This window comes from Mercenaria mercenaria, chromosome 16 (genome assembly GCF_021730395.1).
Source record: "Mercenaria mercenaria strain notata chromosome 16, MADL_Memer_1, whole genome shotgun sequence".
Classification (NCBI taxonomy): Eukaryota; Metazoa; Mollusca; class Bivalvia; order Venerida; family Veneridae; genus Mercenaria; species Mercenaria mercenaria.
In genome coordinates this window covers 42,322,996-42,446,495 of record NC_069376.1, presented here as the reverse complement: position 1 = coordinate 42,446,495, position 123,500 = coordinate 42,322,996, and the positions used below count along the sequence as shown (strand labels likewise).

At 36.5% G+C, this 123,500-nt stretch overlaps 3 protein-coding genes across 4 annotated transcripts; 2 read left to right on the top strand and 1 right to left on the bottom strand.

Moving 5' to 3' along the window:
* Positions 1-7,184: 7,184 nt before the first annotated feature.
* LOC123539943 (adenosine deaminase-like) lies at positions 7,185-39,555 on the bottom strand. Its single transcript, XM_053526850.1, has 9 exons — positions 39,416-39,555; positions 36,783-36,844; positions 36,081-36,203; positions 34,424-34,680; positions 33,528-33,664; positions 33,029-33,100; positions 11,710-11,879; positions 9,840-9,966; positions 7,185-8,198 (listed from the first exon to the last, which is right to left on the bottom strand). The coding sequence occupies exons 1-9, from the start codon at positions 39,467-39,469 to the stop codon at positions 8,097-8,099; spliced, it is 1,104 nt and encodes a 367-aa protein (XP_053382825.1). The 5' UTR covers positions 39,470-39,555; the 3' UTR covers positions 7,185-8,096.
* A 2,702-nt stretch (positions 39,556-42,257) lies between these two features.
* LOC123540176 (toll-like receptor 6) lies at positions 42,258-55,347 on the top strand. Of its 2 annotated transcripts, none has more exons than XM_045324982.2 (2): positions 42,258-42,418; positions 49,546-55,347. In XM_045324982.2, the coding sequence occupies exon 2, from the start codon at positions 49,548-49,550 to the stop codon at positions 53,202-53,204; it is 3,657 nt and encodes a 1,218-aa protein (XP_045180917.2). In that variant the 5' UTR covers positions 42,258-42,418; positions 49,546-49,547; the 3' UTR covers positions 53,205-55,347. The 2 variants fall into 2 exon arrangements, with proteins under 2 accessions (XP_045180917.2, XP_053382824.1); XM_053526849.1 differs by lacking the exon at positions 42,258-42,418 and adding an exon at positions 42,453-45,074.
* Positions 55,348-58,014: 2,667 nt separating this feature from the next.
* LOC123541288 (cullin-associated NEDD8-dissociated protein 1-like) lies at positions 58,015-101,009 on the top strand. Its single transcript, XM_045326703.2, has 32 exons — positions 58,015-58,192; positions 62,201-62,302; positions 63,038-63,105; positions 63,785-63,897; positions 64,054-64,154; positions 66,202-66,268; positions 66,629-66,727; positions 67,204-67,330; positions 67,717-67,879; positions 69,823-69,926; positions 70,206-70,360; positions 70,878-70,986; positions 71,877-72,062; positions 72,599-72,710; positions 73,181-73,274; positions 79,626-79,743; positions 80,521-80,652; positions 81,825-81,858; positions 83,634-83,733; positions 83,947-84,032; positions 84,947-85,210; positions 86,235-86,330; positions 89,457-89,524; positions 89,936-90,030; positions 90,971-91,074; positions 94,769-94,836; positions 95,843-96,032; positions 96,858-97,046; positions 97,711-97,782; positions 98,868-99,039; positions 99,728-99,874; positions 100,775-101,009. The coding sequence occupies exons 1-32, from the start codon at positions 58,151-58,153 to the stop codon at positions 100,903-100,905; spliced, it is 3,708 nt and encodes a 1,235-aa protein (XP_045182638.2). The 5' UTR covers positions 58,015-58,150; the 3' UTR covers positions 100,906-101,009.
* The last annotated feature ends 22,491 nt before the right edge of the window (positions 101,010-123,500 follow it).

Below are 123,500 nucleotides of genomic sequence, written 5' to 3'. Positions count from 1 at the left end.
ATCTGTGCCTTCAACTTCAGATATATTCTTTTTATTGCATACCGTAGTCTTCACATAACTGAAGAAATAACATAAAATGAATGCCTTTTAAACACAATTTTATCATAGTAGGATTCCTTCATAAATTACAACACGTGGATCATCTAACGACGAGTGATTCCAGCACCGGCATCACGGAAAAATCATGTCTGGAATGCAAGAATAATAAAAGATTACTTTGCTCATAGAAAATTTCTTTAATATCAAAGTAATTTTTATTTCAACAACTTACAAGCAAAGCATTGCCGAATAGAATAAATTTTAGCAAAGGCATTCTTTCGTTTAACATTTTCCAGCCTTTTCTGTTTAAAATTATTCCACTTATACCGTATAGTTCCTTGACTTCTCGGCAATGAATAGTTGAGTACGGACCGCTCTTGTTTCACTCTTGTGACAATGACATTTGTTTATGGCTTCAAGTTAACTGTATGTATCATGCTTCCAGGTGGTATCTATTTTACATAGCTACTAACATTAAATCTTCTCAAACGGAATCGCCGATCGACTTTTATTCCGTTTTTTTTTTTTTTTGCATTTTTAAATAGAAGCAAGTAACAGCCCAGTAGGGCAAAACGTATAATTTACTTGGGTAATGAAACCAAATAGATGAAAAGAAAAAAAACTAATTTACCCCAAAAACAACTGAGTCCAAGTTCGGGTTCGAACCGGAGTCGCTAAACTTGAAGTCCAATGCGTTAACAGAGATTCTATAAATATATTTCGTGCGAACAAATGCCAAGTATATATACCTATAATTGATGCAATCAGTATCCAATTGTCGAATTTTCAATATATAAAGAATACAAAGTGTTACTTTTCTAAGCACCCAAAGTGGTCTAAAGGTTAACACACTCATTTACTATAATTCAAACAGTCAAAAAATAGGATTTAAGTGTTACAAAAAAAATGTACTATAATTTCTGTTTGTATTATTTTTCAACCTTAAATTTCCATGTTTATATACATGTATGATCAACTTCCAAACAAACAGTCTTTGTATAAATTTACGTCTCTACCTTTCGTTTTTAAAAACTTTTGGAACAGTTCGAATCTTGTTAGAGAGGTGGTAATACTATCTGATTACGAAACCATATGTCCTGAGTTCGAGTCCCAGCTTCTTCTTCTAAAAAAATACTAAGACTGTGTGACAGGGACAAGAGTTCTTTACACCTGGCACACCAAATAACCTGGAGCGCTTCTGGAATTGGAGCGTCTTCTATATTTTGCACTGTCCTACAACTAAAGATTAGGACTACCTACAGTCTTCTGGAGGAGTCGTACACATGGGTTACAAGTGGCGACTTAAATTGATGAAACCTTGCACGAGTCTTAATCATGATATGAACTTGCGCACCTCTTATTCTTCGGTTGGCGCCGCCTCCTATTCTTAGAGTTATGGACCTGAAAGAGACAAAAATGAACATTTTCACCTTGCGGCAGGCCCAGTACAAATATATTCCATTTAAATTGAGGAAATATTGTATGAGTCTCTATCAGGATATAAACTTGCGCACCTTATAATTTTTTTTTTTTTGTTTGACTCCACCCCCTATTTCCAGAGTTATAGCCCCTGAAATAGTTTTTAAAAAAATCACATATTTACCTTGCGACGCGCCTAGCTTAAAAGTACTTCATTTAAATTTGTGAAACTTTGCATGAGTCTATATCATGATAAGACTTTGCGGTACCTCCACTTTTTCAGCCTGGCTCCATCCCCTATTTCCAGAATTATGGCCCTTGAAATAGTCACAAATGCACATTTTCAGCATGTGACGCGCCTCATTCCAAAAGTATGTGATATAAACTGATGAAAACTTGCATGTCTTTATCACAATATAAATTTGCGCATCTGTTTTGATGGGTGAGACATGTTTCTTACACGATATGCGTACTCAAGGTTTAATAAATATGTATTGCACATGTACGTCAGGCTACTTTGCCAATATTTCATACAGTAAATATTAGGTCTGTGTGATTGTATCTAATTAGACCTACCTGCATATTAAATACTTTATGTATAACCCTAAGGATGTATGACACAACCATGCATACTGTCTTATGTTGTTGTTTTTTTTTTTTTTATAAGTACATGTAAATTGAATACTCTTTGTATAACCTTAAGGATTTATGACACAACCGTGCATAGTGTTCAATGCTCTTCTATAAAGGTGTCTGTACATTGTATACTTTGTGTTAACCTTAAGGATTTAAAACACAACCGTGCGTAGTGTACAATGCTCTTTTATATAAGTATCTGTATATTGAACATTTTGTGTATAACCTTAAGGACTTGTGACAAACTGTGCGTAGTGTTCAATGCTCTTTTATATAAGTAACTGTATATCCAACATTTCGTGCATATCCTTAAGGATTTGTGACACAATCGTGCATAGTGTTCTGTACTCTTTTTAGAAGTATCTTGTTCAATGCTTTTCCATATAAGTATCTGTATATTGTATAGTTTGTGTATAACCTTAAGGATTTGTGACACAACCGTGCATAGTGTTCAATGCTCTTTTATATAAGTATCTGTATATTGAACATTTCGTGTATAACCATAATGATTTGTAACACAGCTGTGCATAGTGTTCAATGCTCTTTTATATAAGTATAAAACTTTATCACTTGACTTAAACTCGCTCGCGCACTTTACATATATGAAGCTATTCACATATCCACCTTTTTTTTCCAAAGAACAATTACTATTGAGTATCAGCAGTGCTATTTGAACAAAAATGTCTCATTCTTTTGCGTAATTACAATTTACGTCAAGTACATGTATTTCTACATTTGTAAATATGTTACCTTATAAACATTTTTTCATCATCACATGCGTTACGTTAACCGATGATTATTTTCTTAGTAACTACAATATGCGATTTTAATTATCATCGCCATTCTCATTGACCGAAATTGTCCAATTAGTCATTGCTAAATATAACCTAATCTATTTCCTTTTTACATTACATTCTCTTTAAACACGTTTACTTTGCAGTCCTTCACTTAATCTGTGTAATTGTATCTTTCAAGTCAACTTAATCATTATTACAAATAATGATCTCTTTTCTTCTCCTAATACTCACCATTAGATTAGGTCCTTTCTATTTCCTTCCAAATGCTTCTTTGGCGACAGAGTATTTTCTAATACCTTTTCGATCTTTCTCTTTTATGTTAATGTACTGTGTTTTGGTTATGTTCCTCCTGTTGGCTTTTGAATTCTTCCTGTTTTACCTCTTGCAAATAACATGACCACCAATACTTATAGAAAACCAGCCATCATGAGGAATTTTTGCTTGCAGGGACGATTTAGATTTTTAGTCCTCATAAGCTTCATGTTTAGTCTTCACTTCTCTTTATTGTCAATATTCACGGCCTTACATTATATAACACAACAGTCTAGTCAAATGCCAGTCACCGCAGGACTGAAAAAGAATTATCCAAAAAGCACTAAACATCTAGATAACTCAAGGTTTTCTCTTGCTGCTATTGCCGGTGTCTTTTTGATGAGTTTCCTGGTATATAGTTATCTTATCTTAAAAATTTTGCTATCTGGTGACGTCCACCCGAACCCTGGCCCGACGGTTTCATCACAAGATACTTCCTCTTCTTCATTATCATCTTCGTCTGTAAACAGCTTAGACTTGTCTAAACATATTTCATTTGTTCACTATAATATACAAAGTATATCAAATAAACTAGAGTTGTTATTTGCCGAACTCCGTGATTTTGACATAATTGTCTTATCAGAGACATGGTTAAACCAATCAATCCATACAGAAGAGCTTCTTTTTGCGTCTTTTCATCCTCCTGAACGGAAAGACCGTACGCACGATCCACACGGAGGTGTTTTATTGTATATTAGGGATACACTCCATTACAAAAGAAGGACAGATCTAGAAATTCCTGGTACCGAGTGTATTTGGGTTGAATTAGTTCTTGAAACTAAAAACATTTTGTTTGGTTTATTCTACAGACCACCAAATACAGATGCACTTCAACACTCAAAAATTGTTGATTCTTTACACTTGGCGGTTGACACTGGCTTTCGTGATATAATAGTCGTAGGTGATTTTAATCTTAACTGTGCAAACCAACAATCAGCCCGCAAGATCCACTCAATCTGCCAACAATTCTCGTTCATACAGCACATTGATGAACCTACACATTATACTGAAAATTCGTCCTCGTTAATTGATTTAATATTTACATCTAATGCAAGTCTCCTATACTGTTCTGGTGTTGGTGAGCCCTTCTTATCCCAAGAAATACGTTATCATTGCCCTACTTACGGACTTTTAAATTTAAAGAAGCATTCTAACCCAGCTTTTAAAAGACATATTTGGCTATTTGATAAAGGAAACTATGATCTTCTGCGCCAGAAAGCAACGATGATAAATTGGAGTTCTTTTAAAGATGAAAATATTAGTACTTATTGTTCAAATATAACTCATCAAATTTTGGAAATTGCAAAATCGTGCATCCCAAACAGGGAAGTTCTTATACGGCAGAATGATCCATCATGGATTACAACTCATATAAAAAAACTTATAAGAAAAAGAAAACGAATTTATCGAAAAGCTAAGAACACTGGGTCTGAAGAACACTGGTCTAGATTTCGGCATCTTAGGAATAGTATTACTACACTTACCAAAGAAGCAAAGAAAACTCACATTTCCAAACTTGCCAAAAACCTTACAGATCACTCAAAGTCTTCTAAATCGTGGTGGTGTTGTATGAAATCCTTTATTAAACCAACAATCAATAGTACCATTTCCAACCTTGTATATGATGACGAAGTTGTTTATGATGACAAACAAAAGGCAAACCTGTTAAACAATTTCTTCAAAGAACAATCCCTGCTAGACGAAACGGCTGCCCTAACCTTGCCTGACAGTCCAAACACTCAGCATCCTTCCCTAAATTTACTTCAAATTTCACCAGAAGAAGTTCAGTCTGTACTTAAAACCCTACCACTCGGCAAAGCATCCGGTCCCGACGGGGTAAACAACCGAATTCTGCGTGAACTTTCTTTCGAACTTGCTTCACCATTATGTGATCTTTTTAACCACTCACTTACTTGTTGCACTTTTCCAGAAGGATGGAAGGAAGCAAACGTCACACCCCTATTCAAATCTGGAGATCCATCTCTTGTTACTAATTACAGACCAATTTCTCTTCTAAGTACAGTCGGTAAGGTCTTTGAGAGAATCGTATTTAAACATGTTTTCAACTATCTTCAAGATAACGATCTTCTTACACCTTTACAATCTGGTTTTGTGCCAAGAGATTCCACAGTCAATCAACTTGTTTATCTTTACAACGCATTCACTCATGCAATTGACTCCGGCAAAGAGATTAGGGCTGTCTTCTGTGATATCAGTAAAGCATTCGATCGTGTCTGGCATACTGGTCTACTCTATAAGCTTAAATTATTTGGAATTTCTGGTCGTCTGAACTCTTGGTTCTCATCTTACCTTTCAAATCGTAGGCAGCGTGTGGTAATATGTGGTGCTAAATCTGACTGGAATTCTATCGATGCTGGTGTACCTCAGGGGTCCATTCTGGGCCCTTTACTTTTCCTGATGTACATTAATGACATCGTTAATGACATCGGAGCTAATATACGTCTATTTGCTGATGACACAAGTCTTTATGTAATTGTTGAAAATGAGCAAGAAGCGGCAAATACACTCAATGTTGATCTGTCGAAAATCTCTGAGTGGGCTGCAAGATGGTTAGTTAAATTTAACCCAAAGAAAACTGAATGTCTTCTCTTTTCAAGAAAAATACACCAGTTCCCCCATCCACCAATCATAATGCAGAACCAAATCGTTCAAGAAGTTCAAAATCACAAACACTTAGGTGTACTATTTTCTAATGATCTTCGATGGAACCAACATATTGAATACATTAAATCCAAAGCTTACAATAGACTAAATATAATGCGGAAATTCATCTTAGACCGGAAATCATTAGAAACAATGTATATTAGTTATATAAGACCAATACTTGAATATGCAGATGTCCTTTTTGATAACTGTACAACTGAAGAGTCCGATGAGCTAGAAAAAATTCAATATGAAGCCGCCCGCATCGTGACCGGTACTACTAAATTAGTTTCTATCCAGATATTAATGAAAGAAGTGGGCTGGGACACACTGAAAGATAGAAGAAGTAAACATAAACTAATTTTTTTTTTATAAAATGAAACAAGGTCTTACGCCTGAATACTTGTCATATTTAGTTCCGCCTCTCGTAGAAGATAGGTCTAATTACAGCCTCCGCAACGCAGACGACATACAAGTTCCACGTGCACGCACAACACTTTATCAAAACTCATTTCTTCCTTCAGCTGTACGTCTTTTCAATGAATTGCCACGACCTACTCGGGAAGCTGAATCACTATCTAGTTTTAAACACCACCTCAACTCGAATATTGTATATGTTCCTAAATATTATTATTATGGGAGTCGAGAAATTCAGGTTTTACATACTAGGTTACGTACCAACTGTAGTTCTCTTTCGCAAGATCTTTATTCAAAGAACATTATTGACTCTCCAAACTGTACTTGTGGCTACGCTGAAAGCGCTAATCATTACTTCCTTCACTGTGAAAGGTACAGTGACCTACGAATGAGTCTCCTGGAGACAGTTTCTAGTTATTGCCAGGTATCTTTAAATGTTCTCCTTTGTGGTGACCAGTCTCTCTCGTACGAAGACAATACTACTATCTTCTCTGCAGTACACAGATATATAGAGAAATCGAAACGCTTCCTTAGATAATTCACCATTGTACAAAACTAACAACCCTGTCGCCTATCTTCATCTTCATGTCCATTTACTCTCTGAATTCTTTTTACTTATCTAGAATCTATATTATATTTTGATTTTGATTAATATACTTTTGTTTTGTTTTTGCTAGTTTGATATGTTTCTGTTCCGATAACTTAGATCAACTCAAATACAATATAAGAGAGCATTTCCTTTTTATAAGTTCGATAACGCCAAGATTCTGTGTAAATTGATTATATATATGGAGAGGACTTCAATAAGCCTACTGGCTTCCAGTCCAATCCAGAATTTATGTATGTAAATAATCATTTGAAATGTACATATTGGGAAATAAAATATGTTTAAACCAAGTGGCGACTTTAAGAAACAAAAATTGTATATAAGGATTTCATGCTTTTTTATATATCTGCTACAATTATATGCAAGTTCAGTGTACAAATGGACATATCACTGACCAAAGTTTCACACGATTATAAAATATATGAATGGCATCTGATGAAAATAGCGTAATTTCTTATCTTTTTTACCCTAAATTTTAAAGGTATAATAGAATCAAATTTTATACATTGTATTTAAAATATATGAACAATTTAATTTAATTTAATTTATTATTACATCATATAGTTCATAATGAAAAAGTAGGTATATTAACAGTACTATGCATTAGATTTATAATAGTACACACTTCATGAATGTATCTCTATAACATAATTAATGTATAAAAGCGCAGACTCATTTACCAAACGCGCAAAACAGTTACCCTGCGCATATAAGAAATATATAAGGTTGCCCGATTTACAAATCGTTGCGCAGATAACAAATTGGTTATTTGCGCTGCGCGATTTACCAAATGCGCAGATTGGCTATATGCGCGTAACATATATATTATGTCAAGTTAAACTCGTTTGATCAGGATTTTCTACATTTGAAGTGAATACTTGTATCTAAAGAAAAAATATTTTAGTGACATATGACCATGGATATGTTTAACACTATGATTTTATAGAAATTAGCCATCTTAAAACTGTCAGCACAGACACTGTAAAATCACCTGATTACAGACACGCAATACAAGATAACGTAGTTGTAATAATTGTCAACTACCCTTTTCAAGGGGCAAGTAAAAATTGATGTTCAATCATTCGTTCCAATAAGTTCGCGATATAATTTCTGCTTATTATGTTTAGAAGTAGTTAGTTTGTTCTTTTCAGAATTCGTATACTATTTATATCAGAGCTTTACTATACATGTATAATATCTCTCTATTATATGTCTGTGTATATGTTGCCGTAAGTGTCTGCAAGGTCTTTCAACATTTCTTTCTTTTCTTCCTCGGTCGCAAAGCAGGATTTAGCTGCATTAAAGATCTGCAAGAATAGATATCGCTTTTCTTACATATAAATCAACACTATTATTTTTTGTCTAGGATTGAACAGTAGCAAGGTCTTTACCAACCATTAAAACAGAGAAGTTTCCGCTTGATCTAAATTATATCGGTGTGATACAAATAGACCGTAACGTTCTGAACAAACGAAGCAAAACTTTCAATTATTTTTATTAATTAAGTGAAATATCATCAGAAACCAAATAGATCCTTTAATGGTTTTACACAAGTGCCTAAAACTGAAATAACAGGTTGGCTGTAAATGTTAAAATCAATGTTGTGGCAAAAATTACACCTTATGCCCTAATCGTATTTTCAGTCATCTTTAACAGTCTTAATGAAGACATTACAAACAGGGTTGTGGAAAAAGTTACACGTTATCCAAAGACATATTTCACACTCTTACTGTAGATGTTTTAATCCATGATACTGCAAAAAAGTGCATCTTTACCCTGATTATATCAAACCAAAGCCATATTTCACACTGGTACTGTAGATGATTCAACCAATGTTGTATAAAAACATACTCCTTTTGTTCTTACTGATCAAACCAAAAGTCATTTTACAGTCTTACTGCAGATGATGCAATCATTGTTGTAGCAAAGGTTACATCTGCTACCGTATCACCAAAGCCATCTTTTACAATCAGGATTGTTGCAGTATTTACTGCTTTTGTCCCTACCGTAAAGCTATCTTTTTCAGTTTTACTGTAGATGGTGCAATCATGCACCTGTCAATATTTTGCCCGCCCAGGGGGGCGGCGGGCCGACCCGGGGGAATTTGACATTTCAAAAATTTTGTTGTCTAAATCCCCACCCTAGGGACAACCTTTTTTGTCTAAATCCTACCCTAGAGCCTGGTTGGTACATCAAATGTTTGTCAAATTCCCGCCTGTCGGGAATGGTCTTCTGTCTAAAGTCCCGTGTATGCCCGCCGCTCCCCCGGGCGGGCAAAATATTGACAAGTGCATCAATATTACATTGCAGAATTTTTACAAACGTACTAGAGATGTCATAACAAAGGTTGTGGTGAGAGTTACACCTATTGTCCTTACCGTATCAAGTTTTACAGTCGCACTGTTTATATTACAACCAATGTTGTGACAACAGTTACAAAGAACTGCCTCGGTAGCCTAGTGGTAGCGCGTCCGCTTCGAGTGCGGGAGGTCGTGGGTTCGATCCCCGGCCGCGTCATACCAAAGACGTAAAAAATGGTACTAGCAGCTTCCTCGCTTGGCGCTCAGCATTAAGAGGGTAGTGCTAGGACTGGTCAGCCCGGTGTCAGTATAATGTGACTGGGTGGGGTATCATGTCAGTGTCTACGGCGTGATATTCCAGTGAGGCAGCACTATAAAGTTGGGCAATGTGCTCACTGCTACAAGTAGACACTATCGTTTACTTTATATGACTGAAAAATTGTTGAAAAAGACGTTAAACCCGAACATACACACACACAGTTACAAAGAAGCATGTTTGTATAACTAAGTTCAGAATATTGTAACACAGTCTGAATCGTCTCAGTTACACTTCGCTGATACATTTAAGACAAAACGGGTTACCTTTACTGACTGTTTACATCTGGCGATTCCGCTACACTAAAAAATTCTGTCAGATAAAACTCTTACTGATCGTATAATGTGTTCGTCCGTCAGTCCCATTTCTTTTGCAGCATTATAGTCATCAAGTAGACAACTGTCAAACACAAACGGGTCGTCAGAATTTAGTGAATAATTTGCCTTATCCTCTGCAAACCTACAAACAATAAGGTAAGTTCATGAATGTACAAAGAATTTATAAAACATACAGTCAATGATCACATAATAGTACCAAATAAGGAAATATACAGAAAGGATTTTTAGTGGGGTAATTTTGCGTCACTTTGTTTTTGAGAATTTGAACCGTTTTTCCTAGCTATTTCTTACACAGGTGCCCGTCCAGTCTTGGTGCCCATATGGGTCCCCCACCACCTCCTCAAAAAAGTTTAAAAACCACTGTTTTAATCCTAAAACGAAAAAAAAAATGGGGAAAAAAATCCTATATTATACTCTTACATGGAAAAGGTGTTTGTGTTGCCGTAACGCTATGGAGGTTTACTAGGACACGCTGTGGAACAACCAAACTGTCCAGTTCAGTAACAGTAGAGACTACACTGCTGCCGTTTACACATCATGCATTTATAAAATAGTAAACAATCTTGTTCTGCCTAGTAAACAGCCTTAAATAACTTACATTTAAATTCAAACAATCCAAATTGTCTAGACACTTGCAAAATAACAGTGACGATCGGTCATTTTGTTTCAAAACGGAAGTAGAAAACCTATTCCGTTCTTAGAATTTAAATGTAAGTTATTTAAGGTTGTATACTAGGTAGTATAGGATTGTTTACTGTTTTCTAAATGTCCGATGTGTAAATGGCAGCAGGGTAGCTTGCATTGGTACTGAACTGGACATTTTGGTTGTTCCACAGCGTGTCATAGTAAACCTCCATAGCGTTACGGCAACACAAGCACCTTTTCCATGTGAGAGTACTATCTATAGAGGAAAAAAATCTTTTTTTCCGTTTTAGGCTTAAAACAGTGTTTTTATTTATTTTTTTGAGGGGGCACACCCATATGGGCACCAAGACTGGACGGGCACCTGTGATTTCTTATACCGGTATTTGAGAAAATGATGCTAATTAGCGAAAACAAATCGATTACGAATATAAACATACCTACAGTATTTAAAAACAATGAATGCATACAGAAATTGTCGAATGTACAGCAATGAGTTATGGAGTAGAAAATCAAAGCCTTGAAATGTCTGATGCTTGCGGGTCTTTGGTAGATTTATTTCTGTTTAAATGCCAGTCTATGAATATGCAGGAATGAGAAACAAATACAAATTTAATGTGCCTCATATCTAAGATGAAATCTGCCTGATCCAGCTTGTGATGTAACCATGGACTGGAATATCTTATCATTGATAGATCTTATATAATCTAAATGGTCAGTGCGAGTGAATACAGGTTGAATATGAACTGCTTATTCATTGATAATTCATCCGCATTGTTCATGAATAGGACTATTTTGTGTAGAACATGAACATCCTTTGGATGTGATTCGGAATAAGATAAAGATGCTATGATTGTCAGAAATACACTTTAACTTTGATAGCGGGATAAACCCGCAACCAAAAAAAGCAAGATTCATACCACGTTTGATTCTCTCTTGTCAGAGGTCAATTTTGTAGTGAACATCGCAATTTTGTGATTTTATATATTAAATGTCAAATAATGACCGTCCAGGTTTACTGGTGATGGAAGATTCTAGCTGCTAAAAGTTCACACACTGGCGAAAAACTGGGTAGTACCATCGACTTTCCGCAATCCAGCTGGTTTAAGTATAACTGGAGATTATAATGTACAGCTCTTTGGTGTCTTAAATTGATACTTTATTAATGTAATAAATGCAGCAATGCAATATGATCCATGATCGTTGCTAAATTGCAACAGACCTGACTACTGGATGTTGATGAATATCTTCCGGTACCGCCCCAGTACATATACTCGATATTGGACAAGTTTCCAAGTGCACGTGTTTCTCGCGTACCTCCTTGTATATTATCTCATCTTCAAGCACGCGATACCCGTGCCCTATTCTTTCCGCATGTAAGTCATCCAACGCCTGAAAATGAAAGAAATATTCCAGTCAGCATAGGAGAAATGGTTACGTCGTCCGTAACACTGTGACAAAAAAATGGGCAAGGTTCGTTTATGATGGTTCACCTGCAACAGATATTTTTCATTTGCATACTATTATTACTGAATAGCGGATAGTATCGGCGGCTGTTTTATTTCCGTTAATATTCGCTAATAATGTCGCTTGCAATTTCAAAATATTCGTGAATAATAATCTGCATCATGTCCTTAAACACAAATACTCGCGATTCGCGAATTTTTAACTTCGGGAATGATGCTGGTAAGTATGAAACCTAAACGAAATTGACCCAATATTTAGTACTTTCAGACCGTTTAGGAGGCTTTCCATTAAATTTGTATGCGATATATATTGCCTTTTGTACCAAGTGATATTGTACTTGTGGACTTCTTGTCTCCTTAATTATGTACAGTAACTAAGGCCATACCAAATTGATTAATAGTTCTTCAGAAAATTTTCAAAAAAAATAGGAGCGGGCGAGCGAAATTTTTATTTTATTTTTTTTTTCTCAATTTTGATTTTTTCAGAGGCGGGTAGATTTTACATGGAGCGAGCGGGCTTTTTTTATTTTTTTTTCCCAGCTTGAACCCTTGAGGAGGCGGTTATGATTATATATAAAGTTAACATTTCTTTAGAAATAACACAGAAATCAAACATTTACAGTGTGGGTAACACAGTATATAGCTTTTCTATATGTTTTAAGGCCATACCAAATTGATTAATAGTTCTTCAGAAAATTTTCAAAAAAATAGGAGCGGGCGAGCGAAATTTTTATTTTATTTTTTTTTTCTCAATTTTGATTTTTTCAGAGGCGGGTAGATTTTACATGGAGCGAGCGGGCTTTTTTTATTTTTTTTCCCAGCTTGAACCCTTGAGGAGGCGGTTATGATTATATATAAAGTTAACATTTCTTTAGAAATAACACAGAAATCAAACATTTACAGTGTGGGTAACACAGTATATAGCTTTTCTATATGTTTTAAAGACTACATGAATGATTTTGCAAATAAATTCTTGCCAAAACTCACTGAATCACTTTATTTTTTTTATTTTGTAATTTTAATTACTAAGGAATGAGTGTCTTATTTTTAATTTTGATTTTTCTACATTAATCTGAAGACGTGCCTATTTAATGGCACAGGATGAGGAATATTTAAGACAAAACAGGCACATGATTGTGTGGAATAACATTTCTTCTGAAACACAGTTAGATGGCTTTGACAAATGAAGAAATTTGTGCCCCTAGTGGAACTCCAACCCATAGAGGTGAGGGGAAGTAATAAACCACTTGACCAGTGAGACCAAACGGAGTTGGGCATACAGATGCTTCGACATTGCTCGAATCCCTTTGGAATAATTTCTTAACAGATCATGATCAGGCTAGCTTAAGCTTTTGTGGTAGAGATTCATTTCAGGCAAAAATAATAACAGACGGACAAAGAATGATCCCAATATGGCCACCCTTAAAAGTGTTGTTTGTTGTGCTTTGACTGAACTATAAATTTAGAGTTGGGGAAGTCTGTTTTTTTTCTTTCGTTCAAGCAATTTACAGCCAATTTTAAATATATCCTGGCATCATGTGTACAAACAGGCAAAACTGGGGTTACAAAAGGACATATTTTGTTAGAAATTATTTTCATATCAACACTACTTATTTGAAAAGCTAAACAATTTTTAAAATTGACTAAATGTGTTTTGATAGAATATCTGACTGAAAACAAGCTGGCAAACATTAAGCGAGCGAACGTTAACAGCGAACATTAATTTCTCCAGCAAACATTAAAAATTTCAGCGAACGTTAATTACTCCCCCTTGAAAATAACTGCCAGACAGTAAGTTATCCAACACAAAAAGTGACGAGCATTTTACGTGTTTTAGTAATGTATTCTAATATGCACGTCTACCGTGTTGTAATTATAAAAACACTATCAACAATTAAATATGATTTTATGCGAAATAGTTGTTTAAATCAATTATATAAAAGTATAATAATTGACAGCACTAAACTGCGGCCCTGCAGCAGTTTATACGGTCCGCAAAGAAGCTTCTAGCAAAACAATCCTATCATTTTACAAATACACAAACAATTTAGACTGAGTAAGAAAGCATATTTGTTAAAAATAGTATGTAAAGATGTCCATTCTGCTCCAGTTGTTACCATTTTTCTCGTTTTAGCTATTAAAAGAATTCGGCAATTACTACGATGAACGGTTGTTGATATCATGTGATCCACGGTTCCATAGATCTATTAGAAATAGAAGACAACAGTGACATAAACAAAAGCTTTCTACTACATGTTTCTTCTGCAATTTTCAGGTTCGGAGTGAATAAATAAAATCTATTTAAACTACGAACCCCTCAGAAGAGGTTTCTTTTGTTTGTTCATATTTAAATTTATTTTAGTCGCTATCGGTAATCCATACGGGCGGAATTCCCGATTCCCGATCGCATGTATACTATATGTTTCTTTCTTTTTTTTTTTTTTTTTTTTGGTTTTTGTGGGAGTGGGGTACGATACACTAAATAGATTCTGTGCTACGACGAGTCAAATGAGAACTGTATTAGGAATATGTAGATGCTGGAACAACTGATACGTATTAGACCTTCCTGGTAGATGTAGGGCCTAAATGTAGATAAAAACCTATAGCCTCTCCTATTAGTCAGTGGTCGCCTTCCAGGACTGAGGTTCTATACTTTAGCATTTGCGGCGATAGCCTCAACTGTAAGAGCGGACGCAGTGGTCCAGTAACACAAAGTTTGACTTCGAAACCTGGGGTCGTGAGTACGAGCCCTGCTTCTTCAACTGAAAATTACCAGAGTCCTGTGCCACAGTGATTTACACCTGGTACACTAAAGAACCAGGGAAGCTTCTTGAATCGGGGCGTCTTCTGTATCTTGCACTATAGTATCGGGAATCGGGAAAGAACGGAACGATAAAGAAAAAAGCAGCTACTTCCAGAAGCTCCAGAAATAAATAAAAAAAAAGTCGTACTTTCGAGAACACTGAAAGAAGAAGAAGAAAAAGAAGAAGAAGAAAAGAAAAACTTTTTTTCAGATTTCTCACTGACGCTGATGATATCTATACTGTAAACGCAAAGCGAAAGCTTTTACATACTGACATGGCCGGTTGATAATATTTGAGAAATTATCAGTATACGCCTTTTTACAGTCGTCAATAACGAAAGGTCGTATGTGTTGTCTGTTTGCTGTATAATAATTATTGTTGCATTCAAAATTATATAATATGCAATCTTAAAATGTTCCATATGCCAAATATGGCATTTTTCTTCAGTTGATATTTCAAAAACTGACCAAAAATGGGGCGTAAGTAACAGGTAAGACTAAATGTTATTAACAAAATGCCATGATAAATAGGGTCACGCAATTATAATTTTATGTTCAGGCTGAGATTCCAAAAATGAAGGCCGTATCTTGGGACCGTTAGTACATGCATGAAAATGTGTAATTAGTAACTAACAAATATTTGTGATAATATTATGCCCCCTTTCACCAATCATAGCTAAAAATCAGACAGACAGACAGACAGATAATTTTATTCACGTAAACTATACAGTTTTATGTGATACATGTATACATATAAATATTTGTCAACAAGAAGTCATGTAATGCGGGCAGTTTTAACAATAAGTAATTAGACGGAGGGTGGATAAAAGACATAATGTATATAAGACACATGTTCTAAAATGTTTCTGAGTGATCATTAATACATTGAGAATGTATGATGTCAAGTATTACAATAAACTTGATCTTAAGGGTGATGCATAGTAAATAAACTTTGCTGAGTTGAGCATTATTCTATTCTTATCACATTTAAGGAGGTCAACGTATTTTTTAACACTTGGTCTAAGGTAATAATAAGGTTTGATATAAATATGCCTAATTACGTATTACTACAAAATTAATTAATTTGAAAAAAATAATAAAAAGTGTCCACTCCGCCAAAACGAACGAACGAACGAACGAACAAAACAAAACAAAACAAAACAAACAAACAAACAAACACACAAACAAACAAACAAGAAATTAAAAGCTATATGTGTGTGTGTCAAATGTATGTTTTAAAAACAAAGAGAAAATACATGATTGCAAGTGAATGGCTGTATTACATGTCATCACATTTAATTCATCGTAGCAGTATTGAATTCGTACTTCATAGCAAAGTGAACTACTATATCTTGCAGTACATGCGTGATAATGTTACTATTGGGACTTTTTTATTCCATTGATGTTAAAGCTTAGAATCAGGGAAGATCGCCGGAACGTTATTGAAAAGGGTGTTTAAAAACAATCTTGATACTTCAAAATGATTCAGTCGGAGAAATTATTATACCACGAACCCATTTGACTTGTCGTTGCTCAATATCAGAAACCTTAAAGCTACTCGTCCAGTTTGTATGAAATGTTTTAACAGGTTCCTTTCCACAAACTTTGACATAGAACGGATCTGGACGTATGACAGAGAAAAATGATAAAATGGGTGAAAATAACTGTAAGACATTGGAAAAAAGCGAGAAGAATGTTGACTTTCTGCGTTATTTCAAAAGCGTTACAACGGTTTGCTCCCTTCTACACATTATTTTTGGAAGTTTACTAGAATATCTTGCAAAATTGTTATGTCAACAAGTTTGTATCACTGGGAATTTAATAACACCACATTTAAAAAATGTTCCCTTAAAATGTATGAAAGTCTCTTTAAAGCCATGGTCTGTTTCGAAATGGTAGGCTGTATCTTAGGACTGTAGTAGGAGTACATGGCGAAAATGATAATATAAGAAAATGTTTATCATTCGTACCATTGTCCCCTTTGATCCGTCATTGCTTAAAATAAGTGAATTGTGTCCGACTTATCTAGGAAAACACGAAAATTTCAAGTGGAAAGCTATATCGTGGGTTTGGAGCCCATAAGAGAGACTTTGAAATGGTTCAGTAGGAGGCATTTTTTTTTACCACGAACCACTCTTACCTGTCGTAATGCAGTGGTATATCTAGCAGAACGTCAAACATTACGCTAGACGACGCCATGTTCTAAGCGTTGCCGGTAAACAGCTTAATTTCGCATCAATTTTTTTTCCTTATATGTAAACAGTAATATATCTTCTTGTAATTAATGAAAAGAGTGGATATATTTTCTGATGTGTATTATTTTCCACCAAAGCCAGAATGAACGCCTTGAAGCAGAATGTAAATACTTACTTATGAATACAGATAAAATATAGCTAAGATTTTGTCAGCATTTGAGCGTATTCGTATCTAACACTCAGATAAAAACTTCCACTGTTTTTATCAGTATGTGTATCTTTTTTTTTCAAATTTGAATAACGTGAATATTGTAGCTGGATATAGCCGCTAAATTGCTGTCATTTTCAGCTTTAGCATGAAACAAAACCGGGTGAAATGAATGAACTGAAGACTGAAATATGTAAGATCGATGCCGATTCCAAACTAACTTTGACGCAAAAATTTAGAAATTTAGAACCCTGGTCCATTGAAACGTGACCTCTCAGGGTCACTATTAAAAAATAATAAAAAAGCAGAAAAAAGGGAAAAGGGAAAAGGAAAAAAAACAGAAACAAGGAAAGAAAAAGGAAAAAAGGTAGGTATTTAATTTGAATAAACAGAAGGGTAGTGGGGAAGTGATAACAATGAAATTTCGCGTTTTTATCGTAACTATACTTGATTCGTCTTTGTTTCATACATAAAATAATACAATCATATCTTTTTAACACAGAACAAAAAAAAAAATATGTTTGAGCTTGCGTTCGCCTGTCAATCGAGCGATCATAGGTTCGGTGCCCGGTGCAGTCACCATCCTATGGTGGCTGATTTCTGCCACATCACCTTTTCAACCCGCAACCCTGCAGAGCGAAAACACGAGAATTAATAAATTAAAATGGCGGGTACGCGGGGCGAAAAGTCGCTATTTAGCGGGGACGTCGAGCCAAAACACGATAATTAGCGGGGTCGCAGGGCGAAAAGTCGACATTTAGATAGTGCTAGTTATCGTGGTTTCGGTCTGCACCCTCGCCAATTTAAATACTAAATCTTGACTTTCACCCCACACCCCCGACAATTAGCGAGTTTTCGCCCCGCGCCCCGCCACTGTAATGCTTAAATTTCGCCTCTTCTCCCCGCGATCTCGTGTTACACGGCTTTTATGTAAAACATATGTGCAGAATTATAGAAAAAATACTTTCTTTTAAATAATTTTCTGAAGATGTGTCGCTTTGTGATCAGTTTGTGCAGAAGCAACAATTAAGTGTACACATCATGTTCCTTAGGGATACATGTAGTTACTTTTTAACTCATGTGAGCACAAAGTACACATGGTGAGTTATTGAGATCGGTCAATGTCCGTCGTCCGTCATCAGTCCGACCGTTAATCTGTCCAGAATTTCATAAAACAACACCTAAACTGCCGATTTGATTTTGACCAAACTTCACAGGAATGATCCTTGGGTGGGTCTTTTTCAAAGTTGTTCAAATGGTTCCAGTCCATTGCACAACTAGGTCACAGGAGCTAAAATAGATTTTTAACTGAACATTTTAAAAATCTTCTTGTTTGAAACCACAAGGCCTAGGCCTTTGATATTTGATGTGAAACATTGCTGAGTTCAATGTATGCCCCGGCAGTGGAGTCCCAAGTTATACATAGACTTTATAGGTAAAACTTTATAAAGTCTTCTTGCCTGAAACTGCAATGCCTTGGGGTTTTTTTATATTTAGTATGTTGCATTGCCTGGTGGTCCTCTTCCAAGCTTGTACAAATTATGCCCCTGGGGTGAAAAGTGGCCTCGCCCGGGTCATCCCAAATTTTCCATAGATTTTTTCTTATAGAAAAAAAACTTTTAAAATATTCTTGTCTGAAAGTTCAAGGCCTAGGCCTTTGATATGTGGTATGTAGCATTGCCTAGTGGTCCCAAGACAAGTTGTTCCAATTATGCCCCTAGGGTGAAAAGAGGCTCCACCTAGAGGCACTTATTTACATAGAACAAAAAGCTCTTATAGATCGGCAGTGCTTGGGCCTAGGACTCATAAACTAATAGGGAGGTTTGACCTGAAGAGTAGATGACCTTTAAGTCAAAGGTCAAGACCACTGTGCGCTTTAGTACCAGAAAACCTTATAACTATACAATGCTTACGACTATGACCCTCAAACTTAGTAGGAATGCTGGCCCCGAGGGCAAAGGGCATAATAAAGGTCACCATGACCTTTAGTAACAAAAAGATTGATAACTCTGCATCGCTTGGTCCTATGACCATAAAACTTCGTAGATGACCATAAGGCCAAAGCCCACAGTCAAACACATGTGCTCAACATTCTTCAAAATAATTTTAGAACATACCCCAGGCTGACCTTTATCATGACCTTTTATGTTTTGGTTACTTGAATAACATGATTCAGGTGAACGATATAGGACCACCATGACCGTCTTGTTTGTCCTCGCGCTGCGAAAAGTTGAAACTATTAGATAAGTAAAACGGTTGGGTCGCTAATTAGCGAGGTCGCGGGACGAACATGCTAAATTTAAGCATTACAATGGCGGGGTACTGGGCGAAAACTCGCTAATTGCATGGGTTTCGGGCCGAAATTGAGATTTAGTAACTAAAATAGCGAGGGCGCGGGACGAAAACCCGATAATTACCGCTCTTCAAGTGTCAAGTTTTCGCACCGCGAACCCGACAATTATCGCGTTTTCGCTCCGCGCCCCCGCTAAATAACGAGCTTCGCCACGCGCCCCCGCCATTTTAACTTGTTAATTCTCGCGTTTTAGCCCGGCGGGGTATTGGGGGCTAAAACGTAAAATGGCAGAAATCAGTCACCATACTATCCGTGATTAATATTTTTCATTGGGACAGTTGCAAGGTGCTATGGAAAACAGTTTAGTTCTTGTAAAATAAAATGTTGACGAAAAAGGGCGTAAAATCCCAAAACATTTGTTATTGCTGGCTAATTCTGACTTTCTTAGGCCCTTTGCTATTTCTCATCTTTATTAATGATATTGTACATGAAATACGATCCTGTATCAATCTAAAACACTAGCCTTTATGTAATAGTAGAACAACCTGATTCAGCCGCAACTCTTCTCCAGTCTGATATCCAGACAATCACACGTTAAAAATGTACGGACATGAAATAAATTTATAACTTATTGCACTTATGTATTTGAAAACCATTGTTTTGGTGTTAGGTCATTTCTCACCAACCTGCCAGTTATGTCACGGAAAGAGTTGAAATGGAATTAAACCAAATACGAAAAATTATTAAATAACGCAACAATCTGAAAATTAATCCTACAAACAGGCAATTGAAGGAATCTAATAATCTTATTTTATCTAAAAACATTTCAGGAACATTTTTAGAAACCTAAAATATCTATTTATTTGATTTAACCATATTTTATTGCTCATATATACATGCAAGTAGATAGATAGAATTACAAAAATACAAAAGCAAATGGGTTGGGCAACAAGTTCTAACAACATTACATTAAGCCCTTCCCAGCAGTGAAAAATTACAGAAAAATACTAGAATGGCGACACAGAAATTGTTTACATGTATATGCAGTAATAATTAAATGTTATTTGTCATTTAATATTAGTTTGAAAGGTACATGTTTGAGAATGTAAACTGAAAAATGTACAATTTATAAAGTAAAATTACTGGTATACTGAAGCAAAGGTACTGAGATCCCTACCGGTCACTATCCACGGCCTCGTGCCCAAGTTACTGAATTCCACCTGGTATTAATAGTGAGCTACAGGGTTTGTTGTTTTTTGTACTATGAAAACTTAATTTGTGTTGTATTAAGATAAGTTCAATCATTCTGTATTAAAACGTTTTGTCAGTTTGATAAATTTTTGAACAGCTTCAAAAATAACTAAGTTGTCCTCGTATCGTAGGTTTTCGCGGCCAGATAGTAGAAGGTTAATATTCAATGGATGATATGGTCTTGTTTCGCGGAATAGAGTAATTCTCTGTTCCTTAAAAAGCTTACAGTGGAAAAAATAATGTTCAGCGTTTTCAATATTCGAACCACACTGACAGTAAGAATCTTCTCTTAGGTGATTTCTGAACAAGTCATCATTTAAATTACTGCATTTGTTTCTTAGACGAGCATGCAATACTGATAAGTTCCTTTGACCATAGAGAAAATGTTTTGGTACCTCTGTCGCTTTATATTTTTGTTTTAATTTTGATTTGAAAATATTTAAAGAAGGACAAGTTCTTATTTCCGACTCGAGATTATTCCATAATTCAGTAGAAGACGGTAAAAAAGATGTATTAAACAACTGGGTACGCCTTGCTAATGTTGTATAATTGGTATTATTTCTCAAAGGATAATGGGTTGTCTCAGATATCATTGGTGGAAATATATTTGCTAAGTATTCAGGTAAAAGGCCGTTTCTAGCTTTATAAACAACGACGAGCTTTTGTATTTTGCGTCTATCCGAAAGAGAAACCCAACCAATTTCCTTTATTAGACGTTCTATAGAAACAGATCTAGTTAAACCAGTGACGATTCTGGCAGCCTCGTACTGTAGTTGCTCAATTGATTGTTTTTCATACGCGGTACATCCGTCCCAAACAATGGACGCATATTCTAATATAGGACGCATGTAAGATATATAAATCTGACATAAAGTAGACCGTTTTAATTTAAATTTTAATGCTCGCATTGAACTAAGGACTCTTGACGCTGATATGGTTATATTATTAATGTGGTCATGCCATTTTAGATCATATGAAAGTGTTAGGCCTAAATGTTTATGATGTTGGACGAAATCAAGTGTAATATTGTTAAACATGATCGAGGGTTTATTCTCTTGATTAGAGGAGAAAAACATTACTTCTGTCTTGTTAGGGTTAAAATTAACTAGCCATTGTTTCGACCATTTATTGATTTTTTCTAGATCGGTATTGAGAACGGTTTCTATATATTTTATATCGTTCGATGAAATCGCTAATGAACTGTCATCGGCAAATAGCCTTGTTACACTTAAAAGGTTTTCAGCAATATCGTTAACGTATACGAGAAATAACAGAGGACCAAGGGCGGAGCCTTGGGGAACACCCGCTGATATACTTAGAACATTAGAACTTTCATTTCCAACAAAAACTGACTGCTTACGGTTTGAGAGATAATCTTTAATCCATCGAAGAAGTTCGTTATTTATGCCATATTGTTTTAATTTAAATATTAATCCTGAATGCCAAACTCTGTCAAATGCTTTAGATATATCGCAAAATACCTATGGAGGAGAGAACGAGCAGCAAGATGTTTAATAAGACGTGTAACATGCATTCAGATCTATAGGTGTGACAATAAAAGTTGGAAAGAAGCCGGAAAATCGCTTACAAAATTAGAATACGCTTAAACTGAAATTTATATTGTTGATAACTTTTGTTGTGATTAACATTTTTTTTCTCTTAAAATACAAACAGTTCTTTCTGAAATTTTGATGCACAAAATCTTCGCATGAAAGTTGGTGGGGAGGGATGGGATTTAAGACAATACAGCGAAAACTTAAGAGACCCCCGTATTAAATGAAAAATAATAACTTTTTTCAATTGAATTGACGCCCCGAAACTAAATTAATCGCCATAAAAACGGCAACGTCACAACTATTTTAGGGCTAGGCTAAAATGTGATTTTCGAAGCAATTTGCGTAAAAAATGTGCATTTGACCATTCTGTTACTAGATACTTAGTTTGTCGCACAAGAGCTTTGTAGCTCGTGTTATATGTTGGATTATATGCGACATTAAATAAAGCTTACCCTTACCTTTACCTGATAATTATACAATCCCAATATTTTTGTCCTAAATACCATTAGATGTAACTGTGTTTTATGTTGTTTTATTATCAAAATTACTCTAAATACAAATTTGATATCTTATTTACATTTAGGTGTTAAGGTTAATAATAGCCTATTATCAAGTCGCAAAAGTGCTCATAACAACGTTATATTTTTTTCATTTACAATAAGTGTAATGTATTCAACACTGAAAATTTGTGAACTTGACAATTATTTACTAGTAAAATTGTAAAGTGTTGGGGAGGGGGAGGGCGATGAGGGTGGGGTAAGGCAAATGTCCCGTTTTAGAAATAAGCACTGTGATGTGTGTGTGTGGGGGGGGGGGGGGGGGAGTGAAAATGTCCTATCTTCCAGTTCAACTGGGGCAGGGCAAATATCCAGCAGTCCAGTTTCTCAATGAAGTGAGGATGGGGTGGGGTGGGGGTGGGGGCAAATGTCCTTGTGGGGGTGGTGGCAAGTGTCCTGATCCCGTTCTGTGGTAGTAGCTCCCAACTTCTCTACATGAAACATGATTTCTGGGTGACCAAGTGTAGTACTTAGCATAGCATACTGTATATATAGAAATACATTTGAAATCACCATAGTGCTGGTGATGATAATGCTTGGATACTTGGACATGTATTCATACAAATGTTAAATGTTGTGGAAACATGCGACCTTTTTCACCTTTCCAATTCGGTTTCGGCATAAGTTAAAGCTTTATAAAGGAAGGAAACGACTATAAAACTTGCTTATAAAGGCTACGATCTGCTCTGAATTCGTTTAACCATAAAAGTGTAAACATGTGTGGAGGGATCACCTGTCAAGAAAGACCACTTTTTTATTTCCCAAGTGTGGTCTTTATACTAGACAGATTTGACTGTTTATGTGAACACTTTTAGCTGTAATGCATTCTTTACTTTTTTGGTTCGGTTCTTTTCCATTTCGGACTATGGTAAAAGATCTTCATGCAGCCACAGCGGGCAACTGATTGCCTCTAAAACCCTCTCTCAGTCGAGTTATTATCCAGTGACAGTTAACCCAAACCTTTCAACAGAACTGACAAATAAATACTTTTTAAGGTCAGTTGCGTATATTGCAGGTAGGTATATATCCTCTTCAACACATCATTAGCAGGGTGATGAACAAATCAAATACAATGCATGTAGGCAAATAGCTTGCATTATTTCAAAACAAGACGCAAAGAGAAAATGCATCAATATATTGATACAAAAAGAAACTTGAAATAATTAAAGAAACGAATGGACAGGGATTCCTCGAAAAGAACTGGACCGATATAAAGTAACATTGCTGGAAGTCATTAGCCTTTCACTTGTCACCTTCATTCAATACTAGCCGCTCTCCGGAGTTGAGGGGACAAGTAGGACAAGCATTTCGACCCTCGTAGGAGTGGACCTTTAGTCAACAGTAAAACTTTATAAACAAACTTAAGGCATGTAATCAATAGACAATATTGACTTTGTACCATAGATCTACCCGAAGATGGAACTTTAAATAGTGAATGTCAAGTATAATGATTTTCATTATTTTGCATTGTTCTTATTTATTTATTTTGTATGTTTGTTGTTGTTGTTGTTGTTGTTGTTTTTAGTTAAACGTAACACCGGTGCAATTAAAGGTCATATGGCGACTTTCAAGATTTTTGGTGGTAGAAGAAGACCAAAGGTGCCTCTCCCTGCATTATTTCATCACGAACTGGAACCTAGGTAGAACCAACGACCTTTGGAAGCCAGCTGAATGGGTACCTCACATGAAGAATTTAAAACCCTCGAGCGAAGCTCGAACTCACATCGACAAGAGGCAAGTGATTAGAAGTCTGCGACTTGAATCAATCGGCCACGGAGGCTCCTTCATTATATTGCAAACCTGATCGTAAAAATGTATACATACCAAAATATCATCCATTTTGCCATTACAATTTCCTCGTTAACTCAAAGTATCCAGTATCAGTGACCTTTGATATTTCCTAATAGAAGCTGAAGCTTTTACGAGACATATTAACATGACTAGGTCAAGGTGGGTAAATGAGGGCTGTCACATACGAGTAATGAACATTTACCAGATATCAAAATTACGCAAGCACAGCTAGTGAGTTCGAAAACTTACGATATGTGTTTCTTGTTCGTACCAAATATATCAAGTTTCAGACTTTTGAGCTACGGCGCAACAGATATCAGAAAAGAGAAACATGTATACACGAGTTCATTACAAACCGTAAGCAAACGAAATAACCGTTTTACGTCCCTGTTGTGAGTTCCAGACCCAAGATACAGCTATAAGCCTGGGCTCCTCTTGTCCGTCTTTGAACACCCTTTCGATACATACCCGGTTTTAGGGGGGCACACTTCCTGGGTTCTGAGCTACGGCGCACCAAAGGGGGCCCATTTTGTCTCCGACACTGTCCCTTTCACGACCCTGCTGTCAGTTCCAGACCCAAGATACAGCTATAAGCCTGGGCTCCTCTTGTCCGTCTTTGAACACCCTTTCGATACATACCCGGTTTTAGGGGGGCACACTTCCTGGGTTCTGAGCTACGGCGCACCAAAGGGGGCCCATTTTGTCTCCGACACTGTCCCTTTCACGACCCTGCTGTCAGTTCCAGACCCAAGATACAGCTATAAGCCTGGGCTCCTCTTGTCCGTCTTTGAACACCCTTTCGATACATACCCGGTTTTAGGGGGGCACACTTCCTGGGTTCTGAGCTACGGCGCACCAAAGGGGGCCCATTTTGTCTCCGACACTGTCCCTTTCACGACCCTTCTGTCAGTTCCAGACCCAAGATACAGCTATAAGCCTGGGCTCCTCTTGTCCGTCTTTGAACACCCTTTCGATACATACCCGGTTTTAGGGGGGCACACTTCCTGGGTTCTGAGCTACGGCGCACCAAAGGGGGCCCATTTTGTCTCCGACACTGTCCCTTTCACGACCCTGCTGTCAGTTCCAGACCCAAGATACAGCTATAAGCCTGGGCTCCTCTTGTCCGTCTTTGAACACCCTTTCGATACATACCCGGTTTTAGGGGGGCACACTTCCTGGGTTCTGAGCTACGGCGCACCAAAGGGGGCCCATTTTGTCTCCGACACTGTCCCTTTCACGACCCTGCTGTCAGTTCCAGACCCAAGATACAGCTATAAGCCTGGGCTCTCTTTGTCCGTCTTTGAACACCCTTTCGATACATACCCGGTTTTAGGGGGGCACACTTCCTGGGTTCTGAGCTACGGCGCACCAAAGGGGGCCCATTTTGTCTCCGACACTGTCCCTTTCACGACCCTGCTGTCAGTTCCAGACCCAAGATACAGCTATAAGCCTGGGCTCCTCTTGTCCGTCTTTGAACACCCTTTCGATACATACCCGGTTTTAGGGGGGCACACTTCCTGGGTTCTGAGCTACGGCGCACCAAAGGGGGCCCATTTTGTCTCCGACACTGTCCCTTTCACGACCCTGCTGTCAGTTCCAGACCCAAGATACAGCTATAAGCCTGGGCTCCTCTTGTCCGTCTTTGAACACCCTTTCGATACATACCCGGTTTTAGGGGGGCACACTTCCTGGGTTCTGAGCTACGGCGCACCAAAGGGGGCCCATTTTGTCTCCGACACTGTCCCTTTCACGACCCTGCTGTCAGTTCCAGACCCAAGATACAGCTATAAGCCTGGGCTCCTCTTGTCCGTCTTTGAACACCCTTTCGATACATACCCGGTTTTAGGGGGGCACACTTCCTGGGTTCTGAGCTACGGCGCACCAAAGGGGGCCCATTTTGTCTCCGACACTGTCCCTTTCACGACCCTGCTGTCAGTTCCAGACCCAAGATACAGCTATAAGCCTGGGCTCCTCTTGTCCGTCTTTGAACACCCTTTCGATACATACCCGGTTTTAGGGGGGGCACACTTCCTGGGTTCTGAGCTACGGCGCACCAAAGGGGGCCCATTTTGTCTCCGACACTGTCCCTTTCACGACCCTGCTGTCAGTTCCAGACCCAAGATACAGCTATAAGCCTGGGCTCCTCTTGTCCGTCTTTGAACACCCTTTCGATACATACCCGGTTTTAGGGGGGGCACACTTCCTGGGTTCTGAGCTACGGCGCACCAAAGGGGGCCCATTTTGTCTCCGACACTGTCCCTTTCACGACCCTGCTGTCAGTTCCAGACCCAAGATACAGCTATAAGCCTGGGCTCCTCTTGTCCGTCTTTGAACACCCTTTCGATACATACCCGGTTTTAGGGGGGGCACACTTCCTGGGTTCTGAGCTACGGCGCACCAAAGGGGGCCCATTTTGTCTCCGACACTGTCCCTTTCACGACCCTGCTGTCAGTTCCAGACCCAAGATACAGCTATAAGCCTGGGCTCCTCTTGTCCGTCTTTGAACACCCTTTCGATACATACCCGGTTTTAGGGGGGGCACACTTCCTGGGTTCTGAGCTACGGCGCACCAAAGGGGGCCCATTTTGTCTCCGACACTGTCCCTTTCACGACCCTGCTGTCAGTTCCAGACCCAAGATACAGCTATAAGCCTGGGCTCCTCTTGTCCGTCTTTGAACACCCTTTCGATACATACCCGGTTTTAGGGGGGGCACACTTCCTGGGTTCTGAGCTACGGCGCACCAAAGGGGGCCCATTTTGTCTCCGACACTGTCCCTTTCACGACCCTGCTGTCAGTTCCAGACCCAAGATACAGCTATAAGCCTGGGCTCCTCTTGTCCGTCTTTGAACACCCTTTCGATACATACCCGGTTTTAGGGGGGGCACACTTCCTGGGTTCTGAGCTACGGCGCACCAAAGGGGGCCCATTTTGTCTCCGACACTGTCCCTTTCACGACCTGCTGTCAGTTCCAGACCCAAGATACAGCTATAAGCCTGGGCTCCTCTTGTCCGTCTTTGAACACCCTTTCGATACATACCCGGTTTTAGGGGGGCACACTTCCTGGGTTCTGAGCTACGGCGCACCAAAGGGGGCCCATTTTGTCTCCGACACTGTCCCTTTCACGACCCTGCTGTCAGTTCCAGACCCAAGATACAGCTATAAGCCTGGGCTCCTCTTGTCCGTCTTTGAACACCCTTTCGATACATACCCGGTTTTAGGGGGGCACACTTCCTGGGTTCTGAGCTACGGCGCACCAAAGGGGGCCCATTTTGTCTCCGACACTGTCCCTTTCACGACCCTGCTGTCAGTTCCAGACCCAAGATACAGCTATAAGCCTGGGCTCCTCTTGTCCGTCTTTGAACACCCTTTCGATACATACCCGGTTTTAGGGGGGGCACACTTCCTGGGTTCTGAGCTACGGCGCACCAAAGGGGGCCCATTTTGTCTCCGACACTGTCCCTTTCACGACCCTGCTGTCAGTTCCAGACCCAAGATACAGCTATAAGCCTGGGTCCTCTTGTCCGTCTTTGAACACCCTTTCGATACATACCCGGTTTTAGGGGGGGCACACTTCCTGGGTTCTGAGCTACGGCGCACCAAAGGGGGCCCATTTTGTCTCCGACACTGTCCCTTTCACGACCCTGCTGTCAGTTCCAGACCAAGATACAGCTATAAGCCTGGGCTCCTCTTGTCCGTCTTTGAACACCCTTTCGATACATACCCGGTTTTAGGGGGGGCACACTTCCTGGGTTCTGAGCTACGGCGCACCAAAGGGGGCCCATTTTGTCTCCGACACTGTCCCTTTCACGACCCTGCTGTCAGTTCCAGACCCAAGATACAGCTATAAGCCTGGGCTCCTCTTGTCCGTCTTTGAACACCCTTTCGATACATACCCGGTTTTAGGGGGGGCACACTTCCTGGGTTCTGAGCTACGGCGCACCAAAGGGGGCCCATTTTGTCTCCGACACTGTCCCTTTCACGACCCTGCTGTCAGTTCCAGACCCAAGATACAGCTATAAGCCTGGGCTCCTCTTGTCCGTCTTTGAACACCCTTTCGATACATACCCGGTTTTAGGGGGGGCACACTTCCTGGGTTCTGAGCTACGGCGCACCAAAGGGGGCCCATTTTGTCTCCGACACTGTCCCTTTCACGACCCTGCTGTCAGTTCCAGACCCAAGATACAGCTATAAGCCTGGGCTCCTCTTGTCCGTCTTTGAACACCCTTTCGATACATACCCGGTTTTAGGGGGGGCACACTTCCTGGGTTCTGAGCTACGGCGCACCAAAGGGGGCCCATTTTGTCTCCGACACTGTCCCTTTCACGACCCTGCTGTCAGTTCCAGACCCAAGATACAGCTATAAGCCTGGGCTCCTCTTGTCCGTCTTTGAACACCCTTTCGATACATACCCGGTTTTAGGGGGGGCACACTTCCTGGGTTCTGAGCTACGGCGCACCAAAGGGGGCCCATTTTGTCTCCGACACTGTCCCTTTCACGACCCTGCTGTCAGTTCCAGACCCAAGATACAGCTATAAGCCTGGGCTCCTCTTGTCCGTCTTTGAACACCCTTTCGATACATACCGGTTTTAGGGGGGCACACTTCCTGGGTTCTGAGCTACGGCGCACCAAAGGGGGCCCATTTTGTCTCCGACACTGTCCCTTTCACGACCCTGCTGTCAGTTCCAGACCCAAGATACAGCTATAAGCCTGGGCTCCTCTTGTCCGTCTTTGAACACCCTTTCGATACATACCCGGTTTTAGGGGGGGCACACTTCCTGGGTTCTGAGCTACGGCGCACCAAAGGGGGCCCATTTTGTCTCCGACACTGTCCCTTTCACGACCCTGCTGTCAGTTCCAGACCCAAGATACAGCTATAAGCCTGGGCTCCTCTTGTCCGTCTTTGAACACCCTTTCGATACATACCCGGTTCTAGGGGGGCACACTTCCTGGGTTCTGAGCTACGGCGCACCAAAGGGGGCCCATTTTGTCTCCGACACTGTCCCTTTCACGACCCTGCTGTCAGTTCCAGACCCAAGATACAGCTATAAGCCTGGGCTCCTCTTGTCCGTCTTTGAACACCCTTTCGATACATACCCGGTTTTAGGGGGGCACACTTCCTGGGTTCTGAGCTACGGCGCACCAAAGGGGGCCCATTTTGTCTCCGACACTGTCCCTTTCACGACCCTGCTGTCAGTTCCAGACCCAAGATACAGCTATAAGCCTGGGCTCCTCTTGTCCGTCTTTGAACACCCTTTCGATACATACCGGTTTTAGGGGGCAGACTTCCTGGGTTCTGAGCTACGGCGCACCAAAGGGGGCCCATTTTGTCTCCGACACTGTCCCTTTCACGACCCTGCTGTCAGTTCCAGACCCAAGATACAGCTATAAGCCTGGGCTCCTCTTGTCCGTCTTTGAACACCTTTCGATACATACCCGGTTTTAGGGGGGCACACTTCCTGGGTTCTGAGCTACGGCGCACCAAAGGGGGCCCATTTTGTCTCCGACACTGTCCCTTTCACGACCCTGCTAACAGTTCCTTCCTTATTTGATATCAACATTCTAAGACAGTTAATTGGAGCTTTTCATAAATATGATGATACTTTTATCTTCTGATATAACGTTTAATAAATCACCCTACTACCTTTTAATTTTCAGATAATTTGTCTGGTTGGTATATGCATGCATAATATGTCTTGAACTGTCGCTGTGGTTTTTTTTCTTCTTTCACAAATCTTTTCCATGACAATATGATAAAGTATAATGCGTCTGAAATCATTCGTCCTCCACTTCTGATATTTTATGTTGGGAAGTTGGCTTTTACATGTGGGGAACAGGTTAGTGTTGGTATAGAATATATGAACACTGTTTATGTTAACTGCTTTCCGTTACAAGACTGAAATACCGTTGAAATACAGCGTTAATCCCAAAACAAGCAAACAAACAAATCTTTTATAAATGAAAGTTGTATCTAAATTGATAGATAAATGATCGTTTCCGTTTCGACATACATCGAACACCTCCGTACTGGTTTTAGACCCTATCGTTCTATAAGGAGCTAGACAATTCAGGCATTTTCGTTTATTTTATACATTTATTCTTTCGCGGGAATCCTTAGTTCATAAAACATCATAAATAACCTAATAAATATAAATGCCTTTAAAATACATGTACGCCTTTTATTTAGAATTAGTACCCGGGCCACAATACGAAACCATGCAACTCGCCGCAATTCAACAGTGTGCGGACCGTAAATAGATTAGTTGGTCGCAGTTTAGTTACGTTCGCAAGCTACTGTTCGCCAGTTTTATTTCCGATTTCTATTCAAGGGACAATACACAGTTTAATGCTCGCTACTTTTAATGCTCGCTGTTAGTGCGCGCTAGCTTGTGTTTATCGAATATCTGACTGCTGTACTAAAGAAGTTACGTTCAAAAAGATTTGGGCCGAGACAATGTGATAGGTCGGTCAGGATCTGTGAACAAATATTTTTTTAAGATAGTAGTTGGCCTCAGCTTTGGGCTCTAGATCTAACATGCTGAATTAAACAGCTGATAACAAATGGTTTGAAAACTTGATATCTGAACAATATTTCCAAATATTTTAACTGCATCCCCGTGCACGTCTTACAAGTCGGGCTTCGTTCTTTTCACTGTATTGAACAAAAGTAGAATGTGCCTATTTCATTACCTACCGGCACATCGAAGGTCACTCCAGATTTAAAACAAATGATGAACAACACCGTAACTCCTGACTTTTTGAGTTTGGATCATCAGCTACATGACGCATGAAATCCGATCAATATCACTTTGACGCATTAAAACAGCGATAAAACCTGTTTTGCCGTTATTATTCCAGACCGCATAATCGAAAAAAAAAATTTTTTTTCGGAGATTTTTATGTACGTGCGGGCGGGTAATTTTTATTTTTTTTTCTCGGGAATGAAATTATTGATGCGGTAGTTCCGACGAACGACATATCAATTTGGTATGGCCTAATCATAAATATATTTTGAAACTTTGTTACATCAACCATCTGCACACAATATCATCATCATATCTTTCTCTGCCCATATATTGACGACACAGTGTTCTCGAAAACAAGTGGGTATGTTTTTTGTAGGTTGTGACCTTGACTTCATTCTATGAAGGTTGTCGACTTTAGGCAATAGCGTTTATTAGCTTATGAGCGGGAAACGTTTGCAATCATGGTCACTGTGACTTTGACCTTTGACTTATTGACCCCGAAAACTTTAGGGATCATCTACCAACCATTTGCAATTACCCTATGAAATTTGACGACAAAAGGACAAACTTTTCTTTATCTACTAAGCAGAAAATGTTTCCAGCCTCAAGGTTAGTATCCCCTTAGACTTTGGTCTACTGATCCTTAAAATGATACAGGTCATCTACCGGCAATCATCATACAGAGTTTCATGACTGCAGGCCATGGTGTACTTCGGTTATTATCGTTTCAGTCTCAACACCGAGCATTCTTTAAGTACTGACCGGAACCGACCGATAGACCGATAGACACAGACAGACTGACGGACCGACAGGCAAAACAATATGACCTCCCCCTCACTCTCCTTTAAAAGATAGGAGTATAAAATGAAATGGCGGTCAGATTCGCGTTTCATATGGCATACCATTCGACCATGATTTTACTTTTTCTTTAGTGCATGGAATATTATTATATCTTACTATTTTAATATTTGTTGAAATAAAAATATTTTTATACAATATGGATCAACAATTCATCTATTTTCAATATTTTCTCGAAACGTTTAGCAACGATCAAATCTGTCATATGTTACATTAAGTGTCGTGCCAGCGGAAACAATTTTTGAGTCCTGTGCAAAAAAAACCTTTAACTACATCCCTTAAACCTCGTATATACTGTAGCTGGTTCATAATGCGTGCTATATAACCGGTTTATATTCAACACATGTTGTTCGCTTGGCTATTTCAAAACTTGATACCCCCGATAAAAAACCATGAAAATCATTTCTAACTGATATATAATAAAACATTCAATGGCTTTCCGGTCACGGACGAAATATCGGACAGATTATTGTGTACAAATGTAAATGCATGTAAAATATGGATGAAAATAAAATGTCCGACCGCTTAGCTCAACAGGGATAGCGCAGATATACGGATCATAGGGTCGTGAGTTCGATACCGGGCGCGGCATATATTCTCCGTGAAGATTTGGTAAAAGATATTATGTCTGAAATCAGTTGTCCTCCACCTCCGATTCATACATGCGGGGAAGTTGGCAGATACTTGCGGAAAACAGGGTATTAGTACAAAAAACTGGAACACTTGTTAGGTTAACTGCCCGCCTTTACGTAACTGAAATACCGATGAAAAACGGCTTAAAACCTGAACAAACAAAACAAAACAAAAATATTTTCATACCTCCTTGACCTTCGCAGCAGACCCCGCCTCCCCAGCATGGGCGGTTATATGCAGTCCAAGGTGTTTGGCGCGCTGTAAAAAGGTCATAACTATGGTTATAAATATTGCTAGCACTCGTGAACACTTATGCATAATCTCAGAAACTCATGCAAAGGCAATATATTCTAATGAATACAATCTTCTCGGATGGCAAACCAAATTTCTCAGTATACAAAACGTATTGACAGTAAATCAATCAAAGAACGACTGAAGTTACATGTGTTCGAAAATGTATGACTTTAAGTGAAGCCTTCTTTAAATAAATGTTAAGTCTTCAGTAGATATACTAGTATCGTCGAGCCAACTCGTCAATGTTAAGAGGTTATAAGTAAACTGCGAATGCTGTAGACATCCTTTCTTATCTAGTAGACTTGTGGTACTAAAAGATTTCAAAGAAAACGCTCTTAGTTTGTCTTTCTTTTCAATATAGTGTCTATAAAGAAGTCAGTAAATCACTTACAGTAAAAGCTTTCTTATGATCTGCATGAATATATTCAACACCGACACTATCATCGTTACTTCCGCCAGCAATATCTATGGCAACGACGCCATCTTTCCTGAACTCCTGCGCTAAGTCTACAACATCCTCAGACCAGTCTTTAAAAGAAAAATAAATGTTTGAAAAACATATTTTTATTCATGACGCCATGAAAACAACACAGGAACGCGGCAGATATTCTGTCAGTGTTTTAATCAACCCTAAAACAACTATAATAATGAAATTAAAGCACTGGGAGTAGGGGAGTGGGTGTTAAACAAGACCACCGCTTTCCGTTCAAAGGCTACTGGTTTTCCCTGAAACAACTGATTTCCGCATCTACCGTTTTGTATTGAATACCAAAAAACCCCAAATCTTTCCATATTTACGTATTAAAAAATGGGATAACAGGAGAGCGCTGACAGAAAGCTGTTAATGTAGGACATTAGAGATATGGTATTATCTTCCCACATCTATTTGTTTCCTTTTTATTTTATTTTCTTGTTCCATCGCGTCAGCCTGATTACTTCCAAAAGCGATTTTCATAGAAACAATACTTTCATTCCTGGATTTTTTAACCGGGCCTAGAACTTCTCCCTACCAACTTTACTGAAAAGTACCAACATAGACTGAAAAATAGAAAAAAACGTGTAACACTGCTTTACAAAGTTAAACAAAAATTTTCTGGTTAAAGTCTGGTCTGAGCTTTTAGTCTGAACTGATTTACAACTAGCTACTGGCCTCATAACAAATATAATTCGAATTGTATTATTTCCTTTAAACTTTCATACAGAAATTAGCAAATTGTATTCGAATGAATTTTTTAACTGAATATCGGCGAATAAATTTCTATCGGTTAAGTTTATCTTATAACTTACCTGGTCTGTGTCGCATACAACACAATATTGTCTTCACTCTTATTTTAAATTCCTTTGATCCTTTGTGTATCGCGGCATTAACAATTTGAACTACTTCCCGGGGCGTAAGATCACCGTGCTGCAACGCGTACTCCGGTTTCGGTTCGCTGCTAGCCAACAGATGTGGCGAATACCTTGCTTCAACATATTTGATATTATTTCGTGCACAGTCCTCACAAAATTCATACACCAGTCTCGAAATTGCTTCTCGGTCCCCACTGCAATAAGTATAACATATTTTTCATCGTTTTTCATCCGTTAATATATAAGGTGGTATAAGGAATCATCAACGGATAAATACTATGATATTATACTTAAACAAATTATGCACAACGCTGAAAGGTTACGTCATTTACGTCACTGACGTGTCTCAGAAAATTATCAAACACTGGTGTGATACTGTTTTCCAATAGGACAATCCGACAGTACTGTCAAACTGTTGAACGCTGCAGAGGTACAGACGATGCAACGATAACAGCACAATAACACGACGCCACAGCACGACAACATGATGTGACATTGCGTCATCAGTATCGCGTTATCGTTTCGTATTGTCGTGCTGTCGCATCGTAATGTCGTGTGCAATGCTATCATCATGTTACCGCATTTCGGTAAGGCATGCGCAATAAATCTACTGTTATGGTATTTTCCCCGTGTATGTCTAACGAGAACGCGATAACAAGACCTTAATATATTACTGTCGGCATCGACACCACGATGTTTCTGCCCCGTTTTAATGTGTACTGTCGACCGTGGCAAACACGATAACACGATGAGCTAGCAGGACAATACAATTCGGTACCACTTTACACGATTCGACAACAATGTAGTATGTTGCAAGAATGCGATTTTGCATCGTGTCGTCGTGCTGACGCATTGTATTGTTGTCACTGAAAACATGCAGTAACTAATATTTCATAATGTCACACTCGAATATCATGCCATCATTGTCGTTTAAGCCATTTTCATTATTTTGTTACTGTTTATATTGTTGTTGTTGTCAGATGCCCTTAAAGGGCCTTGACTTTTAACAATAAAGTGAAACTTAAAATATCTTTACCTCTGTAGGGGCCGTAATTAAATCATTTTTAACATTTCGCGATGTTATTAAACACATGGCAATCTGAATGTATGCTTAATTTCAAAAACGTGCATTCAGTAATTTTTAAACACATTATCAGTTTATCATAAAAGCAAAAGGTGTGTAAATTTTCAGTTGGGTACAGACTATTTTAATTACTTTTCGTTTTTATTGGGTCACATCTATGCAATTATAGATCATATTGTATCTTTCCAGTTTTCAAGGAGGAGGAAGACCCTAAATTTCCCTTCGGGAATTTTAGCACGGGCGGGCAATTAAGTAGAACGACCGAGCTGAATAGCTTGTTCATGTGAAGAATTCTAAGCCTCAAGCGGGATTTCGACGCATCGGTAAGGGGTAAGTGATTTTAGTCGGCGGCCTTGCCCGGACGTTTTTCGTCATTTTGCGGGGTGATTTTATCCAGAAAATTTAATATTTTAGTCGGTATAAATATTTTCATGATATATTTTGCACGTTATACGAAAACGCTCAAAAATATTGTTGAAGATTAATGAGAACGAAGAAACGTATACCTACGCTATTATGGGCATGAATACGACAAAAGAAGCGAGGACTTTGTACAACGAATGCGCATGGTACACACAAATGCTCTTGCGGAATTCATCCAGGGTTGTTTCATTAACCTCTATTTTTCTGCGTCTGAAAGATACAAAATCCAAACCAGTATTAGTATGTCATAGAGATTATACCGAGTATATGATTCTGTTGGTTAGCAATATGTCAACATTCGATTTTACATTGTGCCATAGTCCAACGCAACGTTTGCTAACGGACGTTACACCTGTTTACATTTTTAAAGCAAAAGACGCACAGGATGAAAGAGCAGTTCTTGCAAAAACAAAATGCGAACTAATGGCTTTAAGATCACTATACTGGACAATTTATCTAAAAAATCTCCTCGCAGTAGAGATATCCGCCACTGCATCTTCGTGATATGGTATTAGATTTTAGTTATTTAAATTGTTTTGAGTATTTTCAGTGACAGAATGCAAATGTGGGTAATTTAATTCAAAAAATATAAATAATTCGAAATTTAGATTTCTTTGCAACGGTCACGTGATTTTTCATGGTCACATTGTATTTGTCACTAGTTCTTGTGACCGCTGTTGCGAGTTTGATAGATCACATGCAAAAGCAAGAATCCCTCCCTTATAGTAACAATCTCTTAGTATACATTTTTGCAAAAACAGTGTATATTTCAGTCTAAATCATACATACCTGGCTATTTCAAGGACAGTAGAAAGCCGGAACGCTCCATCTAAATGTACGTGCAGTTCAACCTTAAAACAATTAATATATAGTTGAACTATATTATAAATGAAGAACGCGTGAATGCATGCATGACTGTTTATTATCAGTAATTTCAATGATACTGGCCACTTAATTAGCCGAGTTACCATGTTACTGGGGACTTTTTTGTGCAAATGATATGACCCGCTATAAACTGAGGGCAACGGTGAGAGGTAGACCTTGGATCAATAACCCAACTCGCAATAAATCTAGTTCCAACTACATGACAGCTTGTCTCTGTCAGGGTTTCAAGCATGTATCTGTTACAATACGCTCAACGTATCGCTTTGGCCGCTCAAACGGGCCGCGGGCAAGAATCATCACCATGCTGGACCGCACCTCCTGGTATACCGTAGTATTTCAGTTACTCTAGGGAGGCAGAGACCTGTTTCCAGCTTTTTAAAGATATGATAAGAAAACTTCTACATAAATAAAAAAGATGTATAATAGGCATAGGTACTACAGATCAATTTACCGTGACTTTACCTTTATTGACCCTAACTGTGATGTATTACAACACCTGTTCACAAATGTTACATTTTTTGACATGCAAAAATGTAGTATCTTCACTGTAAAATTTACTTCATTTTATTATTGCATTGTTAAAGTTATTCTCAAATAAATAATATTAAGCAAAACCACATGACGCAGTGATTCAAAGGTCAACCACACATCTATACGAATATCGGAATATATCTTTCTTTTTCGCGAAAACAAATATTGTATTTTGTCTAAAAACCGTTTTCATTTTCCATAATTATGGTAGTGCCGGGGAAGTTTAGTAATAGTAATAGATAATCTATATCTCATAAATATCTACTCGAGGCAAGAGTTGCCATTGTTTTGAGAAAAAAAACTTTATCATGCACCACTTAATTCCCCCGTCCTGAAGTACAACAGAAGAAACGCATCGTGCATGTTTGCAACTTAATATTTGGTCACGTTTGTTCCTATATTTAAACAAATTTCGCTTAAACAATAATAACAATACACTTAATTTAAAGGATACAAATCGTTGTTATAAATGTCTAGAAATGACAGCAATTTGCTAAGCAGTCAGGCCCGTAGGAATCATTTTCAGATGGAGGGTGGGGGCGGGGGGGGGGGGGGGGCAAATATTTAGAAAATCAACCAACCTAGAACAGACCCAGATCAAATAATACAATACAGTATAAAACCCCTTACCTTTTTCTCGGGCTTGGGGCCGACAAAGAAACGCTTTTCTCAGGTAGGTTTATTTTTTTTGGTTTTGTTTTTTTTTTTGTTGTATACGTAACCCACAATTCAAACACTTGTACAGCAAAGCAGTGCACGTAGAATCTGCTCACCTATCACAAAACTAACGTTAACTTTACTCCCTATGTACATGTATACACACTGCTGAAATATAATAAAGATTAAATTCCAGCGAGTTACGTGTTATGACAGAAGGGTTAACTTAAGTAAGCTAAGGCTTTGCTCACATTTATAAATAGTTTAAGAAGGGCTAAGCACTACTGTGCTAAGCTGCATACTTAGCACGGTGCATGTTTAGCCCATCTAAAACAAGTATAAAACTGCATGTCTGGTGACAGGTCACAGCTAAAATTGACTCGTTGACAGAAAATTACTAAGATAATTACCATAATCGGTCAAATTATTGAGGGAGGGGGCCCGCCCCCCCCCCCCCCCCCCATCCTCCACGTTCCTACGGCCCTGGCAATAACAATGTGCAATTAGCAAATGACAAATAGCGATTGGCAAATGGCATTTAGCAAATGAGCAACTGTCAAATTAGCATTTGCCAAATTAGCATTTGCCAAATAGCATATAGCAAATGAGCAATTTTGGCAAATAGTACTTAGCAAATCAGCAATAGGAAGGCCGTGCGCCATGCTAATTGCCAAATGCCAAATATTATGCTAAATGCCAAGTCAGACTGGTAGAATATTATATGTAATAAATTACTTAAAGTCACATTTATTAGGTTAAGAGATAAAAATCATTAAGTCATAAAATTAAATAATTTGACGATAAGCAATTAGAATTAGCTATTTAACATTTACATTTAGCATTTGGTATTAAGCAGTGATTATATGACATAAAGCATTATCACTGAGTAATTGGCATTTAACATTTGTAATTGGTATTTAACATTAACTAATTAGCATTTAGCATGAATATTTGGAATTTGGCATTTGGCAATTAGCATGGTGCACCGGGCCTTCCATACCAAACCCGCAATCAGGCTGAAAACAATTCATTTATTTTATTTATTTATTTTTTGACGTCACAAGTATTACGGCATAGCGGCGCGCTGGAAAAGAAACCAACAGAAAACAGGCTAATATTTGGTGGAAGACGTAAATAATGTACAAAATAATCCTCGTTGACGTGTTAGAATCGAAATAATATATCTCATAAAGTGATTTACCCTTGCATAAAATCATTGAAGATCCCCTGATTCCCCACGCATAAAAATAATACAAAATGTCGGTCAACAAATTGTGTCAAGCATGTCGCCCACATAGGGCTGTATCAGTCCATGTTATAAAAACTAAAAAAAGAAGAAAAATGTCTACCTTGTACGGAAAATTATCCTTCGTTGGATTCACTCGTTGTCGTTTAGCTCCCATATTTAACCGTAAATAACATTGTCACCCGGTCAATTAGGTTATCTCCTGGATGATGATCATTTTGTATTCGTCTGTTTAAATTTCATTTCATTATTAAAGGTTGTGAATCTTATTTAAAGCAACAATGTATGATATTTTTTACTTTTCGTATTTTTATGTTAGCGATTTTAAGGAGCATAGAGACCCATTACATAAGTTCCCTATTTCATTTGTATGGTTTACTGATTTTTATAAAATTTTGTAATTAACATCTTTGACGCGAAATTATTTAAAAGCAGAGCATTTTATTTCAATATAATTTCTAGTTTTATGTTATGCATTTTGCAGATGAAGGGATACTACTATTTTAAACATATGAATGAAAATGCATTCTAGCTTCTGAATTCATTTATTTCTTTAAAAAAGGAACAATTTGCATTTCTAATGAATTTTGGCTAAATATGTAATTATCAATGCAAACCATTGAAAAATGTAATGTAACACTTGTTATATGTATAACATTACCTAGGCAATGAATGTTTATTAAACTTATACTTAAGCTAACATAACTTTACCTTTGTTGGACAAATCTAACAGTGCATCCATTTATTAACCACCAAAACCTGATAAACCACCTTTAAATTCATTATACTATCTGATCTCTCTTAACTGATATCTTTAACTGGTAGCTTTAAACATTTCCTGTATTGAAAAACTACACCTGTCTGCAGTCGCAATTTACCTTGATCTTTGTATATAGTACAAACTTATTTGCACTTAAGTTTGTACTTCTGTCAAGTATTAACTTATTTCATTACATTTAACCAAGAAATTAATCTCGCAGAAGTTGTTTATATTTGGGTATGATATACATGATTAAAGTGTGAGGCCACCGAAAGTGACTTTTGACTGGCAATTAACATGTGTCTGTATTTTCTATTATATATTCACACGCTGAATAGTATGACAATCATATAATGTTTCATGGGGGTAAATCTAAGTAAACCCCCTCCCCCTCCCCCTCCCCCCCCCCCCCCAAAAAAAACAACACACACACACACCATCCCCCAACCCCTCCGGAAAAAACAGGTGGTGGCCATACCAATACAGCATAGAACAAAACCCGTTATGAATACGGAAGCTGACTTTGCTCCGCATAATACGTAATAATACATTGACTTCCTCAGTAAGTTTTGAACTTTATTAAATGCATGCATGACAATGATTATGATAACATATCTACATGTGACTCTTGATAGCGTATTTATTTGCAACAGGTAGGTAAGAACATAACCTTAATTGATAAGTTACACTGACCTGGTATTAGCTAAATGTTTGCTCTATATATTTTTCATAATTTACATGCGTATTATTTTTTTATTTTTTTTTTTTTGAATATCCGTGTATGTTGTTTTATTATCATTACGCAACAATACACTTATGTCTTAGTTCATTAACCGAACACCCCCTATAATTATTTTGCTAACTGAACGCCCCATAAGCTGATGTGTATTTGTACATTATCTTTACTTCAGAATTTTACTAAGGTATGCTTTTGTGTGGATACGCTGCCACTGGGACATCCGTGCCCAAGTGGTATGGTCACTTGCCCCTCACCGATGTGGGTTCGAGCTTCACTCAGGGCGTTGAATTCTACACATGAGGAAGCCATCCAGCTGGCTTGCGGAAGGTCAGTTGTCCGCCTATGATGATATAATGCACGGAGTGGCACCTGGAGTATTCCTCCATCAAAGCTGGAAAGTCGTCATGTCACCTATAATTGTGTCGGTGCGACGTTAAACCCGACAAAACAAACAAAGAAATTTCATGTTTTATAATGTAATATTTCTTCATCAAATTATTCATTTACTCCGTCGTTCAGTCATATATTAATTAATGCATTCATTAATTAATTCAAAGTCACCCACTCGTTTGTTTTTCGAACGATATACAACATAATGAATTGCTTCTTTGTTTAACTTGGTAAAAAAATCGCACCATTTTAGAATAAATATTTTTCCTTACTAAAGGAAATCTTCAAGGTAAACATTATCTTTTATACCCCCAAACTATTGCTCTATTAAACTTGCTTCTAATTTCAGTTTATCATATTTTTGAGAAACAATACAACTTTTAGACTCTTCATCATACTGACGGTATGGGTGCCTTGTTTTGTCATAAGAGATAACTCCTAAAGCTTTTTAATTTTTAAATAATTATGCCCCCTTTCTTGTGAAAAATGAAGGACAATTCTTTTCTATTAAAATGTATTGATAACAAGACTAATTCGAAGCACACGTTTGAACTTAGCCTTACTCGTTTGGCTTATTTGGACGGTTTATTTTATGAGTTGCCATCCCTCTAAAACGTCCAAGTTACAAATAAACACATTCCAAAATTAAAAGCCCATTGGACATAGAAGAGTATCTGTTTTATACCATAGTTTTAGTTAGTTTGTTTGTTTTGGGTTTTTTTTCGGGAGGGGGAGGGGGCGTGGGGTAGAGGGCAGAAAATATAATAAAGATGTATCCATAAATCATATATTATCATGATTCCTCTTTTAAATAGGCAGCCTTCGGCTAGTGCTACATAAACAGGTATATTTTCAATATATATTATATTTGTCGGGCTAAAGTACACCCTTGAAAAAACACTGACAATGAAAATTTATTTCAAATGTGATGTAATAAAACACTTTTTGAATGACTTGCCGAAGTACCACGGGCAAATAGTATTGTCTACTGACAAGCAAGTCATAACCCCTAACTGATACGCCTTTGCTCATTTACTATTTGACAGGTTCAACGGACCGTGCTGCTACTGTTTTGCTTGGCCCTGCAGTCATTTTGTCGAAATTTTGGATATGTTCGGATAAAATGGATCGACAGTATTGAAAGTGTTTAAAGTCAGAAAGATGATGTTTAATCGTGCCAAAGTGGATTATTAGTGTTTGAAAATATCATTAATCAAGTAAGTATGCATCAGATACATGCTGAAATGTTGTTTATGTGTTTATTGCACAGTATACAGGTGCATACGTGTTTATTTACACTGTGTGGCATAACTACACTTACCTCCAAAGTCTAGACACTCTTGTTTTTGTACAATTATACAGCATATCATAAATAGAAAATTCGTTTTATTTCCATGTTATATATGAGGTAGCAAACATTGATAGAAAGTAAAGGTATGCAACAATACAAAAGAAAATTGTATCTATGTTTTAATATTAAGAGAGATTTACTATAAAGTTAAGACTATCGTATTAAAGCAAGATGCATATGATATTTCTTAATTAAAGAAGAGTCTGATGATATGTTTATACTGAAGATGGCGTCTGTGCAGATCTTTTGTTTTTTAAATTCTAATATGCTTGTCTCTACGCTTACGCTAGAATGACGTCACGTTAACGTGCGGTGACTACGACCAAGAAAGAGCGCGACTTTATTATATATAATGTTTTAGATCAAGAGCATATTAGAATCAAAATAATTTATAGCAAAAGAGTGTTTTAACACTTTTTATACACTCGAGCGGTAATACGTCGTACAAGTAATTTCACTCGGGCTGCGCCGTCGTGGAATTATTACGCCCGACGGTATAACCGCCCACCGTGCATAAATAGTGTTAAAACAATCTTTTGCTATAAATTATTTCTTAATTAATTTTCGATAGGCCTGTATTATAACATACTTACGTTTACTGACTTCCCAAAGTCAACACTATACCTAATTACGTTTATTTTTAAGAGTCTTCCATATACAAACATATGGACCATGACATATTTTGGTGTTTTTCTTTTTTAGTTTTATTTAAAATTTACGTCGCTGACGTTTCTTTTTGAAGATGCCTCAGGCAGTACCGTTTGAAAATTCCTATAGCATTATTCATTATATTTTTCTATTATATTAAATTAATATTTATATTCATATATACATTCCAATATGTATCACCATCGGATAAGACTAATTGTACATTTTAAAAATACATCAATTACTATACGGAGTACGAGTGTGTCCTTTTTTTTTAAAAAAAAACAAACAAACAAATTATAGCAAATTAAGAGCAGATTTTCTGCGTGAAAGCCAACATGATGCCCTACTCCTAAGGAATGGCAACCATAAAATGCAAGCTATTCCAGCAATATATTGTAGTTACTCGCCCTTGTAAGCAAACTTTTGGGCGGTACAGTAAAATAGTTTCGTTAAGAATGTAAACATTTAAAGATAAGAAGTTAAAACTCAATTGAAAATATCTGCTACATTGTATACACGTCCGTGTCTGCTTCTAATGACCTACTTACACAAGCAGACTTTGGACTACATATACTTATTAAAGGCTGACAATATACATGTATGTGCATTGTACTTTCGCTACGTGCTAAACACATATTTTTTAAATAATGTACAAATGAATGAGGGTCGTTTACAATATTTTCGTTACAGAACTTAAGATATCTTGTTACGATTAAATCTTTTCCTGTATCTTGATACATTTATATGCACAAAATGCTTAAACCTATATTTATAACAAACGTTTTTCACTCACAAAATACATTCAGTCCATTTAGTACACTTATACTACATGTACTACATGATTTGCATTTCTTAAAAAAAACTAATGGCATTTTAAAATATATTTCGCCGTGGCCACACCTTTAAATGTAACATTTACATTAAAATTCATGAATGAAGTGAAAACTGCAGGTTTCAAGGTTTATTTGTCAAATTTCTATAAGCTAAATGGCCACGAGTGTATTACACATGTGCACTCATACATGGACGTAGCCAGACCCGAAGAAAACGCCGAGGCAAATCTTTTATAGTTGGTCAAGGGCATTTCTTTAGTTTTGAATTTTTTAAAGAAAAAAGTAGCGAGGTGGTCTCTGTTAGCAGGTTGTCTGTGGCACAGGTATGGCTGTAATTGCATCATGTTAACGAAACAAAACATGAGAAACGAAGCTGAAGGCAGTATTTGTGCGCGCCTAACTACTCGCTAAAGTGTGATATTCAATCAAACAAATCCAATCCTTTTATTTAAGCGAATGTGCACGATTCAACAAATATCGGGTGCCAAAATTCAGGAAAACTTACTATTTTGCTGTATTTTTGCTTGACATGTTTTTTTTTCTGAGGACAGAATACGTAATTTTCGACTGTTGTGTTGTCAGTGCTCTCATCACTTTTTGAACACCCCTCTCCTTCAAGATTCTTTAATAGATAACGTTTAATTTGTCACATTGTCGGCTGGTAAATAAATGAATGCATTAAAACAACGCAACATTGCTTAAGAAAATGATCATGTCCTGTCGGACATATATCATCATCATAAAATGTATGTACAATTTTCTGTTGCGCCTGCGGCGTATGTGTGACCGCTGTCTGTCTAAAGTTTTAATATATGTAAAAAATATATTATTTTGTAGTCGGTTTAGAGTTTAAGAAAGGACAATAACCCTTTTTTCTTAATTTGACTTTTAATGATAATGAACTCATTGTTTGTTTTTCTTTCTTTATTGCTCACATGTACTACGCCATAACTTCGCATCGTCCCATGCGTGGTTCTGGAACAAACTTGAGAATGCGAAGAATTGGAACCACTGACACGCACTGGCAAAACGTAAAAGGTGATAGACTAATGCTCCTAGACTATGATATATTATTCATTTTAATTTTTTGATATTGTGAATATAGCCAGTCTACAGGTATATTCTATGTCCAATATCATATATTACATAATATTACAATCAGTTCTCTGAGAAAATCTCTAAAATAGACTGGTATTTGTCACCATTTCGCAAAAAGAAAATATTACAAAAGTTGAAATTCTGTGACAAAGTCTTTATTATCAGTCTAGTGGCTAGTCTAAGGGTCTGAGTACTTGCTTGTGCTGCATCTCTGTGATTCCAGTCGGTATAACAGTCTCGATTCCGTACCTCGTATTTTATTTCGATGAAAATGATATTTTGGAATCAAAATTTCTAGTCCTGTTTAGCGTCATGTGACCTGTACAATGTTGGTGGGCTGTAAAACACACGTCAGCAAGACCAGCTTCATCTCTCTTGAACCTGGACTATACTTATTAGACCTTTCTGCTTGAATTTAATTTGTTGATAAAATGTAAACTAAAGTCTATACAGATACATAATGACAATGGGGGCCTCCGTGGCCGAGTGGTTAAGGTCGCTGACTTCAAATCACTTGGTTCGAGCCTCACTCGGGGCGTTGAATTCTTCATGTGAGGAAGCCATCCAGCTGGCTTACGGAAGGTCGATGGTTTTACCCAGGTGCCCGCTGGTGATGAAATAATGCACGGAGGGGCACCTGGGGTCTTCCTCCACCATCACAGCTGGAAAGTCGCCATATGACCTAAAATATGTCGGTGCGACGTTAAACCCAACCAAAAAAAAAAAAGAAAAAAAGAAAAAAAACATAATGACAGTGTTTCAAAATCTCCATTCTTAAGTTTTTCGTGTTCTCCACATATATAGATGACAACTTATATACAATGTGTTGAAAAAAAAAGGCGGAGAGGGAATAAGTGCAAGTAAACATAATGATCCTCCTGCCAGAAAATCAACATAGTGCGTTTGCGACCAGCATGGATCCAGACCAGCCTGCGCATCCGCACAGTCTGGTCAGGATACATACTGTTCGCTTCCAAACCCTATTGCAATTATAGAAACTGTTAGTGAACAGCATGGATCCTGATCAGACTGCGCATCCGCGCAGGATGGTCTGGATCTATGCTGGTCGCAAACGCAGTTATGTTGGTTTTCTCATGGTGCGGCTCACATAACGATCCTCCTGCTAGAAAATCATTGTCTATAACAGTTTTCCAAACCATCTAGCAACAAACTTTAATTTGTCAGCCGACAGGAGAAATAAAATTTTGATGTTAAGGAAAATGGGTTAAAATCTCTGTTTAAATACTTGAACTTTATTTCATTTTTGTGCACACTGGCCATAGCTTTATCAGATCAAGTGGTTCCAACGTTGTTTGAATGGTGAATTTTACGCCAATCAGATGGAGAAATATGGCCGATACTACAAATTTCCGGTATTGTAAGTATGATTTGAAGGAATTTCTACCCATTAAATAACGAATCAAATGAAAACGATGGGTGCACCTGGAGCGCAAATGTGTCTATGTTTTAGCACATGTGTCCATTTAGCTGAGATTTGTGCCGCTTATTCAAACACTTCTGTACAGTCCGGCGGGGGAAGGAGATTTTTGACAGTTTTTGACAATATCATCTCAAATATAGTGTTTAGCGGCAGCAAGTAACTGTTTAAACACTTTTTATGTAAAGGGTTACCTCTTAAAACAAAGCGTGTGTATTTTCATAGAATTATTCAGAGTTGTTTCTGAAAAATCGGCCGAAAACCTGATGCAACGCCGTTTCGAGTGGGTCGCTATGCAACGCAATCAAGTGGATACCGTTCTGTGTCTTACTTGCGAAGTATTATCCGTCTTAAAAACAGTCATTAAAGGCTAAAAATGAATAAATTTAGAGAGTTTTATATCATTATAATGATCCCGCCTTTCTAATATATTGTACTTTTACATTTTTATGCTCGCTTAACATTTAACATATTTTTGCGGACACTGTCAAAAAACATCTACACAAAAACATAAAGCAAGGATGAACATCGAACAAGATCATTTAGTAAATAATAGTTACAGTTTGTAAAAACAAGAACCAGTTCAAGGATATCTATCTCATCCACGAATGGTACTGAACAGCATGCCAAAAGCGGGTTGACTCTTTAAATCAGTATAGTAACAGTTGGTTACTTTTTAGTCCCTTAAAACCAATACAATGCGATTTCATTACTGATTTGCTGTGCATTTAAGCCGTTCATACAAAGTAAATAAAGTTTAGTCCATGATAAAAGTATTGATCAGTTGTTTGTACACATTTTCATTCATATTCCTGGTGTAGCCTTCATTTATTTTCAGAGAGATAAATCACAGAGAACGTTAAAATTGGCCAGGGAAAAAGACAAAATTTTATTTGTCCTCCATAAAACAGAAACGACGTAATAAACCTCTATGGTCGCCTTTCAAAAATGAAAATACAAATGAAATACAGACACCAGTGAAAGAAAATAAACGGACTAGCAATAATACTAAGAGAGACGTGTCACAGTTATACTATTTAACTGTCTGTAAATAAAGTTTGCCAAGGGGTACTTATTCGATTTGATAAGAGTTAGAAATATTGTAAAATAATGTATCTTTTGCTTCAGAAAGTTGTCTCAGGACAGCCTTGTCGCTTGCAATGTCTATATCTAAAAAATCTGTCTCTTCCTTTGTTAATTCTTCAAACATTTCATCAGATAAAACTCTTTCTTCTAATTCCTTATTGTGAACAGGGTTTTTTTTCTTGATATTTTGGTGCTTGAAGTTGGAATTAGCAGAATTTTCGGGGATTTTTGTGTGTGTTTTTTATTCACTTTGAGCACATAGAGAAAACGCTTTTAATCGTGTGCTTGGTGACACGTCTCTCTTAGAATTGCTGGTCCGTTTTTTTTTTTATTGGTGTCTGTATTTCATTTGTATTTTCATTTTTGAACGGCGACCATAGAGTTTTATTACGTCGTTTCTGTTATATGGAGGACAAAAAGAAAATCTTGTCTTTTCCCTGACCAATTTTAACGGTCTCTGTGATTTATCTCTCTGAAAATAAATGAACGTTTCACCAGGAATATGAATGAAAATATATACAAACAACTGATCAATACTTTTATCATGGACCAAATTTTATTTATTTTGTATGAACAGCTTAAATGCGTAACAGTAATGAAATCGCAATGTATTGGTTTTAAAGGACTAAAATTTACCAACTGTAACTATACTGATTTTAAAGAGTCAATCCGCCTTTAGTATGCTGTTCAGTACCATTCGCGGAGGAGATAAATATCAGTGAAATGGTTCTTGTTTTAACGAACTAATACTATTATTTACTTTATGATATTGTTCGGTGTTCATCCTTGCTTTATGTTTTTTGTGTTGATGTTTCTTGACAATGTCCACAAAAATATGTTAAATGTTAAGCGAGCATAAAAATGTAAAAGTACAATGTATTAGAAATGGCGGGATCATTATAATGATATAAAACTCTCTAAATTTATTCATTGTTAGGCCTTAATGACTGTTTTTAAGACGGATAAGACTTCGCAAGTAAGACACAGAACGGTATCCACTTGATTGCGTTGCATAGCGACCCACTCGAAACGGCGTTGCATTAGGTTTTCGGCCGATTTTTCAGAAACAACTCTGAATAAATCTACGAAAATACACACGCTTTGTTTTAAGATGTAGCCCTTTACATAAAAAGTGTTTTAACAGTTACTTGTTCCCGATAAACACAACATTTGAGGCGATATTGTCAAAAACTGTAAAAAAATCTCCTTCCCCCGCCGGACTGTACAGAAGTGTTTGAATAAATGGCACAAATCTCAGCTAAATGGACACATGTGCTAAAACATAGACACATTTGCGCTCCAGGTGCACCCATCGTTTTCATTTGATCCGTTATTTAACGGGTAGAAATTCCTTTAAATCATACTTATGATACCGGAAATTTGTAGTATCGGCCATATTTCTCCACCTGATTGGCGTAAAATTCACCGTTCAAACAACGTTGGAACCACTTGATCTGATAAAGCTATGGCCAGTGTGTTGTGTGTACCAGTCTAATTACCACATCGATATGACTGGGGTTTTTTTAAACCACTGCAATTTATTTCCGGCGTTGAACCAACACGTACAGGTTGTATTTTATTCAGTGTTTCCTGGTGGAAGTGAATTCAGATAATAATTTCACTTCTTTTTATCGTCGGTGGCCAGATATCTAATACATGACAATGAATGTTAGGAACGTAATATAGTAACAAGAATTTAAGTCGTACATCATTATGTGATAAGCACTATACTAAGAACCATCGATGTTCAGTTAAACTTTAGTTTTTTTTCATGAACCGCACTATTCACTATTGTATTAGTTGCAGGTAATATTCCGCATTCTTTAAATGCACATGGATATAGCTCTATACAGACATTTTTACGCTAACATTTCTTTGTCTTTGCAGGAATGATTGCCTCCGGACACACGAACATACAGAAGATGCTTCGGGTCTTGTTGGTCGCATTTTTAGCACCCATTGTCATGGCAACAAGCGATGCTAGCCGAAAAAAGACGTTCAATGTCATCAGGCTGGACTCGACAGTTACTACGCATCAGTATCCATGGCAACAAGCATCGGAATGTATCTATGACCAACGTTTAAATGTCCTAACTTGCATGGGGAACTATCCGTACGAAAATGTGACGACAGTGTGGAAACAAACACCGGAAAATATCTTATACGTTAGTGTTAACTGCCTTACACGTGGACAGCGTCGCGGTAACACGTGCATGTGTAAAAAATCAGCGTCTAGTTCCCAGAAGCCCTCGGAACCGGAACTCTATTCTCTATGCCAGTTGACAAATCTTGATGAAGGGATTCTTAGGCGTCTAGTGAATTTAGAAGTGCTGGATTTATCATTTAATCTAATCGAAACTGTATCAAAACGTTCATTTACCGCTTTAAAGAAACTAAAATACTTATCACTCAGTAAAAATAACATCAAGGAAATACCGTCAGGATTTCTTTGTCAAGTCATTAATCTAGAATATTTAGGGTTGAGTGAGCTGGCTCTGAAGTCTTACCCTGACAAAATCTTTAGATGTAAGAATAACTTTACTAGTCTGAAGGTTATGGACATTAGAGGTGGAAAGTTTACTGAAATACCAGACGACGCACTAGATCAACTTCCGTCTCTGCAGTCCTTGGATTTAAGTTTTACTCCAATAACGCAGATTAAGAAAAAGGCATTTTCTGGTGGTAAACTGCTGGAATTTTTAGATTTCTCAAACTGTAATATTTCCAGTATATTTCCATATTTCTGTGATTTCTTACCGCATATATCGCGCTTGTATCTCCATGACAACAACTTTACGACTTTTGATTTTACGACATTAGAAAAGTGTTTGTCTTTGACTCACGTTGACCTTTCTTCAAATACCATAAGAACGCTAAATGGAAACATATCTCACTTGAGCGCCGTCACCGCTATCAATCTGGGGTTTAATGATATAATTTCTTTGAACAAAACTTTTAAAGGGCTTGAAAATCTAACAGCTTTGATCTTATCTCACAATAACATGGAAAAACTGCAAAATGACAGTCTTGCAGGACTAAAAAATTTAGTGATTTTAGATCTTTCGGGAAATAACATCAGTGACAGTACAAACTTCGAAACCGTCTTTAATGACCTTGAAAGTCTGCGTTTACTTGACCTTAGTTTTAACAATATTGAAATTATTCCAGATAAAGGCCTTAAACGTTTACAAAAGTTAAAACATTTATTATTCAACCACAATTCTATTGTTGAGTTACGGAAATCGTCGTTTCATGGATTGGATTCTCTGAATTTGCTCAGTTTGGATAATAATCGTTTGCAGGAATTGCCAGACGACATTTTTCTTCCGTTCGTCCCTCGTGGTGACAAGAACGGAACAGCTTTTAGTCATTTAACGCTGTCATACAACAATTTTTCTGATATCTCAAATGTTAAGAAATGGCCATTGACAGAGTATTTAGACATATCGAACAACGACTTGGCTTCTGTGCCATCAGCTATAGACTATTCAAACATGAAGACGTTAAATGTATCACATAACAAACTTGTGTCTTTTTTTGGAAAGCAGGAAAATCTGGCAGCCGACTTTGAAAACATGAAAGAAGTTGATATTTCATTCAATGCTATCGCTGATATTGACACTGCAAGACTGCAAACAATGACAAACGTGGAATACATAAATGCTGAAAGTAATAAATTGAACTTTGATCTAACCGATAACACTTTCAAAGGCATGAAAAATCTTATTCGTCTAAATTTAGCAAACAACAATATTCAGACAATAGATAACCCATTTACGGTCGGGTCATTTCAAAACCTTACCTTACTTAATATATCAAGCAACCCGATCCATAAATTAGGAACTCTGTCTCAGGGTTACTATGGATCAAGGTTAGAGACTGTTGAGATGACACTGTGTAGCCTTACTACAATCGGCACAAATACATTTCGAGGGTTGCTCAGTCTAAAATATGTTGATCTTCGGAAAAATTTGATTAAAACTTTCCCGCCATTTTTGGCGAACGTTTCAACAAAATATAATTTGATCAACAATCCTGTCGTCTGCGCGTGTAACATGTCTTGGTTAAAAGAAAGGTATGTAAATTTTACTAAAGAGGATAAAAAGATTTTAGTGTCTAATTACAAGGTTCCTAAATGTCAAGTGTATACAGAAGAAACCGTTTACTATCCTCATTATTTATCACGTCGACAATTTATGTGCCCGGAAGTTAAAGATTGTGACTCAGAGTGCGCATGCTTCAAAACAGAACAAAATGGCAGCATTACAACCATTGAATGCCAAAACGGTTTACAAACAGTTCCAAAACTTTCTTCCGCAGCGTTGTCAATTTTTCTGGATGGAAACAGTTTTAATGAAACCTCATCACTTTCGGAATTTCTGCTTTTTACAAATATGTCTGCCAAAGAACTATATTTGAATAAAAGCTATATATCCTATTTAGAGACTAAATACTTTTCTGCATTTGATCGTCTTGAAATTTTGAATCTTGCCTTCAATTTACTGACGCTTTTGCCTAGTGGTGTATTTAAATCTCAGACAATGTTGAAACACCTGTACTTGAATGACAACTCGTTACAAACAATTCAAGTTAATGTCTTTGACCATTTGTACAGTCTCCAGGAACTGGACATCAGTGGAAACAAGTTAGTATTTCTATCATCAACAACTGCTACAGAGTTATCTGACTTGGATTATATGAAATATTTTTTTCTTGCCCGTAATAAATGGGCTTGTGATTGCTCGAACTTAGGGTTTAAAGACCTTGTTGACGAAGTGCTGCCCAAAATTCGTGATAGGAAACTGCTTGTTTGCGGAAAAGATAACAGCAAAGAGATACGTTACCTTCCCAGATCTGAGTTCCTGTGTTCAGGGGAAGACAACACAAATAGTTCCAAGAAAACATTAATTGTAGTCATTATTGTCGTTACCTGTGTATTGCTGCTTTTGCTGGCATTGTTTATTTACTTTAGACGAGAACTTCTATCCATGTTGTATTATACAACCGGATGCCACATCCCAGGTAAAACCCGGTATGCTGGTGTTCATTTTGACGCTTACCTGACTTTCGACCCTAGCGACCAACACTGCGCTTCTTACGTTCATAATACATTGATGCCAAAGTTAAAAAACAACTCGTACAACATTCAAACGTCTTCTGATGTTATTGAGGACTTAGAGGTCACTAGAAAGGTCATCGAGGATAGTCGCTGCTCGATCTTTATCGTAGATAAAAACTTTGCAACAAACTCATTTCTTGTGAACGCTTTTCTGCTTGCGACTGCGAGACAAAGAGTCGAGAAACGACACAAAGTTATTTTGGTGATACATGGTGATATTGACCTATTAACTTTAGAACCAGAACTTGTATCACGCATGCGCAAAGGCGATTATATTACAGCTAGGTCGAGGCTTTGGTGGCAGAGGCTTGTTTATGAGCTTCCGGAACCAAGCTGCGGTTTCCGACATGGTTTAGACAGCGAAGAGGAGGATGTAGTTGTCTTCAGCTCACTTGCAGAGGACCAGAGCAAGTATGTACAATTCTAAGTGCTGGAGGCGCATATATCTCCTGTGATTGACTGGAGACATTTTCAAGAATCACGCTTAAGGTGTCTATATCATTGTCAGTCATTGTGTTTCTATTCTCGTGTTAAATATTAGGCTAAATATGCATTGCTATATTGTTGCACGGATATCGCACAATTGGATGAAGACAGGCACATTTGAACATGGTTAATTCCATCACATTGAAAAGTAAAAATGGTGATTGTGTTTTGTGTAAACAGGCGGAAGAGGAGCTTTTTCAAGGCAGTCCTTGACCTATGGGTTTAAATACAGCTTTAATGCAATTGTTCTAGTCCTTAGATGAATCATATGTATTTTAGAAATGATCTTTCAGTTTTATTAAAGATCTATTAACTGTTTTAACCTATCTGCACACTTTTAGAACTGCTTAGCGGTGCAAATGCACGGACTTAAATAGTTATATCGTTATTAATGAAATGCTATTATCTGTTGTTTTTTGTTTGTTTTTTTTTCTCTCTTTTTTGTACCCCCCCCCCCCCCCCCGACAACAAAGTTGTAAGGGGGGTGGGGTATACTGGTTTCAGGTTGTCTGTCTGTCCGTCTGTCTGTCCGTCCGTAGACGCAATCTTGTGCGCACCATCTCTCCTCATCCCCTTGATACAATTTAATGAAACTTCACACAAGTGATCAGTACCAACAGTAGTTGTGCATGGGGCATGTTAGGTTCTTTCAGAAATTTTTTTTGCAGAGTTATGGGACTTTGTTTTTTGTTACTATACTATATACATGTACATAGACACAATCTTGTGCGCACCACCTCTCCTCATCCCCTTGACACAATTTAATGAGACTTCACACAAGTGATCAGTAACAACAGTAGTTGTGCAAGGTGCATGTTAGGTTCTTTCAGCGACAAAAATTGCAGAGTTATGGGACTTTGTTTCTTGTTAACATACTATGTACATACAGTCTGCATATGCAATCTTGTGCGTGCCTAATCTACCGAACCCTTGCACACAATTTAATGAAACTTCACACAAGTGATCAGTACCAACCCTAGTTGTGCATGGTGCATGTTACGTTCTTTTAGATAAATATTCTGCATAGTTATGGGACTTTGTTTTTTGTTACTTTACTGTATACATACAGTCTATATACATACAGTCCACATAATTATGCAATCTTGTGTGCGTCAAATTGCAATGTACTGTGTCAGTGCATGCGGGGGGTACATTCATCACCTTTAGTGATAGCTCTAGTTTTTATTTGTTTTAACCTAAGATCTGTACACTAGAGTATTACACTCGTTTTATGAGAATCATAATGACGTATATTTTTTAAAGTTAGATAATCTAGAGCTTGTTAACTAGCCATATCGTAATGTTATTATATATTTTGTACAAAACTTTTCCTATGTAACTCATGACAACTGTGTGTTATGTTATGCTTCCGGCTGTGATTTGATAATCATTTGAAATGTTTTTATTGACATGCATTTACCTGATTTATGTATTTAGTTTCTGAATCATGTCGTGTGTATTATACCCAAGACATCTTAAATGGCTTAAATTAAATTGCTTACGTATAAAGGAGCAAATCTCTAGCCTAGATATATCAGTGCTATTAAAGATGCAGTTTCTATGGAATGTCACAATAAGCTGTTTCTGGAATACGAATATAAGTGGAGGTAATTTACCGATCACATTGCTTATGTATAAAGGAGCAAAATTCCAGCCCAGTTACAGCGAGGCAATTATAATGAGCTCTTTCTGGTGTACAAGTTATTATCCATGCCCGATGGAGTTTGATCAGTTTGACTACGAGGAAAATTTAACTAAACATTTAATCCGGCTGCATCTTGGTAGATTAATTGAAACAGTCCCTACAGTGGCGCCAACCATGAAAACAAATGTGAGTTGTTTATGTCATATACTTGTAAGATATTTGTGTTCCCCATGTAATTTTTGCATCATTTAAAAGTATTACGAAAATCTCGTTGTAGACAATATGCTTTTTGCTGTCTACTTGTTTTTACATGTACATTCCTATTTTTTGCCAATTGAAATGAATTGTGCCTCGAATACCGCACATTACAATGTTCATAATAATGAAATACTTTGCTTTTTTTCCTGAAGGTCCATCAGATAATAAACGTGCAAAGAAACCAGTGTTTTTGTCTATGTGGCCAGTTTAATTTATGGCAAGTGTACATCTGCAGCAATATCTTGATTCGCATTTTAGAATTAACGCTCTTGAATGCATCTATTCCAGTGATCCTTTGGAAGCATAGAACCCAACCAAGCAAAACATTAGCTGACTAGGGGTTGGACTGAGGTTGTTCGTTCGAAAGAACGAAATGTGCAACATTCCTCTCGCTCACTAGCGCCTGCTTGTGTTATTATATAGATATTTTGAACCTACCCCGAGATCTCTCGGCAACACCGCGTCCAAGTACGGGGAGACATTTTACAGACGCGCCGACACAAGGCTCTCACAGACAGCTGAGTTCATCTATTTGAAATAAATCATAAAGAAGACCCTTTGAAAGCGTAATACCTAAGTTGACTCGGTTTCCGAATCTGGGCATTAGAGGCAATGAAATGTGAATCATTTCTCGCTTCCACTAGCGCTAATACAAATGCTTTAACCCTTACCATGCTGAATTTCTAAAATGGACTGGTCCGTCATTCAATTTGGACATTACCATTTATTATTCTAAGGGGTGTTCACTGAAAATTTACTGACTGAATAGCGAACAGTGCAGACAATAATCATTCTGCACAGGCTGATCTTGGTCTGCACTGGTCGCAAAGGCGGAATCACTTCCCGTCAGCAGGCTAAAGGTTAAGGCAACACCGAGCCCAAGTACAGCAGGAGACGACGCCACAAGGCTCTTGAAGACTGTCCATATGATAATTACTGAAGTCTGTAAGGAGACCATTCGTGCCAAGCGAAAAAAAAAATTGAAAGGAATACACGGCCAGCTGACTAAGCACCGGAGAATCTCATTCACAATCTACAACGTACTTAGTCAGGCTACAAACCAATCTCTTTATTTTTAAATTGAATTTTATCGTGATTTTGCTAGGAAGTAGAGGGATATAATTCATAACTTCATATTAATTTGAAAATTGATATGTTTTTATATAGGTTTGAAAATTTACGTTGTTGTATAGAGATCTACATTTGAACATTTATATTTTGTAAGCATAAATTTGAAAATTGCTGTTAAACCTTATCATGCTGGACACGACTGATTTTGCGAACAGTGCAGATCATGATCAGCTGCACATCCGTGAATCGAAATAGCCACACAGTCTGTAGACCCTCACATAGTTTTCAAAAATAAATTTCACGTCACTGTTTTGTATGCGAAGTGGAGCAATCTACAATGTCTGGTCGCAGAATCAGCTGTATTAAGGCAGTGTACCTGGTAGTGCACCTATTGATAAATTTTCCACCTCGCAACGCCTTGAACAGCATAACCAATAGTCAAGAGTTCAAAAACAGCCGAAGCCACTGTTCTCTTCAAGGACTGAACTACAACTTTGAGGAGAAGTTGTCAGCTTTTAGCGTAAAACAAATTAGAAAATATTTGTCTTTTTATACTCTGTGCCAGGTTTGAGAACGGATTCATCTACGTTCAAAACTAGATTATTAGATCAAATGATAGAAAAAGTCTTATTTGCACCCTAAAGGCCATATTTTCTACCCGATTTCCATGAAATGTTGTCAGAGGTTTTGTCTTGGTGAAATCTTTGTCAGATCTATCGGTAACTTGGTAAGAAATGTTATCTTTATGAAATCTATGTCAGGTGTAAAACTGTGTTTCAAGATCAGAAAACATTATTTACATTCTATAAATCGCATGTTCAGTTGATCTTCGTGAACCATGGTCAATGTTTGTCTTCATTAGATCGAGGCCATGTCTGTAAAATCTAGGCTTTTAACAGTTGATATAAAGGTAACGTTTTTGAACGGATCTGCATGAATGTTTCAGTTTCAGTTTCTGATACATGTTCTTGCCGTTTAGTTATTGTCCCTCCAGGCTCTCACAGTGTATTAATGCCCAAAGTTTTGACAGAAATATGTATACTAAATAACATTGAAAAATACTGGTAAGCTGTCAAAACTACATGTAAGTCAGTAACTGAAATTTATTCAACTGGTGATGGAAATTGTCTGCTACAAGATCTAAAGAAAGAAGCTGCGTCCTTTGTGAAGAGGACATTTTTTTTTTTACTTTGGGAAGTGGCATTCTAGTATTCGTATTTTATGAGATTTTTTTGTGAAAATACCAATGAATTATATCATTTAAATTAAAAAGTTAAATGCTAGTTTTTTTTAAGAAAAATCTATGTAATCGAACTTATGATTAAAATAAAAAATCAGCTTTAATGTGGAAATTCTTATTCATATTTATGTGCATATAAGTGAATTTTGCTTGGAATCTAATCTTTGTCTACAGTTTCAGGGTTCCTAAGGAAAAACGCCCGATTCACAAGTGCCTTTATATACGAAATGAAACAATGAAAACCTGGACTGCAACACTTTCTCTGTTACTGTTATTGCCACCATATAGCCAATGCGAAAATATCCGTGCATACAAGGGATTTTTAAATCCTTGAATGATCATGTGGTGTAAGTATGATTTTCTAAAGCACTTTAATTAATCATATAATTTATGACAGTAAAAAAACAAAACGTTTTGGTAGACGTAAATAAATTACAAGGGAAGTAAGTCCAACGATTACGTATTAATTTAGAGGTCTTTTATCCAAATACATTGCAGTTATCACAATGAACTCATATTCTTGAACACTCACAAGCGCATGCGCAGAAAGTAGATGGAAGCGCAAGTGCCGAAGTTGCAAATTTCCAAAGAAAACCGGCTTAGTATTTCGTTAGATTTGCAGGACAGCATTCATTTAAATTCATTTTAGTCAAATCCAGGTACAACAGACAAAATGGCGAGCGTCTCTTACCATATCGCCAATCTTCTGGAGAAGGTAAAATGAATCATTTTAAATTCAACCACTTTACCCCACCCATAATGATAATAATTTAGGATTTGTTTTGTCACGATATTGATGGTTTGTGCCTGATGTTTTAATTTGAAAAAAAATTATGGGAAACTGCTTAATGCATAAGAAAGAAAAGCTGTTCTAGTATTTTTCATGTCATGTGTAAAAAAACAACTAGGCAGTGGCTAGGGTTACGGTACCGTAATCCTAGCCTCCGATTCTAGGATTACGGAAGTTCCGTATTTCTAGACAACCCTGTGAGAATTTTAATAGGCCAGGATTACGGAAGTATTTAAAAGGAGTCAAATACATATATTAGGACATGCATAAATGATGTTTTAAACTTAATAGCGACTTATTATGCCTGTCGTATTATTTCGTGTTATCGATCCGCCATTTTGGGTTAGTAAAAGAAGAAAGAGAAAAGAAAAAAAATAGAGAAGAACAATTAAAAATGAAAGAAAAAAAATGCAAAATCACGACTATGAAATAATAACGTGTTCGAAAACAAAAACAAAATTACAGCAATATTTAAAAAAAAAACAATAACAAAAAAAAAACAACGATTATTTATTATGGAAATTATAAAGAAAAAGAAATGGGCCATGAACTGAGCACCTCCTCGTGATGTAACCCGGATATAGTTGGACAATTATGTAAACATTGAAACATTACTATTTTCATTAAGAAGATTTTAACTTTTATCATTCATAATTATTCATCAACAGTGCATAAATAATTGTCCATCTATATTTTACTAACCCAAAATGGCGGATCGATAACACGAAATAATATGGCAGACATGAAAAATCGCTATTTTAAGTGAAACAAGTAAGTTAACAACATCATTTATGCATGTCCTAACATATATATTTGATTCCTCTCAAATACTTCCGTAATCCTAGCCTATTCTCGTAGGGTTGTCTAGAAATACGGAACTTCCGTAATCCTAGAATCAGAGGCTAGGATTACGGTACCGTAACCCTAGCCACTGCCAAACAACTAAGTGTCTAGGGTATGGATCCGTACCTCTAGAAACTGGCCAGCTTAGCTCAGTTTATAGGGAGAGCACAGATCTACCGATTGCAGGTCTCAAGTTCCATCCCTAAACGGACAGTATATTCTGTATGACAATCTGTTAAAAGACATTGTGTCTGAAATCCTTCGTTGTTTGTTGTTTACTGAAACCAGTGTCAGGGTAGATATCTCCCCGCACTTGTCACATCATATTTTCGAAGATTTAAGTCTCTTTTTATAAAAATATGAATTAAAATTTAAATTCAAACCAATTTAAGTTTCTACATGAGTATTAATGTTTAATTTATCAAAGCAAGTAAGTCTGACCAGTATATAAGGACTTTTTTTTTTATTTTTTAATGTTTTCAGTTTCCTAACAGTAGAATGCAGATACCGGTAAGGCTTAGAGGGATGACAGCTATAAAATATCAGATCATAAAATAAGTCATCCCGCTAAGCCAAATGAGTAAGGCTAGTCTTGGGGTACAGACACCTTTTCTGCAGTGAATTTTATTGAAAATGAAATAAAAAAACTGAAACTGATTAATTTGATTAAACACCTATTTCTATACAATGACATATTCAGTGGTCTTGTACATTTAACAAACCTTAAAATATTAACAATGAAAACAAACTAAAAACTAACACCTGCCAGGGCTCACGCTGTCAGTCACCATTGTCGCCATTTGCGATTATTTTATTTAAATGGCGAATATTTTTTCATATTGGCGACAGGAACTGGCGATTATTTTATTTAATAGCTACATAAATAATTATGCCAAGTGAGACAGTAACCCGTGATGAGCTAGTGTAGAAAATCGATAGTGCGCACTGTTTATTACTTCATGTATTCCAAACACGTGTCAACTATGCGGATAATATTGCCTAAGGCGGTAGGATGCAGACGACAATTAAACCGATTATAACCGGAAGTTAATCTTACTTATCTAGCTATCCATTAGATTGAACTGCTGGGCTACTGTTTGGGAACATTTTAAAATGCTAACTCAAATTTTCTTCAACTCCATATTCGGCAGACGACAATTAAACCAATTTGTACCGGCGGTTTCCTGATGAAAACCTAAATTGCCATCTATAGTTACTGCTTATTTAATTATCTTTAAAAACATATATTATAAACTGACCTAACTGTCGACGATTTCAAAATATCTTCAGTCAGAATCTAGATTATATCTGTATGTTTTTTAATCTGAAATGAAAAAAATCTTATATTTTTCATATAATTTTCAGAATTTGAAAAGAATGCGAATTTTTTGAAATACTACATGCCAGATATTTTTAAAATAGGTGTTTTTTTTACCAAGACAATTCTGGCAAAATAAATATTCTCTTTTTTTTGCGCATTAAACCCAGAAATTATCAGGAAACCCAGTCTTGTTTCTATTTTTAGAAACATGGCCGATACAGACAAGCTAAAAAAATCAACAAATAAATTTGTTTGCATACTGTCATTAGCATAAGTAAAAGCATTCTAAAACACTTAAAAAGAGCTTATTTATTGAATAAAGCATTAAAAACTTGTTGACAAAAAGCTATAATTCAGTAGTGTGCATAGATGCCAAATATCACGCATTTTCGCAACCTGTTTGTTTTGTACCTTTCGAGCAATTTAAGTGCAGTTATGGTCAAAAGAATCATGAAAACACTTTTGATTTGTATAGAGAAAAGTATAAACATGAATAATACTCAAAGACTTGGTAGACTTTCCATTGTGTGTGCAACTGTGCCCATATTGTGTGTGCATGAATGGGGCTAATTGAGCCATTGCCCAGTCCATAATGTCAGTCAGTATGAACCATTTCAGCTGCCGTACACAAACTAAATAGTTATTACGTGTCCTGTAAATGCCTTCAAAATCCATCAGAATATAGCATTTTAAACATTTATAGTGGGATCCCACCACCATTATTAGGAGGTAATTTCCCTGAATCTCCGATTCCCACACTCCCTGTTGGAGCCTACTACTTTTTAAAGCAAAAATAGGAAAATATATATGTTAAAATTAATTATTTTTATTTTTATAAAAATTGCACGCGAAGATTATTTTTTTATAGGTTAAAAAGTTGGCTATTATTTTTTGGAGGCCAGTGTCACTGTTAGCCCTGACCTGCTGTTATGAACAGTTACCTAAACATTTAAAACAATGTCCAGAAGTCTCTAAAATACTGTGTCTTGAGATTTATTTTTGAATATATCAAGTGATTAACTTTTCCGAAATTCTGACGGCAGTTAATTCCAATATAATTGATTAGGACAAGGATCAGGATGTAAAAATATTTTTAAGTGACAGAGGTTTGTAATTAAATTCCCAAACTTACTAGCATATTGTGAGTGATCTACATTTTTGACGATGTATTATTTGTAGTAGGTAAGTTGACAAGAAATTCAGGCAGTCATGTCTGTAAAAAACTAAGTAAATAGACAAGTATAAACAGAACCCTTTATTTATTTATTTTTGCACCAACGTTTCATTAGTGTGCAGGTTTTTTCTAACTGTCTCATGAGGCCGAATAGCAACCCTTTTCCAAATGTCAAATATGCTTCATTTTTCCCAGTTTGAAGCAAAAAGAAAAAATCCCAACTGAAATAAAAATTATGGGGGCCTCTCTGGCCGAATGGTTAGAGTCGCTGACTTCAAATCACTTGCCCCTCATCAGTGTGGGTTCAAGCCTCAACCAGGCATTGAATTCTTTGTGTGAGGAAACCAACCAGCTGGCTTACGGTAGGTAGGTGGTTCTACTCAGGTGCCCAGTCGTGATGAAATAATGCATGGAGGGGCACTTGGGGTCTTCTCCACCATCAAAGTTAGAAAGCCGCCATATGACCTATAATTGTGTCAGTGCGGCGTTAAACCCAACAAAATAAATAAATAAATAAACATTCAGCTATTTGATCGCTTGAAGAAGAAAAAAATTTATGGTTGTATATTAAATACATTTAGTTTCCCATTTTCAGATGACATCAAATGACAAGGACTTTCGCTTTATGGCCACAAATGATCTGATGACAGAGTTACAGAAGGATTCTATCAAACTTGATGATGACAGTGAAAGAAAGGTAACTTTGATGCTCAAGTTAGAATTTTCTGTAGCTCTACTGAATAGTGAGAGCTGTTCTGCTCACCAAGGTGTGGGCATCACACCTTGGTTAGTAAGATTTTTGAAATTGTATGCAAGGTCATTTCCCAGTAACCATTGCATGCATTGGATTGAGACCTCACACAGGGCTTCCCAGTCATCAAATCTACCGAAATAACTAAGTTAGAAGTTAGCCTCACTGTTAGGTTAAGGTTTTGCAGGGAAATATCTCTCAGGCTGTATCTCAGTTATAGATATACATGCTAGGTTGGAACTTTACACAATGCTTCCTAGTGTTCAAACCTGATGTAACTAAGTTAGTTAACTGTTGGTTGGATTCCATATATATTATGCACCTATTTCGACTTTAAAAAATAGGTTAGTTTTATGTCTATGTTTATTTCACGTAGTGTATCCTGGTAACAGCTGTATTTATCTCATTGTAACTTCACATAATCAATGATAATGCCTCTCAGTCATATTTTTTACTGAAATTAGTAAGTTAGATAACTGTTGATTGAATTTTATGTAAATTATGACCCTTCTCCACTGAGAGTTCTTCTCTATAAATCATGTTGTCAATTAATTTGGTTCTTCTTTAATACACAAAGTTTTGAAAAAAAATTTTGCATTAAATGTGTGTATCGTGGTTGTGGTGTACTCTTCTTGAGTTTGAATTAAAGGTAATTTAAATTCTTTACAAAATGTATTTCAGGTTGTCAAAATGCTGCTCAAACTTCTAGAGGACAAAAATGGCGAGGTTCAAAATCTTGCAGTTAAATGGTATGTTTTGATACATATTACCTGATGCTTGTGCTGAACTTTCAGGCTAAACTGAGAGTTCAACTTTAAAGGGCATAGACATGTATCAAGTGCATACTAGTGACTACATTTAAGAGCCAGCAGAGCTAAAAAGCTTAACTTTTAAACTAGTCAGGTTAGAATAGGCTGTTGTGCTCTGTGCTTGATGCTGAGTGTAATGTAACCTGCTTAACCTTTACCCTGCTAAATTTCTAAAATGGACTGGGTCATCATTCAATTTGGGCAGTACCACTTATTATTCAAATGGGTTTTTACTGAAAATTTACTGACTGGATAGCAAACATCAGATCCGCGCAGGCTGATACTGACCTAGGTCTGCACTGGTCGCAAAGGCAGAATCATTTTCCACCAGAGGCTAAATTTAATAAGATAAATGGAATGTACCAGAGTATGTTCTTTATTTGGAGGACTTGCTCAGAATTAGACGGGCTCTCCATGTCAGAATCCCAGGAGTGCATCAGTATCCTTGGAAACATGTAGTGTTGAACCATGTAGTATCAAAATTCATATTACTATTCAGTTTTTCTGTCCATAACCTTTAGAAAATTGACATGAAAGGTACTAGTATATGAATATAGTAATACTTACTTGTTTGTTGTATGTGGTTATAGTAAGATGCTTACTTGTTTGTTTGTTTCAGCCTTGGTCCCTTGGTGAATAAAGTGAAGGAATTCCAAGTGGAAACCATTGTAGAGACATTATGCAGCAATATGTTGTCTGACAAAGAACAGCTGAGAGATATTTCAAGCATTGGTAAGATGGAAGTGAAATCAAGTAGATAATACACCTCCAAACTACTTGCCTCTACTACTAACTGTTTAAAGACCTCATTTCAAAATTTCTTCACCTCCGATTAATATAAAAGCTATTCATGAACTGTTTCCATTATTTTCAGTGCTTTATTTTCAGGTTTAAAGACAGTTATAAGTGAGTTACCTCCATCATCAACGGCCCTTGCTGCCAGTATCTGTAAGAAAATTACAGGACGTCTCACCAGTGCAATTTCAAAGGTATTCATGCACAATAATATTGTTTTTCTTGCTTGAGCGACAGGTTGTTAAGCTATTAATTGCGACACTCTTTAGCCATTTCACTGCACTAAAATATGACTTCTTGTTACCTAGCAAAATGCTAATGTATCAAATTCAGTTTAATAAGGGAAACTGATAAACAGTCATGCAAGAGGCTTTCAGTAAAAGTAATTCTCATAATTGGTCTCAATGTACGAGATCAAGATCCAAGTACTCTTTGTGTGGAACCCCATCAAGGTCATATTTGTTAGGAAAGGAAAACATTCAGCTGACCTTGAAAAGGTAGTTGATTATCCCTAGTTCCTTGTGTTTGTGTTCGGGTTTAATGTCTTTCTCAACAATTTTTATATGCCCGTTTGAAAAACGGGACGTATTATGGGAACGCCTATGGCGGGCGGATGGGCGGGCGGGCGGCGTCCACAGACCTTGTCCGGAGCATATCTTCTACATGCATGGAGGGATTTTGATGAAACTTGGCACAGTTGTTCACCATCATGAGACGGAGTGTCATGCGCAAGAACCAGGTCCCTAGGTCTAAGGTCAAGGTCACACTTAGAGGTCAAAGGTCAAATTCAAGAATGACTTTGTCCGGAGCATATCTTCTTCATGCATGGAGGGATTTTGATGAAAGTTGGCACAATTGTTCATCATTATGAGACGGAGTGTCATGCGCAAAAACCAGGTCCCTAGGTCTAAGGTCAAGGTCACACTTAGAGGTCAAAGGATACATAAATGAAAAATTCAAGAATGACTTTGTCCGGAGCATATCTTCTTCATGCATGGAATGATTTTGATGTAGCTTGGCACAGTTGTTCACCATAATGAGAGGGAGTGTCATGCGCAAGAACCAGGTCCCTAGGTCTAAGGTCAAGGTCACACTTAGAGGTCAAAGGATACAAGAATGAAAACTTTGTCCGGAGCATATCTTCTTCATGCATGAAAGGACTTTGATATAGCTAGGCTAAATTGTTCACCATCATGAGACGGAGTGTCATGCGCAAGAACCAGGTCCCTAGGGGTAAGGTCAAGGTCACACTTAGAGGTCAAGGATACAAGAATGAAAACTTTGTCCGGAGCATTTCTTCTTCATGCATTGAGGGATTTTGATATAACTTGGCACAAATGTTCACCACCACAAGACGGAGTGTCCTGCGCAAGAACCAGGTCCCTCGGTCTAAGGTCAAGGTCACACTTAAAGGTCAAAGGTCAGATACAAGAATGACTTTGTCCGGAGCATTTCTTCTTCATGCATGGAGGGATTTTGATGTAACTTGGCACAATTGTACACCATCATGAGACGGAGTGTCATGCACTGGTCCCTTCTTTTGAATTACTTCCCTTTGTTGTTACTATAAATAGCTTATATTGTAACTTTTTCATTACAAGTCGTAGGGAAAAATCGAGACCACTTTTCTGTAGTACAACATGCATGTTACATCCAATTCTGAGGTGTATTTTGAGCTATCTCTACCTGGTAAGGATTTTTGTGTGGACTTTTAATTTTTTTTTTTTTTTTTTTTTTTTTTTTTTCTCATTAAAGATTAACTTCCCTTAGTTGTTACTATAAATAACTTACATTGTAACTTTTTTATAATTGTCCGTAGGGAAAAACCAAGACCACTTTTCTGTGGTACAACATTGATGTTACTTTCAAATTTTGGGTGTATTTTAAGGTATCTCTACCTGGTAAGGATTTTTTTTCTGGACTTAGAAAAATAAAAGAATTACAATAATTTCTAAAAAAAAAAAAACATTCTAAACAATTAGAAAATTAAAATTCCATTTACAAATACAGGTGCTAGTGTAAACAAATTTGCTGTGACGGGCGTATATTGTGACATTCTGGCACCCTTGTTCAGTCATATGAACGACAGTGTCTACTTGTGTCAGAGATAACACCTTTGGGCACTCATCTTTTATCTGTTCAATGAATCAGTAAAATTCAGATATGGCTAGCTATTGCTGGTACTATAGTATTTTCAAAATGGCTTGCGTTATGAAAAGTGTTTTGCCTTGTACTTTTCAGCAGGAGGATATGTCCGTACAATTAGAAGCTCTTGACATTCTGGGAGATTTGCTGAGTAGATTTGGAGGTAGTACAACGCTAATTTACTGTTCCAGGCTCCGCATACATTACCATATTCAGATACATTGATCTTTTCTTCTTAAAGTAATTATATTGCAAAACAAAAAAGCACAGATTGTTACTGTATGTAATAAATGTCTTTGAAATCTGAATACTTACCCAGTTTGTTGTAAATCTGTAAAACTTGTGATCATGATTCCATAGCTTTTTGTTAAACCCATTCTCCTTCAAATTAATTCAGCCTGATTCCCCATATTTATTTCATAGCATTTTGTGCTACACAGAAGAAAATTGATTATTGAATTTTGTCATGCATGTAGGATTCCTAATTTAAATAAAAAGTTTATCAATGTTCTTGTTTTTGCAGGACTGTTGATAAGTTTTCATCCAACCATATTACAATCATTGACACCACAGCTGTCAAGTCAGAGATTGGCTGTAAGAAAGAGGGCCATCATTGCAATAGGTGAGGCATTTTGTCACAGTAAGATATTTGTATCTTGAAAGAATGTGAATCTTAACCTACCATATTGCTCCATATAAATGCTCCCGCAAGTACATGTATATGATAGTTCTACAGTTGATTCTTCAGTGATAGCATTAGTTATTTCTGAATTTCCTGTGAAGTCCAGACCAAAAATATTTAATTATGATACTCTGTTACTTTCTGTTCTTAACAATTGTGTATACTAGCTTATTTTTGCTTAATTGTGAAAAAAGTTTGAAGCTGATTTTAGCAACTTTGGTTCCCTTTCCTCTCAAAATGCAGTACTAGTGTCCTAAGAGGAGGTAAATGGTTGTGTACCCAGCGGGTTCAAAGTCAAAATTTCCAAGTGAACAGCCAATACCTGAACCACTAAACCACTGCTCCCTTAAATATTTTCTCTTTTTGAACAGCATGTTCTCAGTTTAGTTAATGACATATTTATTTTGTATTTTCAGGCTACCTTGTAATGAGCTGTAACAACACATTGTTTGTGGAGCTAATAGATTACCTGTTGTCAGAATTGGCAAAGAACAGTAGTACATCCACTACTAGAACATATATCCAGTGTGTTGGAGCCATTAGGTAAAAATTGTTCAAGTCAAGATGGACCTTTAAATTTTTTACTGGGCTATACTTACTTTAAGGATATTTTATTTTGAATAATATTTAGGGTTAGGGAGGGATTAATAAAAAAAATTGCAATCATATTTTTTATGCATTATGTTTTTCTTTTTCCAGTTTAGGAGCAACTCTTTCATTACTTCGGTCAATAAGATAGCATGAATGTCTGTACATCCTGTGTAACTGATTCAAAATAAAAGTTTGACTGATAGTAGATATTAGCATAGTCCTCATATACAGTATTTTCATATGAAGAAGTGGTCTTATGTTGATACTAAAAGTTATGAAAAAGAATTTTTGTAAGCAAAAAAAAACAACTTAACAAATGTCGAATGCTTGCCTTTCAGCCGACAAGCGGGACACAGATTTGGAGAGCACTTAGAAAAGATCATGCCACACATTATCAAATTCTGTCGCTTAGAAGACGATGAACTCAGAGAGTACTGTCTACAGGCTTTTGAATCATTTGTCAGAAGATGTCCGAAAGAAATCTCACCTTTTGTTTCTGATGTATGTTTCTGTTTACTTTCAAATTTAGGATGTGGGGTCTTGGTAGCCAGGTGGTTAAGATTGCTGACTTCAATTTCATTGCCCCTTACTTTTTTGTGTTTGAACACCTCTTTTGATATGATACAGAATTATTTCATGTGAAAGGGGCCCTTGTGGCAAAATGGTTAAGGTCTCCGATTTTGAAGCCCTTGCCCTTTATTTTTAAGGGTTTGAACACAACTTTGGACATAGACTTCCTTCATGCAAGGTAGCTATTCAGCTGACTTGCATAAGGTGAGTTGTTCTGCCTGCCCTTGACTGAAGTAGTGTTCAGAGAGGAACATGGAAGGATGCTAATTGGCCTTTAGTGTTGTTAATCTGACTTCAAATCCAGCAAGATCTAATGACATTTTATAGAAAATTTACTTTTAGTTTTCTTTGGGGGTAGATCTCTAATGACAGCTGAGAAGTACAACTGTCAGGATTGAAAGTTTGATTAAGGCATCGCCCACAGTGGCGGCCATTTGACTCAAAATTTTACATGCAAATTTTCATAAAATAAAAGATGACTAAGTGGTAACAGTAAAGTCAGTTATTTTGTCATAATTATGTTTTAAATATCTATGTGGACATACGCAAGTAAAAGGATGTGCATTTCACTACCTGTATTATGCCTTTATTTGATATTTTTCTCTTGCCAAAATGACAAAATTTTGCAATTTTATGTGCAGTCAAACTCAATATATATTCAATACATTTAAAAGATAATTACAGCCAATTGTAAAGCAGACTGAAGAATAAAGTCTAAAGAAATTATTTTGAAATTTTACCTGATTACTGAATTATACACAAAAATCCCAACACCATCAATTTATCCAATTTGTGTTATCTGTTCACACATAATTTACATGTATATAAACAGGTGATATTATAGGATTATGTATAGGTTTACCTGGCTACCTGTGGTCAATAATGCATGTACAAACAACATTTTAAATTAAATTTACATGGGGTTGTCTTTTTGTGTCTTATGCAATAACCAGGAACAATTTTGACAAAAATCCATAAGAGTTTGCAGTATACATATTGTACTTTGAAATGAACTAAATTTTGTCTTTGTAATATTTTTAATATTGGAGTTTGATTGCATGTAAGATTTCAATATTTTGGGGTAAACTTTCGGTCTAAACGAGACTCAAACATTTTACAAGCGGCATATGTACTGTAAATCATCATATGCTTCTTATGTTGATGATAATTTGACCGGCTGTTATGGCTTTAGTGCTATTTTCAAGAGAAAAATACTTGGCCTGAAAATATGAACTGATACTGATTTGTGACTGTGGCGATGCCTTAACTGGCACTGCTAATATCATCTGTGATATCTGTCACCTGTTACATTATATCAAAACTCCTTTGTCTGTAGGATCTGTTTTCTCTGCGAAATGTTTTCAAATTCTCAATCATAGAAGTCTTATTATATTTTGATGACCATTTAGTCAATGACAGTAAATTGAGTAATTGAAGATCAGTTTGTTGCAGGAGTACAGTAAGAAAATGCTCTGAACCAGCCAATTAGTTGGCTTTGATTTCTGTAATCTTAAATTGACACGTTTTGTTGTGTTATTATGTTTACTGTTTCAAAGATATATTCTACCAATAATTCAAGATTTTCTTATGTAAATGGGCCTCCATGACCAAGCATCCAGGGTCTTTGTTTTGGAATCACTTGCCCAACATCGATGTTGGTTCAAGACCTTGCTTAGGGTGAAGAATTATCTTTGTGGAAGGAAGCCATTCAGCTTGTTTACAAGTCAATGTTTCTCTGTTTTATTGCTGGCCCATATCTGAAATAATTCTTTAAGGTACCTGGTATCTTTTGCCACCATTAGAGAGTTGTATGACCTAAATTGTTTATGTTTGACTCTAACATCATCACAAACAAAACTTTTCTTGTGTTACAGATAATACAGATATGTTTGAAGTATATTTGCCATGACCCGAATTATAATTATGATGATGATGATGACAATGATATGGAGATGGAAGCTGATGAGGAGGAGGAAGAGTAAGTTACACTATGCCCATATCCTGCTGTTTTTTTTTTTCAGTGTTTGCGTTACTTGTTTATCTTATTCTTAAAATTTTAAGTACCATTGGAAGGGATATGTCGTCTTTTGTTAATGTTATACTAATGAAAGAAAAAAAAATATTTCATATAGGTATGAGATAGTAGAATATTAAATGATACCAAGGCCATCCTGAAAAATTATTGATTGGAATGGGGGTGTTGTACTGAGTTTTATTTATTCATTAATTTTAAAGTAACTGTGTGAAATTTTTGTAGGGGATCCGATGAAGAGTACAGTGACGATGATGATATGTCCTGGAAAGTTAGACGTGCTGCTGCCAAATGTCTGTCTGCCGTCATAGCAACCAGACACGAGATGCTCTCAGATTTCTATAAAGTTGTCTCCCCTGCACTGATACAAAGATTTAAAGGTGACTTTATTCTCAGTTTTTGTCTGTATGTCAAAGCTATTGATGTTACCTTTGTAGATTTATTTGAAAGATTGAACAATGTTAGGTCATAGTGTAAGATATCAAACAATTATACCAAAACCATGCACAGATATGACTTGCGTTCACAATGACAGTGCATTACATGTACCTGCATCGTTACAATTTCAAACAGTCTGTCCTTTGTTATAAAGGTTTCAGGCCACAAGAATCCTATTAAAGTATGGCCAAATTTCAGCAATTCAGCTTCAATTTGGCAGTTTCTCTCAAAAAGTGGCTAGGATCTTCTGAGGTCCAGTGGAGGCCCTGGGTTTGATAAATAGTTAAGAAAAAAAATATAAAAAGGTGTCTCCATGTTGAATGTTAGGAGAATGGGGGTGGAGACAATATAATGTTTTCTTTGTTTTATTATAGCAAAACCAGTGAAAATTGGATGAAAGTAGTTAATTTAAATATGCTTCAGATATGTAAATATTCTTTATATACTTTCTGATTGCAGAGAGAGAAGAGAATGTAAAGGCAGATATATTCCAGGCATATATCACATTGTTACGACAGACACGACCCACAGTCTCCCCTGATCCAGATGCCATGGAGCAAGAAGAAGGGTAAGACTTATTCAGCAATATGCACCTTTATTTATTTTGTAGGCCCATATTCATCAGTGTTTTAGTCAGGAACTTAGATTTTGAAATATTGAAATTTAGTTTTAACCTATCTTTGTAAATCTTATATTGATTTTAATGAAACTTGTCATGAATATGGTATGTACTACATCAAAACAAAAAAACTATGCAGTTTCAGCAATATAGATTGATAGATTTGAAGTCTGTAAGTCTAAATTTCAGCCTTAAAGTGTTGATTAATATGGGCCCTGTAACCAATTAAGGTATTGTTTGATTTGAAACGCGACATTTGACTGTTACTACCTTCATTCATTACTATTTTGACATCATACTATTATGTACTCCAGTCTCTACCATTTCTTCATCTAACTTGCTGTAAGGAGAAATGGCTGCACCTCAAATTTTGAACTTGGTTTTCTAATATGAATCATGCTTACTGACTGTAACTTCCACATTTCAGTTTTCCTATATATATGAGATTTACAAGGTATAAATGATTTTCATGGGCCTGCATGGTCTGATGGTTAAGGTGACTGACTTAGAATCACTTGTCCCTCACCAGTGTGAGTTCGAGCCTTTCTCAGGTCATTGAATTCTTTATGTGAGGAAGCCATCCGGCTGGCTTATGGAAGGTCCATAGTTCTATCCAGGTTCCCACCCTTGATGAAATGTGATGGAGCGGCACATGGGGTCACCCGCCACCATTAAAAGCTGGAAAGTTGCCATATGACCTATGATTGTGTTGGTGTGACATTAACAACAACAACAACCCCCCCCCCCCCCCCCCCACACACACACACAAAATCTAAGAAAAAAAATCAGTGTCATGATCTTGAGATTATAAGTTATATTTATTTCATTTCCTTTTCCAGTCCAGTTTCAATGCTTCAAACACAGATTCCAGATATTGTGAAAGCCATTCATAAACAACTGAAGGAGAAAAGTGTGAAGACAAGACAAGGCTGCTTTAGCTTACTTACTGAACTTGTATTAGTACTGCCTGGTGCCCTCACAGACCATCTACCTATGCTGGTACCTGGCATACAGTATGCCCTTGGGTAAGTTGTTTGTACTGGCGTGTGTCCCTGTGAATTTTTTACCTGCACTGTTTCTTTACATAAAGTATGCCCACAGGTAACTAGTTGATACTGAATATTGTCCTTGCAAATCATTTGATCTGTAGAATGGACTAATTAGTTTATGGATATCTGTCTGGGGGCCTCCGTGGCCAAGTGGTTAGGGTCGCTGACTTCAAATCACTTGCCTCTCATCGATGTGGATTTGAGCCTCACTCGGGGCGTTAAATTTTTTATGTGAGGAAGCCATCCAGCTGGCTTACGGAAGGGCAGTGGTTCTACCCAGGTGCACGCCCGTGATGAAATAATGCACGGAGGGGCACCTGGGGTCTTCCTCCACCATTAAAGCTGGAAAGTCGCCATATGACCTATCATGTGTTGGTGTCGTTAAATCAAAAAAAATAAAAATATCTGTCTGGCAAGGACATTTGATGTTAATACTGTCTTAGAGGTCATAGGTTAGAATTTGTATTGGATCCCCACAGCAAGTGATTTATAAGAAGTATTTGTGATTTCAGTGACAAGAATTCTACATCCAACATGAAGATTGATACACTGGCTTTCCTCAACTGCTTACTGAGTAATCATAGTCCTGTAGTGTTTCATCCACATATTGCAGTTATAGTTCCAGTAAGTATAGATTGATTTTTTTCCTGTTAAGAAGTCAGTAAGTTGGCATGCGGAAGGTTGGTAGTTCTACCCTTGTGCCCATCTGTGCATAAAAAGAGCTGAGGGGTACCTGTGGCACACAGGTGCTGGACAAATTTTTTCCTGTATTATATAAAATGTCATTTTATTACATGCCTTTGAGAAAAAAATTTGTTCATATGTTGTTGCCTATTACAGTTATTGGATATCAGATGATATCTGAAAAATCTAAAACCAGAGACCCTATCCAGAACAATTGTCCAAGCATGACTGAGAATGCATTTTCTTTTAAGAAGTATAACAATTGAACTAATTGTTTTATTGGATCAGATTTAATTGGCTTACTGTTTTTCACTGAAATGTTCCTGATTAAACTTTTTCAGGTTTTGAAGAACATAGTAACTTTTAAACACTGTTTAACCGCATGTCATGCACTTGATGTTATCTTTCAGCCTATTGTACATGCAGTTGCAGACCCATTTTACAAAATCACATCAGAAGCTCTTCTGGTTACACAACAGCTGGTGAAGGTTATCAGACCATTAGGTATTGTTTAACTTTTTTAGCTCACCTGTCACATAGTGACAAGGTGAGCTTTTGTGATCACGCAGCGTCCATCGTCCGTCCGTCCGTGCGTAAACTTTTGCTTGTGACCACTCTAGAGGTCACATTTTTAGCTCACCTGAGCAATGCTCAGGTGAGTTTTTCTGATCACTTGATGTCCGGCGTCTGTCGTTTTGCGTCTGTCGTCCGTCGTCTGTCAACATTTAGCTTGTGTATGCGATAGAGGCTGTATTTTTCAATTAATCTTCATGAATATTGGTCAGAATGATAACCTTGATGAAATCTAGGCCGAGTATGAAAATGGATCATCTCGGGTCAAAAACTAGGTCACTAGGTCAAATCAAAGAAAAACCTTGTGTATGCGATAGAGGCTGTATTTTTAGCTCACCTGTCACAAAGTGACAAGGTGAGCTTTTGTGATCGCGCGGTGTCCGTCGTCCGTCCGTCAGTCAGTCCGTGCGTCCGTAAACTTTTGCTTGTGACCACTCTAGAGGTCACATTTTTCATGCGATCTTTATGAAAATTGGTCAGAATGTTCATCTTGATGATATCTTTGTCAAGTTCAAAACTGGGTCACGTGCCTTCAAAAACTAGGTCAGTAGGTCTAAAAATAGAAAAACCTTTTGACCTCTCTAGAGGCCATATATTTCATGAAATCTTCATAAAAATTGGTCAGAATGTTCACCTTGATGATATCTAGGTCAAGTTCAAAACAGGGTCACGTGTCATCAAAAACTAGGTCAGTAGGTCTAAAAATAGAAAAACCTTGTGACCTCTCTAGAGGCCAAATATTTCACAAGATCTTCATGAAAATTGGTCAGAACGTTCACCTTGATGATATCTAGGTCAAGTTCGAAACTGGGTCACGTGCCATCAAAAACTAGGTCAGTAAGTCAAATAATAGAAAAACCTTGTGACCTCTCTAAAGGCCATATTTTTCATGGGATCTGTATGAGAGTTGGTCTGAATGTTCATCTTGATGATATCTAGGTCAAGTTCGAAACTGGGTCACGTGCGGTCAAAAACTAGGTCAGTAGGTCTAAAAATAGAAAAACCTTGTGACCTCTCTAGAGGCCATATATTTCATGAGATCTTCATGAAAATTGGTCAGAATGTTCATCTTGATGATATCTAGGTCAAGTTTGAAAGTGGGTCACGTGCCTTCAAAAACTAGGTCAGTAGGTCAAATAATAGAAAAACCTTGTGACCTCTCTAGAGGCAATATTTTTCATGGGATCTGTATGAAAGTTGGTCTGAATGTTCATCTTGATGATATCTAGGTCAAGTTCGAAAGTGGGTCACATGCCATCAAAAACTAGGTCAGTAGGTCAAATAATAGAAAAACCTTGTGACCTCTCTAGAAGCCATATTTTTCAATGGATCTTCATGAAAATTGATCTGAATATTCACCTTGATGATATCTAGGTCAGTTTCGAAACTGGGTCACGTGCGGTCAAAAACTAGGCCAGTAGGTATAAAAATAGAAAAACCTTGTTACCTCTCTAGAGGCAATATTTTTCACGAGATCTTCATGAAAATTAGTGAGAATGTTCTTCTTGATGATAAATAGGTAAAGTTCAAAACAGGGTCACGTACCTTCGAAAACTAAGTCAATAGGTCAAATAATAGACAAACCTTGTGACCTCTCTAGAGACCATATTTTTCAATGGATCTTCATGAAAATTGGTCAGAATTTTTATCTTGATAATATCTAGGTCAAGTTCAAAACTGGGTCACATGAGCTCAAAAACTAGGTCAGTATGTCAAATAATAGAAAAAAACGACGTCATACTCAAAACTGGGTCATGTGGGAAGAGGTGAGCGATTCAGGACCATCATGGTCCTCTTGTTCATTTAATCTTCATGAATATTGGTCAGAATGATAACTTTGATGAAATCTAGACCGAGTTCGAAAATGGGTCATCTCGGGTCAAAAACTAGGTCACTAGGTCAAATCAAAGAAAAACCTTGTGTATGCGATAGAGGTGGTATTTTTCAATTAATCTTCATGAATATTGGTCAGAATGATAACCTTGATGAAATCTAAGCCGAGTTCGAAAATGGGTCATCTGGGGTCAAAAACTAGGTCACTAGGTCAAATCAAAGAAAAACCTTGTGTATGCGATAGAGGCTGTATTTTTCAATTCTTCTTCATGAATATTGGTCAGAATGATAACCTTGATAAAATCTAGGCCGAGTTCAAAAATGGGTCATCTCTGGTCAAAAACTAGGTCACTAGGTCAAATCAAAGAAAAACCTTGTGTATGCGATAGAGGCTGTATTTTTCAATTGATCTTCATAAATTTTGGTCAGAATGATTGCCTTGATGAAATCTAGGCCGAGACCGAAAATGGGTCATCTAGGGTCAAAAACTAGGTCACTAGGTCAAATCAAAGAAAAACCTTGTGTATGCGATAGAGGCGGTATTTTTCAATTGATAATTATGAATTTTGGTCAGAATGATTACCTTGATGAAATCTAAGCCGAGTTCGAAAATGGTTCATCTGGGGTCAAAAACTAGGTCACTAGGTCATATCACGTAAAAACCTTGTGTATGCGATAGAGGCTGTATTTTTCAATTGATCTTCATGAATTTTGGTCAGAATGATTGCCTTGATGAAATTTAGACAAAGTTCGAAAATGGGTCATCTGGGGTCAAAAACTAGGTCACTAGGTCAAATCAAAGAAAAACCTTGTGTATGCAATAGAGGCTGTATTTTTCAACTGATCTTCATGAAATTTAGCCAGAATGATTACCTTGATAAAATCTAGGCTGATTTCGAAAATGGGTCATCTGAGGTCAAAAACTAGGTCACTTGGTCAAATCAAAGAAAAAACTTCTGTATGTGATAGAGGCTGTATTTTTCAGTTGATCTTCATGAATTTTGGTCAGAATGATTGCCTTGATAAAATCTAGGTCGAGTTTGAACATGGGTCATCTAGGGTCAAAAACTAGGTCATATCTAAGAAAATGCTTGTTTTATCGCAAGAGACCAATTTTTTGGTCCAATCTTAATGAAAATTGGTCAGAATATTTGTTTCCATGAAATCACTAGGTCAAACATGTTTTACACTGTTATGGAGTGTTTCTTAGGTGAGCGACCGAGGGCCATCTTGGCCCTCTTGTTTGTGGGATCTTTATGAAAATTGGTCAGAATGTTCATCTTGATGATATCTAGGTCAAGTTCGAAACTGGGTCACGTGCCATCAAAAACTAGGTCAGTAGGTCTAAAAATAGAAAAACCTTGTGACCTCTCTAGAGGCCATATATTTCAAAAGATCTTCATGAAAATTGGTCAGAATGTTCACCTTGATGATATCTAGGTCAAGTTCGAAACTGGGTCACATGCCATCAAAAACTAGGTCAGTAGGTCTAAAAATAGAAAAACCTTTTGACCTCTCTAGAGGCCATATATTTCACAAGATCTTCATGAATTAGTCAGAACGTTCACCTTGATGATATCTAGGTCAAGTTCGAAACTGGGTCACATGCCTTCAAAAACTAGGTCAGTAGGTCAAATAATAGAAAAACCTTGTGACCTCTCTAAAGGCCATATTTTTCATGGGAACTGTATAAAAATTGGTCTGAATGTTCAGCTTGATGATATCTAGGTCAAGTTTGAAACTGGGTCACGTGCGGTCAAAAACTAGGTCAGTAGTTCTAAAATAGAAAAACCTTGTGACCTCTCTAGAGGCCATATATTTTATGAGATCTTCATGAAAAAATTTGGGCAGGGAAATTTTTACCTTGATGATATCTAGGTCAAGTTCGAAAGTGGGTCACGTGCCTTCAAAAACTAGGTCAGTAGGTCAAATAATAGAAAAACCTTGTGACCTTTCTAGAGGCCATATTTTTCATGGGATCTGTAAAAAAGTTGGTCTGAATGTTCATCTTGATGATATCTAGGTCAAGTTTGAAAGTGGGTCACGTGCCATCAAAAACTAGGTCAGTAGGTCAAATAATAGAAAAACTTTGTGACCTCTCTAAAGGCCATATTTTTCATGGGATCTGTATGAAAGTTGGTCTGAATGTTTATCTTGATGATATCTGGGTCAAGTGCGAAACAGGGTCATGTGCGATCAAAAACTAGGTCAGTAGGTCTAAAAATAGAAAAACCTTGTGACCTCTCTAGAGACCATACTTGTGAATGGATCTCCATAAAAATTGGTCAGAATGTTCATCTTGATGATATCTAGGTCAGTTTTGAAAGTGGGTCATGTGCCCTCAAAAAGTAGATCAGTAGGTCAAATAATGAAAAAACGTTGTGACCTCTCTAGAGGCCATATTTTTCATGGGATCTGTATGAAAGTTGGTCTGAATGTTTATCTTGATGATATATAGGTCAAATTTGAAACTGGGTCATCTGCGATCAAAAACTAGGTCAGTAGGTCTTGAAATAGAAAAACCTTGTGACCTCTCTAGAGGCCATACCCTTGAATGGATCTTCATGAAAATTGGTCAGAATGTTCACCTTGATGATATCTAGGTCAAGTTTGAAACTGGGTCACGTGCCGTAAAAAACTAGGTCAGTAGGTCAAATAATAAAAAAACCTTGTGACCTCTCTAGAGGCCATACTTTTCATGGGATCTGTATGAAAGTTGGTCTGAATGTTCACCTTGATGATATCTAGATCAAGTTTGAAAGTGGGTCATGTGTGGTCAAAAACTAGGTCAGTAGGTGTAAAAATATTAAAATCTTTTGACCTCTCTAGAGGCCATATTTTTCAATGGATCTTCATGAAAATTGATCTGAATGTTCACCTTGATGATATCTAGGTCAATTTCGAAACTGGGTCACGTGCGGTCAAAAACTAGGTCAGTAGGTATAAAAATAGAAAAACATTGTGACCTCTCTAGAGGCCATATTTTTCATGAGATCTTCTTGAAAATTAGTGAGAATGTTCACCTTGATGATATCTAGGTAAAGTTCAAAACAGGGTCACGTACCTTCGAAAACTAGGTCAATAGGTCAAATAATAGAAAAACCTTGTGACCTCTAGAGACCATATTTTTCCATGGATCTTCATGAAAATTGGTCAGAATTTTTATCTTGATAATATCGAGGTCAAGTTCAAAACTAGGTCACATGAGCTCAAGAACTAGGTCACTATGTCAAATAATAGAAAAAACAACGTCATACTCAAAACTGGGTCATGTGGGAAGAGGTGAGCGATTCAGGACCATCATGGTCCTCTTGTTTTGATTTGAGTGTAAGAAATCATTTGAGGGGCTTTCGTGGCCATGTTGTTGAGGTCTCTTACTTGAAATCACTTGCTCCCCAGTAATGTGGGTTTGAAACGTAGCTTATGATGTAGAGTTTTACATGTGGATTTTGTGATTCCATCAGTCCATGAAATTTAATAACAACAAACAAAAATACTCCCCTTTTGTTGTATATTACATCATTGAATAAAATTGCCGTTTGTTTTTAGCTCGACTATTCGAAGAATAGTCTAGCTATTCTACTCACCCTGGCGTCGGCGTCACACCTTGGTTAAGTTTTTGCATGCAAGTACATACAGCTATCATTTAAAGGCATATAGCTTTGAAACTTATTTATTCTTTTTCTAGGTCAATTACCATCCTCACTGGGTCAAGTTCCATAACTCTGACATGTATTTTGAGCAAATTATGCCCCCTTTTGGACTTAGAAAATTCTGGTTAAAGTTTTACATGCAAGTTACTATCTCCAAAACTAATGCAGATATTAAATTGAAACTTCACATGTGTCTTCGGGGTTATAAAACTAGATGATAGAATCACTCTGACATGTATTTTTGGCAAATTATGCCCCCTTTTGGACTTAGAAAATCCTGGTTAAGTTTTGTGTGCAAGTACATACAGCTATTACCAAAAGACATATAGCTTTGAAACTTATTTATTCTTTTTCTAGGTCAGTTACCAACCTCACTGGGTCAAGTTCCATAACTCTTAACATGTATTTTGAGCAAATTATTCCCCCTTTTGTACTTAGAAAATTCTGGTTAAAGTTTTACATGCAAGTTACTATCTCCAAAACTAATGCAGATATGGAATTGAAACTTAACATGTTTCTTCGGGGTTATTAAACTAGTTGATAGCATCAAGTCCCATAACTCTGATATGCATTTTGGTCAAATTATGTCCCATTTCGAACTTTTTTGATATTTAACATTTTGGGTAATAATTTCCTGCTTCTGTGACAATATTTCGAATAGTCGAGCTTGGCTGTCTTACGGACAGCTCTTGTTATATCTTAAACAGTTGAAATATCATATCCATCTGAAATAACCATTTTTGCTGAAACCTCAAAATTTAATGTCTATGAAATTGAAAAATTCTTTGTATTGCAGATATACAGACATCATTTGACTTTAAACCATATGTTCGTGAGGTGTATGGATGTACATTAACAAGACTGAAAGCTGCAGACATAGACCAGGAGGTGAAGGAACGTGCCATCTCTTGCATGTAAGACTCTGGCTAATTAATGTAGTATAGGTTAGAGTCACATTGCAAATTCATGTTGTTGATATGTGTTGAACGAAAATCGGTATACTGCATACAAGTTATTATACGCCCATCTCTGAAAGAGCAGAGCGTATTATGTGAACACCTATGGCGAGCGGCGTCCAAAGCATGTCAGCTCTCTTAAGTCGAACAGTTTTCATCCGATCTTCACCAAACTTGCTGACAATGTTTGTGGGCATAATATCTCGGCCAGGTTCAATAACCAGCAAAATCGCCTTAGGCACTGTTGGATTTTTGCCCTTGAATTACTCGAAAAACAGCGAATTTAGCCTTGTCAAGTCAAACAGTTTTCATCGGATCTTCACCAAACTTGCTGACAATGTTTGTGGGCATAATATCTCAGTCAGTTTCGATAACTAGCCAATTTGCATGAGACATTCTTGGATTATGGCCCTTGAATTACTTGTAAAACTAAGAATTTAGCCTTGTCCTCTCTCTAAGTCGAACAGTTTTCATCCGATCTTCACCAAACTTGCTGACAATGTTTTTGGGCATAATATCTCGACCAAGGTCGATAACCAGCAAAATCGCCCCAGGCACTCTTGGATTATGCCTCTTGAGTTAGGCCAAGTTTGATGACGGGCGTATTTTGTGATAGTCTGGCACTTTTGCTTTTTTGTTTTTGATTAAGTGAAACCATGTTAATTTTGTTTAATGCTGGTATTTGGAGCAGGCACTAAAGTTAGTTAGAATTATATTTTCTCTGTTTATTTACAGGGGACAGATTATACGGAATCTTGGAGATGTTTTGTCGTCAGAACTTAAGGAATGCCTACCTATATTCCTAGAAAGGTTAAAGAATGAAATAACGAGGTTGACAGCAGTCAAAGCTTTAACCATGATTGCTGGGTAAGATCATTTAGAATTTAGAATGAATACCCCATAGACAAGTCTCTCCAGCTCAATTTGACAAAGGCTGGCAAAGTTCCCCTGTTGGTAAAAACTTGTAAGATTACAAAATTTTGACATAAATAGAAAACATTTTAGGTGACTATTACTATTTTAAAATTAAATTATGATACTAACAGGATACTTATTGGGGAAAAGTGTTTTTATGCCCCTGGCATCTACTGATGCGGGAGGCATATAGTGATCATAATGTCCGTCCATCCTTACGAGGTTAACCAAATGGGACCGTTTCGTCTAGCATCAATACTCCTTACTAGAATGACTTGATACTAATGCAGATGTAACCTGTGACCATTCCTCATCTTCAGACATCACCTGACCTCAGTTTGACCTTGACCTCGTTTTGGACTTAGGTTGCTTTGTAGCGACAAGGATGCCACCAGGGGCATCAAGCGTTTATTGAACGCAGCTCCTTGTTTTTTCTGTGTTTGTCACATTGAGAGAAGGGGTTTTTGTCTGTATTCTAAGGGCCTCCTCTGGGTTTTTCATGCCTTGTTGCCAACCTTTTCGCACATTTAAAAAAGCAGGAGCCACTTTTGAGCCAAAGTTCTGAGCCTCTTTTATTTCTCTCAGTTGGCTGTTATAGTGTGCATAGGGAAATTAATTACTGTAAATAATTACATTAGAAGTAATAACCAGGTGTATTAAATAATTGTAAAAATAAAAACAAAGGAAAAGTTCAGTTTTAATGTAGAATATAACTTAAACTATCATGAGATTACTAAAATCCATACTTTCTTTTATTTACATTGTAGCATGTTATACTTTTCCAAAGTTTTTAAACATTTTAAAGAAATTAGCCAGGATACAAATTGAGACCATATTATCACCCTGCAATTTTAGTGTGATTGCATGTTATTATTAGTCAGTTTGACATTCTCCTTTCAACTCAGTGTGCACATTTCTTTCCATAAAAAACCAGAGAATGCCGAAATCTCATACGAAAAATACGTAATTTGCTATTAATTGTCATAACAGGGTCTATAACTTTCAGATACAAGTGCAGTAGATTGTATTTTGTTCTAGTTGTTAATATTTTGGTTCTATATGACATTGAGGGGTTGTTTTGAGTTGAAGAACACATAAATTAAGGTTTTAATATTTGCTTTCAGATCTCCTTTGAAGATAGATCTCCGACCTATTTTGGTGAGTAACTTTTATATTGCAATTTCATTCTATTTATCAGTTGGCTTTTAAAGAAGAAAGCTAGTATTTCTGTGGTCCGTGCATTTTCTTCAGATTAGAAAACATTTTAACAGTCACGTTATTGTACTATTGTATATAGAGCAATGAGAATATTAGAGACTATCTCTTAAAGATATATTACACCCATATATTATCATATTTGAAAATATGAAAACTTCTTAGTAGCTATGTTGACATGTAGCTATGTTAACATAAGATGTTACTTAGTATACTTCTAATACATATAGAGCTAAACATGGTATAAATGTTTACTACCACTGAAAAAAAAACTGGAAGATATTTTTGTACCCCCCGACAACAAAGTTGTAAGGGGGGGTATACTGGTTTCAGGTTGTCTGTCCGTCTGTCCGTCTGGTCGTCTGTCCGTAGACGCAATCTTGTGCGCACCATCTCTCCTTATCCCCTTGACAGAATTTAATGAAACTTCACACAAGTGATCAGTACCAACAGTAGTTGTGCATGGGGCATGTTAGGTTCTTTAAGAAAAAAAATTTGCAGAGTTATGGGACTTTGTTTTTTTGTTACTATACTATATACATAGACACAATCTTGTGCGCACCATCTCTCCTCATCCCCTTGACACAATTTAATGAAACTTCACACAAGTGATCAGTACCAACAGTAGTTGTGCATGGGGCATGTGAGGTTCTTTTAGAAAAAAGATTTGCAGAGTTATGGGACTTTGTTTTTTTGTTACTATACTATATACATAGACACAATCTTGTGCGCACCATCTCTCCTCATCCCCTTGACACAATTTAATGAAACTTCACACAAGTGATCAGTTACAACAGTAGTTGTGCATGGGGCATGTTAGGTTCTTTCAGAAAAAAAATTTGCAGAGTTATGGGACTTTGTTTTTTTGTTACTATACTATATACATAGACACAATCTTGTGCGCACCATCTCTCCTCATCCCCTTGACACAATTTAATGAAACTTCACACAACTGATCAGTAATAACAGTAGTTGTGCATGGGGCATGTTAGGTTCTTTCAGCGACAAAAATTGCAGAGTTATGGGACTTTGTTTCTTGTTAACATACTATGTACATACAGCCTGCATATGCAATCTTGTGCGTGCCTAATCTACCAAACCCTTGCACACAATTTAATGAAACTTCACACAAGTGATCAGTACCAACCCTAGTTGTGCACGGTGCATGTTACATTCTTTTAGATAAATATTCTGCATAGTTATGGGACTTTGTTTTTTGTTACTCTACTGTATACATACAGTCCACATAATTATGCAGTCTTGTGTGTGTCAAATTCAATGTACTGTGTCAGTGCATGCGGGGGGTACATTCATCACCTTAAGTGATAGCTCTAGTTTTAACAATGACTTGCATCATTTTGAATGTGCCTCTATAAATGCATTTAGTTCATATATGAATTAAGTCAAGTACAATTCATTTGATAGGGATTTTCTACATTTAAAGCTAGGATCTTTAACCTTTAGCCTGCTAGCAACAAATGATTCAGTCTTTTCAACCAGTGACTGTGCAAACACTGCACATCTGTGCTGGCTGATCATGGTCTGCACTTTTCACTATTCAGTCAGTAAATTTTCAGTGAACACCCCTTTGAAATATAAGTGGTACTGCCCAAATTGAATGATAGACTAGTCCATTTTAGAAATTTAACAGGCTAAAGGTAAAGTAGACAGTTAAATTGAAAGATGCAAATGGAACATCTTTAATGTTTACATTTCAGACTGATGGAATACCAATACTAGCATCTTTCTTAAGGAAAAATCAGAGAGCACTGAAACTGAGTACATTAGCTTGTCTCGATGTCCTGGTCAGAAATTATGGTAATATTATTTAAGAGTACATTTTGTTGCTATAAATTATGCTTTTGAGAAACTTTTATGTTAATGACAAATTTAGTAAAATGGACATTCTTGTACACAGTAACTTTGAGGCAAATTTTGGGTTTTGTATTTGCTTTTATCTTTACACTAATAACCAGTGACCTGTACATGATAATGTGTTAAGCGAGTAAACTAACCAAACACTATATACAGGTTCTGCATTGACTGCCAGTATGATCAGTGAGATGATGAAGGAAATGCCGCCCCTCATCAACGAAAATGATCTACACGTGTCACAGGTACGAAGTGTCCTTTAGTTCTGTAATGTAAATCAGAAATCCAGATTGTTTCTTATTATGAATCGTGAACTGTCACTTAAGCAAATGAGTAATATTAATGATATGTGCATTACCCATACCAGAAATAATGTTTGAAGGGACATTTGGGGTCTTCCTTCACCATTATTAGGGACCTATATTTGTATCAGAAGGTGGGTGGTTCTACTCGGGTGCCTGCCTGTAATGAAATAATGCCCAGAGAGGTACATGGGGTCTTCCTCCACTATGAAAAGCTGAAAAGTTGCCACATGACCTATAACTGTCAATGTGATGTTAAACCCTACAAAAATAAAACATTATACCAAACAAAAAATATTCTGCATCTAGGTATGATAGGTCAGGCATATGCATGATTTTATTGATTAACACGTAACATTATACAGCTTTGAATAGTCTTTTAATATTTCACCAGTAGATTGTCACCAGAAATACAGCATGATTTCTAAATAATGACATGGAGGTATATATATCTTGATAAAGAGGACTATACTTTAAGAAATAAATCAGTGCTTTCAAGGAAAAAAAGAGAAATAGATACACAATTCCTATAGCTTGATGAAATTTTGAAATCATCATGACTGAGCCATGCCATGGGAAAACCAACATAGTGGCTTTGCGACCAGCATGGCTCCAGACCAGCCTGTGCATCCGCGCAGTCTGGTCAGGATCCATGCTGTTCGCTAACAGTTTCTCTAATTGCAGTAGGCTTTAAAAGCGAACAGCATGGAGCCTGACCAGTCTGGCCAGGCTGGTCTGGATCCATGCTGGTCGCAAACCCACTATGTTGGTTTTCTCGTGGCGCGGCTCATGTAAATAAATCAGTGCTTTGTTTTGCTTGTAGCCATGAGATTACAAAGTTTCTTGTCTTTTTCCAGCTGACACTGAACCTGTTATCATCCATATCTAAGATACACAAGCAGTCAATGGCGACTGTCCCCAACGAGATACTTCCACAGATTCTTGTGCTCATTCAGTCCCCGCTGCTGCAGGGCGGGGCATTAGGGGCCATGTTAGAATTTTTCCAGGCTATAGTCGGATTACCGAAGCTAGGCTTCAAGGATCTGTTACAGATGTTGATCAAACCAGTATACAGCCCTGCCACTCACGCACACAACCAGGCCTTTTCAATACACAAACAGGTAATATAAACAGATGATATGAATAAATGAATAATTTATTTAATATTTTGACCATGCTTGGGAGAAAGGTTTGGTATTCTGTTTACATAATGATTTCAGTGACTGTGGCAGCAGATTCCTGGTATATGATGAAATCACTTGTAATTTCACAACAAAGCTTTTTTGCAGTGTTAAGATTGACAATAAAAAAGTCTCAAAGTAGGCAGTGTTGTTTGAAGCATTCACATTTCACCATTGAGATGATGAGACGAAATTATGATGATCAATTCTGAAATCATTAAAATTATTATGTGGGGGTCAAGTTTAGGAAAAGTCATTTGTCCCTTTTTGAATGTAGAAATTTTAGAGGGCAGCAGATGAGCCATTTTTTCATTCATTTCTAACACAAAATTTTCTAAAACTCAGTATGTCTTTTTTTCAGAATCTTTTAATAGTAAGCATAAGAGCATGCATCATTTCCATTTCAGAAATATACAAATGACAAAAAATGTCAAAATAGTGACTTTGCCTGATTCTTACACATGGGAAAATACATTTTTATTGGTAAAATTTTCATTATTAAGGATATTTTAGGTTCAGAAAGATCCTACTACCATTTCGAGAGACCTTTAAAATAGTGTGTAGTTTATATCAAGATCTTCCATAAGAATGTTTAAATTTGGGGAAGGTGATTTCACAGATTAGCTGGATCAAATAGTAGATATCTGGCATCTTGTCAGTTCTTACAGTATATGTAAAGCTTTGAAAGTTTGTTTTATTATTAAGCTCATTGTGCACATATTATATCAAACTTCAAGCCAGATAATGTTTCAAAATATCTTCTTCTTTTTTTCCCAGTGAATGGTTCAGGGTAGAGTATTTCAGTTGTCGGTCCATTCATTTACTCAATGTTAGGCACCATTTGGTTAGACTTCTATAATGTCTAACCCATGACATATACATGATTTTGATGGGTGTATAATCTCTTAGAATTTTGCACCAATTTCTAGTTTTCAAACTTTTCAAGTGTTTGTGTCAATTTCAGGCTTTCCACTCTATTGCAAAATGTGTTGCTGCCCTGACTGTGATGTCACCTAATGAAGCCACAAATGTTGTAAACCAGTTTGTCAATGATGTTAAGGTAAGATCAGATATTTGTCTTTAACCTTTAGCCTGCTGGCGGCATGTTATCCTGGCTTTGCGACCAGTGCAGACCAAGATCAGCCTGCATGGATCATGGTCTGCACTGTTCACTATTCAGTCAGTAAATGTCAACACCACTGGAATAAAATCCCAAGGCACAACTTTCATCATCTATTTTGTTTTTGATGTAAAAAATCCAGGAAGTTATGCCCTTTAGCCTGCTACTGGTAAGTGATTCTGCCTTTGCGACCAGTGCAGGCTTGGTCTGCACTGTTTGCTTTTCAGTAAATATCCCTTTGAATAATAAATGGTATTGCCCAAATTGAATGATGGACCAGTTAATTATAGAAATTTAGCAGCGCAGCAGCTTTTGCCAAAACCATGAAATGTTTATTTTATCATTCGAAATATAGAACTAAACAAACGTTAAAATTAGAAATAACCATTTATTTACTAAAATTGCAGGGTGCCCTGCAAAGAAAGTTACAGAACATTGATCAACTATCTCATTTAAGACGTAACAATAATAAGTTTGCGATAATACACGAGATCATATCAGAATTTTAAGTAAAGTTTAAGTATATTCTGACTTATTATCACTAAAGAAATGGCATGTTGTGGCCACTCAGAAAAGGTAAGTTTTTCAGTCGACCGGAAGGAGACCGGACGCACCTGCCTAATATGAAATACCCGTATAAGCAAAATTTATCAAGGCAAGATATAGCACACACCGCCGTCTATGTAAAGGCTACAACGGACGCAAGGCAAAATTTACATTGGTTTACGCTAAGCAAATCCATGCAAGGAGACTGTTCAATAACCTTTAGATACCAGTCGGGAAAGTTATCAAAGCGAGGCTACGACGGACGCAAGGCAAGATAGACACAAGCAAGGCTATGTAGGTATTACCTCAGTACTAGGACAATACCTATGCAATTACACCCGACTTATTTGAAAGTTGGAATCTATATACAGACACTCCGTAAACCGCAACAGACGACACTTGCCACTGACCCGAACAATTTCTATTGCCCGAATTCCAGTTTCCGTTCTGCTCGGGTGCCCGAACTTTTACCGAAACCGGACTTCGAGTTTTTAATTAATAAAATCTTGAAAGTGTATGTAAATATTTACCATTAAGAAATTTACGTCTTATAAAGTACGTCCGATCACCTCCCGAGTCGACAGAATTTTCGGCCCTAGTAATAAAGTGAGTGACTTTTTTTTTTTTTTTTGTTTCGAATAGAATCAGCTATACCAAAATCAGTTTAGACACAAAGAAAAAGTATGACACAAAGTAAATAGTAACAAGTATGATACACGTTTAACAAAGTAATAATCCTTGACGTCCCTGTATATATAACATCAACGCTGTCCATTCCAAGAATAACAAAATCCTCCTTTAAATATACATAAAACCCTTGAAAAATTATAAAGTCACTACAATGTTTCAGTTCTCCCGAATAATCGTTATGCAGCACGAAATGTCCCATACACATAAACACTGTCTTGGCGACGCCATATATTGATGCCAATTGCAGTGATCCAGTTGTTGCTGGGATTGTAAGGTTGCGTAACTTGGAATGTGAACTCAGTTATGGAAAGGCTGTCCCTGAAATATAAAGCTAAGCCAAAACATTATTTTGTTCAAAAAGAAGAAAAATAACATGTACCTTAAACAGAAATTAATGAATTTAGGTTTTCGTTTCGTTAAATGCACTACAGTTAAGTTTGGGAGTGGCGGGTGGGAACAAAAATAATTGTCAACGTGTAATTTCTAGTAGATTCTAGCTAACGTACTCGTCGAATGTAGTTTTTCAACTGAAAAGGTTGCACGTGAATCGGATTTACTTGATTGCCCGCCTGGTTCCTTTTCATGTTTGTATAAAGTAACATTGAATAAACCGGGAAACAAATCTAAATTTTGCGACCAGCCGTGCGTGAATAAGCTGACCGCTTGACCGAATATCTCAGTATATTTCTCCAAAAATAAACGGAATTATTTTTATGCAAAATAATTTTTATTAATGCTAAAGAAAGTTTTAGGATTTTCAGTGTTCTGTAATTTGCAGTATAATTTACTGAATATAAAATTAGTTTAAAAGAAAATTATCTTGCAGTAGTCATTTGAAATTATTATACCTCACATAAATGTCCAATGCAAATTTCCCAATAGTTTAACTTGAATAATATATCATATTCCCCAGTGATTTTATATCACATGCGCAAAAGCGTTATTTTCAATTTCTGCGCGGGTGATATGATCCGTAATTTCATATCACATGCGCAACAGCGTTATTTTGTTTTTCTGCGCATGTGATATTATTTTTTCATATCACCCATTGAGAGATTGATTTCAGACGAGGCGCTTATATAATTATACGTTGGGATTAAATTATTCTTTTCTGGTGCTCTTGCATGTGTGAACACGGCTGATTTTTCTTTTTTATGCTACGTGCAAATCATCAAATATTGAATCGAAACTACCAAAATAAGTTTGGAAATGATCTAACTAAGAAAATGAGTGCTCACACTTATATGTTTCATTTAGAAAAAAGAAATTATCGCCGTTTTTTCGAATGCTACTGATTGACGCAATGTTGAAATATTAGAATAAATATAGGGGTCAGCGATATGTAAACGTCTCGACTAAATCTATCAAAAAGGTCTTATTACACAGCAAAGTTGCCACAAATTATGAGTGCTAACAGGTAAAGACTCTTTAATTCTGCCTTCATTATTTGGTCAGTAATTACTTTTTAATGTTAAATTATTATGTTGATTTTCCAGTAAATGCTTTGACCCTTATAAGCTTTCGGTATAATAAAATAAATATTGCATTCCTGAGAGGGTGATATGGAAAATGTTCACCCCTTGAAATATGAATATAGACCTCGGCTGGCGCCTCGGTCAATATTCATATATCTCGCGGTGAACATTTTTCATATCACCCTCTCAGGAATGCAATATTTATATAATAACCTAGACTTAAAGTGTATAGTTTGCGAAAGAAATAACTGATATGCCTATCAATAAACAAGTTTTTCGTATATACATTACATTATGTAAAATTATTCAAAAACCTTTCTGTGTTTCATTTAATACAATTTCTTTTTTTTTCCAGAACACCAAATCAACAGACTCAATAAGACTGTTTGCACTGTTGGCACTGGGAGAAATTGGAAAACACTTGTATGTTTTTATACATATTTATACGTACATATAAATTATACCCCCAAACTATATATTAAAACTCATGTGTTAATCCAAATTAAGCCATTTCTGATTTGATGTGTGTGGGTGATGAAAGTAAAAAGCATGGGTAACTGTATTTTAACGTTCAGCCAATATGTGATTCAGACCAAAATGATGGTGTAACACCAATTTGACCCTGGAAGCTTTTGTGTTGCTCTGCTTCTGGGTGAATACATGAAGTTGACATAGGCTTCACTGAAAAAAAAAAATTAGGGTATGGGGGTCACATAGATTTACCCTTTACAATAAGATGTTTGTTTGAATTTGTTTGGTGCATAATTATCTAAAGTATTTGATAAAGTCATGATATTAGAAGTCATTGAAAAATATAATGTGTTTTGTTTGCAGAGATTTAAGTGGCCAGGGTGAGATACAAACTGTGATACTAGATGCTTTCTCATCACAAAATGAAGAGGTTAAAGCAGCTGCCTCATATGCTTTAGGTAAGTTTTTATTTAAACAGCTGTCTCATATGCTTTAGGTAAGTTCGTATTTAAGCAGCTGCCTCATATGCTCTTGGTAAGTTCGTATTTAAGCAGCTGCCACATATGCTCTTGGTAAGTTCGTATTTAAGCAGCTTATTTAAGCAGCTGCCTCATATGCTCTAGGTAAGTTCTTATTTAAGCAGCTGCCTCATATGCTCTAGGTAAGTTCTTATTTAAGCAGCTGCCTCATATGCTCTAGGTAAGTTCTTATTTAAGCAGCTGCCTCATATGCTCTAGGTAAGTTCTTATTTAAGCAGCTGCCTCATATGCTCTAGGTAAGTTCTTATTTAAGCAGCTGCCTCATATGCTCTAGGTAAGTTCTTATTTAAGCAGCTGCCTCATATGCTTTAGTTAAGTTCTTACTTTTAAGCAGCTGCCTCATATGCTCTAGGTAAGTTCTTATTTAAGCAGCTGCCTCATATGCTCTAGGTAAGTTCTTATTTAAGCAGCTGCCTCATATGCTCTAGGTAAGTTCTTATTTAAGCAGCTGCCTCATATGCTTTAGTTAAGTTCTAACTTTAAAGCAGCTGTCTCATTTGCTTTAGGTAAAAAAATCAAGATAAAGCACATACATTGTAAGCTTTAGGTCAGTTACAGTTAAAGTAACTGCCTCGTATGCTTTATATTAGGTAAATTTAGGATAAAGCAGCTGCCTCATAAGCTTAAGGTAAGTTCCAATTAAAGCAGTTTCTCATTTGATTTTGGTTAGCATAGAATTTCAGTATCAGATCTGTTTTAGTAGCAAAATGTTTATGTGTATTTGGCGACAGTACTTTTAAAGTGTACTGCTTCTGGTAGAATGTTTGGAGGTGTCGGCAAACATAAATTTAGTATAAATTTAAGGCAGAAATCTAATTGCAGAAAAATAAACATTTGTTCTGTGATTTGTGTATTTCAGGTAATGTGAGTGTGGGTAATTTGAACAAATTTCTTCCGTTTGTGTTACAAGAGATTGAAAGTCAGCCAAAAAGACAATATTTACTGTTACATTCACTGAAAGAGGTTTGTATCTGTTAATGTTTACAGTTCAAATGAATTTCCATTGGTGACGCCACTTGTGACCCCAAAAGACTGAGCATTCCAAATGTCCCCATGCTTGATTTGCAATGTTTTTTTACATATGTCAGGTCATCATGACAAAAAAGCATATTCCTTCCTTGAAGTATGCTGTTGTAAAAGCTGGTGTTAAGCTATGATTTTGCCATTCCAGAATTCTGCTAATTGAATTGTATGTAGCATTATATCTAATCAGTTTTTGTGAGGAAAAAGGAGAAAACAAAAAATGTATACTTTGTGGTTATGTATTTTATACACAAATGGTACCTACATTACCACAATTTATTCTGTTAGTGGGTCAGTCTTTTAGGATGTCAGTACTTGTGTTTATGAATAATTATCTTTAATGCTGTATTGAGGATTGAGATCGGTTAGGATTCCATACTTATGTTTGTTAATTGCTTCTCAGCTTTTTGGGGAAACAGCCTCTCAGAAAATCAAAATTTTATCAACATTTGATGACAGATAATTCATAAATTGACAGGACTTCTAAAATATGCGGGAAGACTAGCAAAACAGTTTGTTGCCTCAGCTTAAAACTTTAATGTCTGCTTTATTTGGAGGTAGTTACAATAGTTTCATGCTGTGAGAGGCAACAATTTATGTACTGTGAAATCATTATTTGTGAGGGATTAATTTTTGTGGATTTCGTGGTTCAGCCCAACAACGAAATGAAGTCCCAATGAACAAATTGTGCCCAAGATAATGTAAATTTTACTCAGTTTTGAAAAAAAAAAAAAAAGACAACAAAGCCGTCTAATTGTAGGCCTATTGACCTGCAGCTTTCATGTAGTTTATGGAGACTCCATCAACGATAAATAATAGGTATGCGTAGGAACAAAGCCAACTATTTCATTTAGACATTTACCCATGGTTTATTGTACCCCCCTACAATAAAGTTGTAAGGGGGATATACTGGTTTCAGGTTGTCTGTCTGTCTGTCTGTCCGTCTGTCTGTCCGTAGACGCAATCTTGTGCGCACTATCTTTCCTTATCCCCTTGACAGAATTTAATGAAACTTCACACAAATGATCAGTACCATCAGTAGTTGTGCATGGGGCATGTTAGGTTCTTTTAGAAAAAAAATTTGCAGAGTTATGGGACTTTGTTTTTTTTGTTACTGTACTATATACATAGACACAATCTTGTGCGCACCATCTCTCCTCATCCCCTTGACACAATTTAATGAAACTTCACACAAGTGATCAGTACCAACAGTAGTTGTGCATGGGGCATGTTAGGTTCTTTTAGAAAAAAAATTTGCAGAGTTATGGGACTTTGTTTTTTTTGTTACTATACTATATACATAGACATAATCTTGTGCGCACCATCTCTCCTCATCATCTTGACACAATTTAATGAAACTTCACACAAGTGATCAATACCAACAGTAGTTGTGCATGGGGCATGTTAGGTTCTTTTAGAAAAAAAATTTGCAGAGTTATGGGACTTTGTTTTTTTTTGTTACTATACTAGATACATAGACATAATCTTGTGCGCACCATCTCTCATCCCCTTGACACAATTTAATGAAACTTCACACAAGTGATCAGTAACAACAGTAGCTGTGCATGGGGCATGTTAGTTTATTTTAGAAAAAAAATTTGCAGAGTTATGGGACTTTGTTTTTTTGTTACTATACTATATACATAGACACAATCTTGTGTGCACCATCTCTCCTCATCCCCTTGACACAATTTAATGAAACTTCACAAAGTGATCAGTACCAACAGTAGTTGTGCATGGGGCTTGTTAGGTTCTTTTAGAAAAAAAATTTGCAGAGTTATGGGACTTTGTTTTTTTTGTTACTATACTATATACATAGACACAATCTTGTGCGCGCCATCTCTCTTCATCTCCTTGACACAATTTAATGAAACTTTACGCAAGTGATCAGTACCATCAGTAGTTGTGCATGGGGCATGTTCCGTTCTTTCAGAAAAAAATTTGCAGAGTTATGGGACTTTGTTTTTTTTGTTACTATACTATATACATAGACACAATCTTGTGCGCACCATCTCGCCTCATCCCTTTGACACAATTTAATGAAACTTCACACAAGTGATCAGTAACAACAATAGTTGTGCACGGGGCATGTTAGGTTCTTTCAGCGACAAAAATTGCAGAGTTATGGGACTTTGTTTCTTGTTAACATACTATGTACATACAGTCTGCATATGCAATCTTGTGTGTGCCTAATCTACCAAACCCTTGCACACAATTTAATGAAACTTCACACAAGTGATCAGTACCAACCCTAGTTGTGCATGGTGCATGTTACATTCTTTTAGATAAATATTCTGCATAGTTATGGGACTTTGTTTTTTGTTACTATACTGTATTCATACAGTCTATATATATATACAGTCCACATAATTATGCAATCTTGTGTGCGTCAAATTGCAATGTACTGTGTCAGTGCATGCGGGGGGGTGGGGGGGGGGGTACATTTCGTCAAAGTAAAAAGTATACACTAAAAACAGTAGTTTGACGTAGCGTCATGTGACAGACCACACTATGCTGCAGCTGTTATTTGCATTTATTCGGCCCCGCTCTGAAATGACATGTAGTAAACTACTACTACTTTGAGACTATCAAATATTATAAATTAATTGCTAGATTGGCGTCCGATGCATTATTACCAAATTCACATTACAAGTTTCTTGGCATGAAATGTGCATATTTAATCTATTAGTAATATAATCAGATCTATGAAGACATAAATTGGTGAAATCGGATAGGGGAAATTGATATTTTGTAAGATGTTTTAAAAGATAAACATCTAGAGAATGGCTTATTAAAACATTTTCATATATAATTTTATTTGATGAAAAACAAACAAACAGGCTATGGATGATAACGTCTCAACACATTGAAGATGACACACGCACATTGATATTAATAACTTCAAAATAAAACTCGATTATAAGTGCCAGTTGTGCAAGACTATACACCAGGTGCTACTGTTCTGACACTTTTTAATTGACGCCGACTTTTCTTATTAATTTTTCAGTTTCCATTAGTTTTGCAAATTAGTTGTTTAAGATAACGCGGTTGTTAACTGGCAAATGATCACTCGCTAATCTCCCGCAGTGTAGGTTGCAGATTCGGTAACCATGGTAGCGCTGTTTGACACTTGAAGGTTTCACATGTAAGAACAAAATAATATACTAGATATAGTCCTGTGGAAATTATTTTTAAAAAATCAAAAATTTGAAATCCACGAATTTACGTCCCCACGAAACAGCCGTTTTGGCCAAAATCATGAAATTCCATGCCAACGAAATTAAATGATTTCACAGTATTTTTATGTAGACTATTTAGATCTGTGATAAATGATTTAAAAAGAGATTTCTTTGGACTTGTATGCTAATCATTGAGAGCCATTCACACATTTACATGAATATTTCTCTCTCTTTATATTGAAGGTATAAAATAAAAAAAAAATGCCATGGCTTTTATCACAATGACTTTTTTGGAGCATGGATTCTTGGATTTCATTTTCAGAGGTTTTATTTGTTTCTCAGAATTTTATGTTGTAGATTTGTACCAGCAGAAAGACAGTCTTCAACAGTTCTTTAAGATTTTAAGATAGTTGATCCCAACTATATTTATTTACAAAGAGATATCATATTTTCAGATTATTAGTTGTGAATCCGCCTCACCTGCAGGAGTAAGCAACCTTAAACCTTATGTACAGACAATATGGTATGTATAAAAAAAGTCTTAAAACTTACATACAGTCTTTACAGTGTGTATAACTGCCCTTAAATCTTTGAAAGACAATACATTATGTGTAAGTAACCTTAATGGACTAATAACTATAATAACCAATAGTAAGTAAGGACTGGATTGCATGTATTTATAATAAGTCTGTTTGTTTTGGGTTTAACACTTTTTTTCAACAGTATTTCAGTTATGTAACAGCAGGCAGTTAACCTAACAAATGTTCCTGGATTCTGTACCAGTAAAAAAAAGTCTTAAAACTTACATACAGTCTTTACAGTGTGTATAACTGCCCTTAAATCTTTTGAAAGACAATACATTATGTGTAAGTAACCTTAATGGACTAATAACTATAATAACCATATAGTAAAGTAAGGACTGGATTGCATGTATTTATAATAAGTCTGTTTGTTTTGGGTTTAACACTTTTTTTCAACAGTATTTCAGTTATGTAACGGCAGGCAGTTAACCTAACAAATGTTCCTGGATTCTGTACCAGTATTAAGTAACTGCCAACTTCCCCACATAAATCAGAGGTGGAGGATTTATCAAATCGTCACAAAAAACATACGCCTTGCCTGTGGATAGACCTCGTGACCTTGCCATCCTTAGATCTGGGATCTTTTCCTATTTAGCTAAGCGGGCGGGCTTTATTTACATTAATTTCTATGCACAATCTGTTACGTATTACCAGCCATTAACCTTATATTTTTAACCTAGAAGTCTGTATTTTAAAACTTAAGTACATAGTTTATCATATAAACTTGTCAATTTTTAATGTAATGTACAGACTGTCACATATGATAAGGCAATGAACCTGGATTTTGTAGTTTCATACATATGTGTTTGAAACCAGCTAAAATGATGCATACCATTATGAAAATCATCAACTTACGATAGATTATGGACAAATGAATGCTATAAAGCATTATACAGTTTGATTAGCTGATATTACTGGGCAGAATTAATTGACTTGACAATTTTGCAGGAACATGTTATTTACACACTGTGAATGTCCGGAGGAGGGTACAAGGAATGTGGTTTCAGAATGTCTCGGTAAACTGACGTTGATGGATCCCCAGACATTACTTGCTAGTCTGAAGAAATATCTCACCTCTCAGTCAGCTTTAACTAGAAGTACTGTGGTTACAGCAATCAAATTTACCATATCAGATCAGGTAAGGGTTCAGTTTTAGAAGTTTTGTTGTCTTGGCTCTGCATATCTAAAAGAAAATCTGCAAAAGGTCCTTTGGAAGTATAGAATGCAAACACACAAAATAAGAGCTAACATTGTTTGATAAAGTCTTGTCTTGAGAAGATGTGACATGTACATCTGTCACAAACCCTAGTATGATCTCTGTTATCAAAGAAAATTGAGAAAAATACAGTGAAAAGCAAGTAAGGAGTGTGTATGTGGGAGGCAACATTAGCGTGGTAACCAACTTGTAGATGAACACTTACTGAACATGTTTCTCAGTTTATGGCAGAATGTCTGTAGATAGCATTATAGCTCTGTCATTGAAGCATCAGAACAGTACTTTAAGTTGTGGAACAATAGTCTGGTTCACTTCTTTCTCACCCTGTGATAGATTTAATATACACACTTGTGGATACTTCTCTGTACTTAAAAAGGAACATTTATTTTATTTAATGATATAACCTAAGGGCACTAATTTCCTCTATACAGTATAATGAAATCATTTACTTTTGTGGGCATAAAACTTCATAATTTTGGCTTAAATGGCTTTTTTATATATGGAGAGTGTGATATGAATTTATGGATTTTGACTTCTGAAGATTTTATGAATGGGAATTTTAATTTGTTGTTGGGATTTAATTCTGTAGATCGATGCATCAACGAATTCCATAAAAATAAGTGCCCGAGAAGTATTAATGATTTTATATTGTACTGAATGAAAGTGCAATAAGTTGTGATACCAAATGATATCAAAATATTGTGTTTATTTGAACCAGTGGTATTGATATCCTTTTTTATATTTCAGCCACAAGGCATAGACCAGTTATTGCGAACCTGTATCGGCGAGTTCCTTCAAACTTTACAGGATCCAGACTTGAATGTTAGACGTGTAGCTTTGGTAACGTTTAACTCGGCAGCTCACAATAAACCGGCATTGATCAGAGATCTTTTAGAAAGTGTTCTACCCCATTTATATAATGAAACTAAAGTTAGAGTAAGTATAGCTGTCAATAGGTAAATTTATTACAGTAAAAACCACTTGCAGTACTTTTGATGGCTGAAAAACTTTAGGTTGGCTTGCTCAAGCAATGCGAGTTGTCCCCAGTTGTTTAACGTATATTTTTTATTTGCTCAAAATCTTGGACATAGAGCATTTTGCTCATTACCTGAAATACTTTTTGTAAGGGGCAGGCTAAATGTAGAATATAGTGAGTACTTTTGTTCTTTCTTAGTTTTATATCATTGGTCAGAATTTCAGTTTGATGATTTCTACATAACTTACCTCTCTTTGATTTAATGGTACACACATGTCGCAATTTTATAAAAGCAAATGCATTGATTCAGTGGTAACATGACTACAAAACCAGGAATTTTAAGCCGAAGCTGCCTGCTCCTGCATATAAAAATTACAAATATCAGGATGAATCTTCCAGCATTGGAGTGTCTTCTGTACCTTGCGCTGCCCTGCCACTGTTATTACTGTCTGTCTTCTTGAGAAGTTGCCCATATGGCTGACCAGTGGCGACTTTAAATAAGTTTACAAACAAACATCTGTAGTTTTACAACTGATAGGTGGAGATATATTGATGACAGTTTTAGTTTGTACTCTTTCTTTAATTACACTCTGTTCTTATAAATATTTTTATTGTATTTTTCAGAAAGAGCTTATTCGTGAGGTAGAAATGGGTCCGTTCAAACATACACTAGATGACGGCCTTGATATAAGAAAGGTAAATATGTATAGTGATTTAAGACATGTTTAATACTTGAACCTGATTTGATTCAGTAAGGCTTATAGTTCAGTGTAGCTCATTTTCATTTTATTTCCGAATTCAGTCTAATGCTATCTCCTAAGGAACATCACTTATGAAAAGTAACTGTAGTTACGCTTAGTAGCCTTGCTTGCTTAGACCTGAAATTATATGATAAAGAAAATGAAGGGTTTTCTTTCACCAGTACTAGTGTTTCATCAGTAGTAGTGTTTCACCAGTAGTAGTGTTTCACCAATTAGAGCCTCTGTTGCTGAGTAATTAAGGTGACTGACTGCATCACATACCTCCTACAGCTGTAGGTTAGAGCCATTCTCAGGTTGTCATATGTTTCATATGAAGAAACTTTTAAGCAGATCTATAGGTCTGGCTCTAACCTGACAAAGTCTTAAACAGTGCCTAGAAGAACATGTAGGGTTTTCTCAACCACATTCTAGCTACATTTTGTTATTGAAACTTAAAGCTCAAACATAAAAAAATTCTTTCGATTAATAGTACTAAAAATAGGTGATAATGGAGTTTCATGATAGGAGGGTTAAGGTAACTAACTTTGAATCACTTGGCCCTTGCTGCTACAGGTTCAAAACGTCACTCTGGTTAGATTTCTTTCATGTGAGGAAGTCATTCAGCTGCTTTACAGAAGGTTGGTAGTTCTACCTTAACCCTTAGCCTGCTGGCGGCGATTGGTTTTGCCTTTGCGACCAGTGCAGACCAAGATCAGCCTGCACATCCGTGCAGTCTGATCATGGTCTGCACTGTTCGCTATTTAGTCAGTAAATTTTCAGTAAACACCCATTTGAATACTAAATGGTACTGCCCAAACTGAATGATGGAACAGTCCATTATAGAAATTTAGCAGGCTAAGGGTTAAGTTAGTGCCCACACATGGCACCTTTAGTCTTTCTTCACCATGAAAAGCTGGAAAGTTGCAACATGATAATTGTGTCTGTAACATGTTCAACACAACCAAAAATGCCACAAGACAGTGTCTGTTTCATTTGTAATATTCTTTCAAAAATATATTTAACGTATATATACTATTGCAGGCTGCATTTGAGTGTATGTATACATTACTGGACTCCTGTCTGGACAGAATAGACATTTTTGAATTCCTGAATCACGTAGAAGATGGCCTAAAAGACCACTACGATATCAAAATGTTGACTTATTTAATGTTGGTACGGCTGTCACATCTGTGTCCAAGTGCAGTATTACAAAGTAAGTACAATATTTTGACCTTACCCGTGAAGGGGCCTACATGACCCAAGTTGTTAAGGTTGCTGAACCTTAATCACCTTCCCCTTGCCTCTGTAGGTTTGAGCTCTGCTAAGGAGGTCATGTGAGGAAGTTGTCCAGCTGTTTGAGGTAGGAGGGTGGTTCTGCTCATGTGCTCACCCTTTCCTGAAATAATGTAAAGACATGGCAGCTAGGCCTTATTCCTTGAATTTGAGCTGGAATGTCACCATAATTATGACCTAAATTGTGTGTATATGACAAACTTATTTAATATATAGGTTCCTACAATAAGAAACTAGGATTTACACATAGGAATTATCATTTGCCAGAACTTGCAAAAACATTGTTCAATGTATTTTTGCTTTGTCAGTTGAGTTTTCATCTCAGTCTTGTAAAGAAAGAGGTTGGAAGAAAAATGATGAACAAAATACAATTTTAATTTTTTTGAAGAAATATGAACACTGCTGCTGCTTGTATAACATGAAGAAATGTTTTCTGTCCAGGTCACTGCTGAACAAAAACAACAACAAAAAACACAAAGAAAGGAGAAAAGCTGCAGATTTAAACCATACTAGTATATAGAACCATTGTGCTATACAGTTGGTGCAGGTTACATTACAGAGATTATATGGTCCTGTATTATACATTATAATGCTTTTCTGTACTACAGGACTAGACAGGTTGGTGGAGCCTTTGAGAGCAACATGTACAACAAAGGTGAAAGCAAATTCTGTGAAACAAGAGTTTGAGAAACAAGATGAATTGAAACGATCGGCCATGAGAGCTGTTGCAGCATTATTGTCCGTTCCTGATGCAGGTAAAAATCATTTTGTGAAGTTATTCAAACAAAAATGCCAACTATATCACAGTTCTATATCTGAAATACATATGCCTAAAGATCACAGGTTTTGAATATAAGAAGAGGGCCTATTACAATGAGTGGCGAAGGTAGCACTAAGCAGACTTAAAAATCAATTGCCTCAGGATTGATCTGGGATAAAGTCCTACTCAGATCGCTGTCCAGCTGACTTATGGAAGATGGGTGGTTCTACCCAGGTGCCAGAAGTAATGTCCTTATAGAGGCATCACAGATCTATCTTCACCTTTATAAAGTTGGAAAATTGCCATATGACCTGTACTGTTTATTAGGAAACATTTTAATTGAAAGTATCAGTTCTGCTAAAGTTTTGCAGAAAATAAAAAAGATATAAAATACAGATAACTGATTTAAACAAAACTTTGAATGCTTGCACAAGCATGTCACAAGTTGCCGAGTTTTGTCAAAATATCTGACTTAAGATGTTGAGATGAGAAGATCATACAGTTGAGGTAAAATTTGTATCTCCATGTCTCTAGATAGATGAAGTTTTATATGGAAACAACAGTCACTGTGTAAGGATGAAAAGAATATCTTCATTTATGCATAATTTTGATTAAAAAAAAGCATTTGAGAAATGAAATTAAAGAAAGTTGAAAATTGGTACAATGTTATAAATATTTGTGCAACTCATGTCAAATGTTTATTCCATAAATCAATTAAAAAGCATCTTATATATTTATATGTTCAGGAACATTAAAAACAATTGCTTTTCGATTTGAAAGGTCATACTGCATTAGTTTTGTTTACTCATTTAAGATAAGTGGACCAAATCCCCAAGAACATCTTGAAAAATACAAGTTTTACCAATTTTGAGGTGGGTTTTTTTTTCATTTTCAGATAAAAGCCCACAGATGAATGAATTTCTTACACAGATTAAATCCAACTCAGATCTTACACAAATGTTTGAGAATATTCAGAAGGACGCCATGGCAACATCATCCGACACCATTGTCATGGATACGAGCTGAGGTCTTGTTATCATATAGACAGTTTTTCACAATATTGTTGATTTTTGTTTAGGGACAGACTTAGTAACTAGGTCGTGTACACAGCCATACAGCATACCAAATGCCTCATGAAAACCAAATATGTTCACCAGCAGGATCCAGACAGCCTCCTCGCGCGTTGGTCAGCCCTGCTGTTCTTTAAGCCTATGAATGGAAACTTACGACAGATGGATCATGTGGTCGCACCACTTTGTTTAGTGGCAGCTAAAGTACACCTGACTTTCTTGTAATAAAAATCGTGTATATAGTAAATTCTAAAAATATATGTTAATGACATTGAAATTATGCTTTATCTTAGATCAAGCAGATGTATGATTCAGTGTTCCCTGAAACAGTTGTGTTTTCATACAGGAATAATGCTCAAAGCATATGTAACTTAGAGGGGAAACTCTGTTCTACTTTTAAATTAGTCTTTCACTCTTTGTAATTCTGTGTATGCAAATTCTAGGTACAATTTCGTGAACTGTTAAATCACTACTTTCTTATACTGGACAGGAACTTGGAACTGTGTTACTTTGAGTTCAGAGTTAATATATGGTTCACTAAATTCTCAACAGTTTCATCTAAATGGTGTAAGAACTAAATACGAGTTATTTATCATTTGCAGAATTGTGTAAAGAATATTTCTTTAAAAGTTTGAAAATGCCCATTATGAAATATGTGGACAAAACATATTCGGCAGTGTGTGGTGTGTGAACACCCTACAGTGTTTTTGTAGTTGTTCTGTCCTGTGCAAGCAGTGTTTCAGTGCTGTTAAAGAAGCCACCTAGTTTGTTAGCATTTGTCACTAAAAAATCTTGAAGTCTACTTTGGAAATATTACTATGCTAAAGGAACGTTTCATGCCTTTACAGTAACATTTTTAGTACAGTCTCTCTCAGTCTGTGTGACCAGATTTAAACAGATTTGCTATATGTATGTATGGTCTTTTTGTATGTGTCTGTTGCAGTGACATGCTTTCAGTACTTTGATTTAAAATGTTTTGATTCAATGATTAATGCAGTTATCCCGATGATACTTTATTCGTGAACAATCTTCAATCCCAGCAAAAGTGCTTCAGCCTGGCTGCCATAATATCTATAAGTGCTATGTTACTTTATTACTCGTGTTTTTGTCGTGTTTATCTATGTACCTTGTCGTAACAGGCTTCACTATATATAATAATTGTGTCTCTATGATCAAAATAATTCTAACCCACTTTTTAAAGGAAGTAAAGTAAACTGCTTTATCTGATTATAAGGGCTTTTTACAGATTGAAGAAAAAAAAGAACTTCATCATCAAATGATGTAGTGTTAATAGAGCCATCCTGGCATATATGTTATCAAAAGTTGAATAGAAAATATTTTAAACTTTAAAAGATACATATCGCGTTTTGGATGGAATAAGTTATAAACTTCAAAAGATGTTATACAAAAATGTTTTATAAATAGTCTTGATTTTATTAAGTTTCAGTTTTGTAACGTTGGACATCTTAAGATTTTTTTGTCAAAAATTGAAGTATAAACTGAGAATCCTAACTTAGCCAGCTGTGACCTTCCATAAATTCATTTATCTCAAATATGTTTGTTAAGTACTCTTAACACTATTCAAATTTCTATTCAAAGGTATTTCATTTTATTTATGGAAGGCCACAGCGAGCTAATTTCACAATAATGAGAAAATGATGTGTTTCCATGTAGAAAAAAAAACTTTTTTTTTTCGTTATACCTGTATACTATTTTCTGACATTTCTTTAAGAATTGTTTTAAAATAAAAAAGATAAATATAAAAAACAAGTTCATTTTACCAAAGATTTCCAAAATGATTATTTCTCTGATTATACATAGAAATAAATTGTTACCTACCTGATTTCAAGGATCTAATGGAAAAAGTTAATGTAGTATACTATTACCATATTTGGTATGACTCTGATTAAATTTAATTGTAAATGTATGTTTCAGCAACTGTGCTACTAGATGTATTGTATGAAATTTTGATCATGTTTTTTTGGTGATTCTTGGTCTTAACTTCCACTTTTGTGAATGGCTGTTAACTATTTTTATAGTTCATGAAATAAATTTAGCGGTAAACACATTTCTTATACAGTTTGTTATGTTTTATTCCATGGGCTACTCTGCTGGCAGTGTTTTTCTGGACTTTTTGTCTGAATTAAAGTTTGATTTCAGAAAAAAACAGACACCACACCATCCGCAAATACCGTATATTTTTGCCTTGAAATGTTTTTTAAAAAATCTGGATTTTCTACGAAAGGGAGATGAAAGTGTCATTACAGAACCAATGCCAGTTTTCCATACGTCAGTTTTCCTGGTTACTTGCAGTGAAAAGACTTTCCAAGAATATTATAATTTTACGTCGTATATTAGTACCCATGTAGTGAAATTGCTATATTTAGTATGTCTTCCAAAAGGGCGTGGCAGCAAATGCGCATAGACTTCATTTCTAACTGTTCCATTCAGAAATGCTGTATGTGGTTTCTTTATCCAACGGTCCTCGATGTCATTTTCGGCGAGCTGGAGGGCTAGTCTAAACGTTTACTAAATGCGCGTGATGCAAATTACGAGTTTATTTAGCTTTATGGATAGGTTTATAACTATGCGTCAGTTGTCGACATCTGTGTACCTGCATACAATAATCTGTTATCAGATATAACACAAAAAAATATAAAGGTGTGTTACATAAGCTTAGTATTGTTAAAACTTAAGGCCCGCCGTTAGCTAGGTGTGAAAAAAACATTGAAAAAAATGCATTACTTGCGTTACACAGAATGTTCACAATTTGATGGTTACTAAACACACTTTTCCACAACATTGTTAAAAATCTTAATGAGAGGAGCCTTAAGCGACAGTAAGCCATACATAAGGCTTACCACCGCACTTTTGTTGATAAAATGACTGCTGCAGTACGCCATATGAATTTTTACATACATTAATGCTGCAGTTGTTGGAAACTGTCGGGCGACATGCGGCAGTATGCTATTCAACTAGGTATACTGCATGCAACAAAAGCTAAACAACAATATTCTGACTCGGTATGTTACATATTGTAGTAAAAGATACGTTTCTGCTTCGGTTATATGGAAAGGGCATATGATTGAACAATTGTAAGTTCTAGTCTAACATCTGTGAAAGACCACTTGTGAATAAAGACCGTCCCTTGAATAAATTTACCAAACTGCGCGCTTTAGTTGGGAAATACGCAACTGACATGGGTAACTATATTTTCAAGTTCATGATCATGGTTTTTATAGTATAGCCTACCTTTGGGTAAGGTGTGACAAGAACAGTGGCATTTTCTTTTTGTCTGACGCCAGTGGCCTAGCTGTGCATATCGTCAGCTGGTCCCGGTAGGATGATTTTTCAGTAATGTGTAATGACCCGTTGATTTTTATACATGTATTGTACATAAAGGTTCTTGTCCGGATTTGATTCATAAAACCTTATCAGATTTTTATGAAACTTCCCAGCAGCGTTTGGTATCCGGTCTAACTGCATATTCTCGGCACGTTCCGCTCCGGGTAATTTTTCTAGGAGTACGTTGATTCGGATTCTTCTACAAAACACTGTTTAAGTTTATGGAGATTGTGATATATCTTTGCGACAAGAAACACTAGTATAATGCTAATTTGGCCGAATATGGCAATTAAAAGGCCACGACTCCCGTGTAGCTGCTTATCAAAATTTGCCGATATATTTTGCATATGTACATTCTGATTATGTGTGAATAATGACAGATAACTGATGAGCAACTTTTTCTCTATTAAAGTTGACTAAAATTTCAGAAATGAAACACACACGATTTGCTCGCGCACAATACACGTTTTTCATACAGGGTCACGCAGTACATATCATGTAAAAAAAAGGTAAATACAAATATGGCTGAAATTTAATAAGAAAATCTTTAAAGATGAATTACTTGTGATTATTGGTGCCAAGTTTTTTTTTAATTATCTGTCCGTGAGCCCCGATCAATAAAATGACTCATTCTTTCGGACTAGTAAGTGTGACCGCGAACTTCGAGGTAAAGGTATAGGTCTTGTCTTAATATGGTGCACGTGACACATCGTCATTTCGAATTCGACTATGCGTGACAGGTTTCCACTGGACGCGATTTTCTGAACACACGCAAACACTAGCGCACGCAAACACGACGGATAACGCTACGCCTCTATACCAAGGTCTAATGTCAGAAGCCTATAGACTACAGAATGTTTAAACTTGATTTCAGAATAATTGGGGAAGGGTGTGTGTGCGGGGGGGGGGGGCTTCCATGGCCGAGTTGTTAACGGTTGCTGACCTAGAATCACTTGCCCCTCATTCATATGGGTTCAAAACCTTGTTTGTTTAGATTTCTTACATGCGAGGGAGCCATCTAATATCATCTATCTGATCTACGGAAGGCCGGTGGTTCTATTCAAGTGCCCAACCCTGCCTGAACCAGTGCCTGGAGAAGCATCTAGGGTCTTCCTCCACCATTTAAAGCTGAAAAGGGTACCGTATTCATCGTGATTCTAAATCAAACAAAAAATGGCTCAAAACTGCGCTGTAGGAAAACATTTTAAGGAAGTCAGACGAAATAAAGACTAAATTGATTAGTACTGTTTCATAAAGATTTCATACCCACCACGATATGACAAAAATCTTTTAGATTTACTGATTTCTGTGTGTTATAATCTTGTTAGACAGAATATACCATGCTACATCTTCCCAGGGAAATCTTACATAGCCATCCTATAGTGATTACGTGGCGTTAATGTTGATTAAACGACCTGGGTATAAAACAAATAACAGTTACTTGGTATGGAAACAAATCGAGCAGGAATCGTGTGAAATATGTTTATTTTAACCCTTACCATTCTAAATTTCTATAATGAACTTGTCCATTTTCCAGTCTGGACAGTACCACTAACTATTAAAAGGGGTGCATACCAAAAAGATACTGACTGAATATCCAGCAGTGCAGATCATGATTAGACTGCACGGCTGATTATGATCTACTCTGGCCGCAAAGGCAGAATCAATCGTGTCCAGCATGGTAAGGGTTAATGGTTTCGAATGGATAAAATGTCGAAACACTGGGGCCTCAGTAGCCGTGTAGGTTCGAGCCTCGCTTGGGGCGTATAATTCTTCATGTGAGTGAGCCTGAAGGTCGATGGTTCTACCCCAGGTGCCCGCTCGTAATGAAATAAATGCCCGGAGGGACATCTGGGGATTTTGCTCCACCACGAAAAACTGGAAAATCGCCATTATGACATAATTGTGTCGGTGTGACGTTAAACCCAACAAAGAATTCACCACAAGTTATACAGAGGGTGATTTTGCACGGTACGTGTATGTCGTCTGATAAACTGAACAAGGTCTATGGCTACGACAATGACAATCGCTGGTCCGTCCTTCAACTTTGTCTGAACGATAAGAAATAACGGTTCTTGTCAGAAAGGAACTACAATTCGTCTAAAAGAATCGTGATAACGCAACGTTTATCACATATCAGAATAACAGTTTTGGGCCAAATGTTTTCAGCTTATTTCATTTTTTTTGCACATATTCGTGGAATAAAGATAGGTTTATTGATTTGGTACTTTTTGGGGATTTATCAGAAGTTCCTCAGTTTTAGGGATGCAAAGGGGCGTCCCCTGCGTTTGAGGCTACTTTTTAGCACACCTACTCCTCTTGTCACGGAACCTTGTTTAATGGGGCCGCCCACGAGCACTCTGTTTCTACCGTGACATCTGTATCTTGCATGGAGTATAACTATAACTATAAAATGTAGCAAGTAAATAAAATGAATGAATACAGAGTTCTAATTGTCGTTTTCCTAATAATTCTTTCATTGAAACCTTATCAAATTAATTATCAAAATTTGTTATTTTAAATGCATTTAACAACTAGAACGTTAAAATCATTTCTCCATCTAAATTGCTTAGTAAAAATGTTCAAATATTCAGTTTCTTCTGTGCTTTGTGCCTTGTTCCTCGTCGTCCAGATGTGACACGTGCGACGCACGCGGACTGTCACGTGCATGAACGATTACGTCATAAGTTTTGACGCTCCGATCTTCCAATGGTATAATTAAAGCTAATTTTACTAATAAAGAAGTAAATCGTACCAATTCATTCGAGAGCAATTTAGACCTTTAATATTTATGAGAATCAGAGAAGAGAGCAGAAAGTTGTCCTACTTATGTCGCCAATAGTCAATAAAACAATAGTGACTAGACGTAGCGGACCGCTGCAGTACTTAGATGGATAGATGAAAGTCATTTGGACTTTTTGCTGACTTGTTCAAAAATGATTGCAGACTTTGTTGAAAACCAAACATGGTAATAAGTAATTAATCATTTTAAACTTGGGAATTTAAAAAAGACAAAGGAAACTTCCCTCTGCCCCCACACCCTGTTCATAAGCCCATGAAAGTGAAAGACCCCTGCCATATTGAATTTATTTTATTTTCTATTCATTTTCCAGTGACTGTTTTCTGTGTGACTCGTTTCAATACATAACGCCTTTATTCACGACCATACAACATAGATATTCATAATTTCGGAGGCAGTCGGACTTTTTTTTTAATTTGAAAATATACCACACCCACACACACGTGCCAAATGTCATTTAAAACTCAAGACTTTTTACTTTAACTATAATTCTGTGGTAACGACTGGTTTTAGCACGCCCGCTTAGCTCAATAGGGAGAGCGCAGATCTAGGGAGAGCGCAGATCTAGGGATCGCAGGGTCGGGAGTTCGATCCCCGGGCGCGGATGTTCTCCGTCACGATTTGTTAAATAACATTGTGTTTCATATCATTCATTCTCCCCCTCTGATTCAAGTGGGAAAGCTGGCAGTTACTTGCGAAGAAAGGTTTGTACTGATACAGAATCCAGGAACACTGGTTAGGTTAACTGCCCACCGTTACATAACTGAAATACTGTTGAAAATGTCGTTAAACCTAAACAAACAAACTGGCAAGCGATTGGTTTGACATAGACTTAGGTTGATATAACTAAGTATGTGCTGGTGTTAATCTTCGTCAGGTGCTGCTGTTATTGGTTTTCGAACTATCGGTCTCCTGGTTAGGTGTCAGACTAAACCAAGCCCTCAAAATATTGTTTAAACTCAAGAAAGCGATAGCTCTATCGTCTACGAAATCCCGCTGAAACTGGCCGTGAACTAGGTCCAGGGATAGGGTAAACACTGGCCATATTGTAGACAGACAACAGTTAATAATTAGCATGATTTATTTTTTCTTAAAACTTCGGATGTTCATTTTAGGAAAACAGTATTTGAATTAGTTTGAAATTGTTTCGAACAAATCCTCTCAGTAACTTATTTCAAACGCCTCATGTCATTGCATAATCTGCGTTGATGATAAACTCTGAACTGATTATATACATACATTTGTATTAGATAAAAGAAAAGACGTAGATGACAATTTATAAAACTCTCTTTAAAACTCATTTATAACAGTAAATGAATTAAAAAAAAAATACAACAGAACAGAGCATATAATTTATTGACTCATCCTTCATTCATACAAAACGTTGTAGTTACGTAATTAAGTAGGTAAATACATGCTGTTATACAACATACCGGTTTATGAGGATAGTTTTATTTAAGTTACATGTAACATAGACATTCTCACAGACATTGCGTGTTTTATATACATGTATTTAGATTAATAAATCCTATCGTTTCTATTATCTGATTAGAATTAAGCATACTAAGCCTACATTAATAGTATTTTTTGACATATTTCTTTCTAAACTCTGAACCACCCGTATATCACTGTATGCATGATCTTGTCGGTAATATGTTAAGGAGATTTTATTTATATGCGGGTTACAACGATCAAACCTTGACCCGATAAAACAAAGACTTTCACCATAGTCTTTGTTGTCAACTTACTAAACATGACAGCGCTCTAGCAGATGCGTGGACGGACGCACGGCACGTGCTCTACGCGTCCTAAATGAGTCAACAAAACACAAATTTGATCAATTAGTTCTCATCCCACTTCAGAACACTCGTATAAATACACATTTCATGCATAAATGCTTCCATATCTATGAAGTTAACTGATACTCTTACAGTCCAGTCACAGACAGTACCAAAAATTTGCAGCTGAAAATTGACACGTGCATTACGTGTGTCATGAGTACACGCGCACGTGCATAGATGAGTTTTAATTGCAATGTGTCTGGGAATCTCCGCCATTTTCCCCAGGCATTGTGAATATATTCGTATTAAATTTCAACGATGAATTTCAAGTTAAGACCAATTCATCAGAAAAACTCCGAATATCAATTGTTCAAGTTATTCATTGTCAAAAGATATTAAATCTTGTAAACACAACTAATTCAAACTCGTTTCACGACACGCGCACCGACTTCCGCCGGACGGTCGCATATTCCTCCGCCGCAGTAATTAGTTCGGTTAGTTGGAGCGATAACCTCGGAGTTTTGATAGAGAGTCGCGTGTACGGGCTCTTTTATGATTGTATTTAACACCTGGCATAGAAAAACAAAGCACTTATAAAGAAAAGAAACCCTAGGTTAGCTTTTTTATCAGTTTCTTTTATAATATACAGCTATAAAATTATGCAATACCCAGGTCAGTTTATCGGGCCAACAGAATATTTTTGAAACGGTGTTCTACATATAAATTCAGGATATGAGCATAAGGGAAACAACCCCACATCCTCTCTTTTCTTTGTTCCAGTAATACATGTATTTTGCTTAGAACTGAGTTGAGTATTAAACATAATGTAGCTTATTTCGCGAAAATTAGATAAGCAGCTTTTACAGAAATTCGGTTGAAATATAAGCACGATTTAATATGTCGTGAGCACAACTGGGGTAAAAATAGATTGATATTTTCACATGACACCTGCACGCCCAACATTTCGTCTCATTATCACGCTACATATGGCCACTGACTTTGAATCTCTTGTTTCTCACCGATGTGAGTTCGAGCGAGCGAGCCTCACTTGGGGTGTTGAATTCTTCATGTTATGCAATCATTCGTCTGGCTTACAACATGTCGGTGGTTCTACCCAGGTGACCGCCTGTGATGAAATAATGCACGGAGGGGCACCTGGGGTCTTCATCCACAATCGACATAATGACTATGATTACGTCGGTGCGACGTTAAACCCAACAAAAACAACAACAAAAAATGGATGACGGACTAATAATCTGAATATAAAATACTCCTCTTACGAACATAACCTAGTAAACTATACTGTGTATATCAAACTGTTTTTAGTTTCGGACCAACAACGATTTTGCGAAGTTGGCGTCGTTTCGGACAGCAAGATGACATTGGACCATAAGAAAACAACGTCGGACCTATATTAATTTCCCGATGTCCGACCGATTAGATGACGGTTACAAGGTTTTGAGCATGAATATGTGAAAAAATGTCAAGTAAATTTAGATATACGTACATCATATCATACACTGATGTCGGGACACCTCTCATAACAGCTAAATGTCGGACCAATAACATAAAATGACGATGTCCAGTATCGGATGAATATTTGAACTCCATCATAAACAGATATCGGTTAGTCGTATTTGACCTATATGGAAAGCCATTTACGGCTGAATGTCACATCAATTCCGATATTGGTCCAATATACAAGTACTAACTGGGAAGTGATTCTAGTATCATAGCACACATGGTTACTGATTGGGTAGGCTCTTTTCTTAATATATGATATATTATGACAGCATGGTTATAAAATATTCATTTTGTTTTCGCGTTCGCCGTGTCACAGGTATCAGTAATCGAGGTACGTTCAAATTAAAACGCCTCCGCGTGCTTATTCATTGATATTTGCGTTTGATGATGATAACATATGATATAATTGCAGTGATACAGTCTGTGTCTATGAATAACTTATTTCTTGGTTAGATTCTCGGCAAGCATCATCTATATTATCAAAACACCTGAGGCCGGCTATATAAATCTGACGATTCAAACCTGATACAACAACAACACCACCGGCGACATTTATTTAGAATTTAACACCTTTACCTAGTCAATATTTATTCAATGCCGCAATGAAATAGTTGACCCGAGAAGTACTTTTCATATAACAAGTTTCTTGTTCAACGTGGGTAGTCGACGAAAGTCCCCACCAACTTATTTCCATATTTACCTCCCGAGCATCCAGTCTAGGCCGATACTGCTGGAAACAGTACCAATTTACGTAAATCACCCAGCTCTGAACACTAGTCTACCGGGAATCGAACCCGGACCGCTGGCGTTGTAGTCCAACCTGCTAACCACTGCGCCACTAACAAGGCTACGATATTATACTGGACATCTTACCAGGTATACTTTTTGTCGAATCTGTAAAAATAGTAAATTATAAAATTTATAAAACTTTAAAATGCAGAGAACAATCATCAAAAGAAAATATGAGGTTACGAGGTTAGGAATATTGAAAATAAAATATCACACACATTCCAGAAATTTGGTACTATTTCTCCAAAAGATGACTGATATTCGAAGATTTATGTCTCTTATAACTTTTTTCTCGAAATTCAGATTTAATAATTCCATTTGTTAGTATCTTAAATTTAGAAATAACCAAAATGATTTAGTGACTATTTCTCAGCATTTTTTTTTTTTAATAAAAATTTAGAAATTTACTGCGTTTATCTCGCGGTAAAAAATGCTGATCTAGACATTACTATTCGCCTTAAAACTCACTGCCTGAGACATGCCCGTTTTATTGACACTAACCGTGATGTGTTATATTAAAGTCTTTGGAATATTCAAAAAAGAAAGGAATGGTCAATGCACTGGCCCCGCAAGCGGAAGGTCTCTGGTTCAAACATGGCCTGATCACTCCATGTAAAATACTATTTTTCGGATGTTACTTTAAACTGAGATAATGTCTAGTATACTGTGCACCCTCCACTAGGACAAACTTCTGATATAACAGCACCGTCTATCTATTGGTCTGTTCTGCTCTGTTCTCCAGACTGGTCTTTAATGACTAAATAACTCATTTGAGGGGTCGCCCATACAGACAATCGATGTTGACTGGAAAAATCTAGCAACCTTTCTGAGAAGGATTGCAACTCTGCATATTTAATTCTAACAGATGTTATTTCTTAGGGCAATGAGATAATTAGCGAATTAACGTATCAAACAATAAGTAGCTCAGTTATCTTTTTTTACAGTAGTTGTATTAATCGTTATCTATAAACAAAGCCCCTAAAGTGTAGTTTGTCAATAAAAGAAGTACCAAAGCGATACGGAATTATTGGTATTTCAGATAAAATACCACTTTCAATTGCAGTCGGGCTATAATTCTAGTTACAAAAGTGACTTTATAAAGGCATTATTTCGTCGAGAATTTCAACTTTTATCACTATTTTCCTGTGTACTGTTTCAGGACCGATAAACACAAACGACATCCAATTGTCACCTCATATCTTCCCATAATTCCCGAGTCACGTGCTTCCGTGGGATTTTTGCTGTTTTCGCGACGAAACAATGTGATATAAACTCGTGAAACCATTATCCCAATTGATCCCAATTAGAAGCTAGTGAACCTAATTAGCATTAATTGAATACAATTGATTTTACGACAAAAATAAAGACGAGTAGGGGAAATACAAGATTCTCATGATACGGTTCTGTAAATTATCTAACTAAACGGTGCTTAACTCACTTTGATTTATGTCCGAGCAGTATTTCATATGAAATGGATTGAGACAATAGTGTGAATACGGCTTAAGGGTGGTCCTAAAATATTGCCTTATATCTTGGTCCATATATTAGTGTGGGAACGCAAAGAAGTAAAGATGGGGGACCAGCATCTAATATATCGTGTCAGTCTATAAAAGTACGGAAGCTTGGAAGGGCCTTCAGTTGTGAGAAAATGTTTTCACAAGTACAGAAAACTAAGACGAGATGCCTAAAACTTTATGGTTTTCTCGCATTAAAATGCTCGCACTGTAGTATATTTTTCCATCAACACGATTTAAATTTAGTTGCAAAGAAAAAATCTTTTGTCATTTCGTATATTTTTATATCGACAATTAGCTCTGAATAAACATGTTGGAATAATTTTTATGAGATGGCTAGATATGTTTTGGTGATGACGTCTTAAATATTTCACGATGCCGAAGTAAAACTTTTTGCATTTCGCGTATTTTTGTCGACATTATTTTTGGAAGTGGCATCTCAAATACTTCTTTGAAAGTAACTGCGAAGACGTTATACGGTACATGACCACGTGCATAAGACTGTTTTCTTAGAATGTATGTTTTAGCTGCCTCTGAACAAAGTGTACTACATCAGTTAGTTTCAGAGAATAGATAGGGTTCTTACAATCATCCATTTGTCTGCATCTACGTCGGCTTCCTTATTTGTATAAGTTTTATCTATCTTACTCGATCCGGCCCTTCCGCAAACACACCTTGGTTAAAGTTTTAATGTACTTTCTTTTTTATCTCTGTAATTACTTGATGGAATACTTCAACCATAAAATAGTTATTTCTCATCATCACCCACATCATATGACACAAAGGTCATATCTCTCGCACCAATAGTTCATGAATTACCCCCCTTTTTACTCAGAATTTCAGTTTAAAGTTTTTTGTGCACTTTCTATCTAAATTAAAATAAAAACGATCTGAGACAAACTTAAAACAATTGTTCCACATCATCACCAATTTCATACTCACCCACATCATATGACACAAGGTCAATAACTCTGGCACAAATTTTTCGTGAAACATGCCCGCTTTTCACTAAGGATTTTAGGTTGATTTTGATGCATTTCCATCGTATCTTTGTTATTATAGAAAGAGTTTGATTAAAAACACTAACAACAATTGTTCCACATCATTATCCACATCATTTAACACAACGGCCATAACACTTGCGCCAATGATTTATGAATGATCTACCTTTATACTTAAAATTTCAGGTTAAAGTTTTGATGCACTGTCATTCTATCTCTGTTAGAACCAAACGTATTTGATTCAAACTTAAAATAGTTGATTCACATCATCACCAACATCATATGACATACGGGCCATAACCATTACACCAATATTTAGTAAATTATGCCCCCTTTTTGTTTAGAACTTTAGTTTAATTTTAAAGCTTTTTCATCGTAACTCTTTTGTCACTAAATGGATTTGATTCAAACTTAAAATGGTTGTTCCACATCATCACCTACATCATATGTCATAAGGTCAATAGCATTTACACCGGTATATTATGAGTTATGCCCCTTTTTTACTTAGAATTTCAGGTTAAAGTTGTGATGCACTTTTGCTCTATCTCAGTGATTCAAACTTAAAGTAGTTATTCCACATTATTAGTCACATGATATGAAACATGGGGCATTACTTTTGCAGAAATATTCCAAGAATTATGTCCCTTTTATACTTATCTAATGTTTTGATACTCTATCTCTATATCTATTATTACTAAATACATTTGACACAAGCTTAAGCTTCATCCTGATTAGAGTCATTAAACACTGCAGTGACAGCTCCAGCTTCCTCAAATGTGCTCAAAGTCACTATCCAGCATCGAAATTAGCAAGAGCGCTGTCTCCTGTGACGGCTCTTGTTTTATAATATGTTAATTATAATAATCAGGTCAAATATTTTTCTGGATTGGTTTAATGAAAATCGAGAATTCGGGCTTTACAGTGTAGATTTCCATGCTTCCGATTTTTGACTAAATCCTTTGCCTATAATTTAGTAACAGTGACCTTGACCCAAGGTACCAGATTCCACTCAAATATACGTTGCTCTTTTTTAAGGCTACATAGCTAGCAGATTTGGTCTGCTTATCTCATTTTTGTGAGAAAATAAGTTTTCTATATTTAGTAACGGTGACATTGTCATTGACCCCAGTGATCAGAACGCGTACCTCAGTCAAGAAAGTTTGATATGTACAAAACTTGGTTGCAACATCCCATTTGCAAAGAAATGTCATATATAGTAAACATTATACAAGTACTAAGGGCACTATTCTGGTGCAGTGCCGCATTTACCAGTGGCAGTCAAAATTATTACCACGTTTTATTGAAATACCCCTTACAATGTCTTAGATATGGTTCCAGGTGGATAGAAAGACAATAAAACTCTACATAAGTAATATATGTATATAAGTACAAGGGGCATTAACTCGTTTCATCTGACTGAAACTTGCATGATCGCATTTCCTTACCTCAGTTTACATTGCTACCAAGTTTCATAAAAATAGTCTAAACCATATTTTAGGTATGGCTTTGGACAGACGGAAATTGGAATAAAAACACTAAATTTGTACTATATATAGATGTACTAAGGGCGATAAACATTGTCTTTCACAGACAATCTGACTGGAACTTGCAAGGTGGCATTTCCTTCTAGCGATTAACATTTCTACCATATTTTATTTTAAATACTCCAAACAGTGACATGTCTCTGATAAGGCTCCAACCGGACTGAAACACGGACGACGGACGGACGGACAACGCAGTTTATCCATACCCCTGTGGGAAGGATAAAAAGCAAATGTAACGTTAAGGTATGGAGACACTCAATAGGAACGTGTGACTAATTTTGAAAGATGAATAGGAAACCATATCGATAAGAAATGTACGAAATGTTAAAAGTGTTTTTCATTGCAATAAGCTGAAGTCGAGATGTTAGAAATAAATTACTTCAATGCGAGTATTTTTGGCGAGAAAGGCAAATATCTTATCAATATCGCGCAAAGATTTTTCCGCGATGTAATTAAGTACAACTTCTCGACAATAATAATACGAAACATAAAATCTTTCTGTCTTTGTACGAAGATTCAAATCAAGTTGTTTGAAAAGTTCGAACCAATGCGGAAATTTCAACGCGAAAAAACCTTAAAGTTTTAGGGATCTCGCCTTAATTTTCGGCACTTGTGAAAACATTTTCTCACAACTGGAGGTCCTTCTAAGCTTCCGTAATAAAAGTAATTCTTTTTTTGTCATCGGACGTAAAGAGGATCTTTGATTCCGCAAAGTTTAGTTATTGTTTAAAACATTTTTTTTTCAGGATCATTCAAAACAGATATCTGATATTAAAAGTTTTTGTTTTAGTTATTATTGATATCCCTGATTTAATCTGTTTGCAAATCAATGTACAGTTATTGAAAAGAAAATTATCATTACTAACGAAAGCATACAGTTCAAAAGCACCATCTAGCAATATGGTAAATATTTTCTTGTGGCCTTCTCCACACAAGTCTCGCCGCACGTGGTCTGTTCTACAAAGTTGGCTTTTAACAAAATTTATCTCGTCGTATGAAAAAATATTTTCATGTTACAACTGCAGCTATAATTGTTACAAATCTCGCCGTATCGTATGAAAAATACTTCCATGTGATATTTTATAAGTAGCCAACTTTTAACAAATCTCGCTGTATGAAAAATATCTTCTTGTCGTCCGTTCACGCAGACCTCGCCGTATGAAAAATATTTTCTTGTCGCCCGTTTACCGTGACAGACAACTTTTAACAAATCTCGCTGCACGATAACTATTTCCATGTAGACAGCTACTTAAAGCTAGTGTTTCTTTCAATGATTCAGTCTTCTTAAATAAAAAGTGAATTGCGGACATAATATGGATTTGGAGTGGCGGCGGCCTAATGGATTAGGTGCCATCGGATTCGAAGCCTTTCAGAGGCCCGTACTGTTGTTACAAAAATAAAAAAACCGGTTATGGGGCGGTCAGCAAGCTCAATAATGTTAGACTGGTACCAGGTATTGCTGTTCAATGTATGCGGGTGTCTTACAAGATAATATGACTAAATATGTCTGGCACTATCAGTAGAAGTAACACTATCATAAAAAAAAAACACATCACTGATTTCATAGCACATGCAAGGATGCAAAATGCCATACACACACGATTTTTTGTGAAACAAGCTTTTGTCCACATTGATGAGTTGAACACTCAGGATCGTCCCTGTTCAGTTCATACTTACCAGAAATTTACCGAGTTTTCGAACATCGGAAATTTTTTTGTGCATTCAGTCCGTGTAGTGGACAACTTTGTTCGTAATCTATTATTCGTGTATTGAAGAAACGGTAAAAAAGTACAATTGAAACTAAAGATATTGTACTTCTCAACAAATAAATTGCTATTGTTTCTATAGAAAACGAGGTGTAATAGTCAAAAGATGATTCAAATTAACCTATGTGACAACTTATCAATGGATTAAGTTTTGAGTAAATCGGTCCAGTGATGCTAGATTACATGCATGTAGTTTTCTGGGTTACCAGAAACGTATTCCTTTGACAATACTCCGAACATTTTGCACATACTCTAAATCAATGGAGCAAAAAAATGAGTAGTGTTCTCGAATGTTTAAAACGCGCGCGGACAGTTCTAAACCCTGGGGCAGAGAGAACAGTCACGTGATAAATTTTTGCACGTCTTGGTCCCTATCAACCGCGGCTAATCTCAGTAGTGCTGGGTATCGGAGCAGAACAATGTTCTATTCTATTCCTTTGACAACAATTTGGAAGATTACTCTAATTTTTTAGAACACTGTTCTGCATAATCAAAGGAATATTGCCCTGTTTTCTTCCGCTTCTTCTCCATGATCTTTACCATAGTACGATCGCGCAGGTTTCGGCTGGGTGTGGGAAAGTCCATGCTAAATAGCGCTAAACTTCACGGGAGCTATTGCATTAGTTCATTATTGGACATCGACATTTAGATTATGACAACATTGAAGTCCTTGGATAATATCACAGAGAATTAATCAGTCAAATTAGATTAATTACTCCAAATATTGTCTCAATACTGTGTTACATTTTTTTGCTAATATGATTCCTGGTAATGGGAAACGCCTACTGCAATTATTATAGAATTTTCTTTTCCGTCCGACAGAAAAAGTTGAATAAGATGTATACGGGCACTTTCACGGAGCCTCGGTTTGAAAATCCTGTTAAGCAGATTCATTTCAACTTTTCGGCACCTTCAAGTAGTTATGTCAAAGTAGAATACTTCAGTCAAAAAACAAAAAAAGAAAGAAATCGAGATTAATCTATATGAGCTAAGGTTAATGTATAAGTACTGGTGACGTCTCGGTTGAAATAATTTAATTCTTTAGGCTTCAAAAATACTTTGTAAGATTTCTATAAGGCACTTTTAAGTCCATACATGTCTTTGTTCCAAAACAATACAATTAACATGTCATGAAGTAAACCTCTCCGACGAGATCAACAGGGAAAAACTTATCTGTGAAAATCTGACATCGCGTTTTCTCACTCCTTTTCAGAAAACTGCTCATAAATTATTCAAAAAATTCATAAAGCACTGTTATGCACAGCGTATATATTTTGTAATCTATAATTTAGTTAAATAATATTATTTTTTCAGCAAACACTTGAATACAAAAAAAAGGCAATAACCACAATCGGCCACAGGAGTTTTGTGTGATATTCTCACGCGAGATTCACGCGAGATTCAGATCTGATATAATAGCCCCAACAAAAAAAACCGTATGGAGTAAATATTTACTCTTTAAAATAGCATAAAAAATGTTAAAGAACGTGCGTGAAGTTTATTATTTTTTCTCTGATATAGAATTAAGATTGATATTTTTGAGAGAGAAAAAAGGCATTTTTTTTTGTTAAAACCACTGTTCAACGTGTGAGAAAATAAATATATATTTGAGGATACGTAATAAATTAGTATATACAGGTGTATGTGGAATTTCATTTTGTTCTCTTTACGGAACAATGAAAGAAGAATAGCTGTGTCATTATTCTTTGATCTCGCAGCAAACAGCATATAGCACGAAATTGTACTATGTTAAATACATTTCAGGATGATTTTCTACATATGTCGTTAATGCAAAGTTATTATTACGCCAAAAGGCGTTGGATTTTGTTGAAAAGAAATCACAAACCATTTCCAACATGTATTCAAATGTTTTCTCTCAGAAAACGTGCAACACAATAAAGCCAGGCCTTATTGTATGCACAACACCACATCCGCGCCCAGTTGTTTGAAACTAACGGGCTGTTAAACTAATCGCCGGTTAAATTTTGTTTCAAAATATTAGTCTTGGTGGGAAACACTAGTATGATGTTCCTGATTTTATTGTATAGACTTTTTAGTGTTCATAATCCTTAACTCATACAAATGTTTTTCTAAGTCTTCTAAAACGTTGAAACGTAACCCTAAAAGCTAATCGACTGATAGCTTAATCGCCTGTTACAGTTTCAAACCCAATTGTTCGAAATTGTAACACGTGATTAATTAAGCTAACGGTCGATCAATTTTTAGAGTTATATTTCGACATTTGAAAAGACTTAGTAAAACCAATGTATGAGTAAAGGATTTTGAACACTAAAAAGTCTAGACAGTAAATAATAAGAATATCTTACAAAAATCTTATGTCAGTAAGTTTGTACCACTAGTCACTTTCATAGTACTCACTTTTCATGTGGATTTTTGAAAGAAAGTTTAAACTTAAGTGGGAGAGCGCAGATCTACGGATATCGGGGTCGCGAGTTCGAGCTCCGGGCGGGACGTATGTTCTCCGTGACGATTTGATAAAATCCATTGTGTCTGAAATCATTCGTCCTCCACCTCTGAATCATGTGGGGAAGTTGGCAGTTACTTGCGGAGAACAGGTTAGTACTGGTACAGAATCCAGTATCACTGGTTAGATAACATAACTGAAAATACTGTTGAAAAACGGCGCTAAAGGCATACAGACACTAAATAGAAAAATGGCGCGAAAGAAAATGGTAGTTGCATAATGGCGGGTACAGATAGTCCTCAGTTTTTTTGCTCTGTAGAGCTATTTTCCTTATTTTCTTTGCATTTTTTTTTGCTAAAATCACATGACAGATGTATGCTTGACATGTAGGTAGCATTTTCATAATGAAATAACAACATGACAAAATTTTTCATGGAAACTTAGATCATACACCACCAGTATAATTTTGGGGTCTCATTTTATAGCTGATTTTGCTGTTTGTGTGTTTGACTGAAATTATTTTTCATGCATCAAACATGACCCCCACTTTTCTTTTGATTTTTATTGAGCACTGACAATATTTTTCAAGAAAACATAGGTTACAAACATTTAAAATGGGTCCTGATGTGTGCTGCGGCCATTGGAAATAGGTCAGTTTTATATAGAATAAAGAACAACAACTATTTCGTGTGTTATAACCTAAACCCAAAACAAACAAAACTTAAGTGGGTGTAATTGCTAACTACACTACAATAATTAGTAATTTGATTACTAGATAATAACGCCAGCTTATGATAATGCCATTGGAAATAAGTTGTTAAACTTCCATGGGTCATCCTGAGAAATATGTATATGGCACAACATTTGTAAATTCTAAAGCAATAGAGCTTGCTGTCTATGACATCTTCTGTTGCTATTAAGTTATAAATAATTTTAATGAATTATGATATCAACTTTTTGGCATCAGATACTATATTTATATGACGTATAATATCACATATGAATCAAACCAAATTAAAGATGCAAGAAAAACTAGAATTCGAGACTTCTGGTAGACCGGCCGTCGGTTTATCTATGATATTCAAATAAGGACGACAGCTTAGATTGTATCATCTGGCGATTTTAAGAAGAGATAATAAATAATTTTAAATTTTAATAGCTTAATTTCGTATCTGTTGAATTATCTAAAATTAGCAACATTGCAAGAAGTGATGTTAGAAGTCACGTGCTTTTCGGCTACGGCGTGTTCCATACAGTCGTACAGTCAGTTTTTAAAATTTACGAATTTCCTTTGTTTCAACAGAATTACCTGATTGTTTATACAAATTAACAATAATTTTCAATAAAATTTTATACAAATATATGAAAACTCGGGTAATTTCTGTCATTTTTACATGCGATAGACCTGACACAGGCGCGCGTATCTGCCTGTTTGTTTATACATATATGTTGCGGTGCTTCGTGGAAACTGGACCTCCACGTGCCAGAAAACACTTCGTATAACGTGTTTATCACCGCTGCAGGTTTGAAACTAAGAATGAGACGTTTAAATTCTTCGAGTTAAGACGATATCTAATTGGTTTGCGAACGGTCTGCGGCTCTATCCAGGGGCCTATTTGGTGACATAATCACCAGTAATGCCAACCCAGAGGGTATGTAGGTGTCTTTCTCCACCAGTAAATCCATTCTGTCCCCTTATGACATTGTGCCCATGCGGTTGAAAAAGTTGCAGGTAAAGGACATAAATTGATATCATGACTGTAAAGTTTGGTAGACTATTTTAGAGCGAAATTGTGAAAAAAGGAGACAGCTCAGAGCTACATGGAAACTGCATGAATTTGATAAAATCTAACGTGTGTACTCTAATTGTAATTGAGGTTGCAAATAAAACATAAAAAAGCAGTGATTTCAAGCATTCGTGTCGTATCTTCTGGCGGCAGGTGATTCTGCCCTTGCGACCAGTGCAGCCCAAGATCAGCCTACCGCGATTTTACCGCGCATTTCATGGAAACTTAATGACGTTGAAGAATATATATTTATTTACTTGATTTTTACGCGTTTCTGCAGATGTTATAACACGAAAAAACATGCGTTATCCCTATACTCTAGCATACAACTGCTGTTCTTGTCATTTTTCGGGGTGTTTTAACAAGAGAGAAAACGTGTGTTAACAGAGAGATTCTCGCGCTCATGTACTGTTATAACACCTTTTTCATATATATGCGCGTTCCATGCCGAAGCGTAAATGTATTACGGCCTCAAAACGGATAGGCTAATTCAAATGGAATTGACGTCAACGTGAAAAAAAAAAAAAACTCAGATATTCCCGCGCATTTCATTTGACAAAACTGTGTTGGTTTATGAATTTTCAACATCGCGCATTTCATGGAAATTTAATGACGTTAAGGGATATAGATGTAATTATTTATTAATTTCTTTTTTTTTCGTTTTATGCTGGAATAGCGTTAGCGCATGTTCATTTCGTGTTATAACATCTTCAGAATCTCTTGGGATACGTTACGAGCCCGGGCACCAGCCAATCCCTCAGGATTCTGCAGACGTTATAACACGAAAAAACATGCTTTATCCCTGCAATGTTACATTTGAAGTGGCCCAAAATGTAGTTCTATTTTGTTGATGAAGTATGGTATAATAAGTCATAAAAGACTGTGGCAGTCATTTGGCTTTTTTTTTTATAAGTTATTGCATTCAGAATTTTATTGTGAATTTTCAGGTTTTAGTTTTAGTCATTGTGTCTGCAGACGCGTAATTGCTCAACAGTAAATTTCATGGAAGCCTTTTCAGAGGGTGTTGTATTTCAAAACAGATTATTTTTCTAACATGTATCGTAACGTCTAAATAGTTTGTTTTTTTATTTTTGGCAAGAAGACATCTTATACTAATAGGCTGTATATGGATTTCATATTATTGAAATTCTCAAAAGTAATGAAAATGTGGTCTCAAGATGTAATTGTTTACATCAAATAAAGAAGGAACTGAATTAGTATAATGTTACCTGGAGGCAACGCTGAAATATTGTCAGCCGATCGGCGCCGACGTACCAAGCATGAAGTATGCGAACAGCGCAGCCTTTTTGCTTACGCTGTATTGAAAAGATAACATGGCTTCCATATACACATGCTTCCTAATGCTGTCAAACACGACAATGCATTTTTAAAATCAAATATAACAGAAAGCGTGGAAGATAAGAGACAGTATGAAAACATTATCAATTAAACACTTTTTTGACCAAAACTTTCACGTGTTTCATCGACCACAGATGTACACTAGAACGCTGCAGATGTGCTCATTACTGGCTAAATTGTTCGGATATGCATCTCAATTCGACTAGCAGACGACAGTCTGACTAAGAAAAAAACACTATAACCATGTATAGTGATCGCATTTTTCCATTATCTCTGCAGATTAATGTTATCTCACCCAATCTTTAAATGAGATTTTTTGTCTTTCATAAAGAACACAGTAAGCTGTTGCATCACAAATCTATGCCCTTAAAAAGACATTTTTACTAAAGCAGAAACCACGGTATAACACATTAAAGTAAACATATCAAGCTTGACTAAGCATCAAAGTTCACTTGTATATAGAACAAGGATGAATATCCAACTGACAAATCCACGTTCAAATAACTTATTTACGAATTTATATAGACCTGTGTTAAACGTCTAATTTTATTTAGAATGTTTTACTAACAAAAATGTTAAAAATATAAGCATAAAGTATGGTAAAATCAGCTGCCATAATCAACATCGAGTTTATCATTTTGAGATGAGTGATTCTGAAAACTGCATATGTTGTACCAACAAATGAAGACTCCACACACAGGCACTTGGAGGTAAGATCCTCATCCCTTCTCCGTCCCTGTCAAATATCAACATTTACACCAAACTGAGTGTAGATGTCAAGGTCTCGGTCACTAAATATGTTCTGTTACCAATTCAATATTTGAAAAATCCATTTACTAGCATTCTCTCCATTTTCAAAGGCGGTACACTGGTAGGGGAAGCGCCAGGTGTATGTTATTTATTAACTCGAAATTTC

What these genes read in the sequence shown, in the direction of transcription:
- LOC123539943 (XM_053526850.1), bottom strand. Translation starts at nt 39,469, where the DNA reads ATGGGAGCTAAACGACAACGAGTGAATCCAACGAAGGATAATTTTCCG. An exon ending in AGGATAATTTTCCGTACAAG is followed by an intron (nt 36,845 to 39,415) that starts GTAGACATTTTT and finishes AATTGTTTTAAG; the next exon opens with GTTGAACTGCACGTACATTT. An exon ending in TTGTATGCGACACAGACCAG is followed by an intron (nt 33,665 to 34,423) that starts GTAAGTTATAAG and finishes TTTCTTTTAAAG; the next exon opens with ACTGGTCTGAGGATGTTGTA.
- LOC123540176 (XM_053526849.1), top strand. Translation starts at nt 44,972, where the DNA reads ATGTACTACGCCATAACTTCGCATCGTCCCATGCGTGGTTCTGGAACA. An exon ending in GCACTGGCAAAACGTAAAAG is followed by an intron (nt 45,075 to 49,545) that starts GTGATAGACTAA and finishes TTGTCTTTGCAG; the next exon opens with GAATGATTGCCTCCGGACAC.
- LOC123541288 (XM_045326703.2), top strand. Translation starts at nt 58,151, where the DNA reads ATGGCGAGCGTCTCTTACCATATCGCCAATCTTCTGGAGAAG. An exon ending in AATTTACCATATCAGATCAG is followed by an intron (nt 96,033 to 96,857) that starts GTAAGGGTTCAG and finishes TTTATATTTCAG; the next exon opens with CCACAAGGCATAGACCAGTT. An exon ending in TCCAAGTGCAGTATTACAAA is followed by an intron (nt 99,040 to 99,727) that starts GTAAGTACAATA and finishes TCTGTACTACAG; the next exon opens with GACTAGACAGGTTGGTGGAG.